Here is a 125,980-nt window from a genome sequence, read left to right as displayed (position 1 = left end):
ACCCAATTTCATTCAGGTATTTCACAAAATATTTTCCAGGGATGTAATGCATAGTAATCCTTTTGAGTTTTGAGATGAGTGCAAGGCCTTTATTAACATGTACTGTAAGTTCGTCCAAGCAGAAGTGGGAAGGTATTTTCAAATGAATCCCCCAGCATGGTATATATCCTATCTCCAGCAGAGACCCATCAGTAATTTCACAAAAAGATTAATTTTGAATAATGGTATTGTAATATATTTTAAACTTCATCAATATTGTTCCAAAATTTCAAATTATTTTAGTCTCATTATAATACCAGAAATTGGGGAACAGAGCAAATTTCTGCTACTACTGGACCTGCCAAGGAGACATTTTGGCTGAAATTGTGCCCATCATTCATGGGAAAGATGAGATATTCCTGTGTAATGCCCTGTCATGAAGCAAGTACTGCCTAACCCATGAGGCTGGTGTGGTGGTATGGTCACTGCAAGAAAGGGGCATTTTTGAAATGCCTAATGGGGGCAACTAAACAGTACACTGTACTCACCTGATCATGGAGCCAATAGTTGTACTGACATTTATAAAACAGGTAAGCCACTGTTGGTCTTGCCATCTATCTAGAATTTGTTATAGCAGTATCCCAATCTTCTCTTGCACTTCATCAGGTTACTGTTGGCAGGCTGGATTGATGCAATGAGACGGAATATTAGAGGTAAGTTGACACCCAGCACCCAGGTGACATTATCATTAGGTCTCTTTTGAACTAACACTTTTAAAATTCTAAAAGTGGACTTCCTTACAATAATCCTCAAGACCAAAGTTCTCCAGAAAATTTTGAAGGAGAAGCAAAATGTAACCAGCAAGATCTGAGACACTTCAGCAAAACTTTTTTGACAATGGCTAAATGTTGCAATTTATTTAAATTGAATTGTACACCATTGCTCAAGAAAATGGAAGATTTACAGAAATAGAAGGAACTACCTTTAACTAGTAGGAAGGGTTAACTGTATATAAATTAATATATTTCCCAGAGTACAATATTTATTTCCTTTATTTATACCATTGACTTTTTTTAAAGAACTAGAATGTAAGGAAATTTATTAGGAAAAGAAAAATGGCAAGAGTTGCATTAGAAAAATTAACATGGAAATTTGAATTAGGATTAACAAATGTAAAAATATATATTTTAGAGCAGCACAGTTGCCATTTCTCTCTACCTTTTTTCAAGACTGAGAGAAACCAGCATGGATTCAGATAGAAATGAATAAATAAAATAGGAGAGGATAAATCAGAAAATTTATGTATAAATGGAATGATGTTGTTCATTGGAGATGGAGATACTCCTTTGTTGAAACATTTTTCAATATGAACTAAAATACATTTGGAAATGGGAATAAGAAACTTTCAGATACCAGGAATGATATTGAATCATAATCAACTTAGTCTTTTTACCATAAATAATATTTTTTAAATAATTTGTTTAACAAAAGAATTGAGACCCTTCTCTATAGAACTTGGTTTATTTTTGGAAAGAGTTACAAAAGTTTAGTTTCCTCAAGATCCAATTTTTTAAATTGGAAATATTTTTGACACAGAATTGAAATTAAATAAATATCAAAAAGAATTTATTAAAATAGTCCTAGCAGTAGCTGGAAAATGTGTGGCAGTCAGATGCATATTAGGGAATGAGTAGATGGCAGACTGAAATAGAAAAATCTGGAAAAGTTTGCATAATTTATGCAATAAATTCAAAGTTTTTCAAAAGGTTTGGGAACCATATTTTCAAATTGCAGGAATTAGGTTGCAATCACCCAACCAGAATCTTTCGACTCCTAAAATTAAGATGTATTTGATTTTAGTTGATATTTAAGTAATATCCTATTATCCAGATTTTCTCTTTCTTTTCTATGGGGTTGATTTTTATTTATGGGGGGGAGTTTAAATCATTTAAATCACTGTATTAATCTTTATTATTTGGAACAAGACAATCTATGTATAATATTTAATGCATATGTGAAAATTTAAATAAAAATTTCCCCAAAAAAATGATGGCTAAATGAAATCTGCTCAAGAAATTTGGCACGTTAAACAGTATCAGTGGTGGGGGGGGATGGTTTCCATTTCAAGGTGGGAGAAAAAAAAGGTTGACATTTCAAGGTGGGAGAGAAAAAAATGGTTGACATTTCAAGGTGAAACCCTTTATTGAGACTGATCAAAGTATAGAATCCACAGAAGCAGATCAGCAAGAGAAGGATCCAGAACTCCTGTCATAAAGAGAACTTCAAGTTCAACATGATTTTTCTTACAGCAGAGTAGTAAACTGGAGGCGCACAGGAAACTACAAATACTGGAATTTCAAGGAACCTGCAGTGTCGGAGGATCTCGGGAGGTTGTGCAGCAGTGGGAACTTAATCGCATCTGAAATCTTAACTCTGCTCTTTTTTACAAATAATGCTGGATCTGCTGTGTATATCCAGCATTTTCTGTTCTTGATAATTTCTGTAATAGAATAACCCCCTTCCCGCCCCCCAAATGTCCTTATCCCCTTAAAATTACTTGCCTGTTGTTCCAAACAGGTTGCTGTGCTAGCAATTGGTTGTGCTGCAGTCTAGAATATTTTCTAATTTTGATGGTAGAAAGAAAACATGAATGGATGACAAGTTTTCTCTAAATGTATATTGTCATAAAAGCACATGAGAACATGGAGTGATAACAACTACCTTTAAAATAAGGGGTGAAACACAGAAGTCTGTGGTTAAAAACACAAAAATGCTGGAGGAACTGGAGATAGATATATAACCAATATTTTGGGCCTGAGTCCTTCTTCAACAAGGTATGAGCAAAATGCAGACAAGTGCCTGAAGAAATGGCAGGGGAGGAGCACAGGCAAATGACCATAAGTGGATGTAGATAGGGGAGGAAAGGTGAGAATTGATTGGTGGAGCTAGTGGCTCTGAATGCAGAACTGAAGGGAAGGAGACCGAGAGAGACACTTGCACTCATGCCTATGCTATCTCACCACCATTTGGGGCCCCAAAACAGTCCTTCCAAGTGAAGCAACTCTTCAAGTGAATCTGCAGGGTCATCTGCATGTGGTGTTCCCATTGTGGCCTTTACTGCATCAAAGAAACTGGACACAGGCAGATTGTTTTGTTGAGCACCTTCACTCTGCCCACTGCAGTAGCAGGAATCTCTCAGTGGCAACCCATTTCATTTTATTGTGCTATTCACATGCTGACATGTCTATCCATGGGCTTATGCACTGTTAGACAGCCTGCAAATTGGAGGACCAAAACTCGTTTTCTGTCTGGGCATCTCTCAACTGATGGCATTAACATTGACTTCTTCACTTTCTGTAATTAAAATCAGAGGGAAAGGGATAAAGAATATAGATGTGAGAGAAGCAGCGATAAAGCAGAAAACTGACAAAAATGGGATTCTGAATGATTTTTAAGCATGAAAAACTTTGCAGGCTACAACTCAAATAAAATGTTTGGAAAATAATTAATTCCAGTGTATTGTATTCAGGAGATAGTTAACTGATTACATTCTCTTCTGCTGTACACCCTTGGTGTACATCTTTAAGGTTATCCGAACTTTCTGATTACTGCTAAAATGCTACAGGAATCTAGACTTGCCTTCTGTATCTAACATTAAGGCAAAGCAAGTGAGGAAAAATTGTCCACATTTCGGTAATCCATGGTTCTATCATTCCTCCTCAATCGTATGTGCATGCACTCTCTTTTCCCTCCCCCAAAACCAATATCTCCAAATAAAGCCTAAAGCAACTGGTGTACCAAGGTGGCCTTCCATCCAGAGCTAAGATCACTAAATTTATTAGAAGGATTCGGCATTCTCACAGCTGTACCAATTAATTTGTTTAAAAATTATATTTAGCAATGGCAAATTAGAAAATGAGACCATTATTTGCCTTTAATTTGTAATTTTACTTTAAATACTGCATGCTTTCAGTTTATTATTTCAGCATTTATATTCCAGTCTGTTAAATGTTGAAGTGAGAGACAATATTCAAATGTTTTTGTAGGCCTGCTGAAATTATTCGAGTAATGATTGGATGTACCCAAGATCTTATTTGCTTTAGTGGTGATTAGCAATAAGCATAATGGAAATTAAAAACTGCAAGTTCATATAAAAAAAATTGAAAATGTTGGAAATATTTAGCATTATAAACAGCAGAGAAACAGAACTATTTTAGTTCATTGAGTTTCAATTCAATAATCTATATTGGGTTCTTGGACTGAGGCAGTAACTTTGTTTCTACTAATGCAAGGTGAACTGCTGAACATTTGTTTTATTAAAACTCAACGTTATTTTTTATTCTGTCACCCAATATCATCCCACAATGCCCATGTGGCAGTCTTGCTATGTAGTCTGTAAAGGCGATCACTATTTATACTTTTTAATAATATGCCAGTGTAGCAGGGTTGCTACGCTTATAGCTTTGGTGATAGCTTGAGGTAGAAAGCAGACTCGCACACCAAGGGAGTGTAATCAACACTGACTTTATTGGGCTGTAACTCTGCCTTTTACATGCAGTCAGTCATATCAGCATCTTCAATGCTACAGTGTAGATACAGTTCACAAGTAGATGCAGATCAAGCTGAAGTTGGAAAATGGGCTGAAGAAAGCTCAGGGCAAGACTTGTATGGTGAATGGTAGGGCTCTCAAAAGAATTGTTGGTCAAATATATGGGGGTGGGGGGTGGGGAGGGTTGGAAACAGGTACATTGTTTCATGAAAGGGAAAATGTACATTTTCCATAAACCTTCACCCAGATAGGGAGGTGAAGAAGGTATTTAGCTCCCTTGTCTTCCTTGATCAGAGTACTGAGTGCAGGAGCAGGGTTGTCATGTTAAAATTGTACAAGATGTTGGTGCACACATGGAGAATTGTACGCAGTTTTGGTCGCACAGCTATAGGAAGGAGATTGTTAAGCTGGAAAGGGTGAAGAAAAGATTCATGAGAATGTTGCCAGGATGATTGGCTTGAATTTCTCGGGGAGACTGCGACTGGGAGGCTAAGCAGGGGACCTTGTAGAGGGTTATAAAATCATGAGGGACAGTCATAGGAAATTGAATATAAAGTGACACTCTTATCAGACCACTCATCTTTTGTATTGACTATTGATATGCCAGATAAGAAGGAGATGGTCTACAGCTGGTACCTTAAAGCATTGCTATTTAAAAATGCTGGATTTTTGTAACTTTATTTGGACACAAATAAAAGTCTGTGAGACCAACTGTAATTCCACTGTGCATAAACTTCTGTGGGACACGTTAAAAACATGTTTGAGAGGTCAAATAATTAGCTATGCTTCTAGGATTTAAGAGTATTCCTGTACAAGGGAGGTGGAAGAATTGGGAAAGGACCTTCAACGAGTGGGCTCTGAGGATAAACATAGATGGCTAATTAATAAAAAAGCTTAAGTATAATACAATACAGACATATAAAATTGAAGAAAAAAAAGATCTAAACAGAAATACTATGAGCAAGGGGAAGGACCCCATAAGGTTCTTTCCTGGCAGTTGAAAGCAGAACAAACCTCCAGAACAATAAATGCAATTAAGGTAGACTTGGACAGGATCTCTCACAAACTGGAAAATATAATTATGCAATTTTATGTTAATTTATATAAATCTCAATCAGTGGAGGATTTGAATAAAATGAAGTCTCCTGTAACAATTGGATTTCCCAAATTGAATTTAGAAGAAAGGGAGGGGTTAAACCAATGGTTCCAAACTTTTTCTTTCTACTCATGTACCACCTTAAGTAATCCCTTACTAACTACAAAGCACCTTTGCCATAAGTGCTTCAAGGTTAGTAAAGGATTATTTAAGGTGGTATGTGAGTGGAAAGAAAAATGTTGATAACTACTGGGTTAAATGCTCCCTTTACTCAAATTGAGATGGGGAAGCATTGGCATCCTTGCAAATTACTAAATCCCTGGGAGATGATGGATTTTCACCATAATTTTTAAAAGAATTTAAACATTTATTAATACCTCCCCTTGTGGAGATATTAGATCAGACAGTGGTGTCCCACATTCTCCCAGAGTCCTTTTCAACGGTAGATATGGTGATTTCCAAAAAAGATAAGGATCCATTGAAACCATCATCTTGTATGCCCATATCACTTTTGAATATGGACTATAAAATTATTGCCCAAAGCCTTGGCAAATAGATTGGCAAATTATTTGCCTAAATTTATAAATGCTGATGAAACTGACTTTGTGCAGGGGAGACAATTGGTGGACAATATATGCAGATGGCTCAGTATTAGACACCTGGCATAAATGAGATAACTTGAGCATTGCTGTGGCTCTATATGCAGAGAATGCCTTTGACAGTCTGGAGTGGGACTTTTTTACTCAAAGCGCTGGAAAATTTTGAACAAGGACAAACATTAATTGGGTTAGAGCTCTGTATGTTGAGCCTAAACCTAAAGTAATTACTTACAGTCAAATTTCATCAGCATTCCCACTGTCCAGATCGAGCAGGCAAAGTTGTCCATTATCTCCAGCTTTTTTGCTCCTGGCTATTGAACAGTTAGTGGAATCCATCCATCTGGATTCAGACATAAAGGGTTTCAGGATCGGTCAGGCAGAACAGAAAAGTGATTTATGTGCTGATGTTGTTCTGATCTATCTGACAGAATCAGTTATCCTCATTACAAAAATTGCAACCAAAATTGGAAGATTTTAGGAATATATCAGGTTAAAAAGTCAATTGGGACAAGAATGAAGTTAGACCACTTCTGGATGGGAATTATGAACAAGTTAAGATAAATTCTCAATTTGAGTGGTATGGAAAATAAACCACCTAAACTACGTACTAGCTATTATACATCATTAATCCATTACAAAGTGACAATTTACACACTCTATTACAAAAGTCTTGTAGTATTCACTATACAAGGCCACAGTAATGAATAGAAGATAATGGTGGCAGGATACTAAGAATAAGGTAGCTGGTGGCAGGATATGATGAAACATGTGGTTCCAAACATGATTAAAATAATTGTGGCGAGCCAAGAGATGACATACTACTAAGATATGTGGTTATGAAAGATTGGGTGCAGAAATGTGATTGTCTAGACTATAATTTTGTTTTTAAAAAAAAGGCTGTGTACAGTGTTCAGTGGGCAGTCAAGTGGACTGGTTCTTTTGATTGCCTCAGCCTTTGTTTGAAAATAAAGGTTAAAACTTCTTGAAGAGTTCTCCACTTTGCCTGACTGTTTTTAGACTTCATCAACCACGACAGTGGCCACTCAATGAGATTAAATATTTAGGCAATAAGGTACATAACAACCTGCAGAATTTATATAAATTGCATTATCTTCCTTCAGAAAACTGAGAATGGTCTCAATAAATGGGTGACACTCCCAATAACTTTGGTTGGAAGGGTCAACTGTATTAAAATGAATGTGTTACCTAGAGTACAATTTATTTTCAAAGTTTGTCAGAGATTCTTTGCATCAGGAAGGTTTTTTTTTGTGAAAAGGTAAGCCTTCCAGAGTCCCTATTGATAAATTAACTCAGAGGCAATCCAACTGAAGTTTGTCATCTCTCTCTCTTTGTTATTCATGGGTAAAATTGGAGTTTCGTAAGGTTGGTTAGAGGATAGAAGAAAACCTTATATAAATGGAATTCTAAATTATTATCTTGCCCTAAAGAAGCCCCTCTATTAAAGCATATAATTACAATATGGAATAAAATTAATGGTCAAATTTGGGACAAGGGGAGGTCTTTAACCTAAAACATCCCTGGCTCAAAATATATTAATTCCATTAATGATTAAATTTAAAAAATTAAGAATACATATGAAGTTTTAAATACATTTTTTCTGCTATCTTCAATTTTGATTTTATTTAAGGGACAAATTAAGATCAATATTAATCTTGCTGCAGTGTAGTTTGAAAAGGGAGCACAAAAAAATTTTCAAAAATGTATTCCTGACTTCAGGTGGGGACACCTAAAAAAGAGCTCAATAAATCAAGACAAAGGTGGGAATCAGATTTAGGTATAGAAATTGATCCATTTTGCTGGTCTGACTTAGGTTGGGGACAATATGGCAAATTAGTTACGGTTAACCTACGGTTAATGTAGGTATCGGCTCATGCAATATAACAGCTATGCCTTACTCAACAAAATTTACATAAATTGAAATGGGAAATATCAGACCAATCTGGTCATGCCCTAAAGTGAGGCCTTTCTGGTAAGATTTGGGTAATCTCCTGGAAAATAAATTACTGGAATTCAATATCCTCAGTAACCTGAATTATTTTTTTATTGGGGAATTTAGAAGACGTTAGAACTAAAATGAGGCTGTCGAAATAGGAATTAAAATTTGTTAAGATCGCTTTAGCAGTGGCCAGGAATGGCACGGCAGTTACTTGGAAATCTGATTCCCAACTAGGTTTAGCCCGCTGGAAGATAGAAATGCATAATTGGGTTCCCCTGGAGAAGATTACCTGTAACCTCAGAAACAGGTATGATGTATTTTTAAGAATATGGAATTCACACCCAAGGTACATCGGGGTAGATCTTTAACAATTTTCCTCCTCCTGCTCCCCCCCCCCACCCCCTCCTGGTGCTCATAGCGCCAAAGACCCCAGATGGGAATGGAGTTTATCTGAGGTGAAGGCAATCTTTTCTTTTATGTTTCTTTGGGTGGTGATGGGAGGGATCCTTTTTCTTATTTCTCTCTATGATCTTTCTATTTTTCTCCTTGTACCACATGGACATTGAATTTGCATTTTTGTAGTATTATTGCTATTTTTCTTTCTTTATAATAATTGAATCACATGTAGACTTTTTTTTACTTTAATATTGACATGCAGATCGATTTTTGTATTATTTTGTTAATATTATTGATGTTCTCTTTTTGATTATTCTTCATTTTGATTGCATGTTGATTGAAAATTCACAAAATAAAATATTCAAAAAAAGACAGTCATAGTTTTTTTCAGGGTAGGGGAATCTAAAATTAGAAACATAGATTTAAGGTGTGGGGACTATGGGGAAGATTTAAAAGATCTAAGGGGTACCTTCACACTGAAGGTGGTGGCTTATGGAATAAGCTGCAAGAGGGAGTGGTAGAAACGCAAGGGCAATTGTAACATTCAAAAGACATTTAGACAGGTTCATGCATCAGTAAGTTTTGGAGGGATATATGCCAAATGCAGGCAATTGGGACGAGCTTGATCAGCAAAGACGTTGGGCCAAACAACCTGAACTATCCCTCTTCTTCACCCCCCCCCCCCCCCATTTGAGTCTCTTAATCCCTCACCTCACCTTCCCATTTGTCTATCATTCTTCACCCCTCCCCTACTAGAATATCTCACCTTCCATCCCACTCCTTATACTGGCCATCTCCACTCCTCTTGATCAGTCTTGACAAAGTGTTTCAACCTGAAATGTACTTTCCCCTCCCCCCACAAAGACAGATACTGTCCAGCCCACTGAGTTTCTCCAAACACAATGTCCATACTGCATGGGTTTAGGTTCTTAGAGTTACAACATTCCAAATGCATCAGTGATTCCAGCATAAAATTACAATTTTGAACATTTTTCCCAACTCTTTCTGTGTTGATTTTAGGAAAATGTTACCTTGTTCCAGAGCAGTTTACTTTCATTACAATGGGAAAAGTTAATTCAGACCAATCTGGGAGGCAATCTCTAAAATAGAAAGCATTTTAAAATGGTTATTCTGATCTAGCCAATTAATAATGTAATTAATAGGTTTTTGCTTTAAATGGCAAACAATGGAATGAGTCCTGTAACTGTGTGTGTCATGGTAATAAGCAATACAGATCAAAAAGATGCCAGATCTGATCTGTTAAGGACTCCTTAGTTTTAGTCCATATTATAGAGATAATTGTGATCAATTCAAATGTTCCTATACTAACAGACTGTTGGCTTTTGCCTGCTAATTTGTAAAAAAAAACACAAAATACCAGTAGTATTCCAAGCCAAGGCAGAATTTGTCGTGTTTTGTTAGCAGACTGTTCACCAGGTATGATCAAACCAGCTCAACGTAAGAGCTGAATACAGTAATCGTCAGATGTTTGAAAGCCACATGAAAAATACTACATGTACATGTTTACTCGTGCTCATTGTGTTACAAAAGTTTTATGCAAATATTAAGAAATACAAGTACGTAATAATAATATGTAGTTTTTAAACAACTCATTTGTATTAGTTTCAATAATCAAAATGTACGTATACAACAAACATTTTCAAAATCCTAACTGATTATTTTGAGTCTTCATCTTAGCAGTGAGTCATTGAAAATCTGGCTGATGTGTTGTCAAGGCTGTACAAATTAGCTCTGTCAGGTGTTGATTTGTAAGGATTACTTGATACTTCAATTTCACAAACTTCTTTACAGAGTACAGTGATGAGCAGCGGTGTGTTGAGATGAGTCACTGTTATATGTGTATTGTGGAGGAACACATGGCCTCTGTAAAAGTTAAAACTTGTGAGTATAAACTGTATACTCATGGTTCTTTGACATATAATATGCGGCTTACAGAAATATGCTGACTGAGATCATCCAAGCTCCCAACACCTTGACCATGGATGCTAGCCTAGGCCTCAGTCACCCACCCATCCAAGTGCCCAATAGCCTGGCTACCCTTCCATCATGACGGCCTGACCAAGACTCTCTCCTAATTCTTGGCTGCACATCCATCTATGCTCCTGGCACCCTGACTACCCAGCCGCAGAATCACTCCTTACACCTAGGGCACAGCTCCGAGCTTGGACTTACCACTTGGTCACAACCATCCCATCCCCCCACCCACCCCCATCTTCTCAACCAAGCTCCAAAACACATGTCAATTTCACATGTTTAAATTGGAAGACACACTAACATTTCCAAAAGTTTATTTAAGAACTGGACCTTTAAGATAAACCCAGTGATGTCTCTTTCTACTGTAGTATGTCAGCCAACAATGTCTTGAGTAGGTTTGTGGACCTGTTGGAGCATAATATTACTTTTCTTGAAGAAAATATTCTATCCTTAACTGGAAAATTAGGAATAGATGCAAGACCTACTCGAATTAATCATCTACAAACCCTCAACTTGGCACTCCAAGGAAGGATAAGATTGTTTCTAATCTTTGTCAATTTTCAGCTTTCAGAATAAAATGAGTTATTCAAAGAGACAATATCATCAAGAAACTTCAGTCACTTTCCCAATCTCCAAAGGGGAATAAATACATTCCCTGATATTGTAATGAAGACTAGAAACTGGAAGAATACAAAGATGTATTGTAAGGAATGCTTCAAAATTTCCTCACCAGGTTTGAGGATTTGCAGAAGCAGAAGTCCTGCTTCACCTTTTTTGTAATCTGTTCATGGTTAATATGATCAATAATGATTGTCCAATTCTTGGCACTCTGGTTACATATTTATCTGCTATGGAAACTGGAATAATGGAATTACAGGTGGAGCCAGGTCTAAAGATCATCCATAAATCAGAGTCTACAATTGAGATCTGGACGGAAGTTCTAGAAATTAAATACCTGAAATATTTTTAAAAAACAGCGTGCAACTGTTGTGTTTATTAAAATATCAGGTTCAGTGAGTTCACAGAGAGATGAATCTGGACACAAATGTTACAATCAAAGATTACTTAATTGAACACGGGAAACAAACAGGTGAAGACGTCAAATGATACTTAATTACTCTACTACCTAACAGCTGTATAGACATTCACATTGGACCAAGGTTGAACTCAGATACCAGTGATTGCCTGTCCTGTGTGAAACGAGACAAAAAAATTATATATAGATATATATATCTATATATCAACATATATATCTATATATCGATCTATATAGATATAGATCTATATATCGATCTATATAGATCTAGATCTATATATCGATCTATATAGATCTAGATCGATATATCGATCTATATAGATCTAGATCGATATATTGATCTATATAGATATAGATCTATATATCTATATATCGATCTATATAGATCTAGATCTATATATCGATCTATATAGATATAGATCTATATATATATATCTATCTATATAGATCGATATATTGATCTATATAGATATAGATCTATATATCTATATAGATAATTAAAAAGGGCATTGGTTCATCAACATGTCGTTTACAGTCTGTATGGGTCCACTGGCATTAGGAACTGGCAGTTGGACCCTGCTCACCAGCACTGCATTTCCACTCTCCATACCAGTGGCAATGCTGCTATAACAGCAGCTCTGGCAGTGCCTTCATTTTACAGAACAATGGATTAAAAATATCTACATTTTCATTGTAATATGTCTTTCTTGTGCAAAATTTCTGGGTAAGCAATGAAACTTTTCACAAACTGGTCTCCTGTCCAACTGTTCCCTTTTATCATCTCTTAAGTTTCTTGCAAATTGCAGGAACACCTTTTTTGTCTTGGCAATCGCCACCAGATGGCATCAAAATCAATGTCTCCAATTTCTGAAAAGCTCTCCCTTCCCACCTGATTTCTCAATCAGTTCCTCTTGCTGCCCCTATCTCTCTGGCTTCATTGTTCATTCACTTTCTCCTTTACCTGTCTACCTACCCATTAGCCACATCTTCCTTCTGCCAGCTCCTCACCCCCTTTCCTCCTATCAAAGGGTACCTTCCTCATCTCTCTGCCTCTTACCCATAGCTTTCTTTTCCCTTCTGTATTCACTTATTACCTCCTTCCTCCCTGCTTTTTTTATTTGGGCTTTTGAGCCTTCATTGCTTTTCTTGATGAAGGGTTTTTTTATCATAAAGCATTAACATCTCTTGTTTTACGTTACCACTGCCTGACTTGCTGAGTTCCTGCAGCATTTTGTGAATTGCTCCAGCCAACCTCCACAGATGCATGAAATACTCTAGCCAGGGCTGATGCTGTTTTTGGATGGAAATAATGGGAAAGATTCTAACTGTTACATTTTTCAAAAGCAAATATCGTATCAAAAGGACTGTAATTGACCGGCAATGGAATAGGAAAGTGTAAAAAGGAACAGCTGTTCTGAGTTGGGATAGACAGTCATCTGAACAGAATTGTGGGGAACCTTTATGTAGTTCCTGGCTTGAGTTCAAATGCCTGTTTCTAGCTCAAATCAATAGAGTTTTTAAGTTGAGGTGGGCATTTCTAAAGTACTTCCCCATGAATTCTGCCAATTAAAGTAACAAAATCCTTCCATAATGACTTTAAGGAAATCTTAAAAGTAATTACAGATGCAAGAAATCCTAAGTAAAAATAAAATGCTTGAAGCATGCAGTATGTCATGTAGTATGTGTGGAATGAAAAACAGTTGGGCATTTGGAGTCCTGGAGCCTTTGTGAGAATCAGACCTGAAACCTTCGTTGTTTCTCTTTGCGCAAAGCTACCTAGCCTGGTCATAGAGATCTGCAACATTCTCACTTGTGGCAACAAAGTTGGAGGAAACCAGAGAGAAGAAATTCTTCTTATTGCTCCTACCTCAAGAGAAAGGGGATGTGGCTTAAATTCACACCTGAGAACAGGGAAACTAAAGCCATAAGGCACAAAACAAAAGCTGGGAACTGAAAGTTGGAAGCAGCAAATTTAGAGCAATATTGTCTAATGGATTAGTCAATCACTTATAATCCAAAGGAAAATATGCAATCCCCTGAGTTTGGAACCACTGACTCCAAACATTATCCAAATGATAATATTTATATTTTACATCAACATAATCTTTAAAAAAAATCAAATTTGATCAGGTTAATATAGCAATCATTCTTCTTTTAATTGTAAGATGACTTATAATAGAGTAATGGCTAAGGGCCATTGTTTACTCAGCCAGTTGTACTCACTCCAGACACCTCAGCATTTTATTTTCATTTCTAACGTGTTGCCATTTTGCTTGAAAACTTATTCTTAAGAAAGTTTCTGATCCTAAACTTGAATTAGCCTGTTTGGCCCATGTCAGATTAATCTATTCTGTACATTTTATCATTTGTGTAACCATATTAACCCATGTGGGTGTCACGTGATGTTGTGAGGAACACCACACACCCTACCGACTCCTGAAGGATTTAACAAAAAAAAGTAAATATTAAGAAAAGTTAAAGTTATAAAAATTATTTTGAAGTGACTTTAAAGTGTCTATTAGAAAGAAAAACGAAGTCTCTGATGAAAGAAAAAGTTCTAAAGACTACACCAAAAGGAAAATGGGATGAGAGAAAGGAGAGAGAACTCGGGCCTACCTTGTCGACAAAGCAGGCCATTGAAGTTCGATCTGGACCTGCTGGAGACAGCACTCCGCAAACATGGTGAGAAAAAGTAAAACTACGTTGTGTGTGCTCACTGCTGCAGAAAAAAGTTTGAACAAAAAATCTCCACAACCTTTAAAGGGCCAATCTGGTGTCCATCTCTGAGCAAAAGGGAGGCACATTCATTGTTGAGGAGGACTCCAGCAACTCTGGAAGTGAAGAAGAAGAGACAAGTTCAGAAGAAGAAGGATGTAAAGGTAAGGGAAAGACTTTTAATAAGAAAATTGACAAAATTGAGATTAATATTGATAAACGCTGATGCACTGGAAAGTAACTTTAAATTTTTAACTGTAGAATTAAAGTAAGTTAGAATTGATAGGACTAAATTGATAAATAATTTTTCACAGAGGGTTGATAAATTGGAAGAGAAAATTCAAGATGACTGAACGAGAACAACATATTGCAGAAAGGTCAAATGATAATGAAGATTTATTTATTGGTTTGGTCTCTGAATGAAAAATTGCTTCAGAAAGTTGATATTTTGGAAAGTTAGAGTAGAAGAAACATCATGGGGATATCTGAAAGTAAAGAAGGTCAAGGTGTGATCCAATTTTTTTCAAGAATAGATACCAGAAATATTTGGAGAAAATAAGATAAGATAAAATTCTGATTGAAAGAGCCCATAGAGTTCTGAGACCAAAACCAGTCTTTACCAGAAACCTCGTTCTATTTTGATTAGATTTTTAAACTATCAGGAGATAGATAAGATACTTGGTGATGAAAAGAGCCAATGAATATGGACCTTTGAATTATGAAAGGGATAAGATTTTTTTTATCCAGATCTGAGTTGAGCTTTTCTGAAGAAAAAAGTTTAACCCGGTTAAGAAGGCTTTGTATGATAAAGGTTATAGATTTGTTCTTTGCTATCCAGCCACATTAAAAATATTTTTGCCAGATCAGCAGAATGTGTTTTACAAATTATGTTCAGGCTGAAGAATATGCTCAGGATTTGCCTGAAGTTCAAACATCTGTACGGGGGGGGTGTGAAAAGATGGCGTAGGGTGAAGACGTGGGAGCATATCTCTCCTCAGCTAGAAAGTTCAGAACTCAAATTTAAAAACTTAGTATATGATTGAAAACTTTATGAAAAGACTGTATATGTTATGAGAATAAAATTGATTAAGAGAAAACAAGTTCAACATTCGAAAAAATTACATTTTAAGAAGTTGGAAGAGTTGGGGAAAAAAAAGGCCTCACTGAAGATTTGAAGCCTCAAATTCAAGTTGAGATGGAGCCGAAGAGTCAGTGACCTATATCGGCAAGGTTGGCTACAGCGATGGCATCTTTTACGCACAGGTTGACGCAAGATGGCACCAGCACTGTCGTGTCATTGATGTCATTAAGGGAGTCCTACAACGTGCATGGATCAGCTGCATTGGGCGTATCGAGTAGTACGGCCGAACGTGGGGGGGGGTGGGGAGACGTGACACAACTCTTACGACTGCATCTTTAATGCAGTGCGCGAGAGACGTGCCAGGGATGGCCTACCAGCACTATGCGGTTGCTGCAGGGATGCGGGCAATGGTGCGCATGCGCGAGACTCTTAAATGGGTGAGAGCTGCAGGGGCTGCCATTCAGTATCGGCCTGAGGAGCTCAACTCGATGATGAATGAGGAATAGACCTGCAGCCAGCATGAAGAAGTTCAAGAAGATGAGATACATCAAGAGATTAAAGAAGAATTAGAACACTACCTGGAAGCAGAAGACAATTAATTATTGGTAGCTGCAGCTAAAGTGGAAGGTACCCCAACATTCTTGAAAGTACCTTCACCATATAAGTCTCCCAGCACTGAGTCCTATGCCCCCTTCTGACATAATGATAATGTTGGAAGCTACAACAAAACAAAATGAGAGTTTGATGGATTATGTTTCTACTAAATGTTGACCAACAACCTTCTGATATTAGACTTAAAATTACTGATATGTTTCATGAAATTGCTTCAATGAAAGTGATGCTAGTAAATGTCTGACAGCGGTGGATAAAGTCGAAAACAAAATTAAAAATATGGAAGATAGAGTGGATCAAGTGGAAGGAGCAGTTGCCGGATGGCAGATTGAGAAGAATTATTTTTTACAGAAGATGGATTCGTTAGAAAATCAAAGTCGGTGGAATAATATAAAAATAGTGGGGTTACCAGAAGGCTTTGAGGGAGTAAGTCCTACAAAGTTTTTTTTAAAGAATGGATTGTTGAAGTATTTGGTCCAGAGTATTTTCCGGAAGGTTTGGAGTTAGATAGAGCACATTGTGCATTAAGTAAAAAACCATTACCAGGGCAACCAACTAGAGCTGTTTTAGTGAGGTGTTTGAGGTATCAAGATTGAGATGATTTTGTGTCCAGCGGTGTTACGGGCACGTATGAATGGTCCAATGGTAATTCAAAATAGTGAGTTTTTTTTTAAATGTGGATTTGAGTCAGAAGGTAGTTATGAAACGGAAAGTATTTAATCCTGCTAAAACTGTCTTATTCATAATAGGCTATAGATCTACTTTTAGATATCCAGCAATTTAAAAAATATTTTATGGGCATACCAATCTCAGCTTTAACTTTTGCTAATTCTTTACCAGATTCTAAGTTGACACATTAATTCACGTTGAAACCATTGGTGGTGCTGGATAAAGCTGGAAATGGGAAAGTTGAGAAGAAACTGGAAGTTTAACAATTGATGGATTTGCAAGAAAAAATTCCGGAAGCATTCAATAATTCTTTGCTCTCTGACTGGGGAGAGGATGCTATCCCAGCTAAATCCAAAGTTATCAGCCACTGTTAGTATTAACTGCACCCGGTTAATAAGGGGATTACTGCTTTGCAGGTTTTTTGATGGGGGGGGGGTTGGTTTAAGGGTTTTTTTTAGAGAGGGTTTTTTTTGTTTAAGGGCTTTTTTTTTTAAAGTAAGTTGTGCCATTATATAGATTTTAATGAGTAATTTAAATTTTGCAACTTTTAATGTTAAGGGGTTAAATCATCTGATAAAGAGGAAATGTATTTTAGATTATATCAAGAAATTAAAAGTAGATATAGCATTTTTGCAAGAAACTCATTAAACAGAAAAAGAACATTTAAAATTAAAAAAGATTGGGTTGGATATGAAATTTCATTTTCATTTAATCCTAAAGCTGGGGGTGGCGATTTTAGTTAATAAGAAAATATCTTTCACGGTACATTTTTTTTTGCAAATGCGGGAAGAGTGTTAATTGTTAACTGTAAAAAAAAATTCTGAAAGTTGGACTTTAATGAATGTTTATTCACCAAATGATGATGATGAGGCTTTTATTTCAGAGGCATTTTTAAATCTGAATCAATCAAATGGGAATATATTGATGGGAGGGGATTTTAATTGCTCTTTGGACCCATTGTTGGACAAATCTCCAAAAATTGTTAGAAGGTCTAAGATGGTGAAAAGATTGCTTGAAATGATGAAGGATTTGAATTTAGTGGAAATTTGGAGTAAATTAAATCCAACAAAAAAAGATTATTCATTTTATTCAACTCGACATAATTCTTTTTCTGGAATAGATTTATTTTTGATTTCTGCATATTTACAAGATAGATTTAATTTAGCAGAATATAAAAGTAGATTATTGTCAGATCATTCATTATTGTTAATTAGATGTTTAGGTACTGAATTGGTAGAGACAGCTTATCGATGGAGGCTCAATGAAATGTTATCGAAAAGACCAGATTTTGTTAAATATATAAGAGATCAAATTAATTTTTATTTACAAATGAATCAAAATTCAATTCAAAGTAAGTTTGTTTTGTGGGATGCTTTAAAAGCATATTTAAGAGGATTAATTATTAGTCATACAACAAAAAATAAAAAAAAACAGTATCAGCTAGAAAGTTCAAATTTGGAGAAAGAAATTGAAGGTCTGGAGAAAAAGTTACAGAAAAAAATGTACAGAAGATGATAAGATTATAGTTATCTAAATTGAAATTATGCTACAATAATTTACAAACATATTGGTATTACAATATGAGAAATTGATACTGAGATCTAAGCAATGTTATTATGAATTGGGAGAAAGAGAACACAAGATTTTGGCATGGCAACTTAAAAACTGAGCAAGTATCGAGGACAATTAATGCTATTAGGAAGAATGGAGAAATTACTTATAAATAAAAAGATATTAATGATGAATTTTTAAAATTTTATGAAAATCTGTATATATCAGAAGGTAGTCAAGATATTGATCAAATTGATTTATTTTTGGATAATTTAAATTTACTGTAATGGAGGATTTAGACTAGCTTATGAAAGAAGGGATGCAGTTACATCAGAAGACATAATGTAAATTCCACCATGGGGCCCTAGACCAGCTGATGCAAGAAGGGATGCAGTTGCATCTGAAGACATAACCTCAATTCCACTATGGGGCCCAGGATGCAGTTGAATAGGAAGACATTATCTAAATTTACACTATGGGGCCCAGGGATGCATATGAATCAATAGACATTATCCAACTTCCACCATGAGGCCAAGAGATGCAGTTGTCTTTTGTTGGTCGCAGACTGTCAGGAGACCTTGAAGATAATTAAATCATTTGTTCAAAGAGATAAGATCTGAAATATGTGGAGGAGGACATTCTGAATACACCACATACAGTAGATTAGATGATACCATTTTCAGTAAAGTTCTGCTTTGCTTGAAAGATCTGTTCGTGGTTTTGGATGGAGGTGAGACAGGATATGCAGAGACAAGTTTTTCACTTTCTGCTATTATAATGAGAAGTTCCAAAGTAGGTGGAAATGTGGGTGGGATTGAAAGAATTGACCAGGGAACCTATTAGAAGTCTAAGATGATGGTTTCAATTGAAAAATATAGCTTTATATTGACCAGTTTGGCAAACAATAATGTGGCTTAATAGTGCACTATTTTGACCTCTGACCTGACAACATCAACTAAACTATTCAATGCCATGCCATTTAATTTATACCCCCTGAATACACACGCCATCATCCCGATAGTAGTACCAAATGGTATGGGGAATTGTCAGATGCTAGCTCGATTAAGAAAAGCAAATGTTTCTAAGTACGTCATCATTGGAGACGAGGGAAGTTGAGCACATCAATATCTCCTGTAATGCAACGTCTGGGAGGCAAAGATTCGACACTTGGGTTTTGCCTGTTTAGATCAGTTGGCAGAATAATTTATTCAGGAGTAGACATTAATGAGTAGAAGCAGGAGTAGCCTATTGACCTCTTATCATTCAATTAGATCTTTGCTGATTTTATACCTCAGCACAACATTTCTGTAAGTACATCTTATTCTATAAGTCACTTAATATCCAAAACAATCTATCAATGACTGCCTTGAAACAACAAGTTGATTTTTACAGACTTCTTGGGTAGATTCATTGCTTCTAGACAACGAAATGCCTTCATATCTCCGTTCCAAACGGTCCTAGAACTCCAATCAGGGAAAACACCATCCTTACAACAATCTTGTCAAATAAGAATTTTTAATATTAACGCACTGACTAGTGTAGAGAGTATAAATGCAGACCCTTCTTAGGACCTAAACTTAATATTTTTTTCCATCCCAATTATCACCATAGCTGGATAATTAACTAATAGTGTCCTGAAATAACATGATTCATGATGATACAGAAGAGTGAAAACTAAGATGCAATAAATACACTAGTAAAATTTGTAGATTTATGCATTCATTGTAAATGATTCAGAAAAATAAGAAATAAACACAAAAGTTGTTGAACAGTAATAACTATGTAAAATTATCAGACAGAAAATATGTTTAATCTGAATCTTTCAGTTTGCTCGTTCAGCAATTATAGCAACTTCTGGTCAGATATTGAAGTAGTCATTGGTTGTGACAAGTACAGAAAAGTGAATAATTGTTCTGCAAATGATTAAATAAACACCAAAAGATATTAAGCAAGCTCTAATAATGGCAAATTATTTAAATGATTGAAGACAAGCATAATAACACTGTATTCTAAGCAGACACAATCCACATTTTGGTGTCAAAATTATGCTTTCTATATTTCACATTTTAAAATAATATTAATCATCACCGAAGGACATTAAAAACTGTTTTCAAAGTATTTGAAAATCTGAATTACTAAGAAGTTTTTGACAGCAGAGTAAGTAATTTTTAAAAAAGACATCTGGCATTAAAGGACACGCTATTCTGAAAGTGAAATGTTAGGCAGTTTGTAAGGCAAACGTTTGTAAATTAATCACAATTTAACCAGCTAGATGTTTTCAAAACATGGATAACTTCTTTGTTCCTGTAGTCATATTCATATTGTATTGGTCCATTTGACAGGTAGAGGTAACCTCGACAAAAAAAAACAAATTTGAATAATTACCATATTTAAATAATATAATATGAACATAGTGTAAATCAAAAGCATGTTTTGAAAGCTTTGAATATTCATCCTTCTGCGATTTTTTTCATTACTTACCTGAGTTTTGAAAAGCTGCATCGACTTTATTCCCTATTCCAGGAAAGTCATCATTTATCCTCCTTGGATAGCCTTTCTCCATTTGTCTACTCTGCAAATTATAACTAAACAAAAGAGAATAAATGCAATTATTTCAAGTTGATATTAAAATTAAGGTATCTTGTAAGCATATACAGTATGCATTCCCTATAAATTAATACTATATAGCATATATTAGAGTATCCTCTCCAATGTTATAGAATCCAGAGGACCCCAAAAACCGGCAGCAATAGATATGCACCACAACACAGGGTTACTTAAACAAAAGTAGTTTTTAATTATATTTGAACAAGAAAATAGAATTAAGCTTTAACTTATTACTTAACCTACCTAATCTACTTAATCCCCCCTCTAATACTAAGCGCAGGTGTGTGTAATGTGTATTTAAGATTAGAAAAGTTCTTTGGATCACAGACCAATCTCACTGGTTGCAGGCAATTCTTGTACTGTGCACAGAAGTTAGCATTAACAAAGTCTTTGGTGCTTAACAGGAAAATGGTTACCATTCAGGAAGGTTCTTGCTGGTTTTCAGAGAGAGATTCCTTTTCCAGGCCATCTACAACTGATTCCTTTCCAATCAGCTTTGCTGACAAAACTTGCCCCCTCCAGGGTTCTCCAGATGATCCTCTTTCTTTCAGGTCATCTTTCAGACAGACAGCCTTCTCCTTTGACCAGACAGTCTTCCAAAAGTTTGCCAGCTTTGTCCTTCTGGAACTGATTTCTGTCTCCTTTCTCTCTGTTTTCACACCCTCCCTCTCTGAGAGCAAAACTGTTCTGTCTCCCTGCAAAAATCACATGCTCTCCCAGGCAAGCTGTATTGTGATAACTGTTGCTCTTTTGCGAAAAGCACTCCAGAAAAAGTCCTGCAACAATTCTGTGTTTTAAAATGTGTGTGTGCAAGTCGCTCTAGCAATTCCTCCCAAACAACCTCTGAATACTCTGTCACACTAAGAATCAAAGAGGCCCATTAATGTTACTTCTTTTCAGTCTATAACATTTTAAGTTTTAAAGAGTTCTAATAAGACTGATGTGACACTAAAATTTATTTTTTTAATTTTGAGGAGAAATATCACAGAACAATACCTCCAGTATTTTCCTCCCACAAAGAATAACGCTCTTTTTCTTTCCTTGATATAAACGGCGGCATCTATGTGTGTTACAGATCTTGAAAATCCCATAAATCTGATGCTCCTTGGATGCTTTACCAAAGTCCTGAATCCTCTAATTAACCAGTACTGAGATCCTATGGAATTTTAATAATGAGTTAGTGAAGATAAGAGATATAATTAAAAAATGCTTAAAAATTATGAAATAGATATAGCAGGTTTTCATTCCATACTTCATATACAATATCAGAAAACTAAAGGGAAGCAAACTTCATTTCAACAGCTCAAATAAAAATTTTGAATGCTTTGCATTGACTGTTACAGAAATGTTTTACAATCTTAGATATTGTGGATATTGAAGAATGTGGGATTTATGCAAGAAAGTGAAAATTGAGGTTTAAAATTAGTCATGATTTTAATGAGAGCCAGAGCAGGCATATGACCCAATGACCTACTTTTGCTTCAATTTCTTAAATTCTGGTATTCTTCTATCAGAATCAGGATTTATTATCATAAACAAGTCATGAAATTCAGTGTTTTGCGCCAGCATCATAGTGCAAACATAAATATTATAACCTTCTTATGGCATTACTATAAAATAAAATAATAATAAAAATAATAGAGCACGAAAAGCAAGGCAGTGTCTTTGGTTCATTGATTATTCAGGAATCTGATGGCAGTGGGGAAGAAGCTGTCCTTGTGCCACTGAGTGCTCATCTTTATGGTTCTGCACCTTTTCCCCAATGGTAGCAGAATGAAGAGGGCATGGCCTGGGTGATGGGGATCTTTAAGGATAGAGGCTGCTTTTTGAAGACACTGCCTCATGTAGATGTCCTCGATGGGGTGAAGTCTGGAGCCTGTGATGTCGCAGGCAGAGTTAACAACCCTCTGGAGCTTATTCTTGTCCTGAGAGTTGGTGCTTTCATACCAGGCAGTGATGCAACAGCCAGAATGCTCTCCAAAGTACACCTGTAGAAGTTTATGAGAATTTTCGGTGACATACGAAACCTCTTCAGACACATCACAAAGGATAGCCACTGGCGAGCCTTCTTTGTGAATGCATCAACACGGAGGCTCCAGGAAAGATCATCGGCAGAGCATCCATAGATTTCCACAAACACCACCCCCCCACCCCGCCCTTCTCTGTATGCCATAAATTATTCAAGCCAGTGGGTGCTCCTACACACAAAGTAACAAGAAAATATTTCATTCAAGGTTGGTTAGCTGCAATCCAGAGAACTTTTTGCTGTCATCTATTTTTATGCCTTCCCCTTTAAAATGAATGAAGTAATAAAATCTCAGGAACCTTTGAAAAAAAGAGCCAAATCCTTATTCTTTAATTCAAAAGCAGCATCGACAGACTGAATGTTTGGAAAAATATTCTTGATTGGTATTGAAGTCACATTTGAGCTCCAAGGGTGTTTTCGCCAAACGATTCTAAAGAAGAGAAGGTTGCTTTTATCATTTAAGAAATATTCTCATTCCAGAATAAAGAAATATAGAATGTACAATACTTCTTATTACCCAAGAAGTAAAACAATTTAATCCAAGATTTGAATAAAACGGCTGCAGTGTATTTTTTATTCTTTTGATTTGTTTTTGATGATGTAAAAGTTCTTCAGATCACTGGTTTTCCAACTCTCAGAGTAATCCCATTTATCTCATTCCTCCACTTATTTCCCCATGGCCAATTTTCTCATGCACGACCATTAATGCCCCCAATTTTCCCACTAGGTACATACTTAGGACCAACTTATAATAGCCAATTAACCTATCAACCTGGAGATCTTTGGGAAGAAACTAGAATGTGCAAACTCCTCAGTGACAGTACCCAAACTCAGATCACGCCAGTTACAGTACCTGCAGCAGCACCGTATGGTGTTATTTTTGCACCAATGTTTTTATTATTCCTTATTGATTAATTATATCAGCTTGATGGAAAGATCTGATGTATACATTGGGCTGCATCTAATGCAATTTAATGCTTTTCTGTATGTTATTAACTGTTACCATCTTTGAAAATGATTCGTTAAAAGTGTGCAATAAAAGAAAGATTGTTTCGATTTAATAAATAGTTTTCTACTTTCCTAATATCTCATTACAACAATCTGCTGAGAATTTTCCACTAGAATTAGACCAAGTAGTACAATAGAGATCCATAATCCTGTGTTTCTCATGTTTGGTTGCAGCTGAGTTTAGAAATGGTTTCTTTGCATTCATAGAAACATAGAAAATAGGTGCAGGAGTAGGCCATTTGGCCTTTCAAGTCTACTCCACCATTCATTATGATCATGGCTGATCAGTACCCGGTTCCTGCTTTCTCCCCATACTCCCTAATCCCCTTGGCCACAAGGGCCAAATCTATCCTACACTTAAATACTGACAGGGAACCGGCCTCAACTACTTCCTGTGGCAAAGAATTGCACACATTTACCACTCTCTCAGAGAAGAAATTTTTCCTCATCTCAGTCCTAAAACACTTCCCCCCTTATCCTTAAACTATGGCCCCTGGTTCTGGTTTTTTCCAGCATTGGAAACAACTTTCCTGCGTCTAGCCTGTCTAAACCCTTAAGAATTTTATGTTTCTATAAGATCCCCCCCTCAATCTTCTAAATTCCAGAGAATACAAGCCTAGTCTATCCAACCTTTCTTCATATGCGAGTCCCTCCATCCCCGGTATCAGCCTAGTGAACCTTCTCTGCACCCCCTCCAAGGCAAGGATATCCTTTCTCAGATAAGGTGACCAAAACTGCACACAGTTCTCCAAGTGTGGTCTGACCAAGGCCCTGTACAGTTGCAGCAGGATCTCCCTACTCCTGTACTCAAATCCTTTCACTATGAACACCAACATACTAATCGGCCTCCTCACCACCTGCTGCACTTCACACCAACTTTCAACAACTGATGCATAGCAACACCCAAGTCTCACTGCATCTCCCCTTTTCCTAAACAGATACCATTTAAATAATAATCCTCTTTCCTGTTCTTACCTCCAAAGTGGATAACTTCACATTTATCCACGTTAAAATGCATCTGCCACGTCCTTGCCCACTTGCCTAACTTGTACAAATCACCCTGTACTCTCCTAGCATCCTCCACACAGCTAACCCTGCCACCCAACTTCGTATCATCTGGAAATTTCAAGACACTGTTATCGATTCCCACATCTAAGTTGTTGATATATATTGTAAAGAACTGCAGCCCCAGCACTGAGCCCTGCAGTACCCCTCTAGTCACTGGCTGCCATTCTGAAAAGAACCCATTTACTCCTACTCTTTGCTTTCTGTCCCTCAACCAATTCTCTATCCACCTTAATACCATACCTCTTTAAGCTTATATGCTAGTCATCTGTGCAGAACCTTATCAAATGCCTTACTAAAGTCCAGATATACCACATCTACTGGTTCTCCCCTATCCACTCTACTGGTTACACCCTCAATAAACTCTATTAGATTCGTCAGACATGATTTCCCCTTCACAAAACCATGCTGATTCTGTGTGATGATGCCACTACTTTCCAAATGTACTGCAATTGCATCTTTAATAACCGATTCTAACATCTTGTCAGGCTAACTGGTCTGTAGTTTCCCGATTTTTCTCTCTCCCTCCCTTCTTAAAGAGTGGGGTTACATTGGCCACCCTCCAATCTTCAGGAACTAATCCAGTATCCAAAGAGGTTCGAAACATTATCACCAACGCATCCATTATTTCCTGGGCTACTTCCTTCAGCACTCTCGGATGCAGACTATCCAGCCCTGTGGATTTATCCGCCTTTAATCCCTGCAATTTAACTAATACAACTTCTCGATTTACAATTATTTCCTTTAGTCCCTCTGTCACAATAGATCCCCCATCCTCAATAATTTCAATGATATAATGTATCAATATATTTACTAATCCACTCTAGTGACAGGATTTCTAATTGCCATAATAATTGAATTAATTATTATGTGGAAATCTCCACAGTAAAATAAGTAACATAAAAGGGAAACATAATGTAGTTCATACCCATCTTTAAAGAACCAGACTTCATCTCGTAGACTGGTAATTGCATCAAATGACATTTGAGGATGGCATCTATCAGAAGGTTTGATCGGTTTTGGATGTGATTGTGTTTGTTTTGGATCACGACGGGCTCCTAAAACATGGAAGAAGTCATTTTAGTGCTCAACAGAAAGATAAAACAGCAGTAAGTATTGATTTTAAAATGAATGAGGACATCTTAATGGGCAATAGAATGATGCTAACTCCCCAGGGTGGATGGGATTCTGCAGCAGCTTTGCAAAAGTCAACATCTCACAATGGGCTAAATAGACTAAAATTTTGTAAAATTCAATGACTGAGCTGAGGTTTCTTGTTCCCAAAGGACCTGATATGACATCTAAACATTCTGACTGATGATAGGACAAAGTTATCAATTTATCAGAACACAGTCATTTATTAGAACCCAAATGCTGGCAAGGTTTTAGCTGCAAATTGTTTGGAGCATCTGTCAAATTATCAAATGATTGGAAGATGCAAATTATCTCAGCATTAGGGAAGTGGGAGGCTATTTTCATGTTGTTTTATGTTATTGAGACACCCATACTCTGTTTCACTGCCTGGAATGCTGATCGTAAAAACTACCCAAGTTGTTGAAAATTTGTCTAAAAATCTCCTTTATATTGTTACCTGTTATTTTGTAATTCTGACAAATTTATTCATAGTTTTCTCCAATGTGAAGCTCAGAAACCTCTTTATTAACAAACTTTGTTATATCTTCAATGTACCATATAAAATCTGGATTCCTCTAACATCGTCGGCTGGGAGACGAAGTCCATTGGTATTGATATACGAATAGGTGGGGAACATCAGAGCAGATCTATCTTTTGAGTGGCCCAGACCCAGAGCATGTCCAAATTCATGAGCCGCAACAAGGAACAAGTTGATTCCTGTAAAGATGAGTATGCAAGACAATTAGTTTTAACTTTTAACATTATATACGAATTGACTTTATAAACTATTTTATGTCGTGACTTCTTCATTTTTAATAGGTTCTTTAATCCAACATTAAGACATTTTTAAAGAGTTAAACCTTCTTGAGACATTACAACCTCCTTACCATCACTGGATAATGTCCACCTTTCGTCGACATCAAAATGAACATCACCACCGATTCCCGATCCAGGACCAAATGCGTGAGCTAAGACCCCACCCTGTCCATCAAATTTCTGAAAGTCTCCATGACCTGGGAATAGAGAGCACAGGAGTGGTAAACAGCATTTACATTTTAATATATCCAAAAGTAAAACCCAAGAATTGTTGAATCACTGAACTCACTGCCCCGCATGAACAGTATCATGATGTCAGCTTCTCCAGCAGTCAGTCTAACAAAGTTCAGAGGAGTAACATCACTCCACACTTTAAAAGCCAATGCGATAACTGTGTCTGTCTCTTGTTCCTGCACATCTGGTGAGTAGTTCACAATTCTGTAAGGCAAGAAAGAAGTGAACTTTCGGATTACTTTCAGATGGATTTGGTAACAGTTTAATTTGGTGCATTGGTCAGTTGTGGAGGCCTAGTCATTGGCTATATTTAAAGTGAAGTTTACTAGGTTCTTGATTAGTAAGGGTATCAAAGGTTATGGGGAGAAGGGAGAATGGGGTTGAGAAGAAATCTGTCATGATCGAATGATGGGGCAGACTCGATGGGCTAAATGGCATAATTCTGCCCTAAAGACTTATGGATTCCTCATTATAGAAACACCAATCTTCTTGTAGCCACAGCCAGCACAGGTACCTGTAGGTAATTGTATTGTGTGACCACCGAGGTTGATCCGGAAGGAAGGTGAACAGCTCCATGTCTGGGACTCCACATCGGTCCTTACCCATCTCTTCCAGAGTTTTGTGGTTCAATGTCCCAGTCACCTGTAGACCAAAGAATTCTTGCATTTCTCTTATTTTCTGTCCAAGCTTGATGCCATTTGTTCTCCAATTTGATTCAGTCATGTTATAAAAGTTTTTGAGATATACCTAGATCAAAGAAGGAAGAAGAACTTGCATCAAGTAAAATTTCTCATATATAAATATGGTTACCTGTATATTAAGTTTAATGTCCAGAAGGAATTACTTTGGTCATTTTGCCATTCTATATTTTATTTGATTACTTGTTTTATACATTGTACTTAACTACAAGTTTTGAGAAAATCTCTGAATATACCTGGTATTGATTCCATTCATTTTCTCTAAATTGCTTGGTTTCAGAGCTGAGGGGTGCAGCTAAATTAAGTTCAAGATCAACTAGAACAAAAAGGATGGAATTCTTGAAGCATTTCATCTTCAGGCACTGTCAGTCTTGGAATGAACTGAGTATGTCTGTTTCGGCTGAATTTTATAGGGCTTATCTTGTCTTACAATATACAGGGGGTGAGTTATGTTTTTTTTGCTTGTGGTTTTGTCACCAACTTCTCTGATAGCTTGCAATCAGAAGCATCATGAATTTGCAAGTTATTTTTGATGTTAAAATAGTGTTATTTTAACGCATGTAGTGAGCAATGGAAGAGAGACTTCAATCTCAGCATTATCGTTAGCAAAATGGGACAATTAGTTTATTGGGTATCTCAGTGTTCAGTAAAGTTAGCAGATGGGTGTTATATTTTTCATTTAAAATTGGAAATATGTTTCAGAGCAAGAACTTTTTATTAGAATTCCTTCTTTCAGATACCATTGGTTTTGTTAAGCCAGTCTGTTTTTGAGAAACAACATTGACCTTGAGCCATTCATTCAGAATCTTACTTCCAACACTAAAATGCTGGGAAGTCAATAAAAAATGTTTTCTCAATACCAAAATTACCTCAACTCTGAAAAACTCTGAAATAAATGAGTTACCAATTTGGCAGTGTGGCACATGAGCAGAAATGGAACTTCACCAAATGGACCATATCTAGCCATTTCTATACCATGTGTCTTGATTCAAATGTGAAGACAATACTAAACTGATATAAAAGCTAAATACCGTAAACATATAAAATTTAATACAAGAGCCAAACATTCTTGAAGAGAGATGAGAGAAACTCATGATGACAGCAGCTGCATTTGAACAGGTTTCTGACGGAGTGGAAGCATAGATCATAGTCTGATATTGTTGAATTTAATGCTGTAAAGGCTGAAACCTGATACTTCCCCTGAGTTTCACTGTAAAAATATAGGATACTGAGGACTCATATATTAGAGTGGGAGTTGGTTGAAGGAATAAAATGACGGACTTTTCAATTTTCCAGATGAAGTACTTATTTTGTAAAGCACTGGTTCACCTGGAAATACCTTCTGGCAATGTCAAGGCTTTGGCGCATGGAGCTAAAAGGACACGTGTTACATTTTCCAGGAAGATGTTAGCTATTGGGTGTATTTGAAGGACAGTCCAGTTTATTTCTGAGGGAAGAGTTTCAGTAAAATGCTGCCATAGAAGGAAAGAGAGGAAGATATTTCTGAGGGGAAAAAAATGGGAGAAAGTGGTCCATTGAAACTGGAGGTTGATTGCTGGAAAGAGAACCTAATTTCATTTCTGGCATAGGGAGGAAGGGATAATTATTATTTTCATTATTCTTATTCTTGTTATCATTATAATGAGTTGCAGTGATGAAAATGAAATAAAGGCTCTGCCAACTAAGTGAAGGTTTCATGGGATAGAAATGCTTGGCTAAAAATCAGTAAAACTTACTGGATGTTCTTCCTATGGTGTCTTCAGAACAGATGTAACAGGGAAAGGAGACTGGGAAAATGGAGTACAATAGCAGTTGAAAGAGAATCTTGTTTAACAGACAAACCCCTGCAAAGAAGGTAGAAAAGATAAGGAAGCTGCAATGCATGGAGATAAATGAGGCATGAAGATTACGTAAAGTTGATTATATTTCCAATTTGAGGATGAGACCAGGTGACATCGCAGATATCACCATTGATATACAGGGTGGTTACAGAGGTCCTGACTTATTAAAATTTTACTTTATGCATATTGTCCCATATACTTTTGAAGTGTATTTAAAAGCATTATCAATTATAATAAAAAAATTCATTCATTTCCAGATATAGTATATATAATCTCTTGTAATGGGTAGTATTAGGATGATTATTCAATAACATTATAAATTGTAGCAAGACTATGTGGAGAGATACAATCTAGGTTACTATGGAAAACAAATGGAAGTTCCAGGATGGGTTGTTTATGTTTGTTATAAATCTTTTAATTATCATTGTGTCTGTAATCACATATTCCAACCTGCTTCCTTCTGGTAACCTCAGCCTGCTTCCCAATTTGTCCTTTAAGTAGATTTTCAGTTGGTGGTATGCAAACATTGTACCGTGAGTTATTCCATATTTGTACTTCATTTGTTCAAAAGATTATAAATTATTTCCCAAAAAACAATTTTCTATTCTTTTGATCCATTTTCTCTCCCATTCTCTAAAGGAAAGGTTATCTATTGTGAAAGGGATTAGTTAATTTTGCATTAATAATAATTTTGGTAGTTGATAATTTGTTTTTTTCCTTTCTACGTGAATCTTCTTCCAAATGTTGACCAGATGGTGCAGTACTGGTAAACTTCTATATTGCACCAGTTTTTCATCCCACTTATAAAGTATATGTTCTGATACCTTCTCCCATAAAGATAAAAAATGAAAGATGGGAAAAGCTATGCTCCAGAACCATGAGAAATACAATAAACATGAGGTTACGCCTGATACAATATAAGTGGTTACACAGGCTATATATCATGCCACAAAAGTTAAATAAATGGGACCCAACAGTATCAGACAGATGTTTTTGCTGTAAGAAGGAAACGGGAACAACAGTACATGCAATTTGGGCATGTGAGAAAATGGAAAAGTTTTGGGAAGATCTAAATCAGGTATTAAATAAAATCACAAAAAACAACATACCAAAAAATCCAGAGATCTTTCTTCTAAGTAATATAAGAAATAAAGAATTAGGCCTCAAACTGGATGAAGCACACAAAAGATTTATTATGATAGCCTTAGCTGTAGCAAAAAAATGTATAATGTCAACCTGGAAATCAGAAGAGAGCCTGAGAGTAGAGCAATGGTATATAGAAATTAAGAAATGTATTCCATTGGAAAAAAAAACATACAATCTAAAAAATAAAGTCAGATTATTTGAACAAATTTTGGAACCGTACATGGAACACAAAAGAGAGGGCCTACCGCGAACTTACACCCCATAAAATGAGAAAATGATAGAATGAGAAGAAGACGAAATGAACTGACCCAGTGTGTAAAAGTAGATGCAACAATTTTCTTGTTTATTTTCATTGTGTGATGACATTGTTTAATGGGTTTATTGTTTTGTATATGTTGAACGTTTAGTGGGTAGGGAGGGGGTGGGAAGGAGGGAGAGAAGGGAGGGGGGTAAAAGGGGAAAAACTTACAGGGAAATGTTTGTGTGTATTTTGGTTAATATGGTTCATAGTGTGAAAAATAAAAATTAAAAAAAAACTTTTTTTTAAAAAAGAAGGTTGTTTATGGACCCTTCTCAGGAATGGAACACATGGGGCAGCCTGTATTGGAAAAAGAATATTCAATTGATAATAAATGAAATCCAGGCATAGCTTGGAAGTATTGCTATGTAAAGGGATGGCAAAAAGAAAGGAGAGAAGGATTTATGTGAACATTTGATACACTGTTGCTTGAACAACAAATATAACAAGGATATTGGTAGACTTCTAAAGGATTTGTCCACAAAGAAAAGGAGAATGTGACATGTAAATACATTCAGGGTAAGGGAGGGACATATAGTGACTAATGCAAATGCATAACTTTCTCCCAGGAAAAAATGTTCTTGTTTGAAATTAACCTAACCCAATCTAAAAGCTATTCTTTTAAAATGTAGTAGAGTTCAGTATTCTGTATTTTCATTACATTTGGGACAGGTCTGCATTCAGTTGATTTCTTTATTGGGATACAGATGTATAATTTAAATTATTAATTTAGAGCTTGCAGTTACAAGATGTAGCATAATTGATGCGGCTGCTCCACAGGTCATCATTATGATCTGAGGAAAATAGTGAAAACTTTATTTAACATTTTTTGGTAAGGTTTTGTATGAAACTACTGTTATCTTGATGTTTAAAGTTATAATTTGGGCAAACCATATGAGGAGAAAATATAGCCAACTCTTCTGAAACTTGGAGATTAAAAAAACACCATGGACAGATGAAACCTATTGCTGAATTATTGAGGAAAAGTTTCCACACAAATTACTTATTTTTTTCCCCCACTCAAAAACATTCTGACCTTATCAGCATGGTGCTTCTGTATTACATGATGTAGTGTTACCACGCATACCTCTGAATCAGAAATCTGCGGTTCTTGTTCCGCTATAAGGGATAATCTTATCAACTCAGTACCTTCGATGGGAATGCTGGTATTCAGCTGAAATTCTAAAAATAACCACATCTGATGCATGTGATCTGATAACGACTTATAGAGGCACACAGAGTTTTGTTGTATTCAACTACCAATGAATACCATAGTGCACATTAACTATTTCTTTAACTTCACTTACTGTTTGCAGATTATTTGTCATATTTGGGTATATTTAAAAAAAAAGTAAGTACAGTGGTCAACAACTTTTGTTTAATGTAGAAAACACAGCCTTGGTGGTCAAAAGCACATTAGCAAATAGAAACAATATTTTTGACAGTTGACTGCAAAATGACCAATCATTTCTGGCTAAAGTGATGAATTGTAATGAACATACTAAAGGAAGGGAGAGAGGTGCTTAGTCAGAGTTTGGGAACTGAAAACAAGGCAAGCAATGAATCTATTAAAATCCAGAATTAAAACTGCATGGACAATTAACTGGGATGTCAGTGGAAAAGAAGCTAATGTGAGTACTTGGCAGAAGTATACACCAAGGAGAAAGATACAGGCCATAGTGAGAGCAGTGTGGGGAATGATAATGGGCAAGGAAATTATAAGATCAAGAATAAAGTGGTGCTGGGTCTTTTGAAGATCATTAAGGTGGATATGACAGGATGGGTGACATCTTGTTTGAAGCTCTGTGACTAGTGATGTTTCACAGGGATCGGTGTTGGGACACCTGTTGTATATGATACATGCATAAATGACTGATGAAAAAGGCATGTGGGTAAGTAAGTTTGCAGATGACATGAAGTTTGGTGCAGTTATATACTGTGAAGAGCTGTCAAGTGATACAACAGGATATAAAGTAGTAGATATGGGTAGAGAGATGGCAGATCATTTTTAATCTATCAGGTATAAGGTTTTGAACCTTATGAGGTCAAATGTAAGAGGAAAATATACAGTTAATGGCAGGACCCTTAACAGGATTGATGTTCAGAGGGATTTTGGGTCCAATGTCTGTGGTTCTCTGGAAATGGTCACACAAGTAGACAGCGTGTTAAAGAAGATGTATGACATGGTTGCTTTCATAGATCAAGCATTGCCAAAAACAGTAAAGTATTATTATTGCGACTATATAAAACTTAAGGTTAGGCTGCATTTGAGTACTGTGTACAATTCTGGTTGCCCCATTACCAAAAGGATGTGAAGGCTCTCAAAGGATTCAGGAGAAGTTTACGAGGATGTTGCCTGGATTGGAGAGTATAAACTACCATATATTTTGGCAGATAAGCCAAGTCTTGAAATCCTCAAAAGTATATTAAAAATGGAGGGTGGGGGGTTCAACTTATATGCCAGATACACTTTTGAGACTTTAAATTCAACTCAAAAAAACTGCTCAATGCCGAATCTGTGTATAAGTTGACCCTTAAAAAAAACAAGAGAAAACAACTGCAACAAATTTTCAAGCTATCGGTATATTGCTGGATTTCTTTGCCACTTTTTCTATCACTTTTAACTTAAAACTTGCTTCCTACTTTTGTCATTTTGCTGGAGGCACTCCACGATAACAACTGCCTTCCGGCAACGCCCAACGCCTCAGTCAATATGATTTTGGCTGTGGGGGGGGTTCGACTTATACAACTGAAAATGGGGACTGACTTATCGGACTTGTACACCAAAATATAAGGAGAGGTTTGACAAACTTGATTTGTTTTTTTCTGGAACGTTGGAGGCCGAGGGGAGACCTGATAGAAGCTTCTAAAATTATGAGAAGCATACAAAGGGTAAACAGTCAGAATCATTTTTGTTGTTTTTTTTAAATATTTTATTTTAAATTTTTAACCATACATGCATTCAAATATATTTCAAAATACAGATATAATAATATATTCAGTATCAAATACTTGATGATAATACCCCAAAATCCCCTCCCCCAACTCCCTATAGCCCCATGAAAAGATGAAGGAAAGAGAGAAAGAAAGGAGAGTACATAGTGAAATGTTAGAACAGAAAAAAAGGAAATAAAGAAAAGAGTAAGAATGAGAATGGACTCCTGAAAGTGCTAAAATCTATCTAGTCTAAAATTTTTCACTATTTCATCAATAATGGGGTTCCACTCAGGTCTTAGCATCTAAGAATAACATCTAGAAATCTAAAAAATTAAAAATGAATTCTTTTTTTGTAAATACAGGTGCCAAATTTGTAAAAATATATCATTTTTTCCTCAAATTATATGTCATTTTCTTGAGGGGAACTCAACTGTACATTTCTCATTCCATCGTTCCAAACTTTGGTGTAAATCAGATTTCCAACCAACTGCAAGACACTTTATGGTCACTGCTAATGCAATTTTAACAAATTCTATCTGATATCAAGTTATTTTCAATTTAGGTCTTTTCCCTATAATGCTACCTAATAAAAATAATTCTGGATTTTATGGAAATTGGACTCCAGCAATTTGTTCTAAAAAGGACCTAATTTCAGTCAAAAATGTCTTAATGTATCACAAGACCATGTTGAATGTAAAAGAAAGTTCCTTTCTCTTTGCCACATCTAAAACACTGATCTGATAAATCTGATTTCAATTTATTTAATTTCTGTGGCGTGAGGTATAGCTGATGTAAAAATTATATTGTACCAGTCTATATCTTACATTAATTGTATTAGTCATACAGTTTCAACATAAATCAGACCAATTCTTCTCATCTATTATCACATTTAAGTCTGTCTCCCATCTTTGTCTAGATTTATGAATCCCCGGTTTAGGGGTCCTCACTTGAAGTAAATGATAAATTGCTGAGATAGATTTCTTTGTATTTCTCTTTCTTATTAGAGTCTCTATATCACTGAACTTTGGTAAATAGATTGTTGGACCCAGCTTACCACTTAAGTCTACTCTGATTGGAAAATAGCTAAATATCATATTATTAAGAATACCATATTTATTCTTAAGTTGTTCAAATGACATCAATTGCCCTTGCTCATAACTCTTCAATATAAATGATCCCTTTATGAGACCAAATTTCAAAAAAATTGATTATTTAATGCACAAGGTTAGGAGTCAAAGGAGTTTTATGAGATGCTCTTTATTTCTAATTCTGTATTTATATTATGCCAAATTTTAATCAAATGTTTCAATAGAGGAATTTCCCTTTCAATAGTCATTAATTTTGCATCATTTATATATAAAATATTCTGCTTTTCTCTCTCCTATTTTATCTAATTCTATTTTTACCCATGCAGATTTTTCCCCATCTTCAAAAAAAGGTAAGAAATTTCATTTGAGCTGCTCTACAGCAAGCCACCCAATTCATATTTCCATGTTAGTTTTTTAAAGATACTCTAGACATTTTACCTTTCCATAATAAATTTCTAATATATTTATTTAATACTTGAAAGAATTTTTGGGGTATTAATATAGGTAATGATAGGTATTGGGAAATATATTCTTTTTTTTTTACAATTAACTCTTCTTACTAATGTTATTGACAATATTGTCCATCTCTTTAAATCTTCTTCAACTTTTTTAAGTAATGGCAAATAATTCAATTTAAATTACTTTTGTCTGTATGGACACCTAAATATTTTATCACATTTGTTGGCCATTTAAATTGAGTCTTTCTTTGGTAAATAGTATAATCACCTTTTGCAAGAGGCATAATTTCACTCTAATACCAATTTACTTTATAAACTGAAACTGTACCATATTCTTCTAACATCGAATGCAGCTTTTGTAATGAATTTGCTGGTTCCGTCAGATATATCAGCAAATAAACTCCTCTTGTGTTCCTCTTGGTAAATTCTAAAACACTTAATACCCAGATCTCTACAAATTGCTTTTGCTAAAGGCTCTCTAGCTAAAACAAATAATGCTGGTGACAATGGACATCCTTGTCTACTAGATCTTGTTAATTAAAAATGAGATTTGAATATATGTTATCACCTTGGCTTTGAGTTCCTTAAGTTTCACTGGTTGTAGGCAATTCTTATACTGTGCACAGAATTTAACATGTATAAAGTTCACCAGGCTTTGGTGTTTGAAATGTAAATGTTTACCACTCAGGAAGGTTCTCCTAGGGTTTCATTGCTATTCCACAACTGAGGTACCACCGTTAGTCACTTCATTGTCTTGCTGATGAAACTTGCCCCATCAGGGTTCTCCAGATGATAACCTCTTTCTTTCAGGTTATCACAGAGTTCCTTTCTATTCCTCTTATTCCAAGAGAAACATCAGACAGATAGCACTTCCAACCATCCACCATTCTAGAGCTTCTGTTTCAGTTCCAACAAGCTTCTCCTGGCTTGTTATAGCTTTTTGTGTCACACACAGTCTAAGGTTCCCCTCTCTCTCTCTCTCTCTCTCTGTCTGAGATTCAAACTGCCAGCAGCATGACCTTCTCTCTCTCTCACTTGCAAAACCCTTGACCTACTCCAGCAAACAATAGGAGTTAGTCTTCTGGTCCATCTGTTGTTTTAGGTAAACAATAACTTCTCGATGACTTCTAAGTGAGCACTTTCCAGAGAGGTCAAAAGCCTTGCAAAAAGTTCCAAAACAGACAACCTGGCTCTGGCTGTTCCTCCAAGACAATAGTCCATTCATTTCATGGCATAATTTCAATTAGCACCTACTTGTGAAATGTACTTCTTCAAAGTACTGTGGATATGAATTCTCCAATATTTCAAATAAGATCTGTTTTAAAGTGTGTGTATGTATGTAATCTTCTCTAATTTTACCAATTTATCTCCCCAAAACATTCCCAAATATTTCATCACACTATAAGATGATGGATTTAATGATCTCTATCTTTTTGGGGGGCTTTCACAGTAATTATTGCTGTGGAGAATGATTCAGGGAGAGTATGGGTTTGCAACACTTGATTTAAAACTTCCATAAACAAAGGCATCACTAAATCTTTAAACGCTTTATAAAATTCAGACAGAAGTCCATCTTTTCCAGGAGATTTATTACTTTGTAAAGAACTTAGTGCTTCCTCCATCTCTCTTAAGGTAAGGGGAGCATTTAATTTTGCTTGGTCAGTTAAATCTAATGTTGGTAATGCTAAATGTGATTGTTACAAGTCCAAGGACCCCAAAACCCAGCAGTAATACATATTCACCACGACAACAGGTTACTTAAACCAAAGTTGCTTTTAATTATCTTTGAACATGAAAATAGAATCAAATTTTAATTTATCTCTATTGACTCACTTAACCTACTTAACCCCCTTCAAATTCTAAGCGCACGTCCAGCAAAGTTCTTTGGTTCACAGTCCAATCTCACTGGTTGCAGGCAATTCTTGTACTGTGTACAGAAGTTAACATTAATAAAGTTCACCAGGCTTTATTGCTTAACACATAAATGGTTCTTGTTGGTTTTCAAAAAAAGAGTTTTTCTTGTTCCAGGACATCCACAACTGATTCCTTTTTAATCATCCACTCCAGTATCTTGCTGATGAAACTTGCCCCTTTCAGGGTTCTACAGATGATAACCTCTTTCTTTCAGGTCACTACAGAGTTCCTTTCTGTTTCTCCTATTCCAAGGGAAACACCAGACAGGCGGTTCTCTCCTTCGACCAGTCCATCATCCAAAATTGCAGAAGCTGCAGCATCATTGCAATCTTGGATAAAATATCGATACAGGGACTTTTTGGGGCAGGAGGGCACCAAAAAAGGATCAATACTTAGGCCTCGGCAATTTGTAACATATATCAATTATTTGGATGAGGGAGCAGAATACAATATTTTCAACTTTGCTGATGGCACTTAAATGGGTGGACTGTGAATATGTAGGAGGATGCAAAGAGGCTTAAAGAGAAATTAGATTGGACAAATAGGTAATATTTTGGCAGATGCCATTGAACATGGTTGAATGTGCTGCATTCACTTTGGTAGGAAAAACAGAAAAGTGACATTTTATTTAAATGGAGTCTATGTGGAAAGTATGATTGACAAAGTGACTTGAGTGCCATTGTTAACAACCAATTCCTGTAAGCAAACATACAGATGCAGCAAGCAATTAAAAAGGCAAATGATATTATTGGCCTTCACATAAAAATGATTTGAGCATAGAAGTTGTCTTGCTATAATTTTATAACCCTTTGTTGAGACCATATATAGAATATTCTGTGCAGTTCTGCTCTCTTTATTCAAGAAAAGATATGCAATGAAGATTTACTCTACAGACATTTGAGAGGGCAGGACTGTAGTCTGAGGAGGTATTAGGTTGACAAGGTTTGAACTCACAAGAGTTCAGTAAATTTAGACAAATATAGCACAGTAACAGGTCATTTTGGCCCATGAGCACGTGCCACCCAAGTTACACCCAATTAACCTATATCCCCAGTACATTTTGAACAGTGGGAGGAACCAGAGACCCCAAGGAACACACACACACAAACACACACACACACACACACAGACACAGGGAGAATGTACAAATTCCTTACAGACAGTGCAGGATTTAAAGCCCAGTCCCAATCACTGGTGCTGTAAAGGCATCGTGCTAACTACTACACCAACCATGCTACTGAGAGAGAAGTTTATGACAGAGGTCGACATGCTGGATATGAAGAGTATGTTTTCCTTGTCTGGAATTTACTCAGGCAAAATTCTCAGATTACAGGGCAGGAAATTGAGTCTTGAGTTGAGAAGACATTGCTTCACTCAGGATGTGGTGAAACTGTGGAATTTGCTACTTCAGAAGACTGTGGAGATTAAGTTGCTGAATATAGTTAAGATATAGATTGATGCATTTGTAGGCATAAAAACTTTCAACAAGGAATGGGAGAGTTGCAGTATAGTACTGAGACAGGAAAAACCATGATCAAAGGTTAGATAGATTCTGAGGACTTAATGGTTCACTCCCACTGCAGATTCTGTGTTCCAAGACTCTGCCAACAAACTATAAATATTGCTTTGCATATTCTTTGAAAAATGAATGTTTTGCACTCAGTAGAGGGTTAATCTTTAGGAATTAATACTTCCTTTTTGCTCATCCGGTGAACTGAAAACCACTCCTTGCTTTACTTCATTCCTTATCCCTGAGCTGAAAAGAGCATTTGTTTTTATTTCATGTAGTAACCATCTTATTTTCCACATCGCCCAAAAAAGAGTAATCATCTCTAGAAATATGTTGCAATTCAACTGGCAAAAGAATAAGTCTTTGTTAAAAGTGAGGTCGAGCGTGGAATAATTGATTACCGTGCTGACCAAATTTCTTAGTGAAACATGATAGGCTGCAGACGCTGTGACTGTAGTAAAAACACCGAAATGCTGGAGGACTTTTTCACCATCTATAGGAGATAAAGATATATTACCTATGTTTCGGCCCTGAGCCCTTCTTCTACGAAAAATCAGAAAAGGCCGAAGCAGGATATATCAGAAAATCTCAGAATTCAAACAATGGGGGAGGAATCCAAACCAACAAAAAGTGCTATTTGGATGTGAATGAGTGGAATTTATCATGTCTGTGCGAAAGGAGACAGGGAATGGAGAGATGTCAGAAGGAACGGGGTGGGGGGGAGGGTGTGAGGGTTTAACGAAAACCAGAGAAGTTGATATTAATGCCATCTGGTTGGATGGTGCCCAGTCCAAATTTCTTACTTGGAACAAATTAGAAAAAATGAAGGGAAAACATGTGAGTAGAAGCAAATCATTGGTCCTTCAATTCATCATGCTTCAAGTGTACACAAGGGTGGAACTGGTTTAAAATCCAGTCTTTTGAGTTTGCATCATCTCCGAATTAAAGCTTTTACATCCTGCTTGTTTGCAGTTGGAGCATTAAAGAAAGTAGATAAATCCTGATTCAGAGGAAAAACATCTGAGGAATTTCTCCCAAATCCTCAAAGAGTCTTTCAATGCCTTGATTGTACTTCATCTGTGTGATAGACAGGAAGTATTAGTAAACTATCTAATCTAGGGTGAATGAGAGTAAAGTGTAAACCTTGTTATTTCAGTGTTCATAATGTTTTATTGGGATTCACCCTCCTCACAATAAGAAATAAAACCTTAGATCATTTCTGTTTTCTTGGCTAGCTAGCAAAATATATACTCATCAAATATAGCATGCCTTTCCATTTAACATGATCTTTCTGGTCCAACAACCTTTGGTGCCAATTGGCCAAAATAATATTATATTTCTATGATCGTTCTACCAATTTAGAGTCGTTCTTTAATGTAAGTTCCAAGCCAAAAGACAATATTAATTGAACCCTTCTCTCTGCTTCTACACCTGGATCCTTCTGTCCTGTCTTTTCTCTTTCTATTTGGTCCCTATCTTTCAACCACCAGCCTTTGTCTCTTGATTCTACCCTTTCCTCTCTCCATCTGGTTCCATCTGCCAATCATGTCCCACTTGAAACTCCCATCATCCTGGCCATGTCTCCTCTTGCAGCTACCTTCAAGCAAGAGGTACAGAAGACTGAAATGTTGCACCTCTGGATTCTTTCAACAGCTATCAGGCTCTTGAACTTCTCTGCATTACTCTTGTCATAACACTAATTCAATACCATCAAAGTCCTGTCTGCATTACTGAATCAGTCCTTTTTTGCAATATCATGAATTTAGTACTTATTTCCTTTTTTAATAGTATCTATTTTCTGTTCTTAAGTGTCATTAGGTGTTGCGTGTTTTATGTAGTGAGAATTTCATAGCATCTGTATATTATATTTATGTATATGACCATAAATTTAAACTTGAAATTTGAACTTGACTTTCCTCCTCACCTTAATTTTCCTCCTCACAGGAGGGGGTGGAGTCATATCTTTGTAAAAGAGACATTTAGACTCAATGAAATAGGTAGACCATCTAAAGATATGAACATCATGTGGGCAAAATGGATTAATAAAGACAGCAAAACGATTGATATGGATGTTGGTTGCAGCAGCTCCAGTTTCTGTACCTTTAACTATAAAATTGTTTTTGTGCAGAGTCAAGGTTGTCAAAGAAAAATGCCAGTCACGTGGAAATAAAAAGAATTTCTACCACATCATGGCTTTGCAAGGTGAATGGCACCTTAATTGAAGTATTATATTTCAGGCATTTTGTCCAACACAGCACAATGTGATGTGGGACTAGTGTTTGTACATTCTCTCTGTGACTGTGATGGTTTTCTCTGCTGTTCTGGTTTCTTGCCGATACCAAAATGTGCACTGTGAATTGGTGTAGTGGGTGGGTAAATAGTAGTATCTAGGAGAGTTGATTGGAATGTGGGGAGAATAAAACATGGGATGAATATAGGATTAGTGTGAATGTGTGTGTGATCATTTCTTTTGTGCTGCACTCCCAACTGCAGAACAGTCTTCTCATGATCCACAATGACAACCATTTAAGCAGTGGAAACATTTCCTATTGAGAAAAGGGTCTGGGTTCTTAATGGAAGCCATACGAGAGGCTAAGAATAATCAGGGTTAGCTTGCAGCAATGCTGACACATGAGATACTAAATACTAAAATCATTCAAATTCTAACATGAAATTATTCATTTAGAAAAATCTAGTGAACTTTCTGATGTTGCACTGGGTATCACTTTGGAACTCAGGGCTGAGATGGTGCAGGAGGAAGTGTTTCAATTTCTTGGGGCATCAGAACCAGTTCCGGGGAGCAGGGACCAGTATAAAACCAAATGGTTTATACCTTGACAGGGCTGGGATCAATGTGGTAGGATAGCCTTCTTCAACCTTTTTTTAAGCTATGTCCGTCCCCCCCCAACCAGACTCTGCTCAAACTTTATCCCTTTGAAGCAGTCAATTTTATTTTCCTGTACTTCTCTCCTATTGAAACAATAAAAACCATTAAAAAGTATATATGTGAGGTGAAAGTAAAACAAGGCTTTTACTTAGATGTACTGTGGCCCCCAGGGGAGGGGATGACCTAGAACTCCTGTTGATGATGGCTGTACTTGGGGGATTGTTTGCTATGGCAGGGGGATGGGAAACCATGCAGGAAGACGGGGAAGAATGCACAGACCAAAGCCAACATTAGAAAAGAGAAAAGTAAGAGTGGAAGATAGAAAAGTTAAATGTAAAAAGCACAAAAGATTACTGGATTCAAAAAGGACAATAAGTGCAAGAGAACTTTATATGAATGTCCATAGTCTTTGAAACAAGCTCAATGAACTTGTAGCATAAATTAGTACCATAAGACATAGGAGTAGAAACAAGCTCTTCAGATCATTGTGCCTGCCCCACTATTTAATCATGAGCTGATCCATTTTCCTACTCAGCCCCACTGCCAAGCCTTCTCCCCATAACCTTTAATTCCCTGGCTATCAATCTCTGCCTTAAATATGTCTTTGCAATGAAAATATGCAATCTTCTGTGGTGGTTACATTCAATTTAATCCTTTTTTCATAAATTTTATTTTCAATTTGTGTCAAAACATGTACAGTATTTATCCATAATGTAAGAATAATAAAAACTATATCACAAAAGTAATACAGTTTTTATATATCTATTCTTTCCCCCCCCCACCCACCCCCCACTCTCCCTGAAAAATAAAAAGTCTGTCTAACAAACTTGTATCTTTTAATTAATTAATTTCAGTTTATATAACAATCTTAAACCATAACTAATTAGGGTGGGTTGGATGGGGGTGTGGTGGACACTGCAGGCAAAGTCGTAGCAATAAAATCCAAATTTTCTGGCTGATTTAATAAATTATATGTTATTCTCTCCAATGGTATACAATTTAATAATTCCATTCGCCATCTATTCAACCCCACAATATCACCAGATTTCCATGTTACAGCTATAGATTTCTTTGCTATTGTACATTTAAAAACTTCTTTTGATAAATATCTAACTTCAATTGGGAAATATCTCCCAATAAAAATACTCTGGAATCCATCAAAATTTGCATCTTTAAAACTAGTCCCAATAAAATACTTATATCCTTCCAAAACTTATCTACCTTTTCACATTGCCAGACCGCATGCAGGAAAGGAGTACATGTAGAAAGAGGAATGAAGAATTATCAGTTGGCAATCCTTTAATTCCTTTTATGGTTAATAATTGTTATTTCAATGTTTAGAATAATTGTGGAATAAAAAGAATAAGGGATTGTTTTTTGGGATCCATTTTTTTTGAATTTTGATCAATTGAAAGACATTATTTTCTCTTATTATCAACTTAAATTATATTTAAAAAGAAAATTAGGGAGGAATTTTAAATTACCAGAACAAAATCTATTTTAATATCTAATCACAGATACATTTATTGAAAGATTTATTACTAAAATGTATATCAAATTACAAGAGACTATTCAGAAAAAGGATTTATTCAAATCTAAATCTAGATGGAAAAAAGATTTAAATTCAAGAAGAGGTATGGTCAAAATTATGCTCTGAAATTGCAACTAATACAATTAATATTAGATATCAAATGGTGCAATTTAATTTTTTACTCATTGATGACCATGAGGAAATGCTTGTTGCGGTTGGTGGAGGGGAGGGAGGGTCGAAATCCATTCTCAGGTGTTCAAACGACCATGTGGCTTTCATCAGGTGTGCCATATCTGGTTGTAGAAGTGTAGTTTGTACTCCACGTAGATCTGGCATTCCCTGGTCATGTCTCTGACTTCTCCAATAGAGTATGGCAGATTATGAGATTTTTGATAAAGTGGAAAAATCTTGTAACACCGGGGTGGCAGAGGCCATTGTGCAGGATCTCAAGGTGGCCTATCTAGACATTGGCACATCTCTTGGATGGGGCATCTGGGGGCTCGTTGAGCTTCCCCAGCTGATGCAGAATGTCGTAGTTATACATGGAGAGTTCGATTCTCCACCTCAAAATGTTATCATACTTTATCTTACCCCACTGTTTAAGGTTAAACATGAATGGCACAACCCATTAGTCTGTGAGCAGGGTAGAACATATACTGGCCAGGTAATGCCTCCAGTGCCGCACCGTCTCAACTATTGCCTGCACCTCCTTCTCGATGGAGGAGTGTTAGATTTCATGGCTTTGGAGGATATGGGAGAAGCCAGCCAAGGGCTGATGCCTGGTTCAGGGTGTAGACACATTGCTCTCAACCTGAAACGAGGCAGATTCATCCAGCGCATATGTTGCATCTTTAGCGATGTCCTTTTTTATCTGACTGAAGACTGCACAGGCCTTTTGTCAGGTGGAAGATGTGGACTTGATAAAGGGCAGGATTTTTTGCATAATTGGGCACCCAATAGGTGTAGTAGGATAATAACCCCAGGCCTTGAGGCTTTGGGAAAGGGGGGTGGGCTCTAGCAGTGGGCACAAATGGAATTCTCCACAACATTGCCAAGGATCGCCAGACGGGTAGTGTGGAAAACATTTATCCCTGTTGAAGGTGAGGTTTAGATGTTTGGCTGTTGTGAGGAATTTCTGGAGGTTGGCATCATGATCTTGCAGGTCATGGCTGCAGATCGTAATATTGGTAACACCAGAGAGTACCCTAAATAAATAGTAGAGGTGGCCATCTACCTTAAAAGCATTGGACTGGCAGTCCTCTGGTTGGATGGGGAGCTGGTGGTAGGTGGATTTCAGATCAATCATGGTAAAAACAATGTTGGGAAATTCAAATGACCATGTCTGCAATGTGAGGGAGGGGATACACATCTAGCTGTGTATAATGGTTAACAGTCTGGCTATAATCAATCACCACCCTGTGTTTACCCCACCTTTGACCACCACCACTTAGGCTCTCCACGGGCTGGTACTGGGCTCGATGATCCCCTCATTTAGGAGTCACTGGACCTCTTCTTTAATAAATGCCCTGTCCCCTTCGCTATATTGCCTGCATTTTGTAGTGACTGGCTTAGAGATGGGGATGAGGTTCATGAACAGTGGTGGGGGATCATTACAGAGAGTAGAGAGACCGCATGTGGGTTGGGAAAGGAGGGGTTGGGGTGATGTGCTGATGAACTGCAGGATGCCGACCAAATCCCTGTTGTGAGGGGGATGAGGGGACCATCATATTGCATTCTTTTTTTTTAAATTTTTTATTTTTCACACCATAAATCACATTAGCCATGATACACACTTTTTCCTTTTCACACATATACAGTGACATTTTCTCCCCCCCTCCCTCCTCCCAACCCACTCCCCCCCCCAACCCCCCCCCCCCATCTATTTAAGGTATACAATCTAGGATACATTAAACCAGTCAGACAATGTTGTCACTCAACAAAAATACACCAGAAATTCTACTGAGTCCATTCTTTTCTTTCCTTCTCCTTCCATCAACTTAGGTAATGATTGTCCCCGGTAGGTTTTCGCTATTGTATTTAATGTAAGGCTCCCATATTTGTTCGAATATTTCAATATTATTTCTTAAACTATATGTAATTTTTTCTAATGGAATACATTTATTCATTTCTATATACCATTGTTGTATTTTCAGATTATCTTCCAATTTCCAGGTTGACATAATACATTTTTTTGCTACGTCTAGAGCTATCTTAACAAATCTTTTTTGTGCATCCTCCAAATCAATTCCAAATTCTTTGTTTTTTATGTTACTTAGGAGAAAGATCTCTGGATTCTTTGGTATATTGTTTTCTGTTATTTTATTTAATATCTGATTGAGATCTTCCCAAAATTTTTCTACTTTCTCACATGTCCAGATTGTATGAATTGTTGTTCCCATTTCTTTTTTACATTGAAAACATCTATCAGATACTGTTGGGTCCCATTTATTTAACTTTTGAGGTGTAATGTATAGTCTGTGTATCCAGTTATAGTGTATCATACGTAGCCTCGTATTTATTGTATTTCTCATCGTTCCAGAACATAATTTCTCCCATGTTTCCTTTTTTATCTTTATATTTAAATCTTGTTCCCATTTTTGTTTAGTTTTACCATTTGTTTCCTCATTCTCCTTTTCTTGCAGTTTAATATACATATTTGTTATAAATCTTTTGATTAACATTGTATCTGTAATCACATATTCAAGGTTACTTCCCTCTGGCAAACTCAAACTGCTTCCTAATTTATCCTTCAAGTAGGATCTCAGTTGGTAATATGCCAGCGCTGTATCTCCAGTTATATTGTACTTATCTCTCATTTGTTCAAAGGATAAGAATCTATTTCCTGAAAAACAATTTTCTATTCTTTTAATCCCTTTTTTTTCCCATTCTCTAAAGGAAAGGTTATCTATTGTAAAAGGGAGTAACTTGTTTTGCGTCAATATTAGTTTTGGTAATTGATAATTTGTTTTATTTCTTTCTACATGAATCTTCTTCCAAATATTGTGGAGATGATGCAATACTGGAGAACTTCTATGTTGTACCAATTTTTCATCCCATTTATATAATATGTGTTCAGGTATCTTTTCCCCTATTTTATCTAATTCTAATCTCGTCCAGTCTGGTTTTTCCCTTGTTTGATAAAAATCTGATAGGTATCTTAATTGTGCGGCTCTATAATAATTTTTAAAGTTTGGCAGTTGTAAGCCTCCTTGTTTATACCATTCTGTTAATTTATCTAGTGCTATCCTCAGTTTCCCCCCCCTCTCCATAAAAATTTCCTTATTATTTTCTTCAACTCCTTGAAGAATTTTTCTGTCAGTTGTATTGGCAATGCCTGAAATAAGTATAATATCCTTGGAAAAATGTTCATTTTAATACAGTTTATCCTTCCTATTAGTGTTAAAAAGGGTTCAAGGAGGAAGCCTGGCAACTATCGGCCTGTAAGTTTGACGTCTGTGGTAGGTAAATTAATGGAGAAAATTCTTAGAGATAGTACTTATAAACATCTGGATAGACAGGGTCTGATCAGGAGCACTCAACATGGATTTGTGGGAGGAAGGTCATGTTTGACCAATCTGATTGAATTTTTTGAAGAGGTGACTAGGAATGTGGATGAGGGTAGCGCAGTGGATGTTGTCTATATGGACTTCAGTAAGGCCTTCGATAAGGTACCACATGGAAGGTTAGTTAGGAAGGTGCAGTCTTTAGGTATAAATTTTGAGATAGTCAAATGGATTGAACATTGGCTGAAAGGAAGAGGCCAGAGAGTGGTAGTGGATAATTGTCTGTCAGGTTGGAGGCCGGTGACCAGTGGTGTGCCTCAAGGATCTGTATTGGGCCCATTGTTGTTCGTTATATACATTAATGATCTAGATGATGGGGTGGTGAATTGGATTAGTAAATATGCAGACGAAACTAAGATAGGTGGAATAGTGGATAATGAAGAAGGTTTTCTAGGATTGCAGAGGGATTTGGGCTGCTTAGAAAAGTGGGCTGAAAAATGGCAGATGGAATTTAATGCTGATAAGTGTGAGGTGCTTCATTTTGGTAAGAAGAATCAGAATAGGACATATGTGGTAAATGGGAGAGCATTGAGGAATACAGAAGAGCAGAAAGATTTAGGAGTGACGGTACATCGTTCCCTGAAGGTAGAAACTCGCGTGAATAGGGTGGTGAAGAAGGCTTTTAGTATGCTGGCCTTTATCAATCATTGCATGGAATATAGGAGTTGGGAGGTGATGTTGAGATTGTATAAGACGTATAAGATTGTATAAGATTGTATAAGACGTTGGTGCGGCCTAATTTGGAGTTCTGTGTGCAGTTCTGGTCGCCTAATTATAGGAAGAATATAAACAGAGTGGAGAGAGTGCAGAGAAGGTTTACCAGAATGTTGCCTGGGTTTAAGCATCTGGAGTATGGGGAGAGATTGGACAGATTGGGTCTTTATTCTTTGGAGCGTAGAAGGTTGAGAGGGGATTTGATAGAAGTATTTAAGATTATGAAAGGGATAGACAGAGTGGATGTGGATAGACTATTTCCGTTAAGAGGAGGAAAGATTAAAACAAGAGGACATGAGTTAAGAATTAAGGGGCAGAGGTTTAGAGGTAACATGAGGGGGAACTTCTTTACTCAGAGAGTGGTAGCTGTGTGGAATGATCTTCCGGGAGAAATAGTGGCGGCGGAGTCAATTGTATTATTTAAGAAAAGGTTGGACAGGTATATGGATGAGAGGAAGATGGAGGGTTATGGGCATTGTGCAGGGAGGTGGGATTAGAAGGGCCTAATGGCCTGTTTCCATGCTGTAATTGTTATGTTATGTTATTATGTTATGTTATGTTAGTGGTAAATCTTTCCAATGCTCTAAATCGTCCTGTAATTTTTTTCATTAGTGGATAATAATTGAGTTTATATAGTTGGCCGAGATTTTTGTTTATTTGTACACCTAGGTATCTTATTGCCTGCATTTGCCATCTAAATGGAGATTCCTTCTTAAATTTTGAGAAATCCGCATTATTCATAGGCATTGCTTCACTTTTATTTACGTTTATCTTGTAACCCGACACTTCTCCATATTCCTTCAATTTCTTATATAATTCTTTTATTGATAGTTCTGGTTCTGTTAAGTACACTATAACATCATCCGCAAATAGACTGATTTTATATTCCTTGTCTTTTATTTTTATTCCTTTTATATTATTATCTATTCTTATCAATTCTGCTAGTGGTTCTATAGCTAACGCAAACAATAAAGGTGATAGTGGGCATCCCTGCCGCGTTGACCTGCTTAAGTTAAATTGCTTTGATACATGTCCATTTACTGTCACTTTCGCTAACGGTCCCTGATATAATGCTTTAATCCAATTAATATACTTCTCCGGTAAACTGAATTTTTGCAATACTTTGAACAAATAATTCCATTCTACTCTGTCAAAGGCCTTCTCTGCGTCTAAAGCAACTGCTACTGTAGGTGCTTTATTTCCTTCTACTGCATGAATTAAGTTAATAAATTTACAAATATTGTCTGTTGTGCGTCTTTTTTTGATAAAACCAGTTTGGTCTAAATTTACCATTTTCGGTACATGCTCTGCCAATCTGTTTGCTAATAGTTTAGCTATTATCTTATAATCTGTGTTTAGTAAAGATATTGGTCTATATGACGCTGGTGAGAGTGGATCTTTCCCTTGCTTTAATATTACTGTAATTATTGCTGTTTTACATAAATCTGGTAAGCTTTGTGCTTCATCAATCTGGTTGATTACATCCAGGAGGGGCGGAATTAATAAGTCTTTAAATGTTTTGTAGAATTCTATTGGGAATCCATCCTCTCCTGGTGTCTTATTATTTGGTAACTTTTTTATTATCTCTTGTATTTCTACTATTCCAAATGGTTCTGTTAATTTATTTTGTTCCTCTATTTGTAGTTTTGGTAGTTCAATTTTAGTCAGAAATTCATCAATTTTCCCTTCTTTCCCTTCGTTTTCAGTTCGGTATAATTGTTCATAGAATTCTCTAAAGTTTTCCTTAATTTCTTTTGGATTATATGTAATTTGTTTGTCTTTTTTCCTTGATGCCAATACCATTTTCTTAGCTTGTTCTGTCTTAAGCTGCCATGCTAGGATTTTGTGCGTTTTTTCACCCAGTTCATGATATTTCTGTTTTGTCTTCATTATATTCTTCTCCACCTTACATGTTTGTAGTGTTTCATATTTTATTTTTTTATCCGCCAATTCTCTTCTTTTAGTTGTAACTTCCTTCATTGCTAATTTTTTTTCTATATTTTTTTTTCCAACTGCTCTGTTTCCTGATTATAGTCCTTCTTCATCTTGGTTACATAACTTATTACTTGCCCTCTAATGAATGCTTTCATTGCATCCCATAGTATAAACTTATCTTCCACTGATTCCGTATTTATTTCAAAATACATTTTTATTTGTTTTTCAATAAATTCTCTAAAATCCTGCCTTTTAAGTAACATGGGGTTTAATCTCCATCTATACATTCTTGGAGGGATGTCCTCTAGCTTTACTGTCAATATGGTCCGATAGTATTCTAGCTTTATATTCTGTTTTTCTTACTCTATCTTGCATACTAGCTGATAACAAAAATAGGTCTATTCTTGAGTATGTTTTATGTCTAGCCGAGTAATATGAATATTCCTTTTCTTTTGGGTGTTGTTTCCTCCATATATCCAAAAGTTGCATTTCTTCCATTGATTTAATTATAAATTTGGTTACTTTGTTCTTTCTGTTAATTTTTTTCCCAGTTTTATCCATATTTGAATCCAAATTGAGGTTGAAATCCCCTCCTATTAATATGTTCCCTTGCGTATTCGCTACCTTCAAAAAGATATCTTGCATAAACTTTTGATCTTCTTCGTTAGGTGAATATACATTGAGTAGATTCCAAAACTCCGAATATATCTAACATTTTATCATTACATATCTCCCTGCTGGATCTATTATTTCCTCTTCTATTTTAATGGCACATTTTTACTAATTAATATAGCCACTCCTCTTGCTTTTGAATTATACGATGCTGCTGTTACATGTCCTACCCAATCTCTCTTTAATTTCTTGTGCTCCAATTCAGTTAAGTGTGTTTCTTGCACAAATGCTATATCAATTTTTTCTTTTTTCAGTAAATTTAGCAGTTTCTTCCTTTTAATTTGGTTATGTATTCCATTAATATTTAAAGTCATATAGTTCAACGTAGCCATTTTATACTTTGTTTATCTTCCCTTTCCGTTTTTCCATCATTACCTTTCCTCCTTTTCCATTTCTGTTTTCTTATTTTAAACCCTTTATAAGACAACATTCCTAAAACATCAAACATTTTCCTTATTCTCCTATTTAAAACTTCTTTATCCCCAATCCTCCCTTCCCCTCCTGAGTTGTCCTTTATCCCTTGTCGGACAACCACATCTCCCCTCTCCATTTGGGTTTGCGAATTCACTCGCAAGCGTCAGCTGATTTTGCAGTGACCGCAACTCCTCCCCACCCAGCCCCCCCCAGAAAAGATTTTGCTTTTCATATGTAACAAAGGTCACTCTTTTAGTTCCTTCCTTATTCCCTCTATTCCATTTCCTTCCCTTATTAATTCTTGTCTATACTATCTATATTTTCCTCTTAATACGGATACATTCACGTCTGCACATTATACATATACACTCTTATACCTCTTTACCCATATACATATCAATCGTGGTCATTTTTACTCTCATTACACGTCTTCATCCCTCAGTCTATTTTGTAATTGTTGTGCAAATTTTCGTGCTTCTTCTGGATCCGAGCATAGTCTGTTTTGTTGTCCTGGAATAAATATTTTCAATACCGCTGGATGCTTTAGTATAAATTTATACCCTTTCTTCCATAAAATCGCCTTTGCTGTATTGAACTCTTTTCTCTTCTTTAGGAGTTCAAAACTTATATCTGGATAAATGAAGATTTTTTGCCCTTTGTACTCCAGTGGCTTGTTGCCCTCTCTTACTTTTTCCATTGTCTTCTCCAGTACCTTTTCTCTTGTAGTATATCTTAGGAATTTTACTAAAATAGATCTTGGTTTTTGTTGTGGTTGTGGTTTAAAGGCCAATGCTCTATGTGCCCTTTCTATTTCCATTTCTTGCTGTAGTTCTGGACATCCTTGGATCCTAGGGATCCAATCTTTTATAAACTCTCTCATATTCTTGCCTTCTTCATCTTCCTTAAGGCCCACTATCTTTATGTTATTTCTTCTGTTTTAGTTTTCCATTATATCTATTTTCTGAGCTAACAGTTCTTGTGTCTCTATAACTTTTTTATTAGATTTCTCTAATTTCTTTTTTAAGTCCTCTACCTCCATTTCTACTGCTACTTCCCGCTCTTCCATCTTGTCCATTTTCTTTCCCATTTCTGTTAAGGTCATATCTATTTTATTCATTTTCTCTTCTGTGTTGTTTATTCTTCTTCTTAAATCATTAAATTCCTGTGTTTGCCATTCTTTAAATGACTCCATGTATTCTTTAATAAGAGAAAGTATATCCTTTATCTTGCCTTTCCCTTCTTTTTCTATTTCACTGTACTCTTCCTCTTCCTCTTCTTCTTCCTCTGGGTTGGCCATCTGTTGTTTTCTTCTCTTTTCTTCTCTTCTTTCTTGTTTTCATTGTCTTCTGTGTTCTCTTCTTGCTGCAGGTGTTCTGCAGCTGTCGTTGCCGGCTGTGGAGATCGACTCCCCAGCTGGTCACCCCTCCCGTCGGTGTGTTTTTTTTTCATGCGCGGTTGCGCCCTTTTACTCGGCTCAGTGAGCCATTTTTGTAGTCCAATTTCTACCGACCTGAGGGAGCGGGTTTCTCTCTCCACCGCGGGCCTCTTCGAACAGGTAAGGCCTTCTCCTTCTTCCTCCGTTGTCTTCTCTTCCTCTCTTCTTACCGTTGATTTCGATTTTTCTTTTTTTGTCGCCATCTTCTTTCCACCTTTATACTCACTTTTCTTTAACTTTTATTTCTGTGCCTTTGTGTTTTCCTTTGTTTTTTCCGACTTTTCTGGAGAGGGCTGGAGTTCACCGTCCGGCCACTACTCCATCACGTGACTCCCCTCATATTGCATTCTTGAGGTGGCTCTGAAAGTCGAACCCCAGCAGCACTGGTGCACAGAGCTGTGGTATGATAAAGAGTTTAAAGTTCCTGTAGGTCATTCTCTGTGTGGTCAGCGTCACACTGGTGGAGCTGCAGATCTCGGTTGAGTGGAATTTGAGGCCAGGGCAACTTTATAGCTTACAGGTTTTAAGGGAAGAACACTGCAGCATATTGGGGTGGATAAAACTCTCCGTGCTCCTAGTATCAAAAAGTCATCTTGTCACCTGATCATTGATTGAAATGTCCATCATAGATAAACTGGGAGAGTTGATATAGACTGTTTTGATTCAGTATCACAGAGGCTTGTGTCATTTCTTAGTCTGACCCGTGTTGACTCATAGTCTGGGAACATAATGGCGGTGCCCAAGCGGATATCCCCAGAAGATGGTAGCTCCCATGCTAGGATTGGAAGGCAGCCACGATCGACATACCTTCATGTAGTGCCCCTTCGTTTTGCACTTCTAACATGTAATGTCTTTCGCTGGGCAGCATTTTTTGGGATGTTTTGGGTGGCCACAAAAGTAACACTTCAGGTGCTCTTGGGAGTCTGTAGCTGTGGTGGGTTCACTCGTCGAACATGGTAGCGGGCTGCTGGCTTGTGAAACCAAGTTCCAAAGTCCTGGAGTATGTTCATTGCCTCCGTGTACATTGAGGTGTCCCTGATTATCGGGAACACTCGATGTCCGAGCTGGGACAAGAGGAAGTACAGCTTGTTTGGCTCTGTGACCACGACTCCGATGGAGTTCTACACAAAGACCTCAAAGCAACATGGCCAGAGTTCAAAGCAGTCTGAGGCTTCTGGCGATGGTGGGTCAATCTCCATCTTATCAGGCTTCAAGAGTTGTTCCATCGTTGGAAGAAAATATTGTAAATAAGATTGAAGAGCTATCAATATCTCAAAGTAATAGAGTTACAGAATGATAGGCTTTTATTTACAATGAACTCGAAGGTCATCTGGTGCTGTGACCCAGGCTTTCTGATTGTGGTGTTGTAGCCTTTTATACAGGGATAAGATGGAGGAGCCATGGTAGAGTCACAGGAAAAGGAGGAGCCAGATTCATGAGTGTACAGCAGTTCACTACACTCTTGTGGAGGAATCTGGAACAAAAGATTACTGCTAAAATAAGACAGGTGACATAAAACTGTTTGTCACATAGGGTTATTATTTTTGACCTCCCTTCCTCAAATGATGGGTGGAAACAGAGTCAAAATCGATTCTTAATCAGCAAGGAGATAAAAGATTTCAGGGATGGTTGGAATGTAATACTGAGGTTACAATCATATCCAGATCAGCCATGATCTTATTAAGTTGAAGAACAGACTCAAGGGGCCAAGAGATGGACTCCTGCTCATTATTCATGCAATCAGATGGAATTATTTTAAGATACTGTTTATTCATTGAAATAAAATTCTTAAGCAATTGAAGTGATCAACTTATTAAATTTTAACCAATGAAAGAGCACATATTGATTAGTTATTTTTAGCTAACATTCAAGATCACATCTTTTTCTTCTTCTCCCAGCAGTATTTTACACAACATGAAGAGCACCGTGTGCATCAGGAAAGCAAGATTATTTAGATACAGTTCAGCCATCCAGTCACTTTGAATGTACGAAGGAGATCCAAATTCCTGTTGTACATGTATACAGTAGAAGCTTTTATGAGGTAATATCTTCCTGTTAACAAAACAAAATAATTTTGTCAAAGCATAGCATTATTAATTCTTTGCATGTTTCAACAGATTCAAATTGTAACTTTAAAATTTGTCATCAAAATCAAATTTATTGACAGAGTACATAGATGGTATCGCATACAATTCTGAGATTCTTTTTTCTGTGGGCCAGGCAGAATTTCTGCCTATCATTAACTGTAAACTGTACTCAAGAAGAAAGATACATATACAAAAGAGAGAAATGTTAACAAATTGATGTGAAAGACAGAAAAAAAATTCAGTAATGAATAATGTGCAAAGTAAGAGTTATTAAATGAGTCTCTGAGTTTGTTTTGGAGTCTAATGCTGCAGTGGTAGCAACTGTTCCTGAACCTGGTGGTGTGAGTCTTAATTTTGGACCACTCTTTACTGGTTGGCACTATATAAAAATCCAGTTGCTAAGGTGGTGACGAATGGCCAAACTTATTTTTCATTTAAATTAACAAGATCAACACGTCAAGATTGTCCATGGTCACCACCCTTATTTGCATTGGTCATAGAACCATTGGCTCAAGTAATTAGACAAAATGAGAATATTAAAGGAATTAAAATTGCAGAGGATGAATATAACATTAATTTATTTGCTGATGATGTGTTGATATATTTAACACATCTGGAACAATCTTTGAAACATTTGGAGAGGCGTTTGGAGCAATATGGAGTACTGTCTTGGTATAAAATAAATTTGGATAAAAGTGAAGATGATTATACTGAATGTAAACAGATTGTGAAATTATGATGGTCTAATAAAATTATTTAGGAATAATTGTTGATGTAAATTATCAATCTTTAAACAAACTAAATCATGTACTATTATTAAAAAAAATTGAAATGGATTTAAATAAGTGGAAAGATCTTCCTTTAACATTAATATGTCGGGTGAATTGTATTAAGATGAATATCTTTCCGCAAATTCAATATCTTTATCAATCAATTCCATGTCCGCTTCCAAGGGTACCTACACCTCTTTCCTGATGACAGGAAAGAAAAACAGAGCTTGCCCTGGATGGTGTTAATCTTTGATTATTGCTGATGCTCTCCAACGGCAGTGTTCCATGTAGATATTCTTGATTGTGGGGAGAGATTTGCCTGTGATATACTAGCTATGTCCTTTATCTTTGGCAGGGCTTTCTACTCAGAAATATAGGTGCCCTTATACCAGGCCTTGATTCAGCCAGTCAGCACACTTTCCACAACACATCCATAGAAGTTTGCCCTTTCCACCTCTGATCTCCCTCAATGGCTAGAGATCAGCAGATCATCTTTTTAAATGACAAGTATTGGATTCAAATTGATTCTGGACAAAAAATGGCAGTTTAAGTTTGCCTGTATATTAGCCTCAGGATCTTCGTGATGCCACCATCATCACCCTGTACAAAAACAAAGGCGAGAAATCAGACTGCTCAAACTACAGGGGAATCACGTTGCTCTCCATTGCAGGCAAAATCTTCGCTAGGATTCTACTAAATAGAATAATACCTAGTGTCGCTGAGAATATTCTCCCAGAATCACAGTGCGGCTTTCGCGCTAACAGAGGAACCACTGACATGGTCTTTGCCCTCAGACAGCTCCAAGAAAAGTGTAGAGAACAAAACAAAGGACTCTACATCACCTTTGTTGACCTCACCAAAGCCTTCGACACCGTGAGCAGGAAAGGGCTTTGGCAAATACTAGAGCGCATCGGATGTCCCCCAAAGTTCCTCAACATGATTATCCAACTGCACGAAAACCAACAAGGTCGGGTCAGATACAGCAATGAGCTCTCTGAACCCTTCTCCATTAACAATGGCGTGAAGCAAGGCTGTGTTCTCGCACCAACCCTCTTTTCAATCTTCTTCAGCATGATGCTGAACCAAGCCATGAAAGACCCCAACAATGAAGACGCTGTTTACATCCGGTACCGCACGGATGGCAGTCTCTTCAATCTGAGGCGCCTGCAAGCTCACACCAAGACACAAGAGAAACTTGTCCGTGAACTACTCTTTGCAGATGATGCCGCTTTAGTTGCCCATTCAGAGCCAGCTCTTCAGCGCTTGACGTCCTGCTTTGCGGAAACTGCCAAAATGTTTGGCCTGGAAGTCAGCCTGAAGAAAACTGAGGTCCTCCATCAGCCAGCTCCCCACCATGACTACCAGCCCCCCCACATCTCCATCGGGCACACAAAACTCAAAACGGTCAACCAGTTTACCTATCTCGGCTGCACCATTTCATCAGATGCAAGGATCGACAATGAGATAGACAACAGACTCGCCAAGGCAAATAGCGCCTTTGGAAGACTACACAAAAGAGTCTGGAAAAACAACCAACTGAAAAACCTCACAAAGATAAGCGTATACAGAGCCGTTGTCATACCCACACTCCTGTTCGGCTCCGAATCATGGGTCCTCTACCGGCACCACCTACGGCTCCTAGAACGCTTCCACCAGCGTTGTCTCCGCTCCATCCTCAACATCCATTGGAGCGCTCAAACCCCTAACGTCGAGGTACTCGAGATGGCAGAGGTCGACAGCATCGAGTCCACGCTGCTGAAGATCCAGCTGCGCTGGATGGGTCACGTCTCCAGAATGGAGGACCATCGCCTTCCCAAGATCGTATTATATGGCAAGCTCTCCACTGGCCACCGTGACAGAGGTGCACCAAAGAAAAGGTACAAGGACTGCCTAAAGAAATCTCTTGGTGCCTGCCACATTGACCACCGCCAGTGGGCTGATAACGCCTCAAACCGTGCATCTTGGCGCCTCACAGTTTGGCGGGCAGCAGCCTCCTTTGAAGAAGACCGCAGAGCCCACCTCACTGACAAAAGGCAAAGGAGGAAAAACCCAACACCCAACCCCAACCAACCAATTTTCCCTTGCAACCGCTGCAATCGTGTCTGCCTGTCCCGCATCGGACTGGTCAGCCACAAACGAGCCTGCAGCTGACGTGGACTTTTTACCCCCTCCATAAATCTTCGTCCGCGAAGCCAAGCCAAAGAAGAAAGAAAGATATTAGACTAATAAATCCAAGAGAGTCAAGCCACAATTGGAAGCATTTTGGGAGGTCTTGTGAACTTGATCATTGGGCCAATGTAAAGTTTGATGCTGACATGACAAAAGATGAAGAGAAAGGTACATGGGTCTGCTCTAATGCTCTTTCAGGGAATTCAGTCTCATTCTTCACCCTTTTGTGTCTGGGGATCAAATTTCGAACAGGAACCTTCAAGCTCTTGTTGATTTCACTCAATTATGCTCTCATTCATCTAACGTCCAATATTTCCTCATAAAACAACCCACCAATTCCAGATATCATCGTAGTTAATTTTAGAAAATATTCTAATGCATTTTTCATCCTTCTTCCAGGTGCAGTCTTATCAATGCCCTATATACAACTGATCAAAACTTCCCCAACTTATAATTCAATTTCCCATCACTATAAACAATTACTTCTTGTTAACCTTCATAATTTCCTTCCACTCTGGTCTTTTGGGCATCATATACCAGGCCACCCAGATTTGTATTCTTCTCAAAGCTTAGACAACAGGAAAAATGTGCATCCTCATTGGAGTCCCTTTTTACCTCAGATGGTGCATTGGCTGCATGCCAGCTAGTGTTGAATAAGGCTTGCTTCTTTAGAAGGAGGAGGTGGAGGCACTGGAGAGGATGCAGAATCAATTTACAAAGATGGTTGTTGGGATGAGGAAACATTTCAGTTCACCCAGAAATTATTATGAATGTAATTTACTCTGCATCATTGTTTTTGGAAAATTGTATGAGAAAAGGAGACTCCAATTAAATAATAAGCTGAAAACTATTCAGTACAACTCACCCAATCCCTTTAAGTAGACCAGGATGTGATTAGACCTCAATTGCAGAGCATAGGAAATGTGTTTCTTTGGTGTATGAACAATTTGATATCAGAGGCATCAATCAGATTCTGGTCTGGAATAATCTTAGTACATCGATTGGCACAAATCAGTATTTCCTGTTCGCATTAGTGTTATAAATGTTATTTCTGAATTGGGCTGGACTCTGCATTTAACATGCCATGCAGCCCAAAACATGTGCACCAATGAAACAACTGTTTATTTTGTTTAGATCAACTAATGCATACCTCCAAAATTAGGTCAGAAAATAGAGAACAATGATTTGGAATCTCATAATTTCATTGATAAAGACTATTCTCACCCAGTAGCTGAGGTTAAGCTGACATTTAATATTTTAAAAACTTTGCTTCTTTTAAACGTTTGCATTGCAAAACAAAAATTTGAAACTGATCTCTGAATACTGAACAATTGTAAAATCAAGCTAAACACACACTCATGGAAAAGTGTTTGATTTGTTACAGTATTCCAAAAGGTTTTAATTCAAGAGGACGAGATGAAAAATGGGTGAAATAATGATTCATGCTCCCCTGGTGTAATGATAGAGTGCAAGTGATAATTCTGGAGTCGGAGATGTGTTGTTACAGCTGGGAGTAGATTCAAAATGGATGCTTCCACATGGTCCTGAGTTCTAAAGCTAATAAATTATAGTTGCTATATAAAAAAAACATGTTTCTTTATTACAATGAAATAAACTTCATATAGCACCAGGAGTGGAAGAAACACCAGGACAGAGGATCAACATGAAAGGTACATGTAAACTCAAAGTGAAAGTTAAAGGTAAAGGTTAGCAGTAGTCCCAAATGGACATGGATCACTGCTCGGTGGCAAAGCATGTGAAAATTTAAGCCGAGTCAACACCACACAAAGCAGACAAAGGAACCCATGATCATAACTGACCTACCAGTGGATCCATGGCAGAAGGTTGGGACTGATCTGTTCCACAAAGATGGAAATGATTACTTGCTGGTTATTGACTATCTATTGAACTATCCGGAGATTGCGTTGCTTCCTAACATGTCTGCTGCTTATGTGATCAAATATATTAAATTGATCTTTGCAAGACATGAATTCCTTAAATTGTCTACAGTGACAATGAGCCATGCTCAGCTGTAGAGAAGTGCAGAACTTTGCAGGAGTATGATTTCCAACATGCAACTTCAAGTCCTCTGCATCCACTGTCAAATGGTAAAGCAGGGAAAGGAGTTAACATAGTTAAACAGTTGCTCAAGAAAGCATTAGACAGAGGCTCTGATCCATATCTAGCTCTATTCAGTTGCAATGCTTCACCTCTTGAACATGGCATGTTACCCACTAAGCTTCTGATGGGACATAGACTACGCACAACACTTCCCTACTCTGCAGGCCCAAACAAGAACAAAGATGTTGAAAATATTGAATGGAAATAAAAGCATCTGCTATGGAGACAAAAAGCAAACTATGACAAGTCAGCAAGAAGCTTAGGACCACTGGCACAACACAACACAATGAGACTCAGAGATTCCAACACTTGGGACAAAAAGGTTACAGTTCTGGAGTAAGTAATCCAAGATCCTACACTGTCAGAACAGACAGTCAAAAACTGAGTAGGAATCAAAAGGGCCTGCTGAAAACACAAGAAACACTGTAGGAGCAAACAAATATAGAAGATCCAGCCTTAGAGGAAACACCAGGAGTGCTCGGCAGTAGTGGACCGGCAGTGCTGACATAAGCACCTATGTTGAGAAGATTCAACACACATTATAAAAGCACCTGACAGACTGAATCTCTAAATGAAAAATAACTGCACACTTAAAAAGTTTGCTCTGCTGATGTTTAAGTTTATGTCTGTGTTGAACTTTAAACTGAAATGAATACTGTATTAATGTGGCATGTTGTTAGATTATCATTACATCCCCTTTCCTTGAGATGTTTAGAGTGCTAGTGATAATCCTGATCATTGGAGAAAATCAGAGATGTGATGTTGCAACTAGGAGTAGATTAAAAATGGATGCCTCCAAAAGATTGTGAGTGAATAGTATAGCTCATAAATATAATTATATAAAAGAAACATCACATGTGGAATACAATTTTGTACCACAAACTGCCCCCATATTGTTAATACTAAAGATCCATGCAGTGATTTTTTTTTTAATTGAAGATCTTAGTTACATCATTTATATTTTTTCCTTCTATTTCAGCTCTGAAACTACTAATTATTTTTCCCTACCAATTGTACACTTACTTCGATATGTAAAAGCAGCATCGACGCTGTCATTTGCATGAAAGACCATTTTTATTGGCTTTGTATAAACGATGCCCCCTCCTCTTCCCTTCCTGTAGCTAAAATGGAAAGTAAAGTGATAGATATAATGTGTGATTAGGTAAAGGTTCCATTATTGACACATATTACTACATTTAGAATGTAACATACATGGAATTCTTTAACTTTGTTTATCATAAGGAAGCCCAAGAGATGCCACTTTGTCCAGCACCGCTGGCAGAAATGAGGCCCCAGCGAGGCAATCCCTGATTTACAAGACTAGTGCTCTAACAACTGAGATACAACAACAACAATGGAACCAGAAAACAAGATAAAAGAAAAATTCAAACCTCCAGAGATTATTGCCTGAAAAGAATATTATCTTCCTGGGAGTTACATGCATTGCAGCATCAATTTTATTAAGATTACTTGGTAAACCAAAGTCACTGATGGGCCTTGGGCTTCTTGGATCTGAAACATGCCCTTTGAAGTGCCAGTATTGCGCTCCTGAAAGGCAAGAAGAAATTTATTTGATAAAATATATTCAAAATGGTTGCGCCATCCTATTACTCAATTTTATGTTGCAGCACTCATCATGATGTGTGTGTGAATGTGATACTGTGTCTACACACTTGGGCTGATTAACTTCCAATTCTTGTCCTTCAAATATTTGGCATGCTAAAACTTTGAGGAGTAAAACACAAAATTCTGAAGACACTGGTAGGAGTTAAAGCACAAAATACTGAAGATACAAGGTAAAGATACATAACTGACATTTCAGGCTTGAGCCCTTCATCAAAGTATGAGAAAATGCCGGCAAGCTTCTGAACAAAAGGGTGGGGGGGGGTGGCAAGACAGGAGATGATAGGTGGAGAAAGGAGGGAGGTGACAGCAGCAATGAGGGGCAGGGGGATGGCAGGGCTGTGTGGGAGAAAAAAACTGGAAGGACAGGAAATGGGGGAGGGGGAAGAAAAGGCGAACAGGTTTAATGGAAAGCAATCAAGTCAATGTTCATTCCATGTGGCTGGAGGGTGCCAAGATGGAAAATAAGGTGTTGTTCCTCCAATGTGTGGGTGGTCAGGATGGGACAGTACACAAGGCCATGGACAGGCATGTGAGCTCAGGAGTGTGAACCGGAATTGAAGTGGTTGGCCATGGTTGCGAACCGAGTGGATGTGCTGAGCAAAGTGATCTCCCAGTCTGCGACTAGTCTCTCCGATGTAGAGAATGCCTCAAAAGGTTCACTGGATGTAGACAAGTCCTGTGGATGTACAAGTGAAATGTTGCTTCACGTGAAAGGCCTGTTTTGGGCTGCAGATTGTGGTGAGGGAGGAGATGTGCACTTAAGTGCTGCACCTCCTGTGGGCCCAGGGGAAGGTGCCGTGGGTGGGAGGATGAGTACATGAGGGAATTGTGGAGGGAACAAACCATGTTGAAGACCAAGAGGAGAGGAGAGGGAAAAATGTGCCTGTCAGTGGGATCCTGTAGAATTCTGGGGGATGATGTGTTGGATGAGGTGGCTGATGGGGTGGTACTTGAGAATGAGAGGGATTCTATGTTTGTTGCATCTGGGGACAGAAGGGGGGCCAGGGCAGATGAGTGGGAAATGGAGGAGATGTGAGTGAGGGCTGAGTTGATAGTGGTGGAAGTGAGGCCATATTTATGGAAGAAGGCAGACATTTCAGCTCTGGATTGGAAGACCTCATCTTGGGAATAGATGCAGCAAAGATGGAGAAATTGAGAGAAGGGGATGGAATCCTTGCAATGGGTAGGGTGAGAGGAACTGTAGTCTGGGTAGATGTGGGAGTTGGAGGGTTTGTAATATATGTGGGTGGAAAGCTAGTCCCTTGAGATGGGGACAGTGATATCCAGGAAGGGGAGTGTTATCTGAAATGAACCAGGTGAGTTTGAAATTGGGTGTAAGTTGGATGTGAAGTGGATGAAACTGACAAGCTCAATGCGGGTGTATGAGGCAGCCCTGATGTAGTTGTCTTTATACAGGAAGAAGAGTTGGGGGAAAATTTTGAGGAGATATGTGCATTGATCATCCAAAAACTAGTACCAGACTTCCAAAATATTGCAAGCACCAAGGTATGAAGTCTATTATGTGCACGACAGTAAATGTAATGATGTCAATGCTAAATCCACCTTGTTCATGTTCTACCAGTTTATGATATGGCTTTTTCAGAAGAAATTTCCATACAAAAGGATAATCAATTATTAAAAATGCAATAAGAGGTACATTTCTAAAATATTAAAGGATATAACCTTGAAAAAAATAATAATTCCAATATCTCCATCCAATTGCAAAAGCAGCATCAACATTCCGTGGACCACCTGGCCAAAGGTCTTCAACGGTGTTTATGACTGAGAATCTTGACCTAACAAACCTATAGAACAATAACAAAATTGCATCAGTAGTCATCTGAATACAGAATTTGATAGGATTTTTTTTTTTTTTTTTAAACACTTGTTAATGACTGGAAACCCTGATCAGCTGTCGTTATAGACTAGAATTCACATGGATTTGATAGAAAGCAAAACAGAAAATTTACCTTTTTTTTTAAAAAGGTGATGTTCTTTTTTTTTTAAATAGGTGTTTCATCTGAATTTGGCTAAACATTTGAGGAACGTTAAGTCCAAGCTAAAGTCTGTAGTAGAAAGTTATGTTTTAAAGACTATGGAATAAGTTTAAAACTTTGCTCTCTATGATTACAAGACTCATCATATCTCAGGTTGATGTGTCAATTATGATAATCAAGCACATTGTTTTGTGTACGTATGAGGGAGTGAGAGAGAACACCTCAAATTTAAATAGCTGTCATTCTTTCTCACCAACTTGCGATCACCATGGAGGAAAAGGAAATTATGCTCTTTATATGCAGATAGCAATAGAAATACTTTTGAATTTTAAAATAATACTAATTAATATTCAATTAATTAAGTGACAGATGAATATGAACCAGTGCTGCTAATAAATGGTTTAGCATAGATATTAAGAATCACATTCAGTGAGTTAAATCAGGTTACTTATGAGTGGAAAATATAGTGTAATTAAAACCATTCCATATACCAATGAAAACATTTAATAAAAAAATTTAAATGCATTATATTCTAAATGTTACCTGATTGAATTGGATACAAAGTTGTGTTTTCTATTTATGTACAAATGAGTTTGAGTGAAAACTTGAACACTAAAAACAGTCATTAAAAGTGGCTCTATATGAATTGTTGAAAATAAAAGCAAATATCTCATTTGATTTAACTGGCTGCACCATTTCATCAGATGCAAGGATCGACAATGAGATAGACAACAGACTCGCCAAGGCAAATAGCGCCTTTGGAAGACTACACAAAAGAGTCTGGAAAAACAACCAACTGAAAAACCTCACAAAGATAAGCGTATGCAGAGCCGTTGTCATACCCACACTCCTGTTCGGCTCCGAATCATGGGTCCTCTACCGGCACCACCTACGGCTCCTAGAACGCTTCCACCAGCGTTGTCTCCGCTCCATCCTCAACATCCATTGGAGCACTTACACCCCTAACGTCGAAGTACTCGAGATGGCAGAGGTCGACAGCATCAAGTCCACGCTGCTGAAGATCCAGCTGCGCTGGGTGGGTCACGTCTCCAGAATGGAGGACCATCGCCTTCCCAAGATCGTGTTATATGGCGAGCTCTCCACTGGCCACCGTGACAGAGGTGCACCAAAGAAAAGGTACAAGGACTGCCTAAAGAAATCTCTTGGTGCCTGCCACATTGACCACCGCCAGTGGGCTGATAACGCCTCAAACCGTGCATCTTGGCGCCTCACAGTTTGGCGGGCAGCAACCTCCTTTGAAGAAGACCGCAGAGCCCACCTCACTGACAAAAGGCAAAGGAGGAAAAACCCAACACCCAACCCCAACCAACCAATTTTCCCTTGCAACCACTGCAATCGTGTCTGCCTGTCCCGCATCGGACTTGTCAGCCACAAACGAGCCTGCAGCTGACGTGGACTTTTTACCCCCTCCATAAATCTTCGTCCGCGAAGCCAAGCCAAAGATGTAGATAGGATATCTCCTTATTAATCACATCATTTAAAGATTGCAGAATCACAACAGGTAAACAAAAGGATCAGAACTTCATTTTCAATTCCATCCACTAAGCCAGGAACCAACCAGACAATTAGAGTGATCTGTATTTTATCGTGTACTTAGATTCTCAGTTTCAATAAGCATACAGGTGGAGAGTCTGCCCATTTGCCAGCAAATAGTTTAACTAGGAGTTATAAATTGAACTGTGAAAGGATGGGACCCAGACTGCAGGTTATTCCTCTCCTATTAACATTAGTCTGCAGCTTTTAACTTGCCTGGCAGGAAAAGAGCTCAGTGCTCTATCTATGAAGGTCAGCTGCTGCAGAGGGTTATCAACTCAACATCTTGTAGGGCACTACCAGTAACCACAAAGACAAGCTGAGGGAATGATAGGCTTTAATACACAGAAGAACCTGACTGGCCCGGATCCCAGGATAGGAATGGTGGCAAGGGAGAGGTGGCTCAACTTTTATGGCCCAGGACCACGGGGAGGAGTCATAGGGTATGAGTCATCCATGGGCGGGCCAGCTCCACATATACAACAGGCAATGATAACTATATACAATGGAGGAAACATATCACCACACATCTACAACCTGGTGATGGAATGGAAATAAGGCTAGCTACTTAAATAGCTTAGACTTTCTGTTATCTGTTAATATAGCTTATCTCTATTATCAAAGTTTGGGTATGCATTAATTTAAATCATATAAATAGGAGCAATTTTATTATTTACCCAGCTTTGAAGAAAATGATTCTTTGATTTATTTTCAAAGCAGCATCTGCATACAGGTTCTCGTCACAGTTTGGGGGAATATCTGGGGTCTCTGAAGGTGTGGTAGGTGCTGGTGAAGATTTGAGAGGTGGTCCTTCATATTAAAGAAATACAATTGCAAAAAGTATGAGAAAAAGATCTGAATGAGTGGTGATATTCTTTGACAATACAATTTATTTGATTTAAAGATATATTGTAAAGCTGATTCACTAAAATATTTCAATCTAAGAAATTTTTAGTGCTTTTGACATAAAATAAGCTTTGTATGTGCAGCATATTACAGTTTTTGCATTGGTGATCTGGATCAAATATAAAAAAGTATGGTTAACACATAGAAAGTATGCAGAAAACCTTTTGATAAAATTCATTAACATGCACAGGAAATTAGAGAATTCATAGGCTGCTGGATTTGATTATGGACTCTGATCTCAGAGATGATTCACTCATCACTTGTCATTCAGCATACAAAGAATACATACTCGTTTAATGTGCAAATTTTGAGCAAGACTTGAATTTATTTTATAACTTAGACAGAAACAGTTCCATAGAACTTGTTGAAGAGGTTTACAAATAAATCCTTAGTATTTCTGGGGGTTGTTCATGTGTAATTCATCTAGGATACTGGTAAAATTTGAAGAAGTTCAAAAGCTTATCATCTAAATGATCTATTAAATTATTTGTTGCAGTTCAGAGTGAGATCACTCTAATCTGGGCAGGAAAAATAAGAGAGAGTGGGAAATTAAGACCAAGGATATGGAAAATCAAAGGAGTGGACAGTGGCAATCCTGACTTCCATTGCAGCCCATGTGGAGTTTGCTCATACACATTTGGGTACTTGTCCACATTAAGATGCATCCTGAAGCTGAGGGGAGTTGGAGGTATACGAGACTGCAGATGCTGGAATCGAAAGGAAGAAAAAATCTGCTGGAGGATCTCAACACATCAGGCTGCATCAGTGGGAGAAAAGAAATTGTCAATGTATGAGGTTAAAGCCCTTCACCAGGACTGAGTTTTGATGAAAGGTTCCAATTCAAAACCTTGATCGTTATTTTTCTCCCTCTGAAACTACTCAACCTGCTGAGCTCATTCAGCTGATGGGAGTTGAATGGGAAGGATTGGAGAATAAAGTTAGTCACAATACATGCATGGTAGTTGCACAAATGTGGTAGACTGGAAAAAAAAAATCAATTTCTTTATCAGAGGTTGACTGATAACAGTTTAAGGTACTTTTGAAATTGGACAAAGAAGTGAAAAGAAAGAAATTCTTGAAGAGTTGAGAGGTTGAAGTATGACTTTGATTCCATTGGTAGAGCAAAAGATGGATCAGAACATGTAGTGGATGTACAAATTTAGAATTTACCATATAAAGACTGGATTCCTTTAACATCATCTTCTGGAAGAGTATACCCCTCAGTTTCCACGTATCTGTAGAATGGAGCCATGATAGCATTTGGGTCTTCAGAGTGGTCAAGCCCCAGAGAATGACCAGCCTCATGTAGAGCAACAAGAAACAAGTTGACATCTGGAGAAATAAAATATAATATTGTACTTAATTTTTTTAATGAAATATTATTTAGACATTTTTATTGTTAATTTAATTTAGAGATTATAGCACAGTAACAATCCCTTCCAGCCCATGCACCAGTTAACCTACAGACCCTGCACATTTTTGCAGGGTGGAAGAAATCAGAGCACCCAGTGGAAACCCATGGAGGAGAGTCATAGAGAGAGTGTACAAACTCCTTACAGAATGCACTGAATTTAAACCTGGATCCCTGGCACTGTAATAGTGTAAACATGCCACATTAAATGTACATAGTATCATAAAGCCTTAGAGATGTAGAAGGTTGCAATGCTGGAATCTAGAGTAAAAATCATACTGCTGAAGGAAGCCTATAGGCCAGGCAGTACCCATGGAGGAAAATGGACAGTCAGCGTTTTGGGTAAAGACTATTTCAGCACTTCCTGAAATTAGATTTCAACCCAAAGCATCAACTGTCCATTTCCCTCCATATATGCTGGTTGACCTGCTGAGTTCCTTCAGCAGTTTGATTTTTGATTGTAACATTTTTGCTGATCAGAAATGTATTTAAACAGCTTCTAAAATTACAGATCAACAAATTCAGAATTATGACGTCTGACCTTTCAACAATCTGTAGCAGCAGGTATATTTCTGACACAAAAACTGATCCAGGTCACACAGCATTCCAGTCAGTTAATCAGTTATAACAGTCCAGATAAGCATAACAATTACAATTTTCCCACAAGGAGATATTACTAAGTAGGCTGGTGTCCTACAAATAGTTTTGACCTGCAAATTATTGTGTGCAATTCCCACCAGCCATTTACAGGAAAGATGTGAAGGTTCTGTAAAGGGTATTGAAAAATATTCGTCAGGACACTCCCTGAATGAAAGGATGCAAGTAAAAAAGGGTTAAGGGGGTGATTTAGGGAAGGAGCCTGTCCCGCATCGGACTTGTCAGCCACAAACGAACCTCCAGCTGACGTGGACATTTACCCCCTGCGTAAATCTTCGTCCGCGAAGCCAAGCCAAAGAAAAGAAAGATTGTTCAGTAGATTTGTGCACATTATTGTGTGCTGAATGGCCTGCACTGTTCTGTAATGTTCTATATCCATGGTCCCCCTCATTATTTCTTCGTGTCCTTGCAACTTTCTCTCACATGTCCATCAGCTCACTTTTAATTCTTTTGCCACTTACCCTGCTCCTTCATGGTGAGTTAGGGACTTCAGGCCAAGAGATAATCAGTATGTGATACCTGAAGATCAGATCAACTCTCCACTTCCTTGCCACAGGATGGTGCAATTTCTCTCAATTTGCTGGATTAGAGAAATCATTCAAAACAGAAATTATTTCAGATCATTAATTCAAGGGCAAGACAGCATCAAGGATTCCTGGCTTTGCTGGCATAGAAGTTTCTCACAAATGCAGGCAGTCTTTGACTCTACATTTGTTCTGATCAGGATCTGATAGACTTTTGTATTAATCAGAAACGTTTTCACTCCCGTGAAGTTCAAGTAACATGAATCATTAGAAGTATTTTATGACAGAGTAATATGTATGTGGGGAATTGCACATGCCCACTTCAGCCAGAGGGATCTGGTGGACACTTTTTAGTGATTAGCACTGCTGAAAGCAGTGGAACCTGGAAATAAAGATTTCTTTGTACATTCTTGGCTCCTCGTGGTCATACATTCGCGATCACAGCTGCTGAACACAGATATAGCATGATGCTATCAATTATCCATATTATACTAGAGGTAGTGATGAATGGGTTTTAATCACCATAAATCATCTCTTCCTGCAGGTGGAACAGTTTCGGGCCAGATAGCTCCTATGTGGATGTTCAGTGTGGCTGCAGAAGTAGCACTTTTGGTGCTCAATGGTGGCAGTGGCAACTTGGAACCCCATGCCCCAAAATGGTGGCACCCATACATGCCACATAGCGGCCATGTTTCCAGAAGAGAAGACATCCACATTTATAACCATATAACAATTCAGCACAGAAACAGGCCAGTTCAACCCTTATAGTCCATGCCACCTCGTCCCATTGACCCACAACCCTCCACACGTCTCTTGTCCATCTACCTATCCAAACTTTCCTTAAATATTAAAATAAAACCCCCATCTACCACTTCAGCCAGAAGCTCAATCAACACTCCCATCACCCTCTGAGTGAAGAACTTCCCCCTCACGTTTCCCCTAAACCTTTTCCCTTTCAATCTTAATCAGTGCCTTCCTGTTTAAATCTCCCCCTCTGTCAATGGAAAAAGCCTATCTACAATGACTTTATCTATCCAGCTCAATTTTAAATACCTCTATCAAATCATCCCTCATTTGTCTACGCTCAAGGGAATAAAGTCCCAGCCTGCTCAACCTTTCCCTAGAACTCAAACCCTGAAATCCAGGCAACATACTTGTAAATCTCCTCTGCAATCTCTCTGTTCTGTTTGTATCCTTCCTATAATTTGGCGAACAAAACTGCCACAATATTTCAAATTTTGCCTCACCAATGCCTTATACAACTTCAATATAACATCCTAACTCCTCTATTTAATATTCTGATTTATGAAGGCTTACATGCCAAAAGGCTTTCTTCACCCTATCTATGTGTGACTCCACTTTCAGGGGACTACCAGAATTCTTAAATCCGTTTGTTCTACTGAACTCCTCAATTGTCTACCATTTAACGAGTATGACCTTTGCTGATTAGTCCGACCAAAATGTAGCACTTCACATTTATCAGTATCAAACTCCATCTGCCATCTTTTAGCCCACTCTTCTAACTGACCTATATCCCACTACAAGCTTTGATCATCTTTTTCACTGTCCACAACACCACCAATCTTCATATTATCTGCACACTTACTAATCAAATTTAGCACCCTATTATCCAGATCATTAACATACATGACAAAAAACAATGGACCCAGTTCCAATCCCTGAGGTACTCCACTAGTCACTGGCTTCCAATTTGACAAACAATTTTCCACCACTACTCTCTGGCATCTCCCATTCAAACTTTGCAGAATCCATTTTACTACTTCAACATTAATACTTAATGCTTGAACCTTCCTAACTAACCACTTGTGCAGAACCTTGCCAAAGGTCTTACTAAAGTCCTTATAGACAACCTCCACAGCCTTTCCCTCATCAACCTTCTTAGTAACCTCCTCAACAAACTCCAGATTTGTTAAACGTAATCTACCATGTTCAAAACTGTGTTGACTACTCTTAATCCATCCCTGTCTATCCAAATAATTGTATATACCATCTCTAAGAGCACTCTTCATTAATTTACCCACCACTGATGTCAGACTCACAGGCCTGTAATTATCAGGCTGTAGCATCTGCTGCGGCAGCGCTACAGAGTAAGGACACGTCCACAGTGTGAGGGTAAACCAAAGAGTGAGTTTATTGGTTTGAATCCACCACGCCTCCGCGCTGGCCTGCCCACTTCTGGTGATGTACCCGCTGGTTTTCAGAAGTGACATCACCGCATCGTGGTGTCACTCTCCAGCTGGCAGGATGCTACATGGAAGTGGAGGGTTCCTTAGCCCGCATGTGTCGCTAGGCGTAGGTTCCATTTCGGCAGTGAAGGGGAGCCTGCGCCATCTTGGACTGGCCATGTGTTGCAGTAATTCGGCCCATTTACTCACGTGGTTGCTCAGCCTGCCACACCACCCTCTCCTCCAGAATCGCCACCACGCTCTGAGCAGTCTGACTTAATCTTTGAGCGGTCTACCTCTGAGTCTGACCCAGGGTCTGGGGCTGGCAGTTCAGAGTCCAGATTGGCAACTTTTGAGTCAATTGACTGTGAATCTGTCCTGTAGGCCACCGTGGTGAAAACCACGCCGTTCCTCTACAGTACTTTGAAAGGGCCTTCATACAGGCACTGGAGCAAGCTTTCTTGCTGTTCTCTGCATATGAAAACATAGTAGGTGGACTACAGATCAGCTGAGATATAGCTGGGTGGCGAGCCATGTCTGGATAGTGGCAGGACATCTTGTCCGCCCATCTGTTCTCTCAGCCTGTGGAGAATGTTTAATGCGCTGGTCTGTGGGCCGAAGTTGTTGAAGAGCAGTGTGCCGTACTCCATCTCTGTGGACGGTGCTGGTAGGTCCTCCTTCAGAACTGTGCTAATCCCGAGCAGTACCCACGGGAGCTCGTCCATCCAGTTTAGGCCAGTCAATCGGGCTTTCAACTCAACCTTCAGGTGGTGGTGGAACCATTCGACCAATCCATTTGACTGGGGATGGTAGGCTGGAGGATGATAGACCCAGCTGCCACAGAATTTCACCAGGTTGGACCAGAGGGAGGAGGTGAACTGTGCCCCTCGGTCTGATGTGATGTGTCTGGACTCCGAACTTTGTAATCCAGGTGGCAAGGAAAGCCCGGGCACATGTCTCTGTGTCACACACAGCCACTGTCTCTGGCCAGAGGGTGAATCTGTTGGTCATGAACAGGTACCTCATGACTTGACTCACTGGGAAGGGGCCGACAATGTCGATGTGGATGTGTTCGAACCTGCATTGCACCAGCTCAAATGTCTGTAGGGGGTCCTTGGTGTGTTGCTGCACCATGGCCCATTGGCACTGTGTGCACGTTTGAGCCCACAGGATGGCTTCTCAGCTGAGTCCATGCCACATGAACTTGTCCAAGAACAGGCGGACCGTGGACCTTATGGAGGGCGAGACAAACCGTGGATCTGGTCAAAAACCCGCCGTTGCCAGGTCATGGGTAGGATCGGCCTTGTGGACCCAGTAGAGATGTCGCACAGCAGGGTCAGATATCCTGATGTGGGGCAGAAATCTCTGACCTTCAGGCTGGTGATGGTCGTCTGGTACGCCTGAACATCTGCGTCTGCCCTCTGATCTTTGGCTAGCTGGGCAATGTCGAGCCCTCCACAGGTTGTGGCGACAGTGCATCAGCTATTACTTTGGCCTAGGCAGTGACATGGTGGATATCCATGGTGAACTCCGATACGCTGTTGTCTGGTTGACCACAAGTCCGAGACCTTGCTCAGTATGTAGGTCAACAGTTTGTGGTCTGTGGAGGATGTGAACACTCTCCCCTCTAGCATGTAGCTGAAGTGCTTTATCGCCAGGTTCAAGCCCAGAAATTCGTGGTTGAATGTGCTGTATTTGAGCTTTAGTGTTGTTAGGTCTGCTTTGTTCATGAATGAGTGAGACAAACACCAGGCTGAGTCGAAATCAGGGTTCTTTGTTCTTTATTACCGGATTGTAACACTTGCGACTAACAAAGTTAGTCGGAGAATGCATTCTGCCGTTATCAGCAAAATGGTGATTTTTTATACCCTTGGATACATGCTTAGAACATCATCATATCATTACTTGTCCAATGACTAAAACTGTTGCTATCCTTTCCCTGCTAGCTTCCTGCCTCTCAATCCATCAATGTCTCTCTTGTAAGTACAAGGATGCATTTACATCTTGTTACAGCCCTGTACATTCCCATCTCATGATGTTTTACCTAACAGGAGTACAAGGACACCTCCCCTTCTTGTTACTGCCCTGTACAGGGTAACTCCCTACACATTCCCATCTCATGATGTTTTACCTTACAGTGTTCAGAGGTGCTTCCTGAATAAGTTGAGGGGTTACCAGTGTTCATTGACCCATTGTTCTAGCAGCACGCCCACCACTCTGTCTGAAGCATCTATTATGAGGGCCAGGAGGGAGGTGAGGTCTGGGTGGGCTAGTACTGTGACCTTTGCCAGTGCTGACTTGGTGGCACAGTGTAATGGAGGATTTAGACCAACTTATGCAAGAATGTATACAGAAGACATAATCTAAATTCCACCATGGGGCCCAGAGATGCATATGAATCAGTAGACATAATCTAATTTCCACCTACTTTGAGAATAATGTATGCATGTGATCAGACATAATCTAAATTCCATCATGGAGCCCAGAGAAGCAGTTAAATCAGCAGACATAATCTAATTTACACCATGAGGCCCAGAGATGCAGTTGTTTCTTTTGTTGGTCGCAGGCTGTCAAGAGGCCTTGAAGATAAGTAATCCATTTATTCAAAGTGATAAGGTATGAGTAAACAATTTTTGGGTAATATAAGCCATAGTTTCAGACTCTCTGAGGGGTGGAAACGTCTCTCAGCAAGAAGAACTTCTAAAGTCCAACCAACATCCCGGTCAGGGGAGGTGGAGAAGCTGCTACTGGCACCCTGACAACCTACTACAAGTGTGAGGTCGTTGCCTCGCTTCGGCAGTTGGGACCAGTCCAGGTGTTGATAAGTATAATTGGGAAGGGCTTGCATATTGTAGTTTGAAATCAGCTTTAGATTTAGTAATAAAGATTTGTATAAACTGAAGTGCTCTTGGCGTGTGTATCTGTTTTCTTCCGGTAGCTCAAACACTGTGACTAATCTAAAATGAACAAAGTGAGAAGTACGTTTACCAGGACAATTGGCGTAGTGGAAAGCCTCCGGCATCCACTGCAGCATCTTGTCACTGTGTTTGACAAGGGCAAATCAGCTGCATGAGGGTGACTGCTCCTGGGAGGAAATGATGGTAGAAGTTGACCATCCCCAGGAACTCCTGTAGCACCTTGGATGTGCTCGCCTTAGGGCAATGCTGGATGGCCTCCACCTTGTCGGGCAGTGGTATGGTACCCTCTAGGTGATGTGGTGCCCAGGAAGTCAATCATCTGCAAGCTGAACTGGCACTTGGGTGGGTAGGTGGAGTTGAGTCAATGATCAGAACAACCATGATTTTACTGAATGAGCCTGATCGAGGGCCAGATGGCCTACTCCTGCTCCCATTTCTTATGTTCTTATGTGACCTTGCCCCCTGCACAAACTCTTTAGCCATGCATTCATTCACCACATCTTCCTGTTCTTCTCTAGTGTATGGCATGGGCAGCAAGCCTGAGATTACCACCCTCGAGGTCCTGCTTTTTAACTTCTTCCCTAACTCTAAATTCTTCCTTCAGGGCCACATCTCCACTTCTATCCATGTCATTGGACCCCACATGGACCACAACATCTGGCTGCTTGCCCTCCCCCTCCAGAATGCTGTGTTCTCGATCAGACACATCACTGACCCTGGCACCTGGGAAGGCTACATACAAATCAGGAGCCCCAATCTCATCCAGCACACCTCCTATCTGCTCCCCTTACCAATGAGTCCCCAATCACAATAGTTCTCCTCTTTCCCCCTCCCCTTCTTTTCTGAGAGACCAGCCCCCATGCCAGAGAGCTAACCACCATGACTTGTCCCTGGTAAGTCATTCCCCCCAACAGTATCTAAAGCAGTATATTTATTATTGAGGGGAACGGCCTCAGGTGTACTTTGCACTGTCTGTCTCCCCCTCTTCCCTTTCCTCACAGTCACCCAGTTAGCTGACTCCTGTCTGTTTGAGGTGACCATCTCCCTGTAACTCCTATCTATCATTGCCTCTGCCTCCTTTATGATCCAAAGCTCATCCAGCTGCAGCTCCATTTCCCCAACCCAGTCTCCCAAGAGTTGCATCTGGATGCACCTTTTGCAGGAAGGAATATTTGTACTGTCCCTGACTCCTGCAATCTGAGCACATGACAACCCTAAATGCCTCCATAACTAGCCCTTCAGTTAGATTAATGAAAATAAACAGTAACCTTTCCATACAAAGAGAATTACTCAGCCTCTGCTCACCGAAGCCTCTCGAGCCAAAGCCTCAAAGTTCCATTCCTACACTGTGCTACATACTCAGTGGACTTCTCCTTTAGCTACCCCTCTTTTGTTGGTCCCTGTCAATTAACTCAGTTACCCATTTACTAACTCTCCCAAATCAACTCTAAATTGGCTTAGCTCTTTTCCCTACACTCCCTTATTAAACAGTCCCCCCCCCCACCCAAAAAAATTCAAACAAATCACTGTTTACTCACCAGCCACTTGCCCCACCTCTGACCCCAAGTGATTTGGCCAGGTCTACAATAGCTTTGATTGCCCTTTTCCAGGAGTCTCTTTTGGATGTGATCAGACAAATCCAGCAACACATGCATCTCATATCAGGTCTTCTAAGTGAATGGCAGCAGTGACATCTGTAGCCGCAGGCTCACCCCAGATCCCACAGGACCTGCATGTATTCATCCACTGACTTACCAGGGACTTGTCCAAGACTGCCTAGATTCTAGGCCCTAGAAGGTAACTGGCATAGATGATGTTCATTGGGGTCCAATTCTGTCTCGGCAGGAGTTCCATAGCGGCCAAGTAAGTATTACAATCTCTGATCATTTGAAAAATGTGGTGGCCTACCTGAGCGAGGAGCAAGTCCCATTTATCTTCCTCATTCTGCATGTTGTTGCATCTCATGAATGCGTTGGGGCAATGCAGCCATGGATCAAATTTGATAGAGGCCTCTGGGTCTAGGGTCTGTGTCCAGTTTATCCGCCTGCATTGCCTTATCCATGGCATGAAATTATGGTGATTAAATTGATGTTCTATCAATTAACCACGTTAGACTAGAAGTAATGATTAATAGGATTTAATCACCATAAATTATCAGCATGACTCACATGTTACTGGCCAAATTCCAAGGCAGGTACTGAGGGAGGGGTTTGGGTGTAAAGCCTTTATGGAGATTCTGAGGAGTCATGGGTACAGGGGCAGGCCACCCCATACAGTACATTCATACAGACAGTGCTAACAGCTATACAGTGGTTCCACCACATAGCAAAAGCTCCACAATTACTGGGATAAAAGTGGAAAGTGCCATTGGTCTCTTCAACTTGAGAATTCATTATGTTTGCCCTGCATGCACACCAAGTAAACAGAGATCTCATTGTGGTATACTCCTTTTACAATACTATGATGAAATCTCTTTCACATGCTACAAGGTGGTCACATGGTAACTGGAATGGATGTTGTATGTATTTAAGGGTTCATGCCATGCCAGAGCTATTCTGTAGTAAAGTACTAAGGGATGCTGAAAGTTTTGAGGATTTGCTGAAATTTGCATAGATTCTGTTTTGGTGTAAATCACTGTAATGCTGTTTCAAACAAGATTTTGGCATATAGGTGATTATTTTTGCTTAGGATTCCAACCAGGTGCCAAATACAGCCATGTTGTAGTGTTACAAGAATGGTAAAATCTATAGGATATTTTGTAGACTGTGCGTCTTTTGATGCAGTTTTTTTTTAAGCTGTTTGATGATCATCTTTTATCGGCAGTTTATAAATGATGTTTTATCTTTATATACTAGAATAACCAGTAACACAGTTAGCATAGCTATTACAGCGCCAGCAACTTGGGTTCAAATCCAGCACTGTCTGTAAGGAGTTTATACATTCTCCCAGTGTCTACGTAGGTTTCATCTGGGTGCTTCAGTTTCCTCCCACCCTCCGAAAACTTACAGGAATTGTGAGTTCATTGGTGTTTTTGGGGTGCTTGGGCTTGTGAATGGGAAGGACCTGTTAATTTGTGTGTTTAAATTTAAATTCTTGTCCATAAACAGTACCACTGGCATCTCACCTTCTCAGGACAAATCGACAATTTGCTCCTGGAAAGACCAAGTTTTTTTTTTACTTCAGATTATGTGGGCAAGGGAAAGTACTCTTATTACCATCTTCAAATTATATATCATGGATGCCAATAAACTGACTGCAAAGCTGATGCTAATGCAAGTTGCCTTCATGTCTGGATTGACAAGCAGTATAAAAAGGAACTTGCAGACTAATATTCATCACCATTTCTATCTAAATTGGGCAATAAATTCTTCAGACTGTAATGACTAATAGACATGGCAAAACCCCCCCCCCCCTCTCCAACCCCACCCCTCACACCAAACATGCACATAGGATTTCCCTCTATAATGTGCTATCATGGCAGAGAGAGTGGTGGGTGAAGATTAGTGGCTGTGGAGTGTGATGGGGGTTTGTAGATGATCAAGGGATATTACTGCAGGGCTAATTAGTAGAGGTGACTGGAGCAGGCAGTGGAAGAGACCAAACTCAGAGGAAGTGATTATGGGGAAATGTGAAGTGTTGATGATAGTGATGAGAGCAGACGGATTGGTGAGTCAGATGATTGGTGACGATTCCTCCAGAGATGAAAAGAAAACAGGATGCTTGAGATAATCAAGAGATCCTTGGAGTTTCATTGGGGATGTACTCAAGGCAAGGAGTGCGTTTAAAAAAATATACATTTGGAGTTTGGGGTCCAGGTCTCATTGTTGAAAAATTGCACAATTAATTCAACGCATGAATGCATGGCTCAGAAAAGGATATGGGATAGTTCTCCACCTTTAAAACTATCACAAATGAACAAAATTTTTAAATAATCTGATGAGTTTATCTACATTAACATGGTCCATATTATTTCAGTTATGCTGGGCAGATGAGAAACCTACATACTATAAATCCAAGATACTCACTCAACCCCTTGATGATAGGGAGAAAAAAACTCCAGATAAACAAATTTTAAGGTTGATCTTGGCAAGATCATTGGTACACAATGATGCACAAATGCCAAAAGATTACAGGGAAGAACTGATATTATGACAATTAACTTGCAGCACAATTTCTGTACTAATGAACCAGCTTGTCACAGTAAGCATTTTGAGAACAATGGCTAAAGTCTCCATGAAATTCAAAAGGATAGAACTCAGACAGGTAAATCTAAAGTGTATTTGATATCATTCCATGCCGGTCCGGATACACTCTTGACCCTGATTAGAATTCAAAAGCTGTGTAAACTGAGAGTGCAGAGCCTCATGTTCCAATAAGTACACAATGCTTTATGTTATACTGCTTCCAAGTCAAGCTTTGCAGGGTGAAATATTACAATGTTATGGTGGGTGTGATAAAAAATATTTCCAAGTTAAACATCAATACATAATGATTCTGAAGGTTTATCAATTCACCTTGATTTTCAAATCCAGTCTGGGGTTGAACAACTTGTTCAGGGCTTTCTCGGATGCACTAGCTAGAGCTGAAGATGTCCATCAGCAAGGACTCAAGAAACAGTTTATTTAAATTCAGTTAACAGTAGCCTGATGTCCTGCTCACCCAGGGAAAGTCCATGCATAATGCATCACCTTTCCTTTCTCAGTGTAGTGATCACTGTGTGGCTACTGTCTGGCTTGCTAGACAAGAGGTCACTGCAAATGGCCTATCCTACATTACTGTGTCCGTAGCGACACCTCCTCGTGGTGTCTCCTGTTATCAACAGCATGGCGTGACAGAATGTCTGGCGGTATAACTAGATAGGTAGGCTGGACTCATTTGCCTTGGTTGGCACCCAGCCTAAGAGAAGGAAATTTTGATTTCAAACCTGGGCAGATGGAGTTCGTTAGCCTCGTCAGACCATCCATCCAGGAGAAGGACACTCCAACCTATGACCTGGCTGTCACCAACTTATCTGCCATGGCCGATAAACCCCAGGTGTAAAGGCTGAGGCCAGTACATGCACACACTGCACCTCACCTAAAAAACCCATTGTGCAGACTTGAAGGATATGCCCATATCAATGATCCTTCCAGATGATGAGGTTGATGAATAGTAGCTGAAATTTACCTTGATTCCCTGTTGACCAAGTTTCAGCTTCATCAAAATGAATATCACCTCCTATTCCTTCTCCAGGACCAAAAGCATGGGCAAGAATACCACCAGATCCATCAAAAGGAGCATTATCATTATGATCTAGCAGGAGACATTGAACATATACACATCAATATTGAATGAGATGTATAAAAGAACAACAATATAATTCAGATGTTTGACATTAAATAAAAAGATGCTGGAAATGAAAAATTATCCAATCAACTGATAAGAAAAGGTCAGGTTAGAGATGTGTATCCTTCATCAGGCTGAATGTTTTATTTCTTAATCCTTGGTCATTTGGCAAGTGTGCACCAGAAGCACCTGATCAGGTAACTCATCTAAGTGCTACTGGTACTGTGTAACCCAGTACTACCTGTTGCATGGTTGGGTGATTGCTGACTAAACTGGCTCCCCCACCAGGCTTGCCTGATATGGAGGGTGGCAAGATAACCGGCAGATTGAAAAACAAGACCTGTCAAAGGGCAGACAAACACTCTTGTAGGGTCAAAAGCCATCTAGCAAACACATGCCATGAAGCACAGAAATGGCATCCCTTGGATCAAAGCTTGGTCTGGGCATTCACTGAAACAGAACTTACCCCAGTCATCTTGGACCCCACCATACCATTGGATTTGGACCTATGCAACCCCTACTCACCTAAACCTATTCACACACATGTTGTTCCTTTCTGAGGAGGAAGTTATCCTCATATCAAACCTTAAACTAACTCATAGGAAACATCATCATCCTATGGGTTGGAGAGCCAGAAGATCAGAAATCCCATCATCTGCCTTTTTGATTTATGACTGCTAACTGATTTACCACTGATTTTTTACCATTTCTATTTTTATTTCAGATTTAGAATCTTAGCAGTTTGCACATGTAATGGTATTGTCTGAACGTACCTCCAGAAACAAAAATAATTTCAATGTCTGCTGGGGATGTTGTTTGATTAAATGTCAAAGGAGTCACATCAGCCCAGACATTCAAAGCATCCTTTATAATTCTGTTCACTTCATTCTTCGGTAAATCAATTGTGTATTGAGTGATTCTGTTCAGAAACAAAAATTAATCACATTTCTCTTCTGATAACAATAATCACTATAATTATCAGAAAAGTTATGAGCCCAGAGGACCCCAAAACCCAGCAGCAATAGATATTTAGAAGAATTCTATTATTCAAGTGCCAAATGGTTACTTAAACAAAAGTTGCTTTTAATTATCTTTAAACATGAAAACAGGATCAAACTTCATCTTCCAAGTTCAGAAACATTCTTTGATTCCCCATCCAATCTCACTTCTCGCTCCTCCAAGTTCACTGGTTGCAGGCAATTCTTATTTTGTGCACAACATTTAACATTTATGAATTTCACCAAGCTTTGGTGTTTGAAAGGAAAATGGTTACCACTCAGGAAGGTTCTTGTCAGTTTTGAGAGAGAGATTTGTTGTTCCTGAACACAAACTGATTCCTTGTAACCAGCTACTTCAGTGTCTTGCCAAAGAAACTTGCCCCATCAGGGTTTTCCAGATGATAACCTCTTTCTTTCAGGTCACCACAGAATTAATTTTTGTTTCTCTGATTTCAAGTGAAACATTAGCCAGCCATTCCTCTTCTCTTGCTTGAACCACAAGGGCTTTGACCAGACTGAACAAAGCACTCACAATCCATCTTCAAATGTGGTTTTTCAACAAGCTTGCCAGCTTCCAATCCCAGGCTCTGCTGCTGAACTGAATTCATACTCTCACTCACACACAAAAGCCTGTTTTACTCTCTCTGCTTGCAAAACCATATGACCTTCCTAGAATAGCAATCTCCATGCAGACAGACTGCAGCTCCAAACCTAATCCTCCGAGTTCTTTTGTATGTTGCTTTTCAAAATAACAATTCATTAGGGAAGTCCCTTGGGCACTCCCCAAAGCTTTTGCAAAGCCTTCAGAGTCAGCCTGTTTAGCTTGAGCAGAGCTGCAGTATTTTAAATGAGAACTGTTTTGAAATGTTTATATTGGCCTACACTGAAAAAACCTGCCACACTTTATCTCCCAAAATAATATCTATATATCATACAAACAAAATATTCTGTCACTAAATTGTCTTAACCTTATTCGTCTACAGGATCAAAGGCTAGAGTAGTGGTTTTCAACCTTTTTCTTTCCACTCACATGCCACCTTAAGCAATCCCTTACTAATCACAGAGCACCTATTGCATAGGGAATACTTAAAGTAGTATGTGAGTTGAAAGAGGAAGTTTGAGAACCACTGATCTAACTGAAAGGCAAAATCTGCCATTAGTGCTTGATGCCCCTAATATCATTGACCATGAATAAGGAATTCCAAGTAAACAAGAACTGTACCTGTAGGTGAGATCATTCTTTGAAAATTTTCCACCTTCTGGCAATATATTGAACTCTAATGGTTCCACTACTCCACATCGCCAACGTTTGTCCACTGTTTCATTGACCAAGCTTCTTGATACTTTATTAGAAGTCTTCCATATTACCTAGATGCAAGAGCAAGGTTTACCTTCAAGTGATAATATTTCTTTATCTCTCTCTTGATCAATTTTTAGTAAAAACTAATGAACTCAGAAGACGAAAGTTACAAAAACACACACCTTTTAAAGTGGGATTTTGAGACTGCCATTTAAATTAATTTATTCACAATACAGTAAAAGCCAATTCCAGCCATTGAAATCCATACCACCCAAGTAACCAATGAAACCAACTGCTAACCCCACAATATTTTTTGTAGGCTGGGAGGAAACTGAAGCATCTAGAGACAATGCAGGATTTGAACCAGTGTCACCTTATGCTGTAAAGTGATTATTGATGAAAAACAGATATTCTTCCCAAACTCTTAATTCTGTAAAATTAAAGATTTTAGCCAGTCTTGTCACAGTTTATTTTGAAACCTCTTGCAGAAAGACACAATTGGGGCATGTTGTGCTTATTAACTCAAAGTCAACCTTTAAGAAATATGGCATGACTTTTAAGACAGTGTAACTTCAACAAAAGTTATTTTGTTGATAACCCTGTATATTCTTTTTCTATGTGCAAGCAGCTTCAGCATTGAGCTCAGATGATGCCACATGAGGAGCAGTGATCTATTGTGTTCATTTCTCTAGGGAGAGCAGTGATGGTGGATATGGCAGTAATTCAGGTGAGCAGGAGATGTATTTGTGGTCACAACTGTCTCCTCTATGAGAGAAGTATAAATATTCCTGAGGTTGAGCAATAAATTCAAATGAAATTGTGAATACCAGGTCACAGAGCTGAACTGTGACTTTGAATACAGTTCCAAAAATTGTGGCATAGAGTAAAATCAAAGATGCAATAAAGCAAGATTTTCCTCTCTTGGTATGTATGACAAAAATCAAAATGTGTAAAGAAGTCTAAGTGTTCCCATGATCTTGTCCATGTGCTCAAGATTTGTGCAATGTTAGGTTATGTTTACACTTGCCTCATGTGCAAGGTTGATCACATTGTCATCCTGCATTCAGTAATGAACACATTGTGAACTTTGCTGAAAAAAAAATCAATAAAGGGATCATGAAAAACTAGGGAGTTAAAGTGACAGTCAAAATGGATTCAAGTTCACCACATTAATCACAAACAAGGCATAGGGAGTTTCCTTCTTCAAATTATCTGCTGTCAACTAATCTGAAAGGAAAATCCTCAAGGTCACAAAAGAAACAATGATACCCTGCAAGTAAGCATCTCATCTCACAATATTCATCCATCAAATATTGAAGGACATGCATTTAAGGTGGGAGGATAAAGATCAAGGAAGTGTGATGTTTTATGCAGAAAACAATAAGTACATGGAATGGGCTGCCAGTGGTAGTGGTAGAAGTAGATAGGATAGAGGCATTTAAGAGGCTTTTACATAGATGTATGAATATGTATTTCCAAATAAGAATGTTCTCCAATAATTTCCATACAACTGATGCAAGGCTCATCAGCCTATAAATTCCTGGGTTACACTATGTAATGATAGAGGGCAAGTGATAATCCTGACCACGAGAGGGAGCTGGAGATGAGTTGTTGCAGCTAGGAGTAGATTCAAAATGGATGCCTCCACAAGGTCATGAGTACTATAGCTCAAAGTATAGTTATTATAAGAAACCAAGTTTATTTATTACAATAAAATAAACATCACATGGTACCAGGAATGTGCATGGCGCCAAAAGTGGGAGAAACACCAGGAGTATGCAGAGTGAGAATCAGTTGATGCTGTAAATTGGACTGGAAATATTGACCAAGAGTGGAGGTTATTCAAACTATGGTTTATGCTGTACCTGCAAACCACTGGACTCTATAACAAACCTGATGCATGGAAGATTGCACTGTTACACTCCATGGTGGGACCTCAAGCACTGGAGGTTTTCAACACATTTCTTTTTGCTGAGGCAGCTGACCAGGGCAAGTTTGACAAGGTTATCGAGAACACCGTTCACCAAAGGAAAATGAAATGTTTAGGAGATACATGCTTCGTTCATGGACACAGGCTGCAGGGAGAGAACTTGGATACTTTTTTTGGAAAATGGATTTGAAATTAAAAGCAAGAATATGCAATTTCAGACTGCGGCAAGATTCAATGATCCATGATCAAATTGTGTTCAGGGTTATTGATAAGAAAGTGAGAGAGAGGTTTCCACAAGCTGGAACTGTGAAGGTACGCCACACCAATGAAATAGCTCTGCAGTGCATGAAAAAGTTCAGTGAGAGTGCAAAAGCCAGTGAAAATGAGGGCATAGTCGTAGCCACAGTGTCTGTACACACACATAAATTAAAAAAAAAAGATACTGGAAACAACAAAAAGGTGGAGAGACATTCAATTGTAAATAATATGGTACTCAACATGCACCAATACAATGCTCAGCCAATGGAAAAGTTCATAATAAGTGAAATGGACAGAATAATTGCGCAGAGCAGTGTTTTACCAAAGGGAAAGAAAATAGAAGTGAAAGCGTGCACACAATACACATTATAGAAGAAACTATGATTGGTGATGCACTCTTCATTGGCATGGTAGTACAGAAAGACCGTAAACCAAGCAGGCTGGATAAGTGGACTGTATTATTGTAAACAAATGGAACAAATATTCCTTTCAAGCTGGACATGGGGCAAATGTCAATTTGATTTGTGAGCACAACATCAGGTCAATAAAAATAAAACCATACATCCATGCAAATCCTGTACAGCTCAAAGCATACAATGGACAGAGCATAGACGCAAAAGATACTCCAGATGAAAATTAAAGATAAAGAGCACCACCTCAGATTCACAATAGTCCCAGGTGGACGTTATTCACTGCTTGGTGACAAAGCATGTGAAAACTTAAGCCTAGTCAAGAGGGTGCATTACATTAACAGCAACAGTGCACAGAACAGTGTGGAGGAAATATTAGATCGATTTCCAGACATCTTCAAGGGGATTTGTGTTCTACTATTCACCTACAAGATACAGTTAAAGGAGGACATACAGCCAGTAATGGCAGGTTCCAGTGCCACTAAAAGGAAAGCTCAAGCAGGAACTCAATCAAATGATGGCACTTGGGGTCATAAAGAAAGTGGAGGAGCCCACAGAATGGTTGAATTCAATGGTGTGTACCAAAACGAAGAATGGTGACCTACGCGTATGCATCAACCCAAAAGACTTGAATGCCAATACAAAGATAGGGCATTATCAAATTCCAACCAGGGGTTTAATTACAAGTGAGATGGCTGGTGCAGTTTTTCACTAAATTGGATGCATCCTAGGGCTTCTGGAAAATAAATCTGCACAAAGGTAATGCAAAATATTATACATTTAATACACCCTTTGGATGATACTCCTGTCTGAGGATGCCGTTTAGAATTTCCTCAGCTTCTGAAGTGTTCCACACGACAATGGAGCACATCATAAAAGGCATAAATGGGGGTACATGTATGACATGATCCTATGCGGATCCACACAAGAGGCTTATCAAAGTGCTACAATGCATCCATAGGTATGGATTAAAGTCAAACAGAGAAAAATGTCAGTTTGGTGAGAAGAAAATCACCTTTCTGGAGATAAACTGTCAGGGGCAGGTGTGAGCAAGTTGAAAATTCATACCAAACCTATCTTCCAAAGCACAGTACCTAAGGAAATAATTACAGGCCAGTCAACCATGATTAAGAATGGGGACAACTGAAGACCATTCTAACTACAGAACCAGAGCTTTTGACATTCTTTGATCCATCCAGAAGGAGAAAAATATCCACAGACACTTCAAAAGATGGAATTGGTACTGTACTACTTCAGGCTGTAGGAGAAAGAGTGGAGGTCAGTAGCATACACACCAAGGACAATGACAACATCTGAATGTCAATATGCACAGATTAAGAAAGAGTGTCTAGATCTGGTCTATGGATTTGAGAAATTTCACAGTTATGAGTATGGTCTACCAACATTCATGGCAGAGAAAGACCTCAAGCGATAATCAAGAAAAGACTGATGATGAAGCTACAATATTATGACTTTGAATTGGTGTACAGACCAGGGGAACATTGTGGTAGCTGATGCGTTATCCAGGGCAATGACACAGAGGGTCACAATGAGGGTGCCACAGAGACAGTTGTTAATCTTCGCGTAAACCTGATCACTGAATCTCGTCCTGTATCTGACATGAAATCCAAGCAGATTGCAGCTGAATCAGAAAAGGGCTCAGTTCTACAGAAGGTCATCAAGAATCTGAATGAATGGAGATGAATGTCAGCCATACTACAACATCAGAGCTGAGCTGAGTTTTGTCAATGGGCTTCTACTCAGACAGAGCAGAATTGTCCTTCCTCAATACTGCAACAAGAGATGCTGAAAAAAAGCTGCAGAAGGGGCTCCTTGGAATGGAAACATGCAAGGGGAGGGCCCGAATTGGTGTTTATTGGCCATGGATAAATGCTGATAGTTACGGGATGGCTTCCATCTGTGAGACCTTTTCAAAACGTCACACAAAGTAGACAAAAGAACCCATGATCATAACTGACTTACCAGCAGTACCATGGCAGAATGTTGGGACTGATCTGTTCCACATGGATGGAAAAAATTACCTGCTAATTATTCACTATCTATTGAACTATCTGGAGATTGTGCTGCTTCCTGACATGTCTGCTGCTTGTGTGATCAAATATATGAAATTGATCTTTGCAAGACATGGAATTCCTCATATTGTCTACAGTGACAATGGGCCATGCTACAGGTGTAGGAAATTCCAAAACTTTGCAGAAGACTATGATTTCCAACATGTGACTTCAAGTCCTCTGCATCCACCGTCAAATGGTGAAGAAGATAAAGGAGTTTGCATAGTTAAACAGTTGCTCAAGAAACCACTAGTCAGTGGCTCAGATCATTATCTAGCTCTATTGAGTGACAGAACTTCACCACTTGAACATGGCGTGTCACCCGTTGATCTTCTGATGGGACAAAGACTACACACCACACTTTCCTACTCTGCAGACCCAAACAAGAACAGAGATGTCAAAGATGTTGACTGGAAACAAAAGCATCTGCGACAAATCAGCAAGAAGCTTAGGGCCACTGGCACAGCATGACACAGTGAGACTCAGAGATTCCAACACTTGGGACAAAAAGGCTTCAGATCTGGAGGAAGTGAATCCAAGATCCTACTCTGTCAGAACAGAGGACAGTTAAATACTGAAGAAGAATCAAAAGGGCCTGGTGTAATGCAAGAGACACTGCAGGAACAGACAAATGCAGAAGATCCAGCCTGCACAGCAACAGAGGAAACTCCGCCAGTGCTTGACAGTTGTGGACCAACAGAGCCAACCAAGCACTTGTGTTAAGAAGATCCACACGCATTATCAAAGCACCTGACAGACTGAATCGCTAAAAGGAGAACTGCATACTTAAAAAGTTTATTCTGCTGATGTTTGTGTTTTTGTTTGTGTTGAATTTTAAATTAAAATGAATACTATGTTAGTGTGTCATGTGGTTAGATTAAACATCTCAAGGAAAGGGGATGTAATGATAGTGATAATCCTGACCACTAGAGGGAGATGGAGAGGAGTTGTTGCAGCTAGGAGTAGATTCAAAATGGATGCCTTCATGGAGTTGTGAGTGAGTACTATTGCTCAGAAAGTATAGTTATAAAAAAGCCCAAGGTTCTTTACAATAAAAGAAACATCACACAATATTTCCCTTCTTAAACATAGGAGCAACATTGTCTTATCTCCAGTTTTCTGGGACTTTGTCTATTTCTAAAGAGAATAAAATGATCTTTCAAGACTTTCCATTGCCTCCATCAGTCCCTGTCCAACATATCAATCTTAATGCTTTTCAGGGAGTGCAACTCCTCTTCTTCAACAGTAACATGCCCAAGAATATTATATCCTTCCCTAATTTCACAATCAGCGATGCCTTTGTCTTGGTTAATATCTTTTAGGACCTTGTCCATTTCTTCTGTTTCTGCATATAAATTCATTCCTTTGTCTCTGTGCAACCTACCCTTTTATCTCTAACGCATATATACAAAATGTTTTGGAATGCTCCTTAATCCTATTTGCCACAAACATTTAATGGCTCTCCTTTATTCCCCCCAATTTTTTTTACATTAAGGGTATACCCTGTTCACAAAACTAAAGTGTTCCTGTGAAACCTTTTGTAAGCCAAAATGGCGTAAAGCAAAGACCCATTCACTACTATTGGAATCCATTTTCGCAAAAAGTGAAAACCCTTTCATAAAAGTGCACATTAATTTTTTCGTAAAAGCAAATTTTCATAATTCGAGTATTCGTAAAGCAGGGAATACCTGCATTTTCTCTTTCAGGGACCTTGTCTGATTTCAGCTTCCCAAACCTTGCCATTTTTATCTTCTATCATTGCAGCAATATGTTGGTCTTAAACTCTAAACAGCGGGACTTTTAAAAACTCTCGTATGTCAGATGTGGATTTAACCCAAACAACCACTCGCAATGCACTTTCCCAGTTCCTCCCTTAATAGTGTTGTAATTAGCTTTCCCCCAGTGTAGAATTTAACTGTGGGCCAGTCTGATGCCACAGTATCTTAAAACTTGAGGAATTCGGAATATTGCTCACAAACTGCTCCCCTACCAAAACTTAAATACCTGTAACTAGCCTGACTCACTTATAAGAGTGATCGCTCCTGATTGGATTATCTACACAATGTTTAAAGAAACCTTTGTGCATGGATCTCACTAATTCTTCTCCAACTAGACCCCTGATTCTAAAGGGATTGCAGTCAATATTGGGGATGTTACCATCATTCACTACAAGAACCCTATTTAATATGTCAACCTAACTTAATCTATTTGTTACTGGCTATTGGGAGACCTATAGGATACCTCATCATAGTGATTGGACCTTCCTTATTCCTCAGCTCTTTCCATATTGCTTAATTGGGTCAGCATTCCAAGATATTCTCTCAGGACAGATGTGACATTCTCCCTAATTCCAGTAGTAATGCCATTTCCCCATTCTCTATCACAAATTAAATAATTGTACCCTGGAACATTGAACTGTCATTTCTGACCTGTTCTCAACCAATTTTCTACAATGGCTACAACATCATAGCATCTTTCATTTACTACTCCAGGTTCTAAGTTCACACTCTCAAATGTCTAATGGAATTGACATTTTAATGAAAAGCTACTTCATCTGAATCCTTTACATACCTTGACAGGTGTTGTAAGTTTCATCTGGAGATGACGTACAGGTGAACCTGAAGAAAAGGATCGTTGGCCCACTATGAGACCAATGCCAAAATAAAAGTATGCTGCCTTCATTTTGATTGCTCACTGCAAAATAAACAATCTTAAAATGACCAACAGTGTCCAATGGTGATCTTTTATACAAAGCATGTGTGCCAATCAACCCAACCAGTAATTGAATAATTGCTCCTCAGATACCAAAAAACTATGTTTGCACGCTTCATGATTAAGTGATTACTTATGATTAAGTAAATATCCCTGATAATGATAATGAGCTTAGTTTTGCAAACGTAAGCATAATGTACAGATGCAATGAAATTCTTCCTTGCTGCAGCTGCACAGACACATAAAACACACGAACAGAAAATAAGTATAAATTGAGTTAACATAATGTACCTTGAGAGAATAAAAAGATAATATATTTAAAAGGACTGATAAATATTCTCTGTTGCAGTGCAAAAAATATTTGTGGTTTTAATAGCGTAGACACTTCATCTCGAAGTGGGTGGTGTTACTGAGATATTCAAAAATCTGATAGCTTTTGGGGGGAAAAAATTCTTAAACCTAGAGGTACCAGATTTCAGGGGTCTGTACCTTCTGCTTCAAGGGAGGATCAAGAAGAGTTTGTGACATTTGTGTGGGGATCTGTTAAGAAGTTTACCACCTTTTTGAGGTAACACCATATGAAGATGTCTTCAATGAACAAGAAATCAATGCCTGTCATGAATTTGGCTAGGTTTGCCACATTCTGCAACCTTCCACATTCCTGGGCATTTGAATACTCAAACCAAGCTGTGGTACAACCAGTTAATCTACTTTACACAATACAGCTATAGAAATTCAATTGTGTGCTCGACCGCAGGCTGAATCTCTTCAAACTCATCAGAATGTAAGCCAATGTGCCTTATTTTTTTCAAAAATATTTTTTTCAAAGACTCATACAAATTGAGGCAACAGTACACTTTCTTACAACACTTATAGCTTCAGCGTTTGACGTCCTGTTTTGCGGAAACTGCCAAAATGTTTGTCCTGGAAGTCAGCCTGAAGAAAACTGAGGTCCTCCATCGGCCAGCTCCCCACCATGACTACCAGCCCCCCCCACATCTCCATCGGGCACACAAAACTCAAAACGGTCAACCAGTTTACCTATCTCGGCTGCGCCATTTCATCAGATGCAAGGATCGATAACGAGATAGACAACAGACTCGCCAAGGCAAATAGCACCTATGGAAGACTACACAAAAGAGTCTGGAAAAACAACCAACTGAAAAAATCACAAAGATAAGCGTATACTGAGCTGTTGTCATACCCACACTCCTGTTCGGCTCCGAATCATGGGTCCTCTACCGGCATCACCTACGGCTCCTAGAACGCTTCCACCAGCGTTGTCTCCGCTCCATCCTCAACATTCATTGGAGCGCTTTCATCCCTAACGTCGAAGTACTCGAGATGGCAGAGGTCGACAGCATCGAGTCCACGCTGCTGAAGATCCAGCTGCGCTGGGTGGGTCACGTCTCCAGAATGGAGGACCATCGCCTTCCCAAGATCGTGTTCTATGGCGAGCTCTCCACTGGCCACCGTGACAGAGGTGCACCAAAGAAAAGGTACAAGGACTGCCTAAAGAAATCTCTTGGCGCCTGCCACATTGACCACCACCAGTGGGCTGATATCGCCTCAAACCGTGCATCTTGGCGCCTCACAGTTTGGCGGGCAGCAACCTCCTTTGAAGAAGACCGCAGAGCCCACCTCAATGACAAAAGGCAAAGGAGGAAAAACCTAACACCCAACCCCAACCAACCAATTTTCCCCTGCAACCGCTGCAACCGTGTCTGCCTGTCCCGCATCGGACTTGTCAGCCACAAACGTGCCTGCAGCTGACGTGGACATTTACCCCCTCCATAAATCTTCGTCTGCGAAGCCAAGCAAAGAACACCACATATAGAGTCCATATTTCCACTCCCTACCCCCTCCCCTCCCCCCAGGCCCCAGTACAACCAAGAATAAAGTTATATAAATTATACAAATATAAAGGAGAAAAAAAAAACACATTGTCTGCACCTCTCCCACTTCTTTGATCCCAATCGTTTACCTGCTGGGACAAATTACTTAATTTCCTTCATTCCAATGGGGTGAAAATTATGTTTCCATACCTATGAGTTTATTGGTGTGCCTTCTTCACGGTTCCCATGATGTCTTGGCCCCAGAAGAGGTTCTCTGATATGTAGACATAAAGGAACTTAAAGCTACTAATCCTGTCCTCTGCTGTCCCATCAATGAAGATAAATGTGATATAGAGAAGTGCAATATAAAGGAACTTTTTTACTTTGCAAAATATTTAAGATAAATAAAGCTAAATTGGGAATAGTTGGGAATGGATGTTTTATGTGTAATTTTTTACAGTCTCTTCTTCAAGTAATCATATTTTGCGCCCATGGATAGTAAAACTTGATTCAATGTGAATACACATTTCCATTTTGATTGGATGATAATTGTCAGATTTTATCCATTTTGATACCAACAAGATACACAAAAAACAAATCTCGGCACATTGTTCCATGGCCATCAGACTTATTAAATTCTTTATTATTGAAACATACCAAGATGCAGTTAAAAGCTTTCGTAACACAAAATAAATTGCTGGAAGAACTCAAAAGGTTGGGTATCATCCATAGAAAGCAACAGACATTCAAGATTTGGGGTCATAACCCTTCCTTAGGAATAGCAAGAAAGAAAGAAGGATGGGGGAGGGGGAGCAACACAAGCTGGTAGGTGCATGCAGGTTGGAGAAGTGAAGACATGGGGGGAAAAAAATAAAGTGAGAGGGCCAAAGGAGATGCACTCTTCTTAAGAGATCAATAGATCATGGAATGAATGGAAGGGGGTTTGGTGCTAGAAGAAATAATGTGTAGGTGAGGGACAGGAAGAAAGGATGGGGAAGGAAAAGAGAAGGAGGTATGATGCCAAATACATGAGGATAACCAAGGGGGGGGGGGGGGAAAGTTACTAAAAATTAGAGGTTGATCTTGCTGTCATCTGGCAGGAGACTGCCAAGATTAAATAAAAAGAAGTCAGAATTTTAAAAAATGGTTTGCATGGCATCCTGGCATATATAAATATAACATTAGTGCAACTCCCACCCCTTCCAAACCCCCACAAAAGTGCAGAATGCAGTCTTACAGAGAATGTGCAGGATAAAAAAAATGCAAGAGTCCCAATGAGGCAGGTTTGTGAGATCGAGAGATCGCCTTTAACAAACGAGAAGTCTGTTCAAGAGCTGGACAGTAGTGAGGAAAGAAGCTGTCCCCGAATCTGGGGGTACAGTTTTTTAAACTCTTGTATCTTCTGCCATACAGGAGAGTGTATGACCAAGATGGGGTGGTTTTTTTTAAATTATGTTGGCTGCTTCCCTGAGCCAGTGCCAAGTGTAGGCAGAGTCAATGGAGAGAGCTGATTTTCATAATGGCATGGCTGGAGTTTAATGTGCTAAAAGTCAATGAGAGTACAGAGAGATCTAGTTGATCTAGTCACTGTGCATGAATCACAACATGATAGCAGGCAAACTTAACAAGTAGTTAAGAAGGTCAATGGAATTTGGGCCCTCATTGCAAAGGAGTTGAAAAGTGGGAAGATTTTGTTGGAATTGTACAAGCTGTTTGTGACACCATACCTGGAATCCTGCGTACATTTTTAATCTCCTTATCTCACAATATGTACAGTAACATCAGAGGCAATTCAAGAAATTCACCAGGCTAATCCCTGGGATGAGAGGGTTTTTGTACCAAGAATAGTTTGAACCTGTATTCCTTGGAATTTAGAAGAATGAAAGGCGATGTTATTTGAACATATAATATCCTAAAGAGGTTTTACAAAGTAGATGCTATATTTTCACTTGAGGGAGCATCTGAATTGGAGGATATAGTTATAAGGTAAGGGCTGGTCATCAAAAACTGAAATTTCTTCTCTCAGAGGGTGGTGAATCTTTTAAATTACCTGACTGTTGTGGAAACCATATTACTAGGAGTATTTAAAGTGGAGGGGGATAAATATTTGAGAAATTGAAAAGTAGAGGGATCTAGAGAAATAGCACAGAGGAGGAGTTGAGGCCAGTATTGAACCACCAAGATCCTATTAAATAGTGGAGCAGGATTTAAGGCCTTATTGGCCTACTTTGTTTCCTAGTTACTTGTGATTTTTGTATGTTAAAGTGTTCACTTTTTGGAAATAACATATCCTCTTCACTCAACAGCTGCTGTCTACCTGCTGAATGTTTCCATGATTTTGCTCGACTGTGGCTCTTTGCTGGGATTGGTGACCCTTACAATAAATATTATGATATTTGGAAAGTACAAAATGTGTAGTAAAATGATATGTGCCCAAGAATAGAATAACATAAGGCATAGAAGATGGACCAACCCCTTATGCCAAGTCCATGAAAGAATCACAACCTCTGGGTGAAGAGTTTTCTGCTCACTAACTCTTGAATCACTGAGTTCTTATTCTGCTCTTGGGGGCATTATTCCAGACACCCCAGACCAGTGAAAGGGTTTTGTTTGTTTCAATGAAATCACCACTCATTCTTCTGAACTCCAGATAATTCAGAAAATGTGAACTGGTCTTTTTTATTGAGGTTAATTTTTTTTAAAAATTCAGTTAAGATCTGCATATGTTCAAGCTAGTAATTTTTAAATTCAAAAAGCATTACTTTAGGATTTTTATCTTTGAATTATCTAAACATGCGAAGCAGAAAAGGTACAAACAAATAAAATAAATTTTAACTTCAGACATAAGGCCTGAAAAATTATTTGTCAGCTCAAGATTCCTTTAATATGTAAATGTAATAAAACAAAATTTGTGAACTTTTGCCTGCCATAAAGACATACAAAGAAGTGTCACTTAGCATTGTCTGGCATCCCCAACAATAAGAAAAAGGGAAGTGCTTTCAGAGAAACTGAGTGTCTGTGAATTCTCCTCCTGGTGCCCCTTCAACTTCTGCAGCTGCACAGACTCCAGTTCAATCCTTTTGCAAACCTGAGCTCCCACATCTGAACCTTTGATATGACCAGGAAGCTCTCAGTGCCTGAGGCTACTTCGGGAGCCCTTCTTGCCCTCAGATCACTCACGAAGCTGGGCCCAATACCTGGTTCCCATTTACATGGTCTCCAGCAGCCCGTATCGCTGTCTGGGTCCTTCAGTCACTAAACCCCTCGTGAGTCTGCTGCTGAGGCCACCTTCTCTGTCTTCTTCATCTCAGTGGGGAAAAGTTGCCCCATTTCTGGTGCCCTGCACCTGTCCACTTATCTTCAGCAGCCCACAATCCCTCGAACTCCACAGGCAAGCATGGGCACCACCTTTCTGTGAACATGCATTTAGAGATGTTAAAGAAACACTATTGGTTCTTTTAACAGGCCTCTTAAAGCTTTTGCAGGGCCATCAGCATTAAAACTGGATGGTAGAATGCCATAGAGGAGTTCTGTGTCTCCACTCTCCCCTCTCCCACTGCAGCTGTCACTTCAGCCTCTAGCATTTATTTCAAGGGATTTTTCATCTAACTATTATCACACAACTTTGTTTAAGTTAGGAACTTTGTTGAAAAAGAGAATTCAGCTAAAAATTCCAGGCTTCATAAGATTCTCAGAAGAAATGTTTATTTGCAACATGAACAGTGTAAGCACTGTCAAATAACTGAGTCAAGATTGGGTGCTGAACAATGAAGTTGAATAAAGAATTTGATGGGTGCTAAAGGAGAAATCTTCACAGCAGTTGAGAAGAGGGGAATTGTAAGGATAATTGCACCGTTTTCATGTGTAAGAAACAAAGGAGTCTTCTGAGTCTCCAGAGAAAACTAGCAAAGGTGACCAGCAGAAGAGGCACAGACCTTGAGATGGTGACAGACTGAATGAAGAGAATACTAATAATCAGGATGTGTGTAGAATGTCATTGATAATGTATAGGAACAATGGGGATGGTTCCCAGAGGAATGGGTTACAATTAAAGGATGGCTACCAAAGGTGAACTGCAGAAAGGAAGGAACAAGGTAACTTGTGAAGAAACAAGTAATCAAGAAGTAAATATAAATAACAGAGTAAATGTACATCAATCAGTAACTTGAGTTTCATGAATAGTTAAACATATTACCTGATGACTTATTGAAAATATATTTTAATTCCAACATTACCTTCATGGTTGTTGCATAATCAAAAACAATAACAATTTAATTATATGTGTGAATTATTGCTTATCCAGAAAATGAGTAATTTTATTTGTGGAAACTTCCTCCTCCATGTTCTGTGCCATTTTAGAAGATAGAAAAATTGATCAAATTTAAATTGGTTAAAATTTTCAAAGGTACTTTTTAAATATGGAACATAGAACAGTATGTTTCTTTCAGCTCATGATGTTGTGCCAAACCTATATAAATCTACTCTACATCAATCTAAACCTTCCCTCCCTCACAACACATGACCCCATTCTTTTTTTCATCAATGTGCCTATCTAACTTTTTAGATGTCCCTATTGTATCACCCACTACCATCTCCACCAGAAATGTCTTTCAGAAACCCACCACTCTCTGTGTAAAAAAAAAACCTTCCTCTGATATCTCCCCTAAACTGTTCTCCACTAACCTTAAAAAAAATGTCCTCTGCCATTTGCTATTGTTAGCCCACATAAAAGGTGTTGGCTGACCACGATGCTGCTCATAAGCTCATACAACTCAGTTAAGTTACTTCTAATCTTTTGTTGACCAAAGAAGTAGTCCTAGCATGCTTAATCTTTCTTCAAAAGATATGTTATCCAATCTAGACAGCTTCCTGGTAAATCTCCTCTGCACCCTCTCTAAAGCTTCCTCTCATGAAGTAAGCAGAACTAATTTCATTTTTCTGTTTGCTCCCTCTGTTCATACTTCATGACATTAAATTCACCCTCTAACTCACCCTCCTCACTTCCTTCTCTCTTAATTTTTTAATCTTCTAATCTCAGGTTACTGTGATATGTGGATCCCAGCCACACTTAAGCCTTTGACGAGGCTTTTTCAGTTTGTGCTCTAGGGAAATAATTCTGAAATCTAAATCCTACTCCTCCAAATATGCTCCAATGTGTGTCCCATGAACTAAAAATTAAACACATTGTCTAAGATACAGACCATCCCTTCGATCTTTGAAAAGAGAAACTCAAAAGGCACTCTGTCACCAAAAATCCAAGTTAAGAGGAAGAAATTATTTTATTTCAACATCTGAAAGGAGGTTGCAATATCTCAATGGTGTTTGGAAATCTGAAGGAGTAGAATTTGAACACTGGGTAGTGTTGCACAAACTGCTAGAAGGAACATGGTTAATTGTTTCAATGCATTCTATTAATTGCAAGCTTTTTTGGATACCATATTAAAACTTCTGATAGCCTTACTAAACTCAATTAAACATGAAGATAAATTTGTCATGTTAATATATTTCACAATAAATGCTTTATAAATTGTCAAAGTCGTAGAGATTCATAGAATTGTATGGTACAGAAAGGTGCCCAAATTGTTGAGGCCGACCATGATGACTATGAAGACTAATCTCATTTGCCCATTTTAGACTTTTATCTCTCTACTTCTTTCTTATCCAAGGAGCTATCTAAATACCTTTTAAATGCTGTAATTTTTTTCTGCCTATAATCACTTACTTTGACAACACAGTCTATCTATCTACTATGAAAAATGTGCCTTTTAGACATCTTCCCTCCTACCTTAAACCTATACCCTCTAATTTTAGACTCCTTCACCCCTGTCTATATCCCTCATAATTTTATAAACCTTTGTACTGTCAACCCTCCATCTTCTATGTTTTAGTCAGAATAGATCAAGCTTATCTGCTCTCACCTTATAAATGAAGCCCTCCATTCCAGGCAATTACCTTGTAGATCTCTTCTGCACACTTTCGAATGCTGTCAGATTTCAGATTTATCTCAGAGTACATACATGACATCGCATACAACCCTGAGATTCCATTTTCCTGCAGGCATGGCAGAATAACCACTAATTGGTAGTGCAAACATGTAAACAAATAAAATAACTGTAAACAGTCAATGAATACAAACAAACTGACTGTGCAATACAGAGCAAACAAAAGAAAATCAAGAAAGTGCACAAGAAAAGTTAAATGAGTCTCTCATTGAGTTTGTTGTTGAGTCGTCTGATGGTAGAAGGATAGCAGCTGTTCTTGAATCTGGTGGTGCAAGTCTTGTGGCATCTGGACCTCTTCCCAAAAGGCAGCAGCAAGAAAAGAACATGTGCTAGGTGGTGTGGGTCTTTGATGCTTGCTACTGCCTTCAGACGGCAGTGTTCCCTGTTGATGTATTCAATAGAGGGGAGGGTATTTTCTGCAATGTCCTGGGCTGTGTCCATTACCTTTTGGAGGGCTTTACACTCAGGGATGTTGATGTTTCAATACCAGATGGTGATGCAGCCGATCAGCACACTTTCCACCACACCTCTGTAGAAATTTGCCAGGGTTTCTGGTGTCATACTAAACCTCCGCAAACTCCTAAAGAAGTAGAGGCACTGACATGCTTTCTTCATGATGCCATTGGTGTGTTGGGTCCAGGAAAGATCCTCTGAGGTAGAGACTCTCAAGAACTTAAATTTGCTCCTGCTTTCCTTTCCTGAAGTCAACAATCAGCTTCTTGGTTTTGGTGACATTGAGTGCAAGGTTCTTGTTGGTGCACCATTCAGCCAAGTTTTCAATCTCCATCCTGTGTGCTGACTCACCCCTTTCCTTTATACAGCCCACTACCTCACATTCTTCCTATAGTGTGGCAGCCAGAATTGTACGCAGTATTCCAAGTGCATCCTAACCAACATTTTGTCCAGCTGCAAAACAATCTACCAACTCTTATGTCTCAGCTTATTTTTCTCAATGGCTCATCATTCTTGATTATCAACAGTGTTGTGAGGTTGGATGTTGAGTAAAATCTATAATTTTGGAGTGGTGTGAAAATAAAAGTGCATGATCTGGAAATAATGTTGCTTAAAATTTTTCTCTCAGTAAAATCTTTTTTTTTTTTTTGCATGACCCCTACTGATACAATGAGGGGCAGATCATTTAAAAAAATAATGTCAGTCATTATTTATTTTTATGGCAAATGGGGATGTATAGTTTTTGAAGTTCCTTCATACAATCTTTAAATACCCACCACTGTCTATCAACCATCAACCCATTGAATGTACTTCTAGCAAATTCATCCCTCATATCATCATAAATGTCTCTCAATAAGTTCCGGACACAAATCTTTGAATTATGATGTCACTCTCCATCTTGATGAAAAATCCCACTATACCGTGGTCATTCTTCCCAAGAGGCCACATACAAGGTTAATAATTAATTTTGCCTCATTGCACAACACACAGTGAAGGGTTGCCTGCTCTCAAGTTGATTCCTCAACATATTGGTCAAGGAAACCATCCCTTACACATTCCAGAAAACCTTGCTCCACTGAATTGCTACCATTTAAGTTCTCCCAGTCTATGCCCATGATAACGGCTCTACCTTTATTTACCTTTAAAACAAGAGATAAAATAGGCAACTTTGAAGATTAATTCTAAAATGACCATGGTTTTAAAAAACAAATGTTTTCCTTGTTGATATTGCCTATCTCACTACTAGTTTGGTGTTCTGTATAACATACCTACTACCAACATTCTTCCACAACTTGACCTATGCAGATCCTACATTATCTGAAGTAGCGGTTTTCAAACTGACCCCTTAAACTCACTTTCCACCTTAAGCAATCCTTATGCCAAAAGTACTCCATGATTGGTAAGAGATTGTTAAGGTGGTATGTGAGTGGGAAGGGAAGTTTGGGAACCACTGCTCTAGACCCAATTGAAATATTTTGCTTGAGAAGTCATGCACATAATGAGTCAATTATGTACGATTAAAACAGTGTTTTTCTATTTCCACTCACTTATCATCTTAAGGAATCCTTTGCTGATCACAGAGCACTTATGGCATCGGGATTGCTTAAGGTGCAATGTGAATTTAGTGGGGCAGTTTGAAAATGGTTTGATGTACACTGAGCGCTACATTGTTTACAAATGGATATCTCTCCTTTTTGTTGTTTCCTATGTCTCATTTTTTTTGTTTATATGTGTGGATACACACTATGGCTAAGATTATGCCTCCATTTTCACTGGCTTTTGCACTCTCACTTAACCTTTTCAAGTTCTGCAGAGCTAATTAAATGGTGTGGTAAATCTTCACAGCTCCAGTTAAGGTAAGCTCTGTCTCTCACAACAACCTCCCTCTCTCTTTCTTATCAATAATCCTGAACACAATTTGATCATGGATCATTGAATCTTGCAGTGATCCCAAATTGTACATTCTTGCTTTTAATTTCAAGTCTGCTAAAAATGTATCAAACTTCTCTCCCTGTAGCTGTGTGCCTCGTACCTCATGAATGTTTCATTTTTCTTTGATGAACAGTGTTCTTCAAACATCTTGATAACCTTATTGAACTTGCCATGGTCTTCTGCCTTGGCAAAAACAAATGTATTGAAAACCTTTCGTCCTTAAGGTCCCACCAGAGTAAGTAACAGTGCAATCTTCCATGTTTTATGTTTGCTATCAAGTTCAATAGCTTTCAGGTACAACATGAACCTTTGTTTGAATAAGCTCCACTCATGGTCGACATTTCCAGTCCAATTTACAGCATCGGGATTCTTCACACTTTTCATTTCTCTGCAGCTATTGACTGATTCTCTCTGCACACTCCTGGTGTTTCTTCCACTCCAGGTGGATGTTTATTTTTATTTTAATAAAGAAACTTGGGTTCTTTTAAAGCAACTATACTTCATATAGACTCAAGACCATAGGGAGGCATCCATCTTGAATCCAACCAAACATGCTTCAAATTAGTCTCTGACTCCCTCCCTGGTTAGGAGGATCAGTAGCAGTCAATCATTCCACTAACCGCACTGCCATCATAATTAATGCTCCCCTTCCCCATGTTTACAGATAATAATCTTACTAATATAAAGATAAAGACTCTTAGCAGGCAGGGATAGGGAGACAATTTGGGAGAGTTGCTCCAGAAGCAAGTGGCACCAGCCAGCTCTTCATCCTGGGCATCACCATTTCATTCAAACACAACTTTATTCAAACAGCTGCTGCGGGCAGGGAACGACCAGGGTGCTCTGCTGGCTGAATGTTTGCTCCAAAGTGGTTGTGTGCTGCTTTGGAAAACATTTATTTTTATGATTTTAAACTTTAATTTAAACTTTTATTAAAAATTTTATTCATTCTTCTTACCTTAAATGTTTTATTTATTTATTTCCTCAACCCTTTTTTTACCAGTTGTTTGAGTTTCCAGTTGACTGAATGCTGGATAATGGGAATTTTACTATATTTACTCTCCATAAATCTATTGATCCTTAACTCAATAATTTTCCTACTGAAATTTGCATCAAGTTGTTGGTTGATACAGAACAATAAAATGTTGACTTTTGTTTAACACAATAACATGTTGACTTTTGTTTAGGTATAGTGTGCTCCCAAAACCCCTGTTTGAGGATGAAATGGAGCAGGCCATGTTATGGTTTGGCTATGTGGATTATTTGAAAAACACCACCAATTGGGTCGGAATCTTAAGCATTCTTGGCATTCTTGGAGGCAAGTTCCAAATCCAGTGCATTAAAATATAATTTTTTAAACCCACTCTTTTTGTGACAACAGCTGTTGTGATAGGTTACCACTGAGGTGACACAAGCAGACTAATCTCAGAGAGCATTGTTAAAGAAAGCATCAATAACAAAAGACATTGCCTGGCACTTCAATGCAGTAATACAGCCAGCAAGGGCTTCTCCTTTCACTTATGCCAACAATGACATTGGAACCATTCATTTTTCTATATATTTTATTTTCACTCTCTAACTTACTTTTGACAATTATACAGACAACAAAACACCAAAGAGCCCCCACTTCCCTACCCTTCCTAAATAAGTCCAATTAAGGAAAAAAATTTTTTTTAAAGTCAGTGCATACATAGAGACACTGTACTAACAGAGTGTTATATCCTTTAAAGAAGCCTTCTGGCTAACTAGAAATCATAACATCTGTCAGTGAAGTGTCTATATATTCTACGTAAGGCTGCCAAATTTTCAGAAAGGTGTTGAATCCTTTTCTAAGGCTATATATGATCTGTTCACTTCCAAAGAGGAGAAAGGAATCAGATTTCCACATCACTGTTATGCATTTCCTGGCCAAACATAAAGTGATTTCTATAAATTTTATTTGGGAATTGGTTAAAGATCTACTGACATTTGTGAAATTCCGCAATAAACAAAGCTCAGAATCTGAACCATTCTATGATGGGAATTAGCTCTGCATTGAGATGCTATGCATCAGGGACCAGAGAATGCTGTTTTGCTTGGTTGTACTTGTGCAATCAGATGACAATAAACTTGAGTTGACTTTGTCTTTGTTAGTGTTTCAATAGGTTCTGTGCCAGACAAATCCACAAAATCTCTTCTGAGTTCTGAAAATTCTCTACTTTCATGTTGATTCTCAGTCCAAAATTTGTAGTGTCCATAACTGCAATTTGTACATCTACAATAATGTAGACTGCTATCAAACATGTCAGATAAGAATGAAATTCTCTTTTTGAGTCCTTACATTGTGATACCTGGCCATGGTTAGCGTGTTATTGATTGTATATAGTTGATGTGTTATTAACAGCCCATAGTTAGTGTATTATCGACAGCCCATAGTTAGTGTGATATTGGCATGTTATTGACAGCCAATATTGATGTGTTATTGACTGCTCATCATTGATGAGTCGTTAACTGCCCATCGTTGGCGTGTTGTTGACTGTAGTTTCATTATTTTAAACTGTGGAAGAGTAATTATGAAAATATGCTGCTGGTTACACAAACATTTCAAAAAAATGACCAGGATCTATGCAGTAATTGTTGAGGTCGTTTTGCATCATCTTGCTGCAATTGGCCTTTGTTGCAATAATATAGAGAGGAAGGTATGTGCTGTCATCTGTGTGCAATCATCCTTATTTTTCTCTATTGTTAAACAAGCACTCTAGCAACCCAAAAAGGAAAACACAGGCTGTGCTACAATCCCAATGGCGATTCAGCATGAAAAACACACTAATAACTTTTACAACCAATTTTTTTCAGCAATTCACTAATTTTTGTTCTGCGTGTCATGCAATTGGCACAGAAATAAAATATATCATCAGTCAGCACACTAGAAACCAAGAGTCCAGTCAGATCGCCAACTTCACACCACACAACAAGAATTAATTTGTTTGTTTGACCACCCGCAAATTGGAGAAACAATACCTCATCTTCCAACTGGACAACCTCCAGCCGGATGGCATCAATATTCACTTTTCTGGTTCTCATTAAAATAAACCCTCCCCCTCACTTCTTCCCCCTACCCCTTTCCCCAGCTCTGTCTCTCTCTCCTTTTTCTCTGTCTCCTTTCGCATGGACATAATGAATTCTCACCTCTCCCCTCATTTCCAATTAACCCCTTTTGCTGGTCTGGGTTCATCCCCCAGCCAGCACTGTCTGTATTCTGAGATTTCCTGCTTATTCCTTGAAGAAGGGCTCAGGCCCAATACATTGGCAATATATTTTTGTCTCCTATGGATGCTGAAACACTAGCTGAGTTCCTCCAGCATTTTGTTGTGTTTTTACTACAGGCTGTGGACTTTTGAGTTTCATCCTTGCATTGGCAGGAACTCAGTGAATTCTCTGAAAGACAATTTCACTGAATTCTTTGGTGTACCTGAAGAGTTTTGAAACTTTTCAGCCCGAACCCATGGGGAATGTATTTACCTTTTTCTCATTCTTGGCCTTGTGAGCCATGAAATATTCCACATAAGAATCAAAGACTTAGGGCAGCACAGTTGGCGTAGTGGTTAGTGCAACACCTTTACAGCGCCAGCGATCAGGACTAGACCTGGATACAAATCTTGCGCTGTCAATGAGGAATTTGTATCTCCTCCCCGTGCCTGCATGCATTTTTCTCCAGGGACTCCGATCTCCTTCCACTGTTCATAACGTACGGGGGTTGCAGGTTAATGGGGTGTAAATTGGGCAGCTCGGATTTGTGGGCCTGTTAACGTGCTGTATGTCTAACTTTAAATTTAAAATTTCTTTTGATTTCTCAAGTCATTGTTCCTGCCCAATTGTTGTCATTGTATTGCTTTGGAATTTTTGTGAAGGTTGAATTGTATAAAAACCATAATTACTCATGCATTGCAAACAATTCATAGGCTGTTTACAGTAACCGGTTCTGGTCATTTTTTGTTCATCACCACAGTAATTATCAAAATAGAGACAGAAATATGTGTTATTCTACTGCATGCAGTCATCTGTACCTCGTCCTAATTTCCCATGCATGCTAACTGCAGATAAGCCAGCATTACAATCCCAGAAATGACTCAACTGCAGCCTACACACAGTAGCCCCAACTGCGATTCCTAATGAAAACACCCTTTTTAACAATTAACACTGGCTCACTGATTTTTTTAATCTGTGTTGCTTAATTTGCCACCAGAATATCATGAGTAAGGACTTCAGTGTGTATCTTCAAGTTTTAAACAATCTTATGGAGATTTTGATAATTATCAGTTATGGAGACTTAATCTTTCTGCTGTCTCATTTGCAGGTTATGAGTATACACTGCTTTACGAAACTAGAACGTTCCTTTGAAACCTTTCATAAGCCAAAATGTCATAAAGCGAAACCCATTCACTACTACTGAAGGCTATTTTTTTTTTAAAAGCGAAAAATCATTCAAATCCTTTTGGAAAAGTGAACACAGGTTCTTTATAAAAGCAAATTTTCATAAAGCGCGTATTCATAAAATGGGGTATGCCTGTACAGAGAACTGGCGTATGCCATTCCATCTTGGAAAATTCATTTGGCTCTAAAGTTTTCCAAACCATTTAGGCAATTACCTTCGGGCCATTGCAAATCAGATCAGATCAGATCATATATTATTTATTGTAATTTAATAAAACAGAGATGCGATATTACACGGGATTGCCTTTAGTCTACCATAAGGCAGACAAAGATTCATCATTAGCATTGCCCAGCGACCCTTGCAGTCAGAGAAAGTGAAGCAAAAGAGAGTCCCCTCAGAGTCACTGAGTGTCGGTGGATTTACCTACAGTACTCCCATGGCCTCTGCAGCCAAACCATCAGCAACCTGAGCCCAAATCCAAACCTCCAACACGATGAGGAAACCTTCAGCACCCATGGCCTTTTGGGAGCCCTTCTTGCTCTCAACACCCTCTCAGATCCCAGATCCAATACTTGGTTCTCATGGGCCAGCCAAGTAGCCCACATTCTGGTGTGAGTCCTTTGCCCTCAAGTTGCCAGCAGCACACAGCTTTTGTGTGTCCTTCAGCTGCAGAGCCCCTTGCTGGTCCTCACCCACATCACCAACAGCTCATCGCCTGTGTGTGACTTTCAGCTGCAGAGCCCTCACTAGTCTGTCACCATGGTCACTAATTTTAGGGTTGTCTCCTCAGCTTTTCGGGGTGGGGGGGTGAGTGATGTTTTCCCTGTTGCTGGTCTGCTGACTCCCCAGAGTCTGCAACCTCTTGTGGTTGCTGCCGAGCACAGGGACTGCCATCTTGAGCCCAGACTCCACAGTCGCAGGATTTAAAATTAAACACCATCAGTTCCTTTAACAGGCTGTACAAAGGCTGTACAAAGCCATTGGCAGTAGAATTGGGAAGGAGGACCCTTCAGAGGAGCACTGTGTCTCCGTACCCTGCTCTCCCCAGGTTCCATTACAACAGCTCTGGCAGCACCAACATTTTGTATCTAATGAACTTGTCTAGACTTTTTCAAGTCACCTTATTCATTCTGTCAGTGAATGGTAGATGATTGAAGATGATGTTCTTGTCATGACTAAATTATTCCATGCATCAGTAACATAGTGTTGTTATCTGTTTGGAGCGAAAAGCAATATTTTCTCTTTTAGGAACTTTGACACATTTCAGAACAAGTAGGTTTAGTCTTTTGTCTCGGACTAGATACCAATGCTTCTCTTAGGAATCAGTCAAATTTCAGTCAAAGCATATGAATTTAGACTACTCTGTGTCAAAGTGTAAGAAGAAGGGGTAATACATAGAACTGGTGAAATTTGTATTTTAGAGATACTATCCCTGTCAGCCAGAAAGGTTTTGCAGCACATTCTTTCAAAAAGGCTTTGTAGATACTACAGGTAAGCATTTTTGAAAAGTCTCATTATGTGCTTTTGAAATAACTATTAAAATAAAATGGTATAACACTAAAAACTTCCAAATCAATTGGGTGCCTTTAAGTTCTATTAAATTAAAATGTCAATGACTTACTTCAGACCCATAAGACTGCTCCTCCCAATGGCATGTGTGAAGCTGTGCCGCCATTATATTTGCTGAGTAACTACAGATCCCTCATGAGAGTCTAACATTGGAGCACAGTGACCTGACATAAATAACTGGGTGCACTCAAGAGGGGGATTTCTACTTTCAGGTGCGCTTATTCAGGAATCCCAAGCATCTGCACGGTTACAAAGCTGGACATTGTATACAGAATTGCTGCATTTTTGCAGGAATTTCAGACATATATTCTGGTAACAAGAAAATCCGGCCGTCCAGTAGAGAGCTCAAGTGACCTATTCAATTTTTAAAAATGTTTCCAGTTTGTGAACATTTCCTTTATACGAATCAGATCACCTGACAACAAGGCTGTTTCTCACAGGACTGTTTCGCCATAGAACATTACAACACAGAAACAGACCTCTTCAGCCCTTCTTATCTGCATCAAACCATTTCTTTGCCTAGTCCCACTAACCTGCATCCAGTCCATAGCTCTCCATACCTCTCCCATCCATGTACCTGTCCAAATTCTTCTTAAATGTTAAAATTGAACCCAGATTCATCATTTTGGCTGGCAGCTCATTCCACACTCTCACCACTCCCCGTGTTTCCACTAAACTTTTCCGCTTTCACACTTAACCCATGTCCTTTGATTTATATCTCACCTCCCCTCAGTGGAAAAAAGCCTATCTATCCCTTCATAATTTTGTATCCCTCTATCAAAACTCCCCTCATTCTTCTATGCTCCAGGGTATAAAGACCTAACCTGTTTAACATTCCCTGTAACTCAGTTCCTGAGGTCCAAGCAGCATCCTAGTAAATCTTTTCTGCACTCTTTCAATCCTATTGGTATCTTTCCTGTAGTTAGGTGACTAAAACTGCACACAGTAATCTAAATTTTGGCCTCACCAATGTTATACAACTTCACCATAGTATCTCAACTCCTCTACTTAATACTTTGATTTATGAAGGCCAATAACTATGTCCACCTGTAAAGCCACTTTTAGGGAAATATGTACAGTACATAAATATCTGAAATCAGATTCTCCAAAATCCTAATTTATCCAAATTTTTTTCAGAGTTGGGCTCCCGGCGCTGGCAACAGCGCAGTGGACCTCAGGCTCATGGCATCGGCAACAGAGGACCTCAGGATCACGGTGACAGTGGGGACATCAACCTCCTGTACAGGAGCGGGACCCCCAGGATCCCAGCACAAGAGGGGGCTTGGTGGGGAAGTGTCTGTGATCGGCAGTGGTCAGCATTGTTTTGGTGAGAATTTAACTTTATTTTAATGCTTAAGAAGCCTTCCTTGTTGTTTGTTGTTATTTAAACACTGTTACAATTGATTTACTGTTGCTACTTGTGGTGTAGATTAAAGTTCACACGACTGGAGGGAGAATAAATGCTTTTATTAGCTTACAACACAAATAGGGTTCACAAATAGGCTTCAGAGGGCTTCTGGGTTTAGACGGGAAACCAGGGTTATATACAGGCCCCTGGGAGGAAGAGCCAGGATGCATCAAGTACATCACACTTCACTATATTCAGCCCTTCCTTCAGAATTAAGGGTCAGTGGATGAAGAGAAAAAGGATCAGAAGTTGATAATAGACACAGAAGAGAAAAATTTACAATACTATTTACAGATTCAGGTAGTCCAGGGGTCTGGAGATCCTGGTGGAGCACCTTAGCAGTGGGGAGCCTTGGGCTCCTTGAGTCTCCTGGTCTGCCTGTGATGGTGTGATAGTACAGATCTATCACCAATGTACATAGTGTATATAGTTACTGTATCTAGACTGTGCTTACAGCGATTGGCTGAGAGCTAAGCCACACCTATTGTCTGGGCCTTAAAGGGTTGTGTCCCTAGCCAGGTCGGATCATTCCGGACTGGTCGGCCACCTGTGAAGAGCTCCGGTCTTTTGCTAATAAAATTGTAGAGCTCGTCGAAAGAACCAAAGACTTGTTGATCCAAACCAAGGCCCGACATCGCTGCTGTGACGCTGCACGCGATCGATGAGTCTGTCCCATTTCAAGTCGAGAGCGATGCATCCGACTTCGCCCTGGTAGCCACCTTGAACCAGGCCGGTCGGCCTGTAGCCTTCTTCTCCAGAACCCCCCAGGGTCCGGAGAGTAGACACTCCTCGATCGAGAAGGAGGCCCAGGCCATAGTTGAAGCGGTGCGTCGTTGGAGACATTACCTCATTGGGAGGCACTTTACACTGTTGACTGATCAACGCGCGGTCTCCTTCATGTTCAGCAACACCCAGCGTGGTAAGATAAAAAACGACAAAATCGCCAGATGGAGAATTGAACTCTCCACCTTTAACTATGACATCCTGTACCAGCCTGGTAAGCTCAACGACCCGCCTGATGCGCTCTCCAGGGGGACATGCGCCAGCATACAGATGGACAGACTACAGAAACTCCATGAGGCGCTCTGTCATCCAGGGGTCACTAGGTTTGCTCACTTTGTCAAGGCGCGCAACTTACCCTACACAGTCGAGGAGATCCGCTCCATGACCCGAGCCTGTTCGGTGTGCGCTGAATGCAAGCCCCACTTCTTCCGTCCGGATAACTCCCACGTTATCAAAGCCACCCGCCTCTTCGAGCGTCTTAGCGTAGACTTTAAGGGGCCCCTACCATCGACCAACAGTAATACCTACATCCTTACAGCCATCGACGAGTATTCCCGCTTCCCATTCGCTGTGGCCTGCCCAGACACCACTGCCACCTCAGTGATACAGGCCCTTCACAGTATTTTCACCATCTTCGGGTACCCCAATTCCATCCACAGTGATAGGGCGTCCTCATTCATGAGTGCAGAGCTGCGACAGTACCTTCTGGAGTGTGGTATTGCTTCAAGCAGGACCACGAGCTATAAACCACGCGGTAATGGCCAGGTCGAGAGGGAGAATGCCACCATATGGAGAGCGGTTACACTGGCTCTCCGGTCTAAAGGTCTCCCCACCTCTCACTGGCAGGAGGTTCTCACTAGTGCCTTACACTCCATCCGCTCCCTCCTATGTACTGCAACAAATGCCACCCCCCACGAAAGGATGTTCCTTTTCCCGAGTAAATCCGAATCAGGAACCACTGTACCGGCATGGCTCACCGTCTCTGGCCCCGTCCTTTTGCGACGCCACGTCCGGCACTCAAAGAACGACCCCTTGGTCGACCAAGTGACTCTACTCCACGCGAACCCACATTACGCCTACGTTGAGTTCCCAGATGGGCGGGAGGACACTGTTTCGGTGCGGGACCTAGCTCAGGACGCGGTAGACCCAGCAAACCCCCCAACCCAACCTTCCCCAACTCTTTATTCTCCAGGCCCCGTGCCACAACAGAAGGACCAACAGCACCCCAATGACCTGGGCCACCCTGCCGACAACACGACTGGGGAATTGAGCGACGGAGTAATCGCACCCGACGAGCCCGCTGGCGACACCACTCCAGCGACCCCAATCCCGGCACCACGGCGGTCACGCCGGATGGTCAGACCCCCTGACCGCTACAGTCCTTGACCTACCCCTTCCTTTCATTCTCTCCCTCATTTTTGTTTTTTTTTCCCAGGGTCAATTCTCCAAGAAGGGGTGAATGTGATAGTACAGATCTATCACCAATGTACATAGTGTATATAGTTACTGTATCTAGACTGTGCTTACAGCGATTGGCTGAGAGCTAAGTCACACCTATTGTCTGGGCCTTAAAGGGTTGTGTCCCTAGCCAGGTCGGATCATTCCGGACTGGTCGGCCACCTGTGAAGAGCTCCGGTCTTTTGCTAATAAAAGCCTTGGTTTGGATCAACAAGTCTTTGATTCTTTCGACGAGCTCTACAGATGGAAGGGTAATGGGATGGGGCTCCTGCTTCACGATAGAGGGGAGTTCACTCTTCTCCTGAACTGGGTCCCAAGGCCAATATGCGAACTCCTCAGCCACATCGGGGTACTGGGAGTCTATTAACAGCCTACTTGGCTTGAGCAACGCCTCCATTCTTGTTTGTGAGCTAATATAATTGTAGTGTAGATAAAAGCTCACCCTCGACTGGAGGGAGAACTAACACTTTTATTAGTTTACAACACAGGTAGGCTTCAGAAGGGTTCAAGGTTTAGGCAGGAAACCAGGGTTATATACTAGCCCCAGGGGGATGAGCCAGGAGGCAGGGTCAGTCATCAATACAGCACACTTCTTGTGAATCCCAGTTTACTACACTACTAAGCTGTTTTTTTTAAAATGAACGCTTGTCCAAAAAAAAACATTTTTCCAAACTGGGCCTGGTCCCATATTCCAAGATCTCTCTGTTCTCCCTCACTCCTCAATGCCCTACCATTTACTGTGTATGTCCTTTCTTCGTTTGCCCTTCCAAATTGCAACACCTCACACTTGTCTGCATTAAACTGCATCTGCCATTTTTCAGCCCATTTTTTCAGCTGGTCCAGATCCCTCTGAAAGCTTTGAAATCTTCTTTGCTGTCTTCAACACTTCCAATCTTAATGTAATCTCCAAACTTGCTGATCCAATTTACCACATTATCATCCAGATCATTGATATAGATGGCAAACAACAATGGTCCCAGCATCAAATCCTGAGGAACACCACTAGTCACATGCCTCCAATCTGAGAAGCAATCTTTCACTACTCTCTGGCTTCTCCCATCCAGCCATCGTCAAATCCAGTTCACAACTTCACTATGGATACCTAGTGTCTGAACCTTCTGAACTAACCTGTAATGTGTGACCTAGTCAATGGCCTTACTAAATTCCATGAAGACAACATCCAGAGCCTTTCTTTCATCAGCTTTCCTGGTAACCTCCTCGAAAAACTCTTATAAAATTCATTAAACATGACCTACCATGCATAAAGCTATGTTGACTATCCCTAATCAGTCCCTGGCTATCCAAATAATTATATATCCAATCTCTTGGAACACCTTCCAATAATTTACCTACTACTGACATCAGGCTCACCGGCCTATAATTTCCAGGGTTACTTTTGGATTTCTAGATTACTTTTAAACAATGGAACAATGTGAGGTACCAAATAATCCTCTGGCATCACACCCATAGCTAAGGACATTTAAATATTTCTGCCAGAGCCCCTGCAATTTCTACAGTAGCTTCCCTCAAGGTCCAAGAGAATATCTAGTCAGGTATTGAAGATTTATCAAGCCTTATTTGCTTTAAGACAGCAAGCACTTCCTCTTATTTAATCTGTATTAATTCTATGACATCACTGTTTGTCTTCCTTACTTCTCACAACTCTGTCCCTGTTTCCTGAGTCAATACTGATGAAAAAAAAGTCATTTAAGATCGCCCCTATCTCTTTGGCTCCATACAAAGCCAATCTCTTTGACCTTTAAGGGGACCAATTTTTCCCTTACTATCCTTTTGCTCTTAATATATCAGTAGAAACCCTGAAGATATTCCTTCAAAGTGTCTACCAAAACAACCTCATGTCATCTTTTATCCCTCCTGATTTCTTTCTTGAGGTTTTTGTGCATTTTTTATACTCTTCAAGTACTTTATTCGCTCTCTTTTCTTCTGAATTAGATCTCCAATATCCTTCGAAAACCAAGGTTCCCTATAACCTTGCTATTAATCCTGACAGGAACATGTAAACTCTACTCTCAAAATTTCACCTTTGTAGGTCCTCCATCTACCTCACACATCCTTGCCCGAAAACAACTTCTCCCAATCCACGCATTCTAAATCCTTTCTCATTTCCTCCAAATCACCCTTTAACCAGTTTTGAATCTCAACCCAAGGCCCAGATCTATCTTTGTCCATAATTAACTTGAAACTAGTGACATATTTCTATCACCTATCCTGTAACAGCATCTCCAGCAAAAGACACAGGCCCATCCCAGTTTATCCTCAATCCTTGTGTGAAGTTCCACATATAATTTAGAGTAGCTGAACCTCTCTCAAAGGAGTCGAAAGCCAGGTGGAGCAGCCTCCAGAATTCTTTGAAAGCATATGATTATCCTTGCAACTAAAATTGAATGATCTTCTATCTGAGTCAGTGATTATAAATGATGCTTCTTGTTAACTGAAATGAGATTCACAACATTATGACAGTGTCAGAAAATGAGGTGGAGCTGTAAGTGGATGGACAACATCCAGAGCCTTTCTTTCATCAACTTTCCTGGTAACCTCCTCGAAAAACTCTTATAAAATTCATTCATCAACCATAGCACATACCTGAAGGGAATAACATTCAAAAAATTGAAATCAGTCATTTAATGGAGTATTTTTAGGAGTCCCAAATCCAGGATGGATTTTCATTTTTATGATACTGGATCTTGTCAGTTTCTAAAGCAGACTCAATGGATCCCTCCCTATACTATTTATAAGAATATAAATGTAGAATCTTGTTTCTTTTTCCCAAAATATGGATAAATATAAGATTATAAATACAAGACATTGCACTGTCTTCAGTTACTGTACCAATTGCATTATGGCATTCATTTATAATATTTACATGTTGAGAATCTCACTTTTTTATTCCCAAATAGTCAATCATCAGTAAGTTCGCTAATGATTACAGAGGGCGCAACCCCTCAGCATCCAATATTAGGAGGTCATTAAACAGTGGCCTATCCCCACTGAGCCCTTGTGACAACTGCAACAAAATCTATCCCCCAGCATATTGTCAACAAGACTTGATTCTGAACCACAAAGTTTCAGGCAGACCAAAGGGAATGTGTCATTGAATTAATGATCTTTCTAGAGATCTGTTGTGACCAGAGATATTTAATTAAAGGAATGGATGCTGTAGAAATGTACAGAACAAAAGGAACAAGAACAAGAATGACTTCAAAGTTCAGGACATGGGGATAAAGAAATGGGAAAATGTAAAATGTTAAATTGGGCATTCACACTTAAAATGATAAAATGGGCAATAGCGGAAAAAAAACCCAAAAGAAACAGTGGAGATAATCTCCAAACATATTAATGAAAAAGAGTGATAAGGATTATCAAGTGGGAAGTCAGTCTTGCCAAGAAAAGATTTCTCTCTGGTAAATAAGCTCTAAGAGAATGCATGACAATTCATGAAGAATTTGCTGCTATTATTTCAGGGATTCAAGCACAAAGAAATCACTGAATCATCATATAACATGCTCATTTGGATGAGCATTCTCAGACGAGATTCTATCATGTTTCTGATTAATTCACATTTTGGACCACGCATTGTTCACAAGGTGGGTTTTACCACAGCATCAGGTACAACTTTGCATTTTCTGTGGCAATATTCTTATTAAATTTTACAATAACAGTACAAAAAGTAGAATCCATATTTATCTAAATATAAAAAGGAAATATACAAATAAAGAAAATCTGTTACATATAAACTAGATATCATAACAATAAAAAAAGGAAATAAAAAGACTAAAAAAATTAAATTGATTCTACACTACAAATTCTATCCCCTTCCCTTTCATTATCAAATAGTCATTTTTTTTTTAAATTCACCCCACATTTTTATCAACTCACATTGAGTCTAACAGTCTCCAACACACAAGGTGTAATTTACAATGGCCAATCCATCTACCAATCTTCATATCTTTGAGAGGAGGGAGAAAAATGGAGCAGTCACAAGGAGAAAATATAACTTCCTCACAGATGGCACTGGAGGTCATGTTTGAACTGGATTTACTGGAGGTGTGAGTCAGCAATGTTATTCGTTGACCCATTGTGATGCCCACTCGCTCAACTCAAGACAAACTCACTTAAACTTTCTCCGAATGGAGCTTTTCGAGGAAACCACACTTTATTGTCGCTTTTTTGAGAAGCTAAAGGGTCCAGGCAGGTCAGGCAGCATCCAAGAAGAGGAAAGGACAGTCACCACTTGGGTTGGGACCCTTTTATTTTTTAAATTTAGACATACAGCACAGAATCAGGCCCTTCTGATCCACGAGCCCAAGATGCCAAAATGCTTACAGCTTGCGTACATTTTGAAGGGTGTGAGGAAATGGGAACACCTGGAGGAAATCCACATAGTCACAGGGATAATCAACATACAGTTAAACCCTTGGTATCTGGCATTCATGGGGATTGGTAGATGACAGATAAATGTGTGTTCTGGTTGCTTGTGATTCATTTTTACAGTGCCTAACTAATACTCCTGCATTAAGAATAAACAGTTTAAAAGGCAAAAATACTCGACTGAACTTACACTGAACAAAGCTCACTTGTTTCAGGCAGTATACTTTATTTTCAATCAGATTTTTGAAACACATTAATCATCACTGCAGTGATAATCCACCTCCTCCGTGGACAGCCCTAAAGACAGACAATAATATTATAGATAATGCCACCATCGATGCTCTGCAAGAAGAAGGGGTAGTGAAGCCCGCAATGTCGCCCTTTAATAGCCCTGTTTGGCCGCTCCAGATGCCGGATGGCTCCTGGAGAATAACAGTTGATTATCGTTTTTTGAACAAACATGCCTCGTCACTTGCTTTGGCGGTTCCGGACATTGTTACCCTTATTGAAAACATTGCTACTGGGAACTTGGGAACATGGTATGCTGTCATTGATCTCGCTAACACCTTCTTTTGTATTCTTATAGCTGAGGTCTCACAGGATCAGTTCGGCTTTACCTGGAAGGGGTGACAGTATACCTTCACCTTCCTCCCTCAGAGCTATGTACACTCTCCCACTATTTGCCACAGCCTAATTGCCCGTGATTTGGAGGTGGTGCCAGTATTGCCTTCTCTCTTGATTCACCATTATATTGATGATGTGATGATCCAAGGGGCCACAGAAGAGATGGTACAGGCAGTTATGGAGAATGTCCAAGATGCCCTGATCCAAAGAGGGTGGGCCATTAACCTCGCCAAGGTGCAGGGCCTGTCCCAGACAGTTATTTTCCTTGGAATTCAGTGGCATGCTGGAGAACAGGTGGTTCCTGATAAAGTTCACAATGAAATAGCAAACTTGGCCACTCCTACTAGTAAAAAGGAGACCCAGTGTTTCCTGGGGTTATTGGGATACTGGCGACGCCATATTCCACACTTGGGATTGCTTTTACGTCCTCTATATAAGGTTACCCAAAAGAAAACAGACTTTTTATGGGGTAACGATCAGGAAAGAGTGTTCCAGTCCGCCAAGCAGGCTATTGTTCAGGCCCTGCCCATTTCTCCCCGCATCCCAAATACCCCCTATGAACTACAGGTCTCCATTACTGATTATGTGGCCTTCTGGAACCTCTGGCAGAAACAAGAGGGCTGCCAATCCCACTGGGATTCTGGTCACGAACCATGCCTGAGGCTGCCACTCGTTATTCTGCTTTTGAACAGCAGTTACTCGCTTGTTACTGAGCCCTGCTGGAGATGGAAAGAATGACAGGCGATGCAGATGTTCAGTTGCGACTTGCACTTCCAATAATGAACTGGGTCCTGGCTAATGACGCTAATCTAAAGATCGTGCGGGCTCAACAGTCTTCTATTGCTAAATGGAAGTGGTATATTCAGAGTCGCTCGACCAGAGGGCCTGAAGGGGTGGGCCACATACACGAACAGGTGGCTGATCTTCCGTCTTGTCCTGAGGGCGTTGAACCTGCCTTGCCCCCTCCCCTACCCCCTTCACCAGTTCAGTGGGGTAAACCATATGATTCGCTCACTCCAGCAGAACAAGAAGATGTCTGGTTTACTGATGGTAGCAGCCAGTGGGTGCAAGGAAAGCAGAAGTGGAAGGCGGTGGCTTACCATCCCAGGTCGGGAACTCACTCAGCAAGAAGAAGAACTTTTAGAGTCCAACCAATGTCCTGGTTGGGGGAGGTGGAGAAGATGCTACCGGCACCCCGACAACCTACTACAAGTGTGCGATCGTTGCCTCGCTTCAGCAGTTGGGACCAGACCAGACATTGATAAGTATAATTGGGAAGAGCTTGCATATTGTAGTTTGAAATCAGCTTTAGATTTAGTAATAAAGATTTGTATAAACTGAAGTGCTCTCGGCGTGTGTCTGTTTTCTTTCGGTAGCTCAAACACTGTGACCAATCTAAAACGAACAAAGTGAGAGGTGGAAGTTTACCAGAACAAGGGGTAGCAGCTCTCTGTCAAACATGCTGTACTTCAGTTCAGGCAGTTGCAGGAGGCAACTGAAAAAGGCAAGAGTTGTCAACGAACTGTTCCAGGACAGCGCCTACTGCTGTGTTGGACGCATCGAATGTGAGGGTCGTCGGTACGTCCATTCACTGGGTGGTCTAGCATTGTTGTATGATCCAGGGCCTCCTTTGTCTCCTTGAAAGCATTTTGAGTGAAGAGATGGCACATAATCTTGGTGGCTGCTGGGACGAACCTGTTATAAAAATTCACCATGCCCACGAACTCTTGTAGGCCCTTCAGTGTTGCTGGTCCGGCAAACTGTTATATAGCCTCTACCTTATCGGTAGGGAGTGGCGCCATCATTGTGACCCAAAATATCGACCTCCTCAAGGCTGAACTGGCATTTTGCTGGGTTAATGGTGAGGCTGAGCTCTGTGAAGCAGTTGAAAAGCTAGCACAGATGTGCCATGTGCTCCTCAGGCATCCTGCTGGCTACCAGAATATCGTAAAGGTAGATGAAAAGGAAAGGCAAGTCTCTGCCGACCACATCCATGAGGCACTGGAAAGTCTGGGCTGCATTCTTCAAGCCGAAGGGCATGCAAAGGAACTTGAAAAGGCTGAAAGGGGTGATGATGTGGTCTTTTGGACATTGTGCGGATACACGGGGATCTAATGGTATCCCTGGATCAAGTTGACCTTAGAGAAAAGCTTCACACCATGGATCTTCATTGTGAAATCCAGGATGTGGGGAATGGGGCAACAGTCAGGCATTATTGCATCTTTGAGGTGTCTGTAGTCTCCTTAGGGTTTCCAGCTGCCATTGGAATTGGTACCAAGTGGAGAGGTGAGGCCCATAGGCTGCTGGAATGGCGGATGCTTCCAAGTTCTTCCATGCATTTAAAATCTTCCTTAGCGAGGTTGAGTTTGTGTGGGGCTAGGCAATGGGCTCACGAATGCAATGGTAGGCCAGTGGTCGCGATGTGGTGCTGGATCTTGTGCTTTGGCATGACATCAGTGAACTGGGGGAACAGAATGGAGGGATAGGTAGTGAGGAGGTGATTGTATTGAGCATATGGGACCTCAATGGAAGTGAGCTGGGTGGACGGTTCATTGAACGTACCGAGGATACTGTCTGAAAAGTCTCTTCATGGACTAGTCGTCTGCCCTGGAGGTCCACCAGTAGGAAATCAGTACCTAATAGAGGCTTGTCCACCGAAGTCAGCGTGAATGACCAAATGAAGGTGGCCTCACTCAAACGTACAGGAATTTGCCTCTTGCCAAAAGTTTTAATGATGATGTTGCTGGCTATGCGTAGGGAGGGGCTGTGAGGTCTTGTGCGTGTCTCAAGCGACATAGGGGGAATGACGTTTATCTCTGCCCACATGTCCACAAGGAACCTGGGCCCGAGATCCTGTTCCAGACATGGAGAATGCTGTTCGGTCATCCAGCTGCCACAATCACTAACGGCATATGGTTTCCCAGAAACAAGCACAGCTGGCGGCACCTGCATGTGATTCTACTCCCCCCTATGGTGATGGTAAAAGCACCATTTTGGGACAGGCTTTTCTGTCTTCTGGCAGGGAGGGGTCTGTTCACATGGTGAACTGGACTTGGGCATTACCCTTGGCGGTGGCCGTGTAATGCGGTTAAATGAGTCTATAGTCTCGTGCTTGGAGGTGTGGAGAATGTCTACTCATGCCACGACCTTGCGTGGGTCTACATCGACCAATAGGAATCTGATATCTTCAGACACCTGCTTGAGGAACGCTTGCTCAAACATGAGGGAGGGCTTGTGTCCTTCTGCCAGGGTAAGCATCTCGTCCATGAGGGTGGATGCGGTCCTATCGCGTAGGCCATCAAATGAAGGAGCCTGATGGCCTTCTTGCACCGTGAAAGTCTGTACGTGCTAATGAAGAGGTTTTTAAGAGCCACATATTTACCTTCCCCTGGCAGTGCCTGGATTATGTCATTGACATGTGAAGTGGCTTCCTGGTCAAGTGAGCTGACTAAATAGAAGTATCTCGTTGAATCAGAGGTTATCTGTTGATCTGGAACTGGGCCTCCACTTGGCCAAACCAAGTGCAGGGCCTATTCGTTCAGAAAGTTGGCAGCTTCAACACAACAGCGCCTATGGCTGTGGGGTCCATTGTGCCAAGTCTTCAAGATGTGAAGACTTGTTGGGATTGCCAGTGTAGTGCGTTGTGCGCGAGACTCAGACAGCAGGCTGAGAACGCAAGTAACACAACTGCTTTACTTTAAATTCCATGCTGTAGCCTTTAAGGCTGTGTCTGGTCCTGTCCCTTGCATTCTGGAGCTTCCATCATACTGATGCAAGTGTGCATGCGCTCTTCTGGTCTGGACCGGAAGAGAAGGTCTCGTGATACCATCTTTGCCGTGGCTGCTCCGCTGACTGCGCATGACAAGTGGGCCTGGTTCGCTGCTACAACTATGTGCATCACCACAAAGTACTGGATTCAAACCTGGATTGCTGGCCCTGTGATAATGTTGAACTAACCACTGTGTTAACTGCGTGATTCTTTCTTTAGGTTCCCACCACCTGACACATCTTTCCCTCTCTTCTGTAGGGACTCGTTCCTCTCTGACACCCTCATCCATTCATCCCTTCCCACATTTTGACCCCTTGGAGTCTCCCCCATGACCACAGGAAGTGCCACACTTTGGCCTACATCTCCTCCCTCATCACCATTTGCAATCCCAAACAGTCCTTCCAAGTGAAGCAACACTTAACTTGAGAATCTGTGGGAGTTATCTACTGCTCTTGTTGTTGCCTCTATATCAGAGAGATGTGATGCAGACTGGGAGATCACTTCGTTGAGCACATTTGCTCTGTCCACATCAATCCCAGTGCTCTGCGATTTCAATTCTGTGCCCCACTCCCAAGCTAGCATGTCTGTCCATGGCCTCATGCACTGCCAAACAAAGGGCACATGTATATTGGAAGAGCAACTGCAAGTATTCCGTCTGGGCACTCTCCAACTGGATGCCACTAACATCGACTTCACCCTTTTCTGCTAGCTCAGTCTTGTTCTCCCTCTCTTCCCCACCCCTCTGTCAACTTTCCTCCAGCTCTCCTTACCTCTCCCTTTCTTTGCTGGTGTGCCCTTCCTCCATTATCCACCTATTTCCTCGTGCCTGGGGCCTCTGCTCCTCTCCTTGCCCCTCACTCCCACCATTTTGTTCAGGCATCTGCCTACATTTTGCTCATACCTTGGTGAGGGGCTCAAGCCTGACAGTACACTGTTTGACCTGCTGAGTTTCTCCAGCATTGTGTTTTTACTTCAACCATGGTGTCTGTAGACTTTTGTGTTTTACTCCCTATTGTGGTTCAGCAGTGGTGCCATTTCAACATTGTTCTCAATGAAAGGAGCTCAGACATTAATTTTAATTATTTTTTTAGCCAGTAATGTACTGTGGGTTAAAAGTTAAAATTATGATTAACAATTTTAACTAAACTGATGGGAAGAGGCTTCCTTTTCTTTTTTCTTTGGCTTGGCTTCGCGGACAAAGATTTATGGAGGGGGTAAAAGTCCACGTCAGCTGCAGGCTCGTTTGTGGCTGACAAGTCCGATGCGGGACAGACAGACACGGTTGCAGCGGCTGCAGGGGAAAATTGGTTGGTTGGTGTTGGGTGTTGGGTTTTTCCTCCTTTGCCTTTTGTCAGTGAGGTGGGCTCTGCGGTCTTCTTCAAAGGAGGTTGCTGCCCGCCAAACTGAGAGGCGTCAAGATGCACGGTTTGAGGCGATATCAGCCCACTGGCGGTGGTCAATGTGGCAGGCACCAAGAGATTTCTTTAGGCAGTCCTTGTACCTTTTCTTTGGTGCACCTCTGTCACGGTGGCCAGTGGAGAGCTCGCCATAGAACACGATCTTGGGAAGGCGATGGTCCTCCATTCTGGAGACGTGACCCACCCAGCGCAGCTGGATCTTCAGCAGCGTGGACTCGATGCTGTCGACCTCTGCCATCTCGAGTACTTCGACGTTAGGGATGAAAGCGCTCCAATGGATGTTGAGGATGGAGCGGAGACAACGCTGGTGGAAGCGTTCTAGGAGCCGTAGGTGATGCCGGTAGAGGACCCATGATTCGGAGCCGAACAGGAGTGTGGGTATGACAACGGCTCTGTATACGCTTATCTTTGTGAGGTTTTTCAGTTGGTTGTTTTTCCAGACTCTTTTGTGTAGTCTTCCAAAGGCGTTATTTGCCTTGGCGAGTCTGTTGTCTATCTCATTGTCGATCCTTGCATCTGATGAAATGGTGCAGCCGAGATAGGTAAACTGGTTGACCGTTTTGAGTTTTGTGTGCCCGATGGCACACAAATGGTGGGGAGCTGGCTGATGGAGGACCTCAGTTTTTTTCAGGCTGACTTCCAAGCCAAACATTTGGCAGTTTCCGCAAAGCAGGACGTCAAGCGCTGAAGAGCTGGCTCTGAATGGGCAACTAAAGCGGCATCGTCTGCGAAGAGTAGGTCACGGACAAGTTTCTCTTGTGTCTTGGTGTGAGCTTGCAGACGCCTCAGATTGAAGAGACTGCCATCCGTGCGGTACCGGATGTAAACAGCATCTTCATTGTTGAGAGAATAATGTCAAAAAATGTAACCCAGCCAAATGTAAAGAATTTCATATGAAAAGGAAAAGTTACGCTAATTGAACTTCATGGTTTTTGAGATAGTACAGATCTATCACCAATGTACATAGTGTATATAGTTACTGTATCTAGACTGTGCTTACAGCGATTGGCTGAGAGCTAAGCCACACCTATTGTCTGGGCCTTGAAGGGTTGTGTCCCTAGCCAGGTCGGATCATTCCGGACTGGTCGGCCACCTGTGAAGAGCTCCGTTCTTTTGCTAATAAAAGCCTTGGTTTGGATCAACAAGTCTTTGGTTCTTTCGACGAGCTCTACAATTTTATTAGCAAAATAATTTTGTTTTTAAAGGGATGGAGCGTTTAACTCGGCCAGAAAAACTTGATATCGACCCACAGTCAGCTACAGCCTTCAAAGCCTTCAACTTCTGGCTGCTGAACTTTGAAAACTTCCTGAGATTCAATCAGGTAGAGGAGGTGTCCTTGAGAGTCTACAAGAACATCCAGGATGAGACCACTTACACCGCAGCCATAAAGGTACTGAAAGGACTGTATGATCAACCGGTGAACAGAGTTCATGCCCGGCTCGTGCTTGCGTCGAGGAAGCAACAGCCCGGCGAGTCCAGCAGGGCATATTTACAAGTATTAAAGGCATTGGGCAAGGACTGTAACTGTGTGGACAAAACTGCTGCCGAGATCACAAATGATCTCGTCCGGGATGCCTATGTGGCCGGGCTCAGATCGAATGAAGTGAAGCTGCGCTTGCTCGAACAAGGGGTAGAAAAACTAGAGGACATGGCCCGGATTGCAATCACAATGGAGGATGCAGCCTTAGTGTCCACCGAGCTCTCTAGGGACTGGACCCTTCGTTCTGATGTGAGTAGAGTGCCCTTCTACCCTACCACCCCCCGAGATACTGACGGCCTGTCGGCTGCTGCTACCCTGCCCCGTGCGAACCCGAAATGTTATTTCTGCGGGAGGTTCAAGCACAGCAGGTCCCAGTGCCCAACAAGAAAAGCCAAGTGCCAGAAGTGCCTTAAAAAGGGCCACTTTGCTGCAGTCTGTAGGTCTAAAATGACCACCGGCAAACACAGTGCCTCGTGTGAAGCCCAAACGCCACTATCCCATTCAAACTCTTCTTCCCCAGAGCTCTCATCCAATGAGATTGAGGGCTCCCCTGCATGGCAACGCCTGACGTCACGGAGACGCCGAACCCGGAAGGGGGAGCCCACCCTCACAACCAGGGTGTTGGCCCGCCTCTCGCTCCCGTGCGGAACACTCGACGCTACTGCCGCCGCCACAGACACCCCCGGGGCCGACGCTACCGCCGCTGCTGCCGCCACCACAGACACCCCCGGGGCCGCCGCTACCGCCGCTGCTGCCTCCGCCACAGCCACCCCCGGGGCCGACGCTACCGCCTCTGCTGCCGCTGCCACAGCCACACCCAGGGCTGACGCTACCGCCGCTGCTACCGCCAGGTGCTCACCCTAGCGTCCATCGCTGACGACCGCCAGGGCCCGACAGCCGCGACCAACGACCTACCCACCGCCAATCGCGAGCAACTACAAACCCCACTACTTACCATTCACCCGCCAACGCCGCCACAACAGCACTTCCGGGAGGTCCTCCAACCTGCTCATCGAGCGTTGCATGACGTCATCCCGTTGCGTGATGTCATCCCGTTGCGTGACGTCATCCCGCTGTGTGACGTCATCCCGCTGCGTGACGTCATCGCGCAAAACTCCCCTGTCAACTGCTTCAATAACACTAAACCAGCAATGCTCTCATCCCCTCACCAGAGCAATGGAACTGATTAAAGTGCATGGACACTACACCAATTGCTTATTTGACTCTGAGTCAACTGACAGTTTTATCCAGCCTGATCTGGCCCTCCATTGGGGACGACATTATCCCCACTACTCCGAGGATCTCATTAGCGACGAGGTCGCACTCGACTGGGATAAAGGGGTATTGCATCGCCACGCTGGAAGTACAGGGCGTGACGGTCACCCACTTAAAATTATTCGTCCTTCCCCAATTGTGCGCCCCAGTGTTGCTGGGATTAGACTTCCAGTGTCAGTTCCAAACGGTGTCCCTACACTTTGGGGGACCCCATGCCCCCCTCTCGGTCTGCCATCGCCCCACCCCCGAAGCACCCGAGCAACCCGCCCCCGTGCCCCGGGGCCAATCCTGCAGCCTTTCCACACTCCGGATTGCCCCGCCAGCACTCTTCGCAAACCTCACCCCTGGCTGGAAGCCTGTGGCCACCAAAAGTCAGCAATATAGTTATGAAAACAGGCAATTCATTAGGAGTGAGGTGCGTAGATTGCTGGATGAGGGCATCATCGAACCCAGTTCAAGCCCCTGGAGAGCCCAGGTGGTGGTTGTCAAGAATGGGGAAAAACTACGGATGGTGGTCGACTATAGCCAGACCATTAACCGCTTCACGCTCCTGGATGCGTACCCCCTGCCACGCATCACTGATGTGGTGAACCAGATCGCCCAATACCGCATTTTCTCCACTATTGACCTATGTTCGGCCTACCACCAGCTCCCAATCCGCTGCGAGGACCGACCATTCACGGCCTTTGAAGCGAATGGGCGGCTATATCAATTTCTCAGGGTACCATTCGGGGTCACGAATGGTGTCGCGGTCTTCCAGCGGGAAATGGACAGAATGGTGGACCAGAACGGGCTAACTGCTACCTTCCCGTATCTGGACAATATCACCATCTGCGGCCACGATGTGCAGGACAACGACGCCAACCTAGACAAATTTCTTCAAACTGCCTGTCGTCTGAACCTGACTTACAATTTGGACAAGTGTGTCTTCCGGACCACACGACTCGCTATTCTAGGTTGTGTGTTGGAGAACGGGATAGCCAGATCCTGACCGCATGCGTCCCCTAATGGACTTACCCCCCCACATACCCAGAAAGCTCTCAAACGTTGCCTGGGCCTTTTCTCGTATTACGCCCAATGGGTTCCACACTACGCCGACAAGGCGCGTCCTCTTATCAAGACCACCTCTTTTCCCCTCTTGACTGAAGCCACAGCGGCTTTCGATCGAATCAAATCCGACATCGCTGCTGCGATGCTGCACGCGATCGATGAGTCTGTCCCGTTTCAAGTCGAGAGCGATGCATCCGACTTCGCCCTGGCAGCCACCTTGAACCAGGCCGGTCGGCCTGTAGCCTTCTCCAGAACCCTCCAGGGTCCGGAGAGTAGACACTCCTCGATCGAGAAGGAGGTCCAGGGCATAGTTGAAGCGGTGCGTCGTTGGAGACATTGCCTCGCTGGGAGGCGCTTTACACTGTTGACTGATCAACGCGCGGTCTCCTTCATGTTCAGCAACACCCAGCGTGGTAAGATAAAAAACGACAAAATCGCCAGATGGAGAATTGAACTCTCCACCTTTAACTATGACATCTTGTACCGGCCTGGTAAGCTCAACGACCCGCCTGACGCGCTCTCCAGGGGGACGTGTGCCAGCATACAGATGGACAGACTACGGAAACTCCATGAGGCGCTCTGTCATCCAGGGATCACTAGGTTTGCTCACTTTGTCAAGGCGCGCAACTTACCCTACACAGTCGAGGAGATCCGCTCCATGACCCGAGCCTGTTCGGTGTGCGCTGAATGCAAGCCCCACTTCTTCCGTCCGGATAACTCCCATGTTATCAAAGCCACCCGCCTCTTCGAGCATCTTAGCGTAGACTTTAAGAGACCCCTACCGTTGACCAACCGTAATACCTACATCCTTACAGCCATCGACGAGTACTCCCGCTTCCCATTCGCTGTGGCCTGCCCAGACACCACTGCCACCTCAGTGATACAGGCCCTTCACAGTATTTTCACCATCTTCGGGTACCCCAATTCCATCCACAGTGATAGGGGGTCCTCATTCATGAGTGCAGAGCTGCGATAGTACCTTCTGGAGTGTGGTATTGCTTCAAGCAGGACCACGAGCTATAACCCACGCGGTAACGGCCAGGTCGAGAGGGAGAATGCCACCATATGGAGAGCGGTTACACTGGCTCTCCGGTCTAAAGGTCTCCCCACCTCTCACTGGCAGGAGGTTCTCACTAGTGCCTTACACTCCATCCGCTCCCTCCTATGTACTGCAACAAATGCCACCCCCCACATTTTGAGTTCAGTGTGTCCGATGGAGATGTGGGGGGGCTGGTGGTCATGGTGGGGAGCTGGCTGATGGAGGACCTCAGTTTTCTTCAGGCTGATAAATACTGAGGAGCTAAATATCTTTAAGATTTTGTGATGATTTAAATATTAATTCAAAAAACACATGGGGTGATTGGTTGCTAAATACCTTTCCACACTATTGTTATATTTAATTCTTCCTGTTGACTCCTTATATGCTGTTTATCAGCATCCTCAATTGGCCGGTCATCCATGCATGGTAAGTCACCTTCCAGTCAGGATGGAATTACAATAAAACTTGTCTAATCTATTATTATGATTCAGAAGTCCCATAGGTTAGTCATCTAGTTCACTCTGGTCTTTACTGGGCCCCTCCACTCACTGGGTGTCAGGCTCCCACACACCCTTTCATTCTAGGGGTTCTGACTCCCATGTTCCTCATTCAATCACCAGAGTCTGAACTTGCATGCTCCTATCCTCTTACTCACCAGAAACCTGGTTCCAGCTCTCCTTTTAACTTGGCCACTTCAATGTAGATTTTATTTTATACCATGCAATCTTAAAGCAAAAGTGAATCTAACGATGTGGAATATTGAGAGAAATAACATCAAGTTCTGTGGAAAACATGCTAGTTGGTACAACTAAAGACCAGAATCTGACTCCATGGGAGCATTTGTCTCATGTGATGCAAACATGCAGTCTACTGGTAAAGTACTGTATGACAGATAATGTGCAGGATACCATCAGAATAATATCAGAATTTATTTTTAGAGCAAGTTGTACATACAAATAAATTTAATCACCTTGTAATTCTTGTATTTTGCTGTTGTTTTTTCCAGAATTAAAGGGTTATCCTACTATACAAATATGTAAGATAGAAATACATAAATGTGCAAAGATTCAATGCTTTAATATTGGAAACCTAAAATGTAAATAGAAGGGACTTGGAATATTCCATAAGTCAACGACTCTAGTTATTGATAAAATCAACAAAATTCCTGCATCATTTTTTTTCTCAGAATTTAATTGTATAGATCAATTGTGCAATTGATTTATTGCATAGGATCAGAAACAATTATAACTCTTGAAACAGCAGTAACAGGAGAAATTTGATTAATTAAATTTCTCTTTCCAGCTGTTAAAATCTTAAAATCCGTTCTGCTGAATTCGCCTCTGATTATTAGGCAGATCCACAACATGGACTCAAGGTGAAACTACAGCTTCTTATGAGGAAAAACACAAAATGCTGTAGGAACTCTGTCGACCAGGCAGCATCCATGGAAAACAAAAGATAGCTGATGTTTTGGGCCAACATTATGAAATGGTTACATAACCTATGTTTATGAACTTTTAAATTCTCGTATCACTGCAACTTTTTCCAGCCTGAAATTCCTCAAATTATATTGCTAATGTGATTGTGGATGTGGCTTTGGTTGCTCAAAGATATGGCTCCAGAATTCCTCCTTGAACGTCTTTGCCCCATTGTGATAGTACAGATCTATCACCAATGTACATAGTGTATATAGTTACTGTATCTAGACTGTGCTTACAGCGATTGGCTGAGAGCTAAGCCACACCTATTGTTTGGGCCTTAAAGGGTTGTGTCCCTAGCCAGGTCGGATCATTCCGGACTGGTCGGCCACCTGTGAAGAGCTCCGGTCTTTTGCTAATAAAAGCCTTGGTTTGGATCAACAAGTCTTTGGTTCTTTCGACGAGCTCTACACCCATGACTTTTTTTTTCCTTCTTAAAACTATTTTGTAAGCCCATCTACTCGGGTGAGATTTAATCATGAAACACAAACACAACAATATAATTGCTTTCAATAAGCTAGATGTAAAACCTGGGATAAAGCACAGCCCTGCAGGTCCTGGAGATTCAAAATAAAACAAAAAACATGTGATTCCAGTGGCCACAATTGGACAAATATAGACTCTGGAGTTGTTGCTGTGAAGCTGCCACCTTCCTGGCCTGTGGTTCCAATGGGCTGAAGAACAATTTCACCTTCACAAAGTCGAATTGGACACCACTCGTTATTACCATCTTGTCAGTGCCCTGGACCAGGCCATCACTAAGAGGATCGGCGACTTCCTATGGGAAGTTTGAAGCTTTAAAAGCAATTTTATTACATGTATATGGTATTTCCATAGGGAAAGGGCAGCCAAACTACTTCATCTCAGTAGTTTGGGAGACTCGCCCCTTCAGAACTAATGGACGAAATGCTGTTCCTGGTAGCTGGCTAAAGTCCCAATATGTTATTTGAGCAGCTCTCTTTCAAGTGAATGCTAGAGGATATTAGGCTCTTGTTATCCAAGAGTTTATTTGAAGACCCAAGGGCTGTAGTGGCAGAGGCAGACATTCTATGGCTGGCTAAAAAGAACACCAAGGAAAGATAAGTCTGAGCAACCAACTCCTCTGATATTGGCCCCATGACACACTCTAGTGCTCATAGTACATCACTCCCTACAAAAAGGCAATGCTCCAAGACAAGCAAGTGGCCAGTGGACACCCTGTCCTGGAGTTATTATCACAGGTGTTGGTGAGTAAATGCCCACAAGTGCTTCCACCCTGCCCATTTGTGGGAAGCGTCCTGGCCAACTGCCAGTAAGGGCTGTGGCAGTTGGCGAAAAACCTGCAAGCTCATTGCATGTATGGGGCCAGTTGTCTCAGCGAAAATTTCTGGTGGGCATGGGTTCAGAAGTTAGTGTATTTCCACCTACCGTTTTTAACACACACCATCCTATCCTTGACCTGCAACTGCAACCAGTTAACAGCTCTAACATTCCAACCTTTGGCACCTGGAAGATGAATGTCAAATTC

General features: G+C 39.9%; 1 protein-coding gene across 1 annotated transcript; it reads right to left on the bottom strand.

Annotated features, from left to right (window-relative positions):
* Positions 1-20,484: 20,484 nt before the first annotated feature.
* On the bottom strand, positions 20,485-115,916 carry LOC138740031 (uncharacterized). Its single transcript, XM_069892475.1, has 18 exons — positions 115,527-115,916; positions 95,885-95,983; positions 80,638-80,783; positions 79,191-79,336; positions 78,259-78,384; positions 66,567-66,728; positions 65,168-65,300; positions 62,623-62,744; positions 60,705-60,861; positions 54,032-54,218; positions 27,640-27,872; positions 27,181-27,329; positions 26,963-27,088; positions 26,631-26,792; positions 24,852-24,992; positions 21,839-21,998; positions 20,717-20,820; positions 20,485-20,588 (listed from the first exon to the last, which is right to left on the bottom strand). The coding sequence occupies exons 1-18, from the start codon at positions 115,914-115,916 to the stop codon at positions 20,485-20,487; spliced, it is 2,847 nt and encodes a 948-aa protein (XP_069748576.1).
* Positions 115,917-125,980: the final 10,064 nt, after the last annotated feature.

Source organism: Narcine bancroftii, chromosome 7 (genome assembly GCF_036971445.1).
Source record: "Narcine bancroftii isolate sNarBan1 chromosome 7, sNarBan1.hap1, whole genome shotgun sequence".
Taxonomy (NCBI): Eukaryota; Metazoa; Chordata; class Chondrichthyes; order Torpediniformes; family Narcinidae; genus Narcine; species Narcine bancroftii.
This window is presented reverse-complemented; position numbering and strand designations above follow the sequence as displayed.

Coding starts and splice junctions, on each gene's coding strand:
- LOC138740031 (XM_069892475.1), bottom strand. CDS start 115,916: ATGCAGGTGCCGCCAGCTGTGCTTGTTTCTGGGAAACCATATGCCGTT. Junction 27,873..54,031: donor AAAAAGATGTGATCTTGAAT/GTTAGCTAAAAA, acceptor TCTTTGATCTAG/GTATATCTCAAAAACTTTTA. Junction 26,793..26,962: donor GTGGACATTATCCAGTGATG/GTAAGGAGGTTG, acceptor TCATCTTTACAG/GAATCAACTTGTTCCTTGTT.